Source organism: Pempheris klunzingeri, chromosome 18 (assembly GCF_042242105.1).
Source record: "Pempheris klunzingeri isolate RE-2024b chromosome 18, fPemKlu1.hap1, whole genome shotgun sequence".
Classification (NCBI taxonomy): Eukaryota; Metazoa; Chordata; class Actinopteri; order Acropomatiformes; family Pempheridae; genus Pempheris; species Pempheris klunzingeri.
This window is the reverse complement of record NC_092029.1, coordinates 8779419-8916347: the sequence shown is the minus strand read 5'-3', so window position 1 is coordinate 8916347 and position 136929 is coordinate 8779419. Positions and strand designations below refer to the sequence as shown.

The window sequence follows — 136929 nt, the reverse complement described above, 5'->3', positions numbered from 1 at the left end:
CTGAAAACTCCAACCTTAACTGAGGATCCACAAAGGATCCACATAATTAAGACGTAAGCAAGACGTGAGTAAGACGTGAGTAAGACGTGAGTAAGATGTGAGTAAGACATGAGTAAAATGTATACGTGTGTAAGTGTCCCATCGTCTTGTCCACTCTGACCCTGCTGTCTGTGTTTGTGTCTGTGAAAATAGTTTTCATGTCAGCTCCAAGGGAAGTGTGTCAGTGTCACAGTGTCTACCTGTAAAGTTAGTGAGACATAGAGCTCACAGACAGAGTTGGAGCTTTGATCAATCAGTTCAAAACACATATACATCAGGATATTTTGTGATTTAAACAGCACTGTCTGTGCACTAAACACATTGAAAACAGAAACTGAAGCGTAAAAAAGCATGGAGGGCCTTCTCATCTCACATCTCACAGAATCAGTGTGGACTCACTCATTTAATAAAATGGAAGCCTACTTCTGAGGGTTGAGGTTTCTTCCTGTTAAAGGGGAGTTTTTCCTCGGTATTGTTGCCTGGTTCTTGCTCATATAAGGATTCTAGCATCCTTGATGTTGAATTGTTGGAGCATCTCAACCTAAATGACCACAAAGCCAATATTACTACACTCTTAACCTTTTCCAGATGTGTGAGTCAAAAGAGAGAAGAGGGTGTGGACGAAGTAGGTGCAGCAGTGAGATGGGAAAACAGTGCTGAAAAGAAAGAGTGGAGCAGTGGGAAAAGGAGAATATAGTGGGGTGAGTAAGGAGGGGAATGAGGCTGTCACTGCCCCCAGGGGTGAGGCAGGGGGCCAGAGGTAAGAGAGATGGGGGTCTGTGCTGTCTGGGTGGTGGGACCACAGGGAATGACAGAATTATTAGGACGAGCATTTGACAGGAAATAAATACAGTGTGGGCAGCATCGCCGAGAGGCAGACAGCCAGACATGGTTGAAAACTACAATAAACTGTGTAGTATATGGGTTAAGAAAACGTTTCATAGTTGCTGCACCGGAGAATTCATGACCTTTGCTGCTCAGACTGAAAGTAAATCTTTTATTTCTTCCAGAGGGCATCATATGTTCACATGTTCCTGCAGGTTCCTTCATTTCATTCACGAACTAAACTGTTGACTTTATCCAGTTTAATAAAAACTATTAATTAGACATCATTCAAGAAAAAAATAAATGAACTGCGTGGATTTTCCAGTCTGCTTAGAAAAAAAATGCTTCATTAGTCTTGTTTGTTGAGGTTGTTGGGATGTCATTGTGGGGATTATGTTCCATCATGTTGTGTCTGGATTTGTTGTGATGTGTTGATTAACCGATGGAGCAGGAAGACAACTGGATACCTCAGTAGCTCCGCTGGTTAAGGGTCATCCATCCTCTCTGTCATTTGTATGCGGATATTTGAGAGGAAAAGAATGAAAGGCATGGAGAGCACAAAGTCAGAGGAGAGCGGTGACTTTGAAGAGTGTTCTTCAAATATGTCATTGTCAAGAGTTTTCAGCCAAAGTGGACTTGGGACCTCTAAGCAACACAAACAAACAGCTGAAACACTCCACGCCACTGCTCCTGACACACACAAGGAACAACATGAAAGAACATTTTTCTCATTCTACTGAAGACATGACTTATGTGGCATCCTTTTCAGTGTGTGTCTTTTTTTTCAAACGCAGCATTGGCTTGGTCTCCAGCAATTCCAAATTTAGGAATTTAGTGACGGAAATGTATCAGCAATCACATAAAAGTGGCAAATTAGCTTTAAATGGGCCAACTCAAACATTATCTGGTTGTTCTCACAGTGTGACTGGTTTGAATGTCTGGACATAAAAATGTAAATCTCTTTGTGGCTAAAGGCTAACTAAATGTGCTGCCTTGATGTGGTTTCAACACACCCAAATGACTCCACAATAATGAAAGCAAATGACAGTACTAAAGCTTCCTGGCCAGGAGTTCAGTGTAAAAAAAATGAAACACTTATCTATCCCTACCGACTTCAACTGTTGTTTTAAGTGGGCGTCAGGTGGGCACATATGTATCGAAGCATAACAGCTAACATGACTAAGAAGTCAGACTAAATTAATTCAGAGTTCATGTTGTTAAGTGAGGATATTCTACTCTGAACATTACATGTCAACATCATGGTGGCGCCAGTTGTAAAGCAACAGGATTCATCCTCTGGGGGCCCTGAATGTCTGTACAAAATTTCATGACAATCCATCTGATGGTTGTTGAGTCATTTCAGTCTTAACATACAGACTGGTGTCCCAAGAGCGGCACTGCTAGTGTGGGTGAAAACATGGTAACCATGAAAAAATGACGACGTATCGAAGATTAGCAACAAAACAGCAGTTTGGTTCCTCAAAAACTCAGTTTAACAGAATTCAAACCTGACCCAAGACAGCACATGTATGATACTGTACACGTGTTTTGGGAAAATAACAAAGTTCTTCAATTTAAGGGGGTCAAGTTCAGTCACCCCTGAACAACAGGCATGAAGTTTGAGCAACATCCGTGAAAAATATATCTTCCGTTCTATACCATACAGACAAAATATCCCTTCGGTAAGTTTAAGTGAGCATGTAATGCTAGCGAGTCTTTGCAACAGCCAAGGGGAGCGTGTGTCTATTCGTCAACATTATCTTTAGCTATCTAAAAAGTAATATTATTCTCTATGTTTTTTTTAAAATGTGACCACCATGCTCCTATGAAAAAGAGGTAATTTAATTTCCAGCAGGGCCTCAGTCCACAGAGACGTACTCTGCTTGGAGCGGATCCACCAGGATCCCCTGCCAAGATGTAAAGATCACAAACCGACACAGGCCCTCTGTTGGGAACACCACACGGCTCCGGCTCTGGGTACATGTCTTTAATAATGCCATTTATGTCTTTCTTGTACCTGAAGAGGATGACAAAGATAATTTTGTTTCCATGTTTGAAGACGGGTTGTGAAGGCTGAGCCGCTGGACATGGACCCTGATGTCCCCTAAACTTTTATTACGTCTCAAACCTATTTAACGTAGATACAACATAAACATTCTTGTGCGTGTCTTAATAAGTCAATGGGGATATAGGTTATTGTGATTTTCATTATCCTTCAGTTCACTGCTGGGATTCAACCATATCTCAAGAATGAGGTAAGAAAATTATACCCCTGTGAGGGCCAAAAGATAACTGTGGTTGTAGTGTTCAATAGGCTGTTGTATGAGCTATATAAACATATTACGAGAATTTTGGCTATTGTAAAACTTCAAACTGATAAAGTAAGCTGTTCTGTTTCAATGTGACCGTAGAAAATGTATTCAAAAATAGCAGAAACATTGCTAACAAACACTCCTTTCAAAAGGCGGACCCCAGGGGTCTTTGGTTTGATTGGCAGTCAGAGTGATTGCAATCTGGCAGACGTCCTGGAGAAGTGTTCAGAGACCAGTTTCTTATACTGTATATGGTCAGGTTAGAGGTTGTCTGTGTCTTGTTCAACAGAATTAGCACCTGGATAGACAGCGATGTATTAAATTCCCTGCAGAACTGTGTAGAAACATATTAAAGGAAAACTCTGTTTTATTTTACCCCGATGTGTAAAAATAAATGTGACTATTGCAGCTCTGTGGACTGTGCTAACTTTGCGCTCGCCAACTCCGTTGTAGAGAGTCGGTCAAACGAGGGCTCGTATAAAACAACGCATACTGGGGTAAGCTGCACAAGCCTCCTACAGCTCTCCAAACAAACATGGTTTTTACATGAATCTTTTCAAACACTTGTCTTAGAGTCTGACTGAAAGTAAACACATTAAGCCAACCATATTTATTCCGACGGGAGTACACAGTTGAGGAGCTAAATCAAAAGGAAGAGGAGACATGAAGAATGGAGGGAGGACCAGAGAGGCAACAGGAGGAAAACTTTTGCTGCAGAGAGTGGGACCTGTTGATGCCAGACTTGGAAAATAGATGCATTCATGTATGAGAGTGATCCCAGCTGTGTAACTACAACAAATGAATTTGCAGCACTTATCAACACAGTCGTCCTGCAGACATTGTTTCACCGCTCCAGAATCAATGGGCCGGACCAAGCGGCCAGCTGGTCTTACAGTGAAAAGAAGTGATCATAACACACAAAATGCCATGTGAGAGATTAGAATATGTGTGACGCACCAACAATAAACGCAAGCATCTGTGTATACATTTTCCTATGTATACATTACTTTGGCTGAGTCCTTGTTTCCTGAATCTGTTAGTTAGCCCAAGCTGCACAACCACAAACCGGAATTATCCATTTAGACATTGAATACAGCTAGTCAGATATTGTGTTGGGACTAAATGTGACCAAAAACAAAAATGCTCAGGCAGATGTTTTTTATCTGTCCCCATATTCATTAACACTCAGAGTAGGAGGGCAAATCATTGGTGAAGAGAAGTCAGATAAAGTCTTAATTCATGTCTGCTTCAAAGGGCTTCATAATACAAAAAGATAAAAGAGTGGTCATATTTGTCACAAAAACAATAAAAAACACATCTTTTTTAACCTTATATATAGACTTGCAAATTAAGATATTAAATAGTTTTCCGATCATAAAATACAAGCTCTGTGTGATACAATCAATGATATGATAAATGAAGAATATTTACCACTCATATACTACAGTTAAGCTGCTTCTCTATTCCACAGGAGACCTCCTGGAACAATCAAACAACCTCTCAAACAGGATCTGGTGCAGTTGGGAAATTAAACTGCCAAAGTTTTTACAGTTAAAAACAGTAAAGCCCACCAAAGGTACTATAGAGCTTTCACTTACTTGTAACAGAGTTGCAAATATTTTGACAGTGCATGAGTTAATGATGTTGGACTATCCTATTACTAGTGGCATGCAAACTCTATACCTCCTGTCAGTGAATGCTCTGTTGCCTCGGGCTAAGCAGATATTACTTCAGGGAAAAGAATCTCATTCAGCAGGCAGGTAATACTGTCTGTGTCCTCAGAGACTGTTGTCTGCTATCTGGATTTGAACAGCGGTGCTCACAGCCCAGAGCACAAGAGTTTAACATGATTTTCTGGATGATGACAAAGGTATGTCTTCCTTGTAAGTGTGGTCTATTGTGTTAAAGATATAGTATATCTGTTTCACATTACTGTGCCTCCCTTGGTTTACCCTGCAACTCATTCAACATACAGCTCCGATAATCAGAGCCACATTTCTGCTGCAGGGAGGGGGCTTTTTGGACTGGGATTTATGAGGTCCAGGTAGTGACCATACTGTCAAATTGCAGTGGATGATTATTCTGCACTGGTTAAAAAGTCTCCTGGATCAAGCATACGCAATAAGTGCAAAGCAGGGTTAATCGTACAAGCTCTGTAAATCTCTGTCAGTCTTCAAAGGAATAGTTTGAAATTTTACGCTTATTGACCATGTTGCTGAGAGATGAGAAGATTGATGCCACTTTCATATGTTGGCTGGGACGAGTTTTTGAGGGTTAATATACTGTGTTAATTATCAAGCTTTAAATGTGTTGCTACATGGATATATTTTACCTTTGGATGGACCCAGGCTAGCTGTCTCCCTGTGTCTAGTCTGCGCTAAGCTAAGCTGACCGCCTGCTGGCTGTAGCTTCCTGTCAAAGACATAAGAGTGATATCAATATTCCTGTCCGACTCTCAGCCATTGAGTGATTGAAAGCATTTCCCAAATCTATTCCTTTGAAAATAGACCCATTATGTAGGAAGTCCACATATAAACTTATCCCTTTAACCTTCTGCTCAACCATATGGTAGAGCACATTTTGACTCACTATATCTTATTGAAAACACGTTTTACTTACGACATCTCAACCATTTGGTAGAGGCCAATATTTCAAAAAATGTGGGGTCTGTTCTTAAAAAAACATAGATTTTTGTGATTAGTGCCCCAAGGAAATAAAATATATAAAGAATAAATTTTTTCATTGCTTTTTTCTTGGTGAGGACGATAAAGGGTTTTAAGTAATCAACTCTTTTAAGTACACAGAAAAGTGCGTACAAGTGTCCCGTTACAAACTCTAATAGCTATTAGTGGCACGGCTTTCGTACAGCTTTCGTTTAATTTTTGGCTCTGCGTGGAGCACAGACGCAAGTGCTTCTTGAACTTTCAAAGAGATCTTCCGTGGATCAAATATCTGCAGATTTCCTGAGGATTAGTTGTAGATGAGCTCCAGTAGTGATTGAATCATACAGAATGCTTACAAAAGCAACAGATAGATCTCCTTAACTTCTAACAGGTGGAGTGGTCGATGCAAGAAGAGTTCCTCAATCAGTATCATGGAAAATGTACTGTACTTATAGTATGTGTACTGTTCCATGAGTAAGATGAGCCAATGGCATGTGATCCGGGAGGATTAAAGCAAGTAACGGCAAACTGTTATTTACTGCTGGAAAGTATGTATGATTAAACATTTGCCCTATAATAAGCTTTTGGTTGAGATGTATAAATCTGTCAAAATAAAATTCTCTCTGGAAATGAGTATGAGACACTCCAAGCTATCTCTATTTAAAAATGGAATCACTTCTCGTTGTTCGTGTAGGGAGTGACACTTTGACATGATCCAGATGCAGCCAAAGAGCAATTTTTAGGAAAAGCCTTCCTGAATGCAGAACATGAAGTCAGCCTGAGATTAGATTATCACGGCAGGCTATCCTTCAAACCCAAAAACACTGATTCAATGTAAAGTCTATTCATATTCATGTAACCTCAACAGTGTTGCTGGTATTTTCACCTAATGAGTCTGTGCATGTGTTTGTGTCTGTGTGTTAACATGGAAAAATGTGGTCCTGGAGACACCTATTGTAGTGGGAACTACCACAGAGGTGATTTTGAGTACTTTGCCAGGTGTTTATGTCTGTCTGTGGACAGATTTAGTCAACACAGTCGTACAGCGTCACAACCGAGCAGGATGCAGTCACGAAACTTTACATGTTACATGTGTATAGTGGAAATCACAATGAAGGCAGAGTTTGGAGGTAGGTGTGGTCCGAGCAAAGGTCGCCAGAAGTAGGGGGGTAAAAAGTAGAATAGGGGGCCTTTGGCTGTCCCTCACTTTTTCAGACTGAAATAAGGAGTATTGGATGGATTTCTGTGTAATTTTATACAGATATTCATGGTCCTAAGAGGATGAATCCTACTAACTCTGGTGATCTGGTGACTTAACCTGTAGCACCAGCAGGTGGTCAAAAACTTCTATCCAGTTCCAGTTCATCTGGTTCTCAACAAAGCATTTTGTATCAGCATTCATGATTCCCACATTGATGAATCCTGTTGATGCTGGTGATGCCAAACTGAATGGCAGTTTACAACACAATGGGCGACGTGACAGTGGCTACATACACTTCTTTTATACAGTCTTTGATATACCCTCATAGAGATGCTGGCATTGCTGCAGACTCTTAGTCTTAGTCTATTTTCCTGTTTGAGTGATTCAGTCCGGGTTTTCCAGAAAGGACATTGCTCATATTTTTATAAGAACTTACTTCATATCCACATGACAGACCTTACTTACAGTGAAAAGGGTAGGCCATCACTGACTATCCTTGCTGGAAAAAAACCCAGGTTAACGTCTCCCTTCTTTCAACCAGCTGTTGGGTCAAAAACATGAAAGAGCACATGACTCACTGATCAAATATAGGGGACATGAGGGAACAGAGTCTTTGATTCTTTTGTGGTTGTTTTTTTTCTGTTCGAGCATATGGGGAGACTCCGACACCAGGGTGTTTATCGGACATAAAGAGACTTAAATCAGCTGAGAGGACTTTGTTTTTGTTCTTCCCAGCGCTTCAGTGTGTTCCTGTGTTTCCTCGCTGTTCGCGCTCCTCTTTAATCCTTTTCTTTCTGTCCACCATCACACCCCATGATGGTCCCTTGCGGGCTCCCCGTGCTTGGGATCATTGTGCTGACCACAACAAAGAGACAACATCCCACATTTGTAAATGGGCTCTTGCCAGTTGGACAGGTTTTTTAAACAAGCATTTCAGCAGGGGGAAAGGAAGTTTGCTCCTCTGAATCTCAGCAGCCAAGAGCGTGGGTCGAGGATGAAACGTATAATCCAATCAAATCTAATGATGGTGATGAAGATTTTAACATTGTGTCACACAACTGACACCTGACTCTACGCTCTGTGATTCAAGTCCTCTGTGTCTGTTTACAGATGAGTGCTGTGTGAGATAATTCTTTTATCATCACTGCAATTCTTGAGAGCTGTGGGGGATTTATTAATCATAACATTGACTTGTTTCTTTTCCAGGTTTATCCTTTGGACAGAATGTCTTGCTTGTCTGTCCATAATGGGTATTAATGTTTTATTTCAAAGTCAACCAGATGTTTAACATTGATTTTTTTTTGTAAAACCAAATGAATACAACTACCACAAAAAAATTTAAAGGTGAAAAAAAGTTTATCTCCTTGGTTAGGCTGTCAAGTCTTCATTGGCAACAAGAGAATACAGCAGATAATCAATCAAAAAATACCATATAGAAAAGTTGCGAAAGAAGTCAAGGCTATAGCAGAACCATCTTTCACACCTTTGCTATGTCTGAAATAGATCAGCATTAAATTAAGTTGGCAACATAAGAACCAAGGTGGCAATAAGCCGAGATGTCGAGGGCCATTTCGTCTGCAGAACCAGTGCCAGTAGAAAAACCCATAGCAATCCAACACAAATAACAAATATACAGCATATGATAAAATGGCCCGTTTTATTTCAGAAATCTGAAACATCTGGAGGACAGTTTGGAAGCTCATGATCCGCTTCAATCCAAAGCTCATCTGCAACACCTAAGATGTGGGTGTTGCAGCTAAAAGTCAACAATGAGTGATCTGCAGTACAATAACCAACAAAGAATCCCCTAATGATCATCATTTCGAGGCTGTCCAAGGTAAACAAGCTTTGTCCCAAATTTAGAGTCAAGTATGGTATAAAATTGGGTTACTGCATGCAGTACAGATAAAGAAAGGCTACAAATGTTTTCATACAAGTGCAGTTTTATCAAATATATTTCTTCATCCATTAAAGAGAGATTACATAATGTTTGAACAGAGAAATAACACTTTTTTACCTTTATGAATGAACAATTTTATTCACAAGAAAGAAATAAAACTGTTGCTTATTCAGGTGTTTTACTGTTGCAGTTTTAGTTGGTGTGGTACGATGACAGTTGGTCAGTTGACTGACTTTAGGCTAATTTTGTCTACCTAGCTTGTCTGTCTGTCCTGTGTAACAGTGGAAACAGTGGGAAATAACATACAACTGCCCTTGAAAAACCAGTCAAGTCTGCACAGTAAATGTAAAAAAAAAAAAAACTTTGAAAAATGTATTCTTTAAACTGTATTTAAATTTGACATAATAATTAATTTTGAAATATTTTAGTTTTTTCAGACTTGTAGCAACCAAAATATGACATTGTATCCTTTATGAATGTCATGCAAACCACATTTAAGTATCGTTCCAATACAATATAATAATTACTTTATTTTCATCAGCAAAATGACAGCTGTACACTAGGCACTAGGTAAAAACAGCAACCAAAAAAACATGTTGTTCTCCTGTAAATGGTAGTTTTTGGTGTGAATGGAAAGAATTAAACAATTAAACATGTGAGTACATTTCCACTGAGTGACAAAGCAGTCATTTGGGAAAAGTAGCTCTTCCTCTCTGACTGTTCTTAGTCCTGTGTTTGCCAGCGATGGAATTTTACTGGAGAGTTTGCCTTGTGTTTGACTGCCCAGTCCTTATACATACACGTGAATAGGGGATGGAAGGACTTCAGGTTTGCTTCTTTTCATCGTCCACTCTTTTGTTGCATCATGTTTCTTTGTGTTGAGAAAATGTCTCCTAATTAAGCCTGATGCATAAAGACTGGAGAAACTCTTGACTGATTGACGTTCACTGTACTAAACCTTCTCACTGTGGCAAGACAGACCGGACACACACGCACACACACACACACACACACACACACAAGGTAAGGTTTTTACATTCTTATTCAGGGGATAAGATGTATTGGACATGGTGTTAAAAATCCAACAAAAAAGAGGGTCGTAAAAATAAGAAAAAAAGACGGTTTCAAGTTGTTTCCATGAAAGACCCCCAACTGGGAAAGGAAGAGAGCAAGGGACAAAGATCATGTGCCCCATCAGGGAGCCCACATAACATGTCTGTGGAGGCTGAGAGGCTTTCTGAGGTCTGAAAACACATTGCTATGGAGGGAAGGTCATTAATTGTACATTGGAGACATTTACTTCCTTCATTAATATTGTTCTTCTTTTTATATTTGTGGATCAGTTTAGTTGAGGTGTTATTAATATGACTAACGCCTAATCTGCTTATTTGATGTGATAACTGAGCCTGCTTGGCCTACAAGTTGTGAAAGCTGTGTCTAGCGTCCTTGATAACATCCAGTCGAATGTGTTTTATTATTTAATCCTCAAGGTCTTGCCGACTGACTGGCTGCTAGTGCAGGTTGACCGTCTACAGAAGGTGGGAGGCAGTCGAGCGAAGCTGCACCTGACAATCACCACTGCCCCCTGCTGGGCTTCACCTGTCTGCACTTAAGCCTGCTTTCTGTGCATTCTATACTATTCAATACATTCACCCAGTCCCATCCACCACAGGAGCAAAAGAAAAGGAGACAGACTAATGAGGGTGAAGGAAATGCTGAAGTGACCTTGTGTAGCACCAAGTTTCTTTACAAGCCAGGCAAGAGGGATATAGAGCAGCCAGATATCTGCTGTTCTTACTTTCTTACCTGATCATATGTTAACTCACACAACCTGTGACGTTTCTCTAACTAAAAGTGTTAATATCCACTTGTTAATTCAGTATAAAAGTGTCTATTCACTATTGTTTCGAGATAGTATAAACATCAAAATATGGTACAAACCCCATTGTCTATTGTGGCCTCTAAAGATTGTACGCAGTGCAGGTATACCAGTTCACACTTTGCTGAAATACGTATGTTACGTTCTGTCATACAGATAAGCATGTTAGCATTAAAGTAAACTGACCCATTTCACAATGGCGTTTGACGTGACTTTCTCACCCACACAAAGAGCCAAAGAATGGCACATACTGAAGCCACAATGAGATAAGCCTGACGGTTCACGGTGGTGAAATAAGTACAAGACTTCGCAGACCAGAGTGACGTGAGATGGAAATGTCAACAATACTCATGCTCCATGGAGATCAATAGAAAAAATATATATATATAATGAAGTGACCCCTGGTTAGAAGTAGCAAGGGGCAACATCAGCCAAAGATCCTGGATTTGTTGAGCTACAAACAGTTTACTCAAAAGCACAATGGCGACACATCTCACAGTCAAAAGATGAAATAAAGGCAGGAAAGCTGCAGAGCCAGAACTGTCACAGGTTTGGTCAAACTATGAGGTCAGAGGAGGCTTTTCCCAGAGAACCATAACTGTCTAAAAGCTGCTCTAATCAATATTTAATATTGACAGTGGATCAGATGACTGTGTAATGTAAAAGGGGTCATTCATAAAGGCTGACACGAAGATAATCTGAGCTCTATGTAGCTTTTCAGCGTCTTTCAGCTCATCGTCTTGGTTTCACACCACACATCACAGCATGAAGTAATCGTTTTCACAGGAAAACCTCTAATAGTTCTACTCTACCATTCCCATTCAGCACCAAACACATTTTTTGAATTTGCATTAGGAGGAATGTAAACAACAGCAAGTAAGGACACTGGTCAATTCTGTATATGGTCGATATGGTTGGCATCTTAACACTGTACATCAACTTTGATGTATTGAGCACCAAGCATGGTTGATGTAAACACAGAATCTCCTTGTCTTGCCTTCAGTCAGCGAGGAACAAGGTCCGTTTGTTATGTCATGAAAAACAGTCATGATGTCTGATGTCACGGTCCTTTTTCTGACTGAAAATTTGCCGGAAGTAGGCTGAGTAGTGATTGTCCAATGGCTTGCTGAACTTAATCCAATCCTTGTGTTTTCTTTTCCAATGCTGCTGAGTGTATTTCAGTCATAGGTAATATGCATTTCAGCAAAAAAGCTGAAAAAATAACAAAACAAAACCAGCAAAGTTATAGAGAGCTACTCCAGATCTGCACATGCTGCCATCACCAGTGGCTTACATTCATCAGGCGGACATAAACAAGACACCAAATGGATGCTAATGCTGCTCTGCTAACAAACTTATGAGGCCATATCAACTCTATAAGGTGATCTTATGTCAATGTTATGTTTACAGGTTGTTCCAAAGCTGAGAAGCGGCGAAAAAAGAAACCGTGGCAGATTCTTTGATATAAATGGTCACTTCAGAAGTCACATGAACAGCTATGGACAGCTTTTTTGTAAAAGTGACTGCAGTTGACTGGTTGAAACCATCTGGTCAACGTGAGCATGCCGCTGCAGGCGTCATGGCAACATGTACAAGGAGGAAGTTAAGAGCAGAGGCAGCCATGGTGAGAAACTGATCCGATCTGCAATGAGCACAGCGTGAAAAAAACATGTTTCGCATTAAAACATCAGTCGGAGCCCATACAAATCACGGGCCCACGTTTTGTTGTTGTTATTACAGGTGGTACATGATTCTTCTATTTAAGATGGATGGAGTGAAAAGAAATCCAGGTCAGGAGATTTAGTTGTTAGTTGTCTCCTCAGACGTTCACCCCTGCTTTAATTGACTTCCTTGTTCCTAGCCACTGGGGGTGACCCTTCAAAAGGTCAGACAAACACAACTCAACTGAGGGAGACTGGACCTCAGGATGTGTAGCGCCAGGTCCAAACTAAAACCAAAACTACATCCCAGTGAGAAGAAAAATGCAAAAGGAGAGAACAAAATGTTTTCAGACATTTGAAGAGGACCTCTCAACGGCCAAGGATCTATTGTATCAGCGGCAATGCAACCTGCATGACAATTGTACTGACTCTAAGGGCTGCTATAAGTGTATATGAGAAAGATGGATGCGGGCGAGCATGTGTTTGTGTTTGTATTTGCAGGGCAGGCTGAGTGTGTGTGTGAGACAGAGGATAGAAGCTGGCACTCTCAGGCGGCCAAGCGGAAGAAAAGTGGGGATAAGAGCCTCTTCAAAGAGCAGTGAGGAAGCCAGTGCCATTTAGCACGTACACCCAAATAAGTGGTGGGGTGGTGAGCGAGAGGGCTGAGAAACAGAAGAGGTGGGGGTGGCTCGTTGATATTTGGATGGATGAAGATTCATGTCACTCGCGAGAAAGCTTTACCCAACATCAGAGCAGCAGACAGACCCTGAATCACTCGCTCCACTCGCTTGTCGATGAAACCTGCGCTTGTTTCCAGTTGTCTGCTTCTCCTGTCTCACCTCATTTTACAAGCAGTGGGGGCCTTTAACCAAACTCACTCCCTTGAAATAGGCTAATTGTGTTCAGTTGACTTCCTTAGATGCAACAGCCCTTACAAGTTAATCACCCAGGAAAGCCTCTTAGTGACAGCTATGCCTTAATTGCATACCAGACTGTGCCCATCAATTTGGATGGCAGCAAATCCACACATTCCATCTGCATGGGAATGAGACGTTTTGTCGAAAAGTTTTGGTTCTCACTGAGAGAAATCTTCATCTGAGGAAGCGCTCAGCAGAGAAGAGCGTTAGAAAACCACGCCACAACAGTCAGATTGTGTAATTCAATGATTTTGATTAAAGGCATCATCCCAAATTCAACTTCTCAGATCCCCCAGTGTTGGTGTTACGACTCTCTTGCAGGTTTTTTTTTGTGTTTTGACTCTTCAGCAGAAGCTGTCACCAGGGGGCCTTCAGTCTTCACCAAAACATTAAAGGCAAAACAAACTGACCAGTGTGACAATAAAGGGGGAATGCAGCGGTGTGGGTTGCATTTGTTTTTGTGTGATGTGACCGTGCCCACTCATCTTCGCTCCAGTCGCAGCTCTTCAGCTCCTTCCATGCTGCGTTTTAGCAGTTTATCCAGGGAAGCGGGGGTAAAAACGCTAACCTTTTCCACACAGCAATAACTTCCCACCATGACATCGAACCAACATTGCTTCAGTGTCCCTCAGCGCTCGCTGTGAAAATGTCAGACAAGCTCTTTTCATCTGAGGGAAATCCTATCTGATTTACTCTCCCCCCTCTTCCTCAACTGAGGCGCCTGTTTGTACAGGGCCATGTTTCATTTGAATATCAAAGCCCGTGAGGAGGTGGCCAGACACTTTAAATACCATTTTTTGGGCTTCTCTCAAGGAATGTGACTGCTTAAGTGTCCTTGACGAAGGGACCTGATCACTGAGACAATGCTTCCTTTGTGGTGGCGGGGTGACGGTAATCTCTGTCTATCTACTCTCTGCTCCATAGTCTAGATGAAGTCCATTTGCATCTCAGTGTGCAGCTCTTTTAAGCTCCATAGTTTAGATGACATTTGAAAAATCGTTCACATTTTTGGCCCTGAAACCAAATAACCGTGATGGTGAACATGTCCTATTTGTATTTACCATGCTGCATTCACAATTAACAATGTTGGGCCAACTTACCAACTAACACTCAAGAACAAATTTCCTTTATTTGTTTTACAACTTTACTCTATTGTGTTTCACGTTAAGGTCGTTCTTTACATTACCACAATAGCTGCTGGAATTTTCACTTTATGTGGATGCATCTGGGAATTAATTAGTCTATGAAACTAAGCAACTAAGATATCGTTGTATCAAAAATACTAAAATTCTAAAAATGTAAAGCTTCCCCAAGTTTTCTTGTACACAAACAAAAGTTAACCCTAACCCTAACGTTGAGTGCATTTCCGTCCTCATACAACATCACCAACTGTCAGTCAAACAACGTGGAATTTCGTGAAACCTGGTGTGCATGCATGATGCAAACACAACAACACTCATACCACTCATAATATGATTGCTTAATAGTGCTGCTACCTTTATTTCCAAAAAGACCTTGTAAAATTTGCTACTTTATTTGAGCAATTTGGCATTTGTTATCTATTTTGACGAGGAGGAGCCCATAAATGAGCAAAAAAGAAGTTTTTTGGCCACATTATCCATATTAGTATTTATTATAAATTCGTTGATGAAGTTAAGACCTACACTGAGAACAAAAAAGAGACCTGTTTGCAGAGGAATAAGCAAAACGTAATTAATTTGGCTGTTTCTAAGAAGGGGCTTGCGTAAGTGGATGTATTGTAGCAGCCTGCCTCTGCTTTCTTAATGCTTTCTCTATGCAAACAGATGAAGCCATGAGATAAATCCTGCAAAACAGCAAACGCAAACATGACAACTGGACAATGGCATAGTGTTCTGATGATAACACTATCGAGCTTCAAACTCTTTATCTTCCCCTTCGACTCTTTATCTGGGCATGAAGAATCTACCTGTATCTTCTACTTCCTGCAACAAAGGTTTGGCATGTTCCTACACTGCTCCTCTAGGTGCCTCTCATACTTTCATCTGATGAGCGTCGTATGGATAGAGGTCTGAACTCTAAACAAAAGCAAGGCAAGGAGTTAAGTATCTCTAGCATCTAAAGATACACGCTCCAGTTTATCGTATAGACTGCAGGATTATTTTCCCCCTGCACTGACATGTTAGGTTTAAATCTTCCTCACAGACAAATACATTCTAGTTTTACACTGCTGTCTAAGGACTTTAAAGGAACAATATGTAAGAATTGGCCAGAATTTTAGTTTAAAACATTCAAAAATGTACTAACAATATCAACAGAATGCAAAGGACTAACATTATGACATTATGTCAAAGATGGCCCGTATTTTGTACCTGAGGGGCCATAGTGAGTCGCTGCAGCATCCAGTCTGGCCTCAGTCCAACATGAGACCAAGAAGTAGTGCTGCCCCAGCTAACAACTATCACTGGATCTTTAGTGCAACCAACAAAATATACTTTTTGAATAACTTCAAGGTGCAACAGTGGCAGCACCCTCAAACATCACTATATTGTTTATTTTAATGTTTTAATAGTTTCAGTTTGGATTAAGACCAGCTGATTTAGGGGAGGAGGAGGTGAAATGCCTATTTTTTGGAGCACGTGGCCAATTTTTACAGACTGCATCTTTAAAATATCTCTTTAGCTCTGTGATCTGGATGTCACTGTCACCTTTTCCGGGGCGTTCTCCCTTGTTTTAGACATTTAGATACTTTTCTACATGCCATATTGTCTTTGCTTTCCCCATGTGCTTAATCTTATTTGCTATTTTGTTTCATGGTTAATTGTAATAAATCAGATATTGATCTTGACCTTTGAGGCAAAGCGTGTGATAAAGGATCATAAAAGCAGAGACAAAATTGTATTTATCTGGACTTGAAAAGGAATTCCCTCTCGGCCATTTTATCAAATTGATTACACACGAAACAAATGTCATACACGCACATTGGGGCTGTTTAAGTTGATTTGTTTACTTGTGTAACCCACTTTATGTTGAGATCAGTATTTCTATTGGTCTGCGCCAGTGTTGATGTAATAAGAGTTCTGCACAGAGGGCGTCATTGTGTTAGTTCTCGCGAGATTACACGAAGACAGGAAGAGACGAAGAAGAAGGTCAGGAACCAAACATGGCTGCCCGCAGTCTGTTGAGGTCTGCATGGACCTCATTTACAAGCTTAAAATTAGGTGTCACAGGTACTAACGTGAGGATTCAACAAAAGATAAATGTTCCGCAGTTATCGGCTTTAACCATTCAGAGCCGAGGGATCCGCCAAGGTGAGAGGTTAATATATTAGCATCCATTGTTAGCAGAGCTAGCTAGCACGTTATCGTAAATAGAGTTTAGAGGCATTTCAACGCAGCTATCTGAACTTGTGAAGGTTAGACCACATCAAAAGAGCGTTCAACTGTTTAATTTGTTTTCTTTTTAAATGTCCTTAGCTTGGTGGATTATGTATTATGCTATCTAAGTGTTTCTATACTATTGTACAAAATGTGAGTCGTCATTATGGTTCAGAGTAGCCAAATGTCTGTGTTTAACATTTAATAACTCAATTAAGGTCAAGGATAACTAATTGTAGTCTCACCTAACTACACTATTTGTTGTGATTGCTATTTACCGGGAGTTGGAGACTTAAGCTAAATTATTTTACTGGCTGCCAACCTTTTTCTAACTAATGACTGAATCTTGGCACCATAAAAGTTCAAATGTTATTAAACATGAGGAAGGTAGTAAAGTAAAATAATGATATTTTAAGTCTGTGAATCCTTGTGAGGCCTAAAATCATGCAATGTCTGTTTTGCAGTGGTGGAGACGCAAGAAGGAAAAACAACAACAGTAAGTAACACCAGAGAAGTGAAACTGATATTATACATGCCAGTCTTCTGTAGTGCTTTGTTTTTTCAATACATAGAAATGGTATTTATCAGCTTTATTTGTGGTACATACAAAGTGTTTTGATCTTCTCTTGAAGAAAACATTATTAATGTTGGCTTTTCAATGGATTCTGAAGTAGCAGTGAGCAGAAATACACACATGATATTTCTCAAATTCCTAGTTCACACATCACAAGAACATGCTTTGCGCTGCCTTTATAGTGTACCTTTATATACCACCGCCTTTTGTGTTGAGGAAACGTAGCCATGGTGATCTACATCCAAGTGTTCCCTGACAAGTTGCCCACCGTAGATTATTGTGTTACTAAGTGTAGCCCTTTTGATCGTCGGTCAGATTGAGGGAAAAACTCTGGGCGGCCCAGCAGCACCACATCCTCCAAACCCTGCAGCCAAGTGTCCCATCTACAGATGGGACCTACAGCACAAATACAACTACACGGTAAATACAGGCACTTAATGAGCAAATGATCTTAGATATTATTGAAGTGACCCAGCGGTTAAAAGTGCTTGGTTCTTTCTGTTTTTGCCTCCAGGACGTCTTGTTGCTCAGTCAGTTCATCAGGTCAGACGGAGGGCTGTTGCCCAGGAGAATCACTGGTCTCTGTCCGGAGGAGCATCGAAAGATTGCCATCTGTGTACAAATGGCCCACAGAGCAGGTCAGTGTAACTGCCCCACCGCTTTATTGTGTATTTAAAGGTGCAGTGCGCAGGATTTAGTCGCATGTAGCAGTGAAGGTGCAGATTGCAACCAACTGAATGCCCCTCGGCTCACTCTATCCTTTTCTAGTGTGTAGGAGAAGCTACAGTGGCCAATGAGGATTCACCCGATCACGCCTTTTCTTGTGCGAAATAATAAGTACGAGCCTCCATTTGTCAAAATTTTGGTTCTCTAACTTCTCACAACACAAAATAATTTTCCTTTTTCAACCATTGCGCATGTTTGATTAAATTCACACTGCGACTTCTACATGAAGACGCTAAAAGCCCTTGGTTTGTCTGTTCTGGGCTACCATACAAATATGCCGGTGCACCATGGCCGAGTCCTTGGAAGTGGATCTGCTTCCTATGTAGACATAGAGGGCTCACTCTAAGCTATGAAAAACGTAGTCTTAGTTTGAGGTGATTATACACTCCTGAAAACATAATTATTTGTGTTTTTTATTTTAATTATGAATATTACATTCCATTTCTGCCAACTGATCACCCCAAATCCTACACACTGCCCCTTTAAACCCTCATCCACTCCAAACTCAAACACCTTTAAAATTAACTGGCTCTTAGTGCCGTAAGTTACAAACTTGAAATGATTGCAAGATTTCCACAAATTCTAAATGTAGTTCACTGTAGTAGTAGATAAGCAAATAAAGGCATTTACATACTTAGGTGATGAATCTGACAATGTCATAGTGACAAGCTGTTCCAGCTGAGCCAACTCTCTATTCACATACCTGTTTCGGACCAAAGTGCTGAAGCTGAATTTTATCTGCTTGGCATATTGGTTTTTCATGGCCATGATTTTTTTTATTGAAATAAAGCAGAAATGCAACCAATCCTCACACAAAAGTTTGACACTTTTGCTTGATAATTTACTTAAAGGCTTTGTCAATGATCAAATTGGGTTTATTTCAATGAATTAATCAACTAGTAGTTATAGCACATTGTTGCCCCCTCACTCAGACTACAAGAAGGTACCATTTGAAAGCAGACAGTAAGGCTAAAAGTGTTAATGAGGTAGTTCAACTGTGCTAGTGTCTAGTTTGATACTTTGAATCTTAATATGTTGCATTAATAGAACCCCGCAGATTATTTCTGTTGTACCTTCCTGGACCTGATGATTGGCTGTTTTTGAGTCTCTGACACATTTAAATCACATTGCATAAACATGACTGGTAAACATGAATGGTATTTTGCTTTGTATTCAAGGTCTGCTGCCTGACCACAAACCCAAACTTCCAGAGGGCCATGTCCCAAAGAGGCCCAAGCCACAGCTTAACAGGTAATGTATACATGTGTGTCTGATTATGTGTCTGTCTCCGTTATGTATCAGTTGTCAGCACCAGTCCCAGTGCAACTGAAGCTAGCAATAATTTTATATTCCACATCTGCTGTTTACTGTACAGATACCTGACCCGCTGGTCCATTGACTCAGTGAAGCCCATCTATAAAAGTGGACTAAAGTGGTGTAAGAAGCGCATGTCTGTTGGCCACCCAGCACTCAGGAACAATGTGCGTTACGGCGTCAAGCCCCTTTACATAAAACACTGAAGGACGGAAAGCCTGGCGAATCGGTACAGCAACTCATCGAGAGTGGGTGGGTCTTTTACGCAAGAAATCATTTTCAAGTGGATTGACTTTTATCACACTGCCCTGGGAAAAGGCCTAAAAGCTTCATCCATCTGTATTTATTCTACCTTTTGTTTATTAAGCTGTGTCACGCTTTTCATGAGTCATGCCCTGCCCAACCCAGAGCCATCTATTCTGTCTCTGTTGGTTTTCAAAAAGCCCTTGAAGTGAATTAGCTGACAACTTAATGTGAGCATCAAATGGGTCAATGTTACACTCTCAAAGTAGGTGGTATTTTGACTGTGTATACTCAAGGCAACACAGATGTGCAAATAAAATGCTCTCAATGTGTGTTTACTGTATAGGAATAGCTTTTGTGCATGAGAACCAAAGGGAACAAAAAGCTTGTAGACACAAACTTTACCTCTTTATTTGTTTTAGGATCAGACAAACAAAACGTTCTGCAATATGTTGCATTTAATACATTTTGAGGGTTTACGTGAACAACAGAAGAATACAAAGAATTTCCAGCTTGAAATAGACGTCAGATGTCTTTTGTTATAGCATGAAGGGAAGGTCCAAATTCTTGGTTCCATCACCGATGTAGATGTATCCATGCTGGGGTGTCGTTGGCACATGGTAGAAGGTCAGGCCAAGCCACAACAGGCTGCGCAGCACGCACACTTTGCTGGCACATTCAAACTGAAGACTCCAAGATCCTACACCCAAACATAAAAAGACTTGTTGTAAACAGTTGATGTTGAATGCAGGAAGCTGCTACATCATGTCCTCAAACTGCACCGTTGAGTTGAATTGAAATAGAGGGTGTAGTAATCTTTCTTTTCAGTCCATGAAGATTATACTATTCACATGCTAGGAGCAGCCCAAGGATGCGCCAATAAATCAACCCTTTGTGCTTTTGATGTCTACAGTCTAACCTGTTTCTCAATATGTTTGGGTGTGGCCATGAAGCCAAAATTAAGAACAAGAACTGGATCTGCTTCTATGTAAACATGACAGCCCTTTTAATTGAGGTGATTATGATAAATTGCACCATTGCACCATTTTTTGTTTGTTTTTGAAATGATCCGGCAAAGTATGATTCAACTAAAAGCAAAAAGCGACTTAGTTTGGTATGTGATATGCAACACGTGGTGTCGAGGTTAGAACTGCGCTGCTGCAGGAGAGGAAGCTAAAGCCATAAATCAGGAGGTGGAAACAGTTTGCTGGATTGTTGTGTAAAGGAAGGGCAGCCCAACTCAGGGTCTCAGAGGAAAGCACCTGTCTTTTTGGTGGAGACACATCACGACGCATTTTCCCAAGGGGGCCCCATTTTAATACATGCGATCTGCTGCAAAGGCGGCTGCAGTGAGTGTGGCACTGAGACAGCTGTGTAATGTCTGCTGCAGTGATGACACTGCTGACGTCCGTTTCAACTCCAAGAACGCACACAAACATATACACACGTGGAAGCCCTCTTAAATCGGACATCTGTTGCATGTTTGGTCATAGGCGCTAAACATTTTTTCTTTCACACAGACACACACCAGTGCATCCAGAGCCTCACTTTATCTAAAACCACTATGGCCTGGAGCAGCTAAGCAACCAGCCTCAAAACTACAAAACTGAATTAGAATTAAATAATTCTTTTCACAGCATTCAAGGTCGCTTATTGTTCGCCTCCTGGGTTTGGTTTTTACAACGTGTAATTACTGTTCAATAGTTGACATATATCTCAGTCTCTGCAAAATACTAAACACACACATAAATAATCATTTCATACTTAAAACAAATCACAATGCCATGAGATATTTAACAAAAAAATCCACTTCAAGAAAGTCTCAGCAAGTTAACTGTCATACTGCACGTAACTGTTGAATGTTTAAAAAAATGTATTTGCCCATAATAGTAGCTTCCCATAACTTAGCTAAAACTAAGACACTCACATTACTTAAAAGTCATCCCATTACTCATCCTGTGGTGGTCCTTTTTTAATTTATTTTTTTTTTATCCTTCACTGATTTTATGGGGAAATGACGATTGTAAAATTATCTGTAATTTTCCTTTGAAGAACCTGAGGTAACACGCCCAGTGGGTGGGCCATGAATCCAAGAACACATATTTTCAATCCAGCAGCACCCACCTGGTTATTAGTCAACTGTACGCAAAGTTTAAGGCCAATTATCTTATTTCCAGAAAACCTCTTCCATCTGGGAAGTAGTTTGATGTCACAAGTTTCAGGTTTAGGTTGTTATACCATGTTAAAATGGTTCAGCTGTTTCTACTTGGAAGAAACCCCTATTGACTTTCAGTCAGTTGAATCACCATAATGACTGATGATGACTAATGTTAAAATCACACCTCATTTAGCTGAAATGCAGCATGGCAGTTAAAAGGAAAAAAACAATGTTGTCCTCCTGGCATTATGAAGGGCTGAATAATGATCAGACATGCTAAGAATAGTGTGTCAATGGGTTCAGATCATTGGAAGACCTTTTTCTGCACTGGTTTGATGTACTGCAGTTTTCTTTAAAAAATCCTTCAGAGCACACTAATTAAAAAATATACTGTGCGGTTTCACCTTTAGGGATGTCATCACTCAGTACATCCAGGAAGTCAATGGCTGGGTTCGAATCGGCCATTTCCAGGATGGATTTCTTCTTCAGATTCTTTGGTTCACTGAAGTGAAGGAAGTTGTCGAGCTTCCCAGCTTCTGAGTGAGACAGGCCTGAGGAACGAGGCACATTTACATGTAATTCAAACTGAGCAGCAGCAATGTTGAAGCAATTACACAGTTGAAGGATGTCAAAATATACAAAGGCATTATGAACTACTTCCTAAAATGTTTTGTCGCATTAGTCCAAATAAATACCACATTTTAACCATGCTTTATGAAACACCTCAGGGTCGTTCACATGCAGGGCCAAACGTAAGCGCTCCACATTGACACACACACACCACCAAAGCTGCGGTTGATCTGGACAAGGCCATGTGGACTCTTGATGAAGGCGCCACGCGGTACCACAGACACTTCCTCGTCAATCTGGTGAACTGTCACTGCCAGCCTGCTTTCCTCGTTGACTTTGGTCTGAAACCAAGAGCAGGCAAAGAGTAAGCTGGAGTCTCAGGACCACACAGACGGGGTTAACATCAGCCAGAAGAAAATAAATCAGCTTGAAATCTTATTTGCACTTACCATTCAGGAATAAAAACCCTTGTTTGTCCTGAGATAGCATGAGCCATATTATATCTGTTGTTAAAAGTAGGACATTATCTCTTATGTTGTTTCTTACTGTGTTTCATTTTGGTATATGATGTGTTAAAATATTCTCTTTGGATAACAGATGGATTTATGTGCCTAAACTAGACTTACATGACAATATAACGTGTTTTATTGCTCAGATGCAGTATTACTGGATAATATAATACTTGGCAGCACTTAATCTTTTTATCTGATAGCTCAGCTTTTTGCTTTTTTTGTTGTTGTTGCATACTCACCACTACCTCTTCCTCTGCAGCGTCCTTGCTCTCTGCCTGCCTCCCTACATGCTCATACACATATGAGGGGTCTCCTATAAAGCGACCCTTTGCAGCTCGGGACACTTCTTCAATCATAGAGTCTGTGGCAGGAGGGAGCAGGAACCAGTCCATGCAGTTGAAGCTAGACACACACAGATATTTCACACCGTCAGTGGAGGACATAAGGTAACGACAACAGAAGTGTTGAGGCTATCTTACCTATAGAGGTTCTTTTTATCCTTCATCTCATCTTCTCCTCTCCCCTGAGTGATGAAATAATCCTCCTTTAATCCCACTATTTTGCCCCAAAACAGGACTCGATGGAACTTGTAGTTTTTCTTCAGGATCACTAAGGAGGTCTGCAGAGCGGTTCTTTGCTCAACGTTTAACGTACACCCGTTACCGGAAACGAGCTCCAGAGAGTAGTATAACGAATTTGAGTCCATTGTTTATGTATAAAGCGACTTAATGGCGCAGTTACTTAAGCGTTACCCGGAGTTTAAACGTACTTGTTAGCTAACATAGCAGCTAACCAAAGCCTTCAGGTCCGAACGCCAGTGTGGTTGCTAATGACAACAAACCCGGTTGCCCTGGTTGTTATAGCAACCTTCCACCCTTTTTTTATTTCTTTTTTCCTAATAATTTTTTTATTTTATTTTTTTGCGTGTGTCTTGTCGCCATTAAATATCAGAAATGAATATCGAAACAGAAAGAAAACAAAATCGTTAAGCTTTCATTTTGGATATTTTTTCGTGTGGTGTTACCACATGCGCGCCTGGTCTGACGTCATGCCCCGTGTTTTCATGGTATACAGCCGTAAATCGTAAATGGAGTACATAGTAGAGTGTATAAATGGTAATATGTGGTCAAATATATGGTAATATAGCGTTTTGCCTCATCCCATAGACTACTGGTAATATACAATCACTTCACACTCATTTCACTGAGCCAGAAGAGTCAGTTAAATCATTAATATGATAAATAAAAACCAACCTCTGCCACAAGGGACAGCAGGAAAAGCGCAGATGTAACTAACATCATTAACTATGACTCCATTCCTGTTAAGAGGTGAGGATACATACCAGTTAATGCATAAAAGCTGGGAACACCTGAATAGAAACCAGCCGTTAATGGCAGTGCACTATTACAAGGGAAGGATCTGCCACATAAACACATGAAACATAGATACTCAACATACAATACAGTACAGTATTGTCATTGACATTTTGCCCTGTTGAGCTGGATTGTACTGTTCAGTGTTCTACAATAGTCACATACAGTGATCGGGCTTGTTTGTTGTTTATTAATTGTGACATTTATTAATTTATATTTTACTCACCCTGATTTTCGTGCTTTAACGTTCTTTGACAAAACACAGAGTATCTGAGATTCACATGCACTGTAATACAGAGTCAAAGAAAGATTCTCTAAGACAGGAAGCATATTTTGGTGAGTTGTCCTTCATGATTATTAGAATAATTGATGTAGTTTGCGGCATGATCTTGTGACTTTCCGCCTGCTTACAGCCAGAAAGTCACATTTTGAAACTCTTCTGTGGTTTTCTCATGTGCTGACTGTAGACTCTGTGTGCAGGCTTCAAGCATTCTCTCTCTCTCTCTCTCTCTCTCTCTCACCCATGAAGTCTAAAGAGAGGGAAGCATGGGGAGGGAAGGAGGGAGTCTGGCAGTTTCGACCAAAGTGTCTGGAAGACAGTATCGGTTAAGCCCTTTGCACAGCTGGCAGGATGCATGCTTAGATGACTGCATGGCACATGGGAATAGAACTGAATAGTGCTAAGAAATAATTTCAAGGGTGTATTTCATATCTGCACACAATCATTGTTTGTGTTGGTTGTAGCCTTTTTTTTTGGAAATCGAAGCAACATGAGGAAGAGTTCACCTGAAAAACCTATAATTAGGGATGAGACATGGAAGAGGTAAATTTATTAAGTCCTCCCATGGCCATAATTCAAGAAAACTTACTGGCGTGTGACATGAACTCGCAGCATACGACGGGCTGTCTTCCTCTGGGCTTACTGCAGTTTCATGAATAGGATTTAGAGCCGGAAAATGAGTGGAGAACAGACACAGTGTGTGCATGTTTGTGCATCTGTTTTGGGGTTGAGGCTATAGAGGTGAGTTGGCCACAATTGAAGTAGCTGAAGCATAATCTAGCACAGGAGAGTCAGACAGAATCTGCATTTCACAGTCGGTTCTGTTTGTTCTTTGACTGTGACGCAGCAAAGAGTTTTTGTTTTGACAATCTTTCCCATGTTGTCGAAAGCTCCTTTGTATTCTCTAATTTCATTTTTCTTATTCCAGCTCCTCCAGCATCTCAGTTCCAAGGGTAAATAATCTATCTCCTTGAACATGCATTTTATTATGACAATTTTGTATATTCAAAGCGCCAAACCCTCTCATTTTCCCTTTTCATACTTTATAAATATCGTCATTTTGCCCTAACCAGTTGCTCATGCTGATGTAACTCCCTGAACTCAAACACTAGAATCTGTGGTTCCTCTGAGCCGTAAATGGAGCAAATCCTGTTTAAAAGACATTAAATGAGTATCAGTTGTTTGGTTTATCCTGGCTCGGATCCAGCAGTCTTCGCCAGAGTAAGCAGTGTGAAGTTGGCTTAAGTTACACGTAGAAAAACATGATTGGATACCGCCTAACAAATGATTTTGGACATTCTGCCAGTGTTGGCTAATCTTCCGCTGGGTGATCCTATTTTGGTCCCTTAGCTTGTCTGACAATCTTGGCTTCCACTGTATTCATATGAGCCATATTGTACAGCTTAAATGCCCCTGAACGTTTTGACATGTGAACCTTAATTACATGCATGAAAACACAAACAACATGACAAAAAACAGCGCTGCGTTCTCATTCATGCTGATGCTGATTTATCACCCTTGTCTTCATTCTTAACCTCATGTCCTTACATAATTTAAAGGTACAACCTTTAAGATTTTCATGAGATTAAACCTTAATTTGGATACTATGTATGGTTAGCATTTTTCTTTCCGCAACTGTATTTATAATTACCTCTCTTTAAAGTAGTTTTCATTGTTAGTGGTGTGGTCCGCCATTCAAATTGCCTTCGCATGCAAAGGTGATTCACAGGAAATGGAGCATGTGAGTAATCCAGCTTTGCAATTTTATCTCATTGATATCAGCCCGACTTTTTACTGTTCACTCACCTAAATCCTTATCAGAGCTGTATAAAGTTACAGTTAAGACAAATCCAACATCTGCAGCGTTCAACCAGCCTTTTTAATGTGAAGCAGTGGCTTGTAAGAAATGTAGTTTACTTGTCATTTCTAATGAATCCAGCATGGGAATGTCGGACTCCACCACAAACAGTGAAAACTATTATCTAAAGAGCTAATTAAACGATGTTAAACATGCATTAAAGAGCTATCACAGAGAAAAATATCGACTTTAAATAGTATCATAAAGGTGGTCTGATCCTGAAAATGTTAGGGCTTGTCACTTTAAATTTATCTCAAGTACAGAAATCTGAAAAAACAGCAGGTTTCAGTAATTCCTGATGTCCATTTATTCCCATGCTTGCCTGTTCCGATATCACACTGCACTTCCAGGGCTCTGTGTGTTGGCTGTAACTGTCCAAACAAAAGGGCCTCGGTCTAGAGTCACATGCTTCATCAGCAGCGGTGCTTTCAGCTGTCTGGCCCTCCGCCCTCCTGGCTAATGTAGTCCACCAACAGAAAAGGGAGAGAGAGTGGGGTGACTTTTCTACAGAATACCCCACACAGAAGAGAGCACACAAGGACAGCCCCTCACCAACCCACCCACTCACTCACACAGACAAACACACTTTGAGCTTGCGGCTCTGGATGGCACCTCATTAGAGTTGGCAGTCTAGGTGGAAGTTTTGGAGTAGGAGTGACACACACATACACACCACTCCACTTCTGTTTCCCAATTGGCTGAGAAGGAAGAAATACTTGGAATGAAGGGGTCTGTTTCTGTCCTGATCCCGCTGCTCTGGGAAACTCACCTCCCAGGCGACCAGCGTTGCCACGGCACTAATCCTGACGGACAAAAGATGGGAGTGCCATAGAGCACGATGCTGCCAGACGCTCTCATTGGTTGGCACTTTCCCACGCGATGCTGTGATTGGCCAGTCCTATGTTTATATACAAATTGGAGCAGTCAGAGGTCACATCCATCGATCTTGGTGGTGACATGAAGGAAACCTGACCCCAAAAACCCCAAAGCTCAAAATGAGTTTAATTCCTATTTGATTCACACACTCACATACTTGTACTTCTATCTCTGTGAGGACTCTCCATTGACAGAATGCATTTCTCAGCCCCTTAACCTAAACTTAATGTAAACCTAATTCTAACTTTAAACTGAAAACAGTCCTTTGAAGTTGTGAGGACCAGCCAAAATGTCCTCACTTCCCAAGAATGTCCTCACTTTGTTGGATAATTGCGTGTTCAGGCCCTCACTACACACATACACAGACACATACACACACAGCAGCTCTTTCTTAAGTTCAGTGGCCTGGGAGTGCAGAATTAAGTGAATACTAAGAGAGAGGGAGTGAAGTGACTAAATAATAGTGTCTGTGGTGTACAAAAGCACAGACGACAACAATACCAAGAATGTATTGAGGGCACTGAGTTCAGTGGGCTGCACACCTACACACAAACAGAGATTTAGGATTAACATTGGATAAATATTTTGATCCGGAGAAGGGCGTGCTGTGTAAACTAGTAATACCTTACAGACTAAATCACTTCTGTTTCATTTGACCTGCTGTGCCAACAAAACAATGATTATCATCAACAGGCTTCAAATTTCAAAGCTTGTTCTTTTTCCTTACACATGTACTGCGATTACTAATAAATCTGCTTAGTGCCCACACTTTCTCCCTTGCACTTTAGATTAGATTAGAAAAGATAAATTGTGTACACATATTAGCTTCGTGTTTATATATCTGTATTTGTATATATATATCAGCCAGTTAGTTCATATTTTGTCCACGAGGCTACAGGCAGCAGGTGATTAGTTTAGCACAAACACTAGAGGCAGGGGGGGAAAGCTAGCCTGGATCTGTCTGAAGGTAGCAAAATCTACCTACCAGCACCCTAAAGCTTTCAAATTAACATCCTGTTTAATAAAAATAAAAAGTGTGAAAATGGGTTAAACGGTGAGTTATAACAGACAAAGCTAAAGTAAGCTAACTATCCCCTGACTTTAGCTCCATATTTAGTGTAAAAAAACACTTCTCATCTATCTCTTGGCACAAAAGCAAATGATAATAATAATGATAATGATATTCCTTTAAAACACTTTTATGGTCTGTAATTTCCAAATTTCTGGTTTATACATTTTCTAATAAATTCCAAGATATTTCCTCAAACTGTGAAATTTGCTTCCAGTTATAGGCAAACTGGAGACCATGCTCGGTTGTTTCAGCTGGCCATTGGGTTTAAATACAGCTTTCAAGAACACTAATTTGAGCCAGATTACGTGGTCGTTTTCCAGAAAAAACTTCTTGGACAGGATTAGCAGATAATTTGAAAAGTATTGACCTGATAATTGAAGTGCTACCACACAAATTTAAGGGAGACTTATTTCAAATGTGTGCATGTTATGTGTTTATATAAAACACAAGAGGTCTTTGTAACTTTCAAATATCAGTGTCGGCCTCAGTTTGTGGGTCTTGTCCCATGTGAGGGACTAAAGGTCAGGATAACTCAGCCTGTAGTGCTTCAGTTTTGCCTTTGATTTCTTTTATTTTTAACCGGAGTATCTTTTTAAGGAATTGCATAAGTGATCGGGTGTAGTACTGCATTGTCCATGTGACCATCTGAGTGAACTGCCACAAACCGCTCCCCGTTTGCACGTAATTGGATCAAACTTCAGATCAGACTCTGACACACCCGTTTTCTGGAAGTCCAGAACCATGTGGGCCGAAACTGAGCCAGTGAATTTGTGGTGTGTTTAACATCGGGTCAAAGTTTGCTGTGCGGTTTTGGAAAGCTCTACACTGTAGTTCTGTCTGTCGCTGCTTCCCAGGCTCCTGCAGCATTAACATCCACATAACTCCTGTTCCACTGAGCTCGCAGAAGACAGTCTTCTCAAGCAGCAAGTGCATTTAACACACATTTCATGCACACAACCCACAGTCGGTATATCAGGTGTCTAATATCAAACACTCATCCCTTTCCCAGCTCATCCTTGGCGCCACATGAGAATATCTGCAAGTTATTAGTGGCCCTGCATCCTGACCCTGCACAGCTTTCTCATGTGACTTTGTTGAGGTATGTCTGTTTAAATTTGTCTCCAAGTGTCTTTCCATGGGAGTCATGCAGTGTATGTTTGTGTGATTGTTAGTTTTTCATCAAAAACCAAACCATATTGTGGGTTTTAGTATCACTTGTGTGAACAGTGTCTTTATTGCTTAATCTCTCACACAATGAAATAATACTCAAGGAAGAGTAAACAAGGGAGGTTGTTTTGTAATGCTTAGTCTTTGTACGACATTGAGGGTAAAGCACAGTCAATAACCTTTACACACTCAGATCTTACAACATTTATATCACTATGAAAAAAAGTTTTTACAAAGTTTCTTTCTTTGTTTAAATGTGCACATCCATGAGGAAAATATTGAAACCTCAAAGAAATGCGTTGAACCAGATTACGTGGTTGTTTTCCAGAAACAACCAGAACTCATTAATTTAGCTATTAGAAAACTCAAAAAAGTAGCTAATGTCCCAGATTTGTATTATTCACTTTAAGAACTACTGTGAGGCTCCATAATGGTACACTGATCCTTGTCCAATAGTCCAAACCCCTTTTTTCAACACAGCTAACAGCCTTGATATGTCATTAGCTTAGCACTTCATTAGCCATATTTAACAACTGTGTTAATCACAACAAGACGCTAAAAGCCCTCAAACGACAACAGAGGTCTTTCTGAGCCGGGGCAGGTACCGTGGTGAGAAAGGGGAAAAGGGCAGGGAAAAGAGGTAGCAAAAGGAAAGGGCACAGAAAGGGAGACAATAGTGAAGGATCAGGTGAGGAGGTGGAGCTACTGGAATTGTCGCCCAGTAAACTGGCTCATACCAATGTCAGAATAAGTTAGGAATCCTCAATGCAACACTGTGCATTTGTCCTTTTTCAGTGCTGTCTGAATTCTTCAGAAGTTAAGCTGCCCGACAGCAGCTCAACAGTGCCCCCCGATGATAAGACACGCTCATAACCGTAAAGTTGTTCCTGTTTGTATTTTAAAATGACAGGCACGATTGGTTAATAATGAAATTTAAGTTCCTCTCAACATCTGAGGACTTACATCACCGATGACTGAACATTTGGAATTTTAGCTCCTTGTTAAAAGGCACATTTAAAAATGGTGCAAACACAACTTCAAAGTACATGAACAAACCTTAACCTGTTTAAAACATTATACCATTAACTTTCGTTAATGGTATAGTGGCGTCATCTTAACTTACACAATAATGAAACCTCTACCTATTGTAATATATTGATTAAACAAAATAACATCTTGGCTGTTAAGTTCCTGCAATACTGATATAAATGCTTGTTCATTTGTCTTCAAGTGAAATCATTAAGCTGTAGTTAGTAAACAGAAGACAGGATTCTCTTGATACAAAAACTGCATTATAAACATTAAGCAATAAATTATTCCCTTGGCAGGTGTCTGGCACCAAAAAAGGCACAGTGACTAAATCTAAGGTGAACACAATCTGCATAACAAGTAACAGTAACACCAAGCTGTCTTTGTCCACCTCTTTGGTATCAGGGGTGCTGGCTTGATTATCTTGTTCTGATAATATTTGCATAATCAGCTTCAGCATGCACAAAATATACACTTCAGTATTTTGTCACAAACATTATGTTTCTTTTGCTTTTTTAAATGGAAGGCAGTGGCTAAACATTCATTGGTGAATTGGTCCTCATCTGAGATGTTCTCACAGAAATGTATAACATGTGACATTATGACAGTTAAGATTCAGAAAATGAAGACAAAGTAGGTCTCTCGTGGATATGATTAAGTGCAAATAATGTTCCAAACATCAAATACATTCCTATTAACCATAGACATCAATTCAAATTGAACACACTGTCCTCCCAAACTCTTCCTGACTCCAGAGCTTTGACTGTATTAAATACACTGATTCAGTCATCTGACCTGCTCCCCTCCACTGGGCTGCAGCCATTCACCGGGCTGCTGTCTGTAGAGCCGTAAGACCTCTGAGGTTTAGACTCTTGTGGGGCACTGGCAAGCAATTTGGAATTCAGCACTCTGGGAAGGTAGACCTGTAATTAAACAGTTCAAAGTATTGGATGAGTACATGCGCACTGATGACATACAAAATAGATCATAAGGGTGTTTCCTAAAAGTCATTTTTGTGTATTATCCTCCCTGATGTCTGTGATGCAATACTGTATTTAATGGCCAATGTGTGACTTTGATACAAAAGAATGTTGAAGATTAGGGAAAGATAAAGCTTCAGAAAATTTATTACAGCCAACTACGACACTTCAGATATGAACTCGGCCTGCAAGAATGACTGCTACAGCCCAAAGTTTTCCACAAGGCCAGCTCGTCATGAACTATCAGGTCTTATAGCTTCTGGTTGGTGGGTTTACTTAAGACCAGCCCTGTCCTGAATGCGTCTGATCTGTATTTGTGTTGTGGAATCTGTTACGGATCGAGCACAGTACCATGGTGTTTTCATTCATTCCGTCCGCTGTATCCTCGTCCTCGTCCTCCTGCGAAAGCACACAAAGCATTTAAAGGGCTCAGTGTGAAGGATGACAAAGAAGTGACAGCTTATGCATGAGCAAACGCTCACCTCATAGTTGCGTGGACTGAGGTACTTGAAATGGCCAAAGCAGGTGTAGCTGACGCTGATGAAGACAGTGAGACACAGGACTACCAGCGTGAACATAGAAGTGGAATACCAGAAACCTGTAACGCCACACACACACACACACACACACACACCCCCACACACAAGTATAAAATAGTTTAAATAGTGGAGTAGAGATTTTACTAGTGATGTCGCTACATGCAAGCAAACCCTACATGTAGATAGATGCAGATAATCGGTTTTCAGTAACTGAGGCTGAATTGTCATGAGTGAATCTCACTTTCCTGATGCTAATCTTTTCCAGGTTTAGCACAAACTTGTTTCTAACCTGTTCTCAGAACGGAAAAGAAGTAAAGCCATATTAGGCAGATGATGGGTGCGGCCAGAGCTTGATTGACAGCTACCAGGTGGACCTGGCGGTCTAGGCTTGCAGGCAGGTAGGCAAAGTACAGGTTGTATTTGTCTACCATGTGCTTCAGCAACATGTACAGGAGACCTGTAGACACACAACAAAGCCATTAAAACCCCAGCGTGGAAGTGACAGAGAATATGTTGCATCCATAGATGTGTGTACACTGAGGTCTGTGGGAAAGGCTGACAAGTGACATAATCAAGAGAAATAGATCTACTGGTGGTATAATGAATGTGCTAAACATGTATGAGTGCATGCTTGTGTACAGCCCCCCTAACTGCTCACCAAAAGGCACAATAATAGGACATATGATGCTGTAAGCCATGATGACAGTCAGCACACACAGGGTCCAGCCATACATGGCTCCATATTCAAACTCATAGGCCTGGTTCTGTAAACACAAGTGAAAAAAGAGTAAATGTTGAGATGAGGCTGAGAAAAACAGCAAACTACAATCAAAACATTCTCTTCCACTTCTTCGACTTTTCATTGACTTGAGTTTACATGAAAAGACAGCAGAGTATAAATCTGTAAAGATCATCCTTTGGCCAGAGCATTTGATATATTTCTATAACACATTCTCCATCTGCTTGCAGGCCTGTTTACACTTGTTTACATATCCTGCATAGTCGGGAACACCTGACCAGATTTTTCCTGCATGCATTCATACAGAAAGCACATTCCTAAAGTAACTATTTATAAAAGAATAAAACAGTGGAACAATATCAAGACATTTATAAAAAATATCACTAAATATTTTTACAATTTCATAGTTTCAAAACATATTTTCACTAAAACATAAATTAAATAAATATGTATAACTGAAGAAGACTCCTGGCTAATTAAAAAGCCACAGCTCTTTCCTTCAGCACACGACTGGTCTCTGGTGCTCTGTTCCAGATTATGTCTGAACCTGATACACCAATACATCAACGACTTTTAGCTGCAGCGTTTCTTTAATTGAAAGCTCCAATACAAACCTCTTTGACATATTTCCTTTCAGCAGCAGAGCGAGCAAGTGCCATGCGAATGATGTAAAGCAGTAACCCCGGCAACCGCAGCAACTCCATCCCAGAGCCCACCAGGCCCGCCGCGATCACGTAGTTGACAAAAAACGCCCCTTGGTCAGGTAAGAACACACACCTGTAAGGAGACAAAAGGAGACAGTTTAAGAGAACAGGTCTCTTTCATTGTTAAAAAAAAGCCACTGGCTGGCGATGACAACATTTTCTGATTTTGCATATTTTCAGCTATAAATACATTTGTAAACAAACTTGGGAAGAGATTGTAAAATGTGAATCTAAATAGCCTTGACATTGCAACTTACTACACCTGAACAAGTGTGACGTGTTCACAGTAAAAACGGACTCTCTTTAGTACATGTTTTATTAGAATTTAAGAAAATCAAAGAGCAAAAAAAGGGATTACTTACTCAAACCTCAGTTTCCCACCTGAGAGAAACTCTTTGTCAAACAGCCAACGGAAAAACACTGCAAGACTAATGGAAAACAAAACAATAAATTAGGAGTGCCCTTCAGCCGACTGACATTACCTTTTTTTTTTAGTATTTTACTGTATGTGCTCAACTTTGAGTCACATCTTTCGCCTCCTCCTTTTTTTCTCATTTACACTTTGTGACTGCTACAGTGTACTACAACTAAATAATTTCTGCAAATACACAATTAACCTCATTAATGGTGTTGCTTATTCAAAGTGACAGAAATGCAAAATACCTGGTGAGGCCAAGCGAGGGGAGAATAAGCACCATGAAGAGCAAGAAGAAATAGAGTTTACGCATCATGCTCAGCTGCTCACTGGACCTGAGACACAGGTGGCACCGTATCAAAACATTTTCCTCTTCCAACAGAAACCAGCCACTGCTGTGTGTGTGTGTGTGTGTGTGTGTGTGTGTGTAATACCTGCTCCAGTGTGCCTCTCCGAGTGTAGAATAGTAGACAATGGTTGGCAGCAACGCAGAGAAGGCCCACAGCAGGAGAGTGGGGAAGAACTGACTGATAATGGGGCTCTAGGGTGAAAACAGAACAATCTGTAGATTCTCAACTTGTTAGAGCAGAGTTGTGACAAGTTTGTGTGTCTGCATGTGTCAATCTCACATTGAGATTGTGGATGGGGTTAGTCACGTTGAACTTGTCTATGGTGCTGATGATGATGGTGGGAGTCGTGAGGAAGGTGAGCAGGAAGAAGAGCAAGAAGTTGAGCATCACATAGCGCATGTACCAGGGAAAACCCCGCACTGACAGGTTCTCCCTGTAGGATGGAGAGAACAGGAGAAACAAAAATGTATACATGTAAGTATCAGAAGTAGCATTATATAGTAGTATAGTTTAAAAATCTTGTAGCCAACATCATCCACAGTATGTGTGGCCTAGGGGACCCATTCTGGGCATATTTTAAAGGATCAGTACAGCTAAAATAAGTCCTAACAAATTCCACTCCTTTCTTTACTGTATTGTAGTGTTGCTGCTCTCTTTGAAGACAATTCAAATTGTGAAAAAGACCAATTGTGAAAATTGGCTTACTTGATCTGACTTACTCAGATCACAGATCTGAACTCTGACAGTAACTAGTAATCGGTTATCTCCGAGCTCTTATTAACAAAGGTCTGAGTACAAAAAACTTCAGCAACCAATTTTTCATTTGTGGCCTCACTGACGGTCCGTCACCTTTGCTAGTAACAATGACAAACGCTGTCAGCAATGAGTCGTATCAGCTGTTACAAATAAATGCCAATTTTGGGAAAAACTTGTTGGCAGCCAAAATTACATTTGGCTGTTGTGGGTTTTTGTTCTCTCTGCAAGCTGGTGTCTGTACTCTGCCAAAGACTGTTTATTACATTAAAAAGGATCACTCTGCACCTCACAAATGTACAGCCATGAATGGAGTGTATTTTGACGTATCAACAACTCCAGCAGATACATCTTCTCTCTATCTGACAACTTCACATCACATTGTCCCAGTTTATCTTTTATTCATATCATATCATTAATTTAAGCTTATATACTTTAGGACCTGTAGTATTTGGAAAAATAAGGTGTGCCAATTCTAATTTTACTGTAAAACAGTAAAACCATGTGATTCCACTAAAAGTCAGTTGACGATAATATTGAATTTGCAAGTCATATGATCTGCATAGAGCACATGCTGTGTGAAAGGTTGCTGTTTCAGACCTTACCAATACACATTTTTGGGATGGGGTGCAAAGCTGACCGTCCACTTGTTCACTTTCAGAGTTTCACTGTTGGTTGAAGGTTGGGGCTCCGCACAACAGCAGCATGTGCCTCTACACTTGAGTGCATTGAAGTCTTTCAAAATGCTGAAGTGAGTAAATGACAGCCATTAGTGATACACATTAACCAGCTTTCTGCAGTTATGGCTGCCCAAAGGCCTGCTTCCAATAAAAAGTTGCATGGTGGTGACAATAACATTGAGAGATCGCTGTCCTGATCACACCAGAGCCATAAAGAACTTTGAGAATCAAGCATAATCACATGACACTGCTGCTTCTATGCTGCTTCACAGCTACACTTGGCAGAAGACATTGGAACATGCCGTATGCTAACCAGTCATGCTGCTATTTCCTTCACCTTATAAAAACAGATACAAACACTGGCAGAAAAAGACAACTTGAAATTGGCACCCACTACTTGGCCATAGCCTCGGTCTGCAAAGTGACGAAGGCAATCCCCAGGGGGTGCTGTGGCACCAGTTCTACCTGCTTCTCCACCTCTTCCAGCAAGTCTCGTTCTTTAGTACTGTAGTACTCGATGGCATCAACCTGAAGAAGCACACACACACACACACACAACCTTTTTTTATTCAAGACTTTTCTGAACTGTAAACTGTAACATAACAGACAAAACTCTAAAAACAACCTGCATAAAACCCTTATCTGGTTAATCTCACCTTCTCACAGTTGGAACAGCAACAGAGGTGGCCACACACACGGGGGTTAATCAGCTCAAGTTTCTCTGTATTCCTGTAGTAGTGCAGGTTTTTTTCAGCTCGCATCCTGGGGCATGCATAAAAAAAAATTATATCATTTAAAATATTGGAGCACAAAAGTGAGACTGAACCACACAGTAAATTTGTGGGCTGTAAAACTCAAATAATGACCTACAAGAAGGTAAAAAGCTCATTACAGTTACTGAGTAAGGTGACAATTATTTCTGTCACTGCACACACTAATTTCACACTGTAGATGAAAATTAGATACATTGTGAAAATGGCTTATATTCATTAGCAGCACGCACTGAAAAACAATTATCAACAATGAATTGTGCTCAAATGGCAGCTCAGTTGGCCATGGCCAAAATATATAAAAATAATATATAAAATAATTGGCCAAATATGACTTTGAGACCTCACTTGCACTCGCTGATAAGTACTCAAAGGCCAAGAGTGCACTGATCACATGACTTTTATCTTCTTCTTTATTTCTTACCTTTCCTCATCAAGGTGCATGAGTTTGGCCACGTTGTAGCCGAGGGTCACAGCACGCACTTGACAGGATGGGTACGCCTCTCTAAAATAAAAAACAGCACTGACACTGAGGGATGGAGCTGGTGACTACTTTTATAAGCATTAAAACCCAAGATTCAACTTAACAAAATATGGACATTTTATACTTCAGTCTACTCACGTGAAATGGGTGTTAACAGCTTCCTTTGTTGCTGTTTTAGGGACTGAACACACAAATAAAGTCTTCCTGGTCTATAAACAGAAGGACAAAATGACGGATCAGCAGCATTCTAGTCTGACCGGGCTTTCATTATGTGCTTAGCCTCTCATAAACAGCTACAATCCAGTGTTAAATAATTAGACAGAGTTAAGTAAGTAACATGGACACAGTTCAAATGTATGGAGGCGTTCAGACCAAGTGTGAATGCTTCTAATGCCATCAAATCTTGTGATCTAGTAGTCAGACACTCACAGTCTCTCTGGGCATGCTTTTGATCTGAGACGTGTGACGTCGCAATATGACAACTGTCAGGATCAGGTACAGAACTGCAAACACTGTATGGAGCCATAACAGGTTGTTTCTAGAAGCAAAAATGAGAGACAGCAAAAGCATTTTGTCATGACCACAAACCACAAAACTGTTTTGCACTACAAACCTTTGTTTATGTATCCAAACAATTTTTGTCATGCTCTTATACAGTATTTACCCTTTTTGAAGATTCCCAATAGTTGTCCTTCCAAAATTCCTTGGTTTATCACCTGAAAGAAATAAACAGAATTTTTTTTTTAAGAAATCATACATATAAGTAGAAATGTAAAACAGAAGAGAGAACAAATGAATAGAAAAAGATGAGAATAAAAACCCATTTTAATGACCCAGTACCCACTTTACAGACAACTCACTGATTCTAAAGTGGACAGTGAAGCTCCCGAGTTTTGATTGCTTGATTCACATCATAAAATACACACGAAAGACACACCTGTAGTCTTTTTTTTTTTTTTTTGCTTAAAGACAGAAAGCAGTGCAAAACCCACCCATCAGTTCTCCAGTCAGGTTGACAGGCAGTATGATTCCGAGGGAGGTGATAGTTATGACCGTCAGCAGGGCGATCAGATGACGCTGGAAGGACAGGTAGTGAACAGCATCCATACCACACCTGTCCTTAATTTTTTCTTCACTGAAACACACAGGAACCAGCATGTGGCTTATATACACATCATAATAAAACAACCACAAGCTACAGGCCCTGTTCAGACATGCCATCAAGATGCATCTTTTGTGATGTAATGACAAGTGGATAGCTCTATATACAGTGTGAATGCATCCAAGACACATTGAAATCCAGTCGCTCACACTGTATTGGGAGGTGGTCTGGGAAGTGGAAGGTTCGCTGATATTGAAGAGAAATTTAACTTATTATTGGAACTGAAAGATGTTAGAAAATAATCTCCAGAATCAGTGCCCTACTGTGCATTCAGGGGGCCGGCTGAGCCCCGTTAATCAGCACGAGTGAATTTTAAATCCTTAATCTCTCTTTTCCATGGATCTGACGCCCCACACCTGCGCTCTCCATTTGCCACATTTGCTCACAGAAACTTTTCACTGGACTCCATCAGAGTAGTTAACATCATGGCTATGATTTGGAGTGTGATATTAAAGATTCGATAATAATGTTTAACTGAACATGATGCTGTGATATTGCCACACCAAGCACAGACACACAACTTCTAAAAGGGAGCCATTGTTTTGTTTGCAGCTGTACAGGAGACATTGCTATTAAATATATTTTTTAGATGTTTAAATATTTTAAATAAAATGTTCCCACTCTTATATAAATGTTTGTACAAATGATGTGCGTGTTTATGTGCATGTAGAGCCACAGCATCACTCACTCCATTCTGAGGATGTAAGGCAGCCAAGAACAGAATCCCTAAACAGAAAAAGAGAGATTTTCATTACATTGACGTAAAATGAAGATCGTATTAATAAGCTATATTTGGTGAGTTCTGTATGTTTCAAGTCTTGTTGCCTGAAAGCCTCTAGAGACTAAAACCATATTATTTCAACATCAAGTCCGTGGAATGAAATTATCTTAAAGCATTGCTAAGTATGGTTTCAAATGATTACTAATAAGCACTCAAATCTTAAAACAGCAGCCACTCTTCCAGGATATGATGTATATTAAGTGCTATGCATCTCGATTAGTACAGCTATTCTTTTGCGCTTTATGAATATTGATTGTGGTGATGAAACGGATGACAGCAGTTTCCCTTTACATACCAGTTCATGGTCCGGGTCATCCATACTCGACTGTAAGGATGACATGAATCCATATTGACGGTGTCCTGAATCAGTGAAGCTGATACACAAAGTTCATAGTTTAAGGATTAATTCAAATTGACAAAAAACTATGAAATTTGATCATCATGAACTGACCCTTTGTTGTCTGCAACTAATGCCAGACGCCCGTAGTCCCAGAACTTCCTCCGGATAATAGAGAAGAGGATCAGCAGCACCTGTAGGTGGCATTAGTGATCGAACCAATCAGCTTTCACCTCATGACACAAAAACGTATACTGATGCCTTCACACAAACAAAGCGGTAGTTGGTAAAGCAATTGTGCAATTGAAAGGGTTGGTGTATTGCTTAATATTGCATCATGGGGACAACTTTCTTGTGCAATTTTTACAGTAAAATAATATTTTGATAGGGACTGCCTCTTGCCTATAAGAATACAGAAAGAAACAACTGGGGTCGCAAGATTTCCATATATATCTCACTTGATCACATCACAGACAGACATCCACATACCAGAAAGACAGAGAAATCGAGCAGCAGCACCACTGGCACTCCTCCAAAGGGGACTCCGTTGAGTACGGTGCTCTGTGTGGAGCTGAAGCAGCTCGTGTTGTCGAAGAAGCTGGGGGGAGTACCATTTGCAACCAGCAGGGGCCACTGCTCCCACCACAGGGAAGACATCACTGGAGTGGAACCAGCAGTTTGTCTGCGGAGATTGATAGTAGTATATCGTGAGAAATTACCTCCCAGAGGTGAAGCTGCTCCCATAGTGATAAGAAATAGTAGGGGTGCAAGTAACAAGTATTTTCACTATCGATTAATCTGTTGAGCAAATGTTTTAGTTGACAAAATGTCTGAAAAAATGTAGGTCACAGTTTCTCAGAGCCAAGTGATCTCCTCAAATTTCTTATTTTGTTAAACCAACAGTATCTTTCTTTATAAAAAAGGAGCTATATCCCGTAAATATATTACATGTTTGCTCTGCAAATGACTCAACTAATTGACATCCAAATTGTAAGTGATACATTTTCTGCATTAGGAAGACAAATACAATACTGAGAACCTTTCTTTAAATCAGGACCACAATGAGGAGAAAAGTAAACACAGGGCGATAGTGTCTGTGCAGGAGAAACATGAAGGGAATATAAGGCAATGTCTACATGAGGGGTCTCAAACCGTGTGTAGTATGTACACACATTATTGATCAGTGATTTCACTGAACAACACACTGTCAACGATGTAGTGTTTTGTTGGAATTACAACCTGCAACACCTCAGATCTCGAACTGCACAGCAAAGAGGGATGCAACTACCAGTTATTGTCATTATCAATTATATACCATATATCATTCAGTGTCAACTGTATAGGATGTCAGAATAGTGACAAGTGCCCCTGACAGTTTTCCAGCTCAGGTTAATGACTTTAATGATATAAAACTGAGAAAAGCAGCAAATTCTCATCAGAGAAAATACTTAAATGATCAAATGATTATCAACATATTTCTGTCAATCCACTAGTTGATTAAGAAGCTAATCCAGCAGACTCCTTAGCCTGTCAGAGGTGAGGAACAATGTGCCACTTTTTTATCCAAACAACTAAGCAGCTTTACATTCCTGCAACTGCAGATTAAATCAGAGGACCTGATTCGCGTATCTCAAATCAGCCAGGAGGAACTGTGAACATCACATGGTGTTGTCTGTGGCTGCAGTGAGAACTTGCCTACATGTGCTCTGTTCCAGTGGTGAGAGAAATACTCTTTTACTAAGGTAAAAAAGAGCACATTTACAGTGTAGAAATACTCTGTCACAAGCAAAAGTCCTGAATTCTAAATCGTAAAAAAGTCATTTAACTTTTTTACTCAGCGGAATGGCTGGAGTCAGTAAATAGAGCTTAAAACAGAAACACTCCAGTAAAGTGCAGGTACCTGGAAAATGTGTTAAAGCAGTGAAAGTAAAGTAGTGAATGTACTTGTGTTAGTGAGCTGCATCTTCTGAAGGTCACGTGTAGCACCATAATTACACCTGCGGTTGTTTTTTTTAAATATTTTTCTAGTTTTCCGAGGCTGAACCTGGAATAAGAGGGGCCTGTCAGGCTGAACAGTGGCCTGAGGCAAAGCTGAAACCCCTCTGAGTGACTGTGTGGTCTCAGTGGTTCAGTCCAGGTCACAAGTCATGTGCACCGCCCTCGCGCCCCACCTCACCTGAAACAGATGTAGCGCGCTCCGAGTCACGCGCTCACACTTAGAAGTGATGATGTGTGATAAATTAGCCGCTAACTTCTGTCTGTCCAAACCAAGCGAGTAACTCCTGTCGTCTGTCTGCTCTTACTTTGTCTTCGGGCGTTTCTCTACGAGCCTGAAAGCGAAAGCTCCTCTGTTCACAACAGCTGTTTGACTGAACAGGCGGTCTGTGCTCTGACTCCTTGCACACTCAGCTTTGAGAAACTTAAGTTAAAATTAACAGACTAATTGAGGCGACAAACACCTGTCAGCTAAACAAGTTACACGAAAAGTTTGCTAATGCTAATGAGGTAATGTTAGGGAAAAAAAACATTGCCAACTCATGTTGTGTCAACATCCGCAACATAATTTACTTCTCTGGAAGTCGCGCAAATCGCGTTCCCACATTTCCTAAACAAGTACGAGACATTTAGACCGTCCTACCTGTATGTTTGTCTCTTATTTTCCGAAGGACACTTCTTTCTACTGTTAATAGCTCCAAATATGACTAACTCTGTATCCGCTTCATTTCCTTTTATGTTCCGCACATGCGCAGACGGTGCAGCGGAGCAGAGAGGAACCTCCTACTATTAACAGTACTACTACTGCCAACTACTGCACACAGGAGTTACACTATTAAAGTACTCCATTACAATACTATTGTAGTCATTGTTTTACTTAAGAAGCACAACAGCAATGTGGACTTAAAGTGTCAAATTAGTATTGCTTTACATTATGTGGCAATGATTATTATGATGCATTGCTGTCTAAGGAGCATTTTAATGTTTTAGGTGGTTTAGTTGGAGCTCCTTGTAATCACTTACTATGCTCAGTCTATAACAGTACATCATACGTACATACAATACATAATACTGCATAATATTCATAATCCATTTTATTTTTGTATGTAAAATCTTCAAAGTTACCAGTAACTACAGCTGTCAAGTAAATATGGCGGAGTACAAAGTATATTTCACTCTGAAATGCAGTGAAATATTGAATATAATTAATTGGAATTATAGTAGTAAAGGATAAGTACCTCAGAGTTATTCTTAGGTATTTATTTAGGTAATTTCCACCGCTGTATAACATTTTAAACTGGTTCGACTAAAAGTTTTCCTGCTGCCTTAAAAAACTAATCTAGAACTTAATTTAAAAAAAAATACATGATTGAAATAAAGTACTTTTTCTGTACAACAGTAGGGACTGGATTGAATATTAACCTTTGTTTTAATAATAATGAAAATAAATATTATATCAACATGTATTAAAGTCACACAATAAGTTTCCACGATTTATGTTTTATTCAACTCACAAAATAGTTTTCGCTCTCAAACAATGCATGCTGGGAAGTTAAAGTTTAAGTTTTTTTAAAAGTCAGTTAAATGATTTAAATGAGTGTGTGATTGTAGTTCCACCCTCTTTTGTTGTTTACGATATACATAATGAATTGCTTTGATAATAGTCATGTTATGGTAATGCGATAAATCCCAAACGTGATAAATTATGTTTTAGAACCTGAGAAAAGCTACACAGCAGTCACATCATCTAAAGATCGAAGGAATTATTACAATGTTCCTGATGCTGTTAAAGACCAATACAACAAAAATCACATCTCTACTCTGTAATAATCGCATCACCATTTTAAATTATTGTGGTTTCTGTTTTTCTCTGTCATGTTTTTACATCTATTTAAATATGGCTGTCAGCTCAGTCAACTGCTCAGTCAGAGAATTATTATCAGAGAAGTTTTCTGAAGTCAAGCAAATCTACTAAATGCAAAACTACGAAATGATTCATCCATTGCAGCCTCTCTGACATTTGTGTTTTTTTATATTAGTATTTAGTGTTCAAAACAAGACTGTCCAGAGTTCTTTTCAGTCTGTAAAAATGAGACTATGCTGAGGTTTCATGGTGCTGGACAACCAGTTAAAAATGTTCCCATGTTTTACAATTGAACTGAATAATGACGGCAGTAACTGCTTTTCTTCATCTCTTGTGTTGCTTATTTAGTAAAAAGAGAAGAAAGGGAAAGAGAGAGAGAAAAAATGCAATATTTCATTGTCAAAATCAAACTTTAAGCTGGCCACGTTGTTATGGCAGTGTGCACAGGACACACCCATGTCCTCCTCCTGTAGCTCTACAGACATTCCTGTCTGTCAGACACCAGAGCAGATCAGTGTGTCCTCTCCACTTTGAACCCATGGAGAGCAGCTATAAAGCGCTCTTTGTGACTTTTCCCATCTCATCTCATCAGTGATTGGTTGATGCTGTGCTTTGCTGAGATTTGAACAAGAATCGGTATAACATCAGACACACTGGAGAGAATCTGAACTGTTCCACATTTGAGACATCACAGGACATGTGTTGTTGTGGTTTGTAGGACAGAGCATTGCTAACCGATGTCATGCGCCCCCATCAGACGTGCCAGCGGTCAAATTAACGAATCCAATGCAATTAGTCATTCAATTTACTGTGAGATTCTGTGGATGTTCTCAGTATGTCTTTCTCCCTCCCTCTCTTTTTCTCTGCTTTTCCATTATGGAATTTTCTGTTTATCTGTTGTGGTCTTGACTGTTCATTTCTGCTTCCCATGTCTTGCTGTGTGCATTTGTGTGTGTGTGTACACACACAGATGTTCGTGTTGTCCATGTGTATACACCTACATCAATCTGTGTGAGCGTGTGTGTGTGTGTGTGTGTGTGTGTGTGTGTGTGTGTGTGTGTGGTGACTGTTCATGCCTCACTGTGGGACGCGTTGATTAGCGCTCACTGCGGCTCAGCTCCCAGCTGTCCTTGCGGCTGGCTGCTGATTGAAACCAATCAGGCTTGCGATGGCCCCATCGCGGTGACCCCTCACCCCTCCCACCCCCGGCCTAATCACCTGCTGATTGGCCCACGCAGGGCCCCCTCCCGTCGGCACGGAAGGTTAATTTGACCGGTGGATGAAGGCTCCAGGAGGGAATAGGAACGTGCGCTGGGTGATATTGCATGGATATAGCCCAGCTGTCAATCACAGCCACTTAAAGGGAAGCAGCAAGGGAAACACTGACAACCAGGGAGGAGGAGAGGGAGAGGGAGAGGGAGAAGAGAGCAGGCGAAAGGTAGGAAGGAAAGGAAATAAGGACTGATGATGTTCAGCAGCAGTTTACCTTTGGAAGCATTACAAATTTCTCACTCATGGTCCACTTACCATCCTTTTCCAGAGCGTCTTATGGTCCTCCTGAGCGAATATAGTTTGCTCAGTTAAGGGGAAATACACTAGTTTGAAAAAGATACCCACTGAGCAACACTATCTGCAGGATGTGGTTGAAAGCTCTGGCAAAAAAAGAAAGAAAAAGCATTGTAAAGTACTGTTTGTCGATTCTCAAATTAGTTTTGTTTACAATCTGTTGATTTCTTGTGTATTTCTTCTCTTACTTTACTCCTATCGTCTTTACACAAAAGCTGGCTTAAATCTAGTATTCTTTTTGTTAAACACATGAACATGGTTACAGAAAAATTAACTATTTTAATCCAGTAGATTTGATAAAGATATGATCACCACAAAACTATAATCTTGTCAAAATATTTCTTATTGCACAGTACGGTCAGAAAAACCCATCAAATCACCTGAACAACAATTGGACATTAGGTTATGGTGATGTTTTATTTGTGAGCTGCATATACATGGTAATGCTATTGTATGATGTTTTTAATCCACATTTTATAGACGTATATACGGGTTAACTCAAAGGATTTGAATTCCCAAACAGCTCTTATGTATATATACAGTGGGGCAAAAAAGTATTTAGTCAGGCCTGTAATTTTCATCATAGGTACACTTCAACTATGAGAGACAAAATGAGAAAAAAAAAAATCCAGAAAATCATTGTCTGATTTTTAAAGAATTTATTTGCAAATTATGGTGGAAAATAAGTATTTGGTCAATAACAAAAGTTCTATACTTTGTTATATACCCTTTGTTGGCAATGACGGAGGTCAAGCGTTTTCTGTAAGTCTTCACAAGGTTTTCACACACTGTTGCTGGTATTTTGGCCCATTCCTCCATGCAGGTCTCCTCTAGAGCAGTGATGTTTTGGGGCTGTCGCTGGGCAACACGGACTTTCAACTCCCTCCAAAGATTTTCTATGGGGTTGAGATCTGGAGACTGGCTAGGCCACTCCAGGACCTTGAAATGCTTCTTACGAAGCCACTCCTTCGTTGCCCGGGCGGTGTGTTTGGGATCATTGTCATGCTGAAAGACCCAGCCACATTTCATCTTCAATGCCCTTGCTGATGGAAGGAGGTTTTCACTCAAAATCTCACGATACATGGCCTCATCCATTCTTTCCTTTACACGGATCAGTCGTCCTGGTCCCTTTGCAGAAAAACAGCCCCAAAGCATGATGTTTCCACCCCCATGCTTCACAGTAGGTATGGTGTTCTTTGGATGCAACTCAGCATTCTTTCTCCTCCAAACACGACAAGTTGAGTTTTTACCAAAAAGTTCTATTTTGGTTTCATCTGACCATATGACATTCTCCCAATCCTCTTCTGGATCATCCAAATGCTCTCTAGCAAACTTCAGACGGGCCTGGACATGTACTAGCTTAAGCAGGGGGACCCGTCTGGCACTGCAGGATTTGAGTCCCTGGCGGTGTAGTGTGTTACTGATGGTAGCCTTTGTTACTTTGGACCCAGCTCTCTGCAGGTCATTCACTAGGTCCCCCCGTGTGGTTCTGGGATTTTTGCTCACCGTTCTTGTGATCATTTTGACCCCACGGGGTGAGATCTTGCGTGGAGCCCCAGATCGAGGGAGATTATCAGTGGTCTTGTATGTCTTCCATTTTCTAATAATTGCTCCCACAGTTGATTTCTTCACACCAAGCTGCTTACCTATTGCAGATTCAGTCTTCCCAGCCTGGTGCAGGTCTACAATTTTGTTTCTGGTGTCCTTTGACAGCTCTTTGGTCTTGGCCATAGTGGAGTTTGGAGTGTGACTGTTTGAGGTTGTGGACAGGTGTCTTTTATACTGATAACGAGTTCAAACAGGTGCCATTAATACAGGTAACGAGTGGAGGACAGAGGAGCCTCTTAAAGAAGAAGTTACAGGTCTGTGAGAGCCAGAAATCTTGCTTGTTTGTAGGTGACCAAATACTTATTTTACAGAGGAATTTACCAATGAATTCATTAAAAATCCTACAATGTGATTTCCTGGATTCTTTCCCCTCATTCTGTCTCTCATAGTTGAAGTGTACCTATGATGAAAATTACAGGCCTCTCTCATCTTTTTAAGTGGGAGAACTTGCAATCAGTACATTGTATATACTGTATATTATAAAACTGCAGTGGAAAGGTTTCTCCAGAGGGTGGCAGTGTTGTATTCAGTGTAAAAAGTTGCAGCCTGGTTAATAAAAGTATTAATAGTCCACTGCTTTATGACTAACTTCTCTATTTTGATGCTGTAGGTCTGTTTTTATGTTTATTTCAGACATCTCCTATGGTATATATAGACTGTCTCTATATTTGAAAAAGTAACTCCGGATAAAGTAGCTTGACAAAACTCAGAGTCCACTTTCTGGTCTTCTTCTGGAGATTGACTCATGGCAGTTCATCAGCAGATGGAGTTTTCTCAGTTGTCACCGGAAGTGCTTAGGCTGAAAAGCTGAAAGAAATCTAGTTCGTGATCCATGAGTGAAAGTTTTTTATGTCAAACTTTAATATGAAGAAATGTCCTTCTGCAGCACAGCACAGGTGTTCATTTGTAGGTTTTGAAAAGTTGTGCAGAATTTATTGTTAAAATAGGTGTGAGTAAACAACTAAAGGTGCTTCCTCTCACCGTCAACATTTGACACCCCTTCCCCCACACTGGAGTAACTCTCCTTAGCCATGTCAGTCCATAGATTTCACCTTATCCCTGTGCATTGGTGTGTGTGTGTATGTGTGTTTGCGCTTGTGTGTGTGTGTGTGTGTATGTGTGTGCGGCTTGTGGCAGGTTCTTCTCCTTCCTAGTCTCTGGTGGGCAGAATAATGTTGCCAGATTACCATATCATTACCATATCATTTCCATGTCATTATCAGACTTCTGCCTGCGATATGTGTCTGTGTGTGTATGTGCACGCATGTGTGCGCGTGTCTGAACTTTGCATCAGATCTTCAACTGTTTCTCTTTGTGCTGCTCACAAACACACATGTTCACACACACACACACACACACACACACACACACACACACACACACACACACACACACACACACACACACACACACACACACACACACACAGAGTCCCCCATAGGAATAAACACATCCTTCTGACGTGCTCCCTCTGTTTTTACTGTCATAGGCTCTATCTCTCTATCTCTGTCACACACCCCATGTAAGCACATCATAATTCTCAATAATCTGCTATTCATGATCCTTGTTTGCTTATTTGTTTGTGTTAATCTAAATGCCAATTGAAGTTAACCTGTTAGTGGAATGATGACAATAGCTTATTTTAAAGAAAGAATCTATCTATCTATCTATCACACAATAGTTTGATTGACAGAAAATAAACAACTATTTTAGTAAATGTTTTTAAGGCAAAAATGGCAAAAACTGTTGATTTGTTGTTTTTCCCAGTTATCAGTTTCGTTATAATAATAGACAAAATATATCTGGATTTTGAGACAGTTGGTTCGACAAAACAGATCATTTGAAGACTGTGATGAATATTTTCCACAATTTATTTTGACATTTTATGGACCACATGATTATCGACAAGAAAATCAATAATCGATGGCGAAAGAAATAGTTAATTGTTATTTATGGCTAAATGGAAAGATCTGGATCACCACTTGGTTTCAGACTGTATTTTAACTTGTAGCTCTCGACCCACTGCTACTCACACATTTTGGATAAATGACAACCTAACATGTTTTGCACACAGCCAGGACTGTTGGAGTAATGAAGAAACGAACGCCCTCCCCTGTAATACAAACAGTCAGCCATTCTGGCTCCAGTTCTAACCCCACAAAGTCAGCCATTTTGGGGTCTGCAGCTGCCAGAAAGAGCCCATTTAGTGAGGGGAGCATGTTTGGGGTCGTGCCCTTGTTTACATGGGGAGCGAGAGCTGATGGTTTTAAAATGGCGTCCAGATGGTGACAGAGGCTTGATTGCGGCGGAGGGGGCTTCTGTGTCCCGCCCACTCCTGCTGTCCAGCTACTTTAGCTAAAGCTGCATCTCTCTATCTGCTCCCCCTGCCTCCTATCATCAAGCTACCACTCCTGTTTTATCACTCCCTCCTCTGTCCAACACTGCTCACAGCCATTATTGTGTGTTTCCTCTGTGGATGTGACTCCAGACTTGCCTTTATATTACACTCTGTGTTATCTCTGCTGTTGTTTCCTCCCCTTTTCTCTGTGCCCCCCCCCCCCCCCTGTTTCCCTCCTCTGCCCCCTTTGCTTCTCACTGATTTACTCTTTTGCTCTTTTTACTCAAACACAGCACAGCCACAAATGCACACACTCCCCTGCAGGTGATGCATGGCAGCAGTGTGTGTACATTGTCTGTGTGATGGATTGGACGACTCGCTGTTAAATTACAGTGTCGCCGCCGCTCCCCCTAGCACCCCCCCCCCCCGCCCCCAATGCACAAGCTTAAAGAAGGGCACGCTGTATTAAGATGGAAAGGAGAGGAGAAAAAAAAGAGAGAGAAAAAGAGATACATAGTTTGATGAAGGGAGACAGAGGAAGAGATGAAGCGGAGGAGAGTAAGGTGAGAGGGGTGTCAGTCTCAAGCTTCCTATCTTTGGGTATTCAGTGTCTGCTTCATCACTCCAGAAAGAAAAAAAAAGAGAGAAAGAGGTCAGAGGAGAGGGGATGAGAGAGAGTGGAAACTGAGAATATGATGGAGAGGCTGGGAGGGGAAGCGGGGGATTGAAGTGAAAGATGCAAAGGGGGGAGGAGAGGGGAAGCAACTGTGCATGGGAGGAAAAGGGGGGGAGAGGAAAGAGAGGGCGGGGTGCAGCAGATACAGATGTTGTGATTGTGTTTGTGTCAGTGTGAAATATGATTAGTGTTCTCTCTCATTAGGGAGCTGATCACCCTCGTGCCTGCACCGCACACACACAGTTACAGTGGGAATAACAATGCCACAAAATGGGTAAGTGCGAGCGTGTCAGGGTGGTTTGAGTGTGACCTGCGTGTGTGCACATTTTGACTTGTGAACGGGCCTGTCTGCATCTGTGCATGCACGCACTTGTGCCAATGCATTTGTGTGTTTGTGTATGTGTGCATACACGCCGACATGCGTACGTCCTCTCCCCCGTCGTGGTGGCTGGTAAGTGATTCCACAGGCTGTTGGCGGAGCTCCAGCTCAGCTCAGCTCAGAGAGGAGGGAAGAGAGAGAGAGAGAGAGAGAGAGAGAGAGAAGTAAAGGGAGAGCAGAAACACACAAACAGAAGAGAAAGCGAGGGAGAGGAAGAGAGAGAGAGAGAGTCAGCCGCTGTGTAATTAGTAGCAGGTTTTCGCAGCCCTCTGCTTCAGTTTAATTAAAAACTGAAAGAGGAAAAGAGGAAACTCGGAAGGAGAGGGAGCCTGCAAGAGCGAAAGAGAGTTTTGCATAGTTATTTTGTTTTTGCCAGGGGCAGGTGTGAGGCTGGCACCGGGAAAGATGCCCAATAGCTCCAGGCGTCTCCCACTAGGCTTTGGGAAGAATAGTTAAAAGGATGAACTCCACCAACAGTTTGATTTATTTAGAAAGCTAGTTAAAAGTGAGTAGTTTGGCCTCTTCTCATGTTGAATGATACACATGATGGCTTTCATCTTGTGTGGTGATAATGACGAGACCGATGAGTGATGAAGGTGATGATGTTATTGAGGCTTATAGGGGCTTTTTTTTTTATCCTGCAGCTGGGTATCGGGGGGCGATGATGACTCAGCAATATCGGCAGCAGTCGAGGTGCTGATGAAGAGTTCTCTCTGTCTTCTCTAACCCAGGGCTACGGATCCATATTGCTGAGCACGCTCTTTCTCCTCCACCACAAACTCCTTCCTTTGTCTCTTTATTCCACCTTAATCTTATCGCCAAATTTGCTGCTGTCATTCGTCTCGGCGTGTTGGGGATCACTGCCCTGTTTTTCTGTTTCTCAATTTCTATTTGTCCTTTACTTTCCTGTCCCGTCCTACTGTGTCTTTCCTTTATCTTTCTCCCTCTGGGCCGACACATATAGAGGCTTCCACTATCAGGATTGTTTTGTCACGCACTGTTTTCTCACTTTCACACAATCTTCACCTTAATGAAACACAGTGGCAGAAGCTGCCGGAGTGTCGTTTTCCCAGCCACATGCTGACAAGGAAAATCTTTTCAGAAGCACACTTTTATTCCCTTAAATCTGCCCTAATTGATTTTTTTGGCCACATGGGGGCAGCACAAGGAGCTATAAAAACATATTATCACCTAATAAAGTTTCTATATTGTCAGCAAACAGTTGCATATTTACACTTCCAGCAGACACAAAGCAACATTAGCATCCATTTAAAGTCATGTCTCTGGCTACCCGACAAATGTAAATCCAACATTTCCTCTCCTTTTAGCTCTGCTTTGGTCTCCACCAACTCCTGAGGGGAATATTGGGTTGTTTATCTGCTAAATGTCACATTATGTTTACCAGCTAAGTGCTTACTTTCTCTGACTGCTGTTTGGTGCTGGACAGGTGGTGTTCAGCTGCCTGCTGCAGCCAAAAGAGACGCTATGAGGGATGAGAGGGAAGCAAAACAGAAGTGTTGCTGTGTGTTGTAAAACCGAAACAATCAGCTGAAAGAGACTAAAAGGAAATGAAGATCTGAATGATAATTCTTTGTGGGTTCGTCATTACGAGCGACCTCTTTCACATTACACAGCCATTTGGTCCACGGTTAATTTAAGATATTGATTAGTGCAGCTTTAATAGAGACGAATAAACACAATGAAACATCAGTTCAGTGAAATTTTGAGCTATTTGTCTTTGAGATATATTCCACCGTTACCCCAATACAATGGAAGTGTTCTGACACTGGATAGTTATCATTAAATGGTAGATGGACTGTACTTGTGTAGCACCTCTCTAGTCTGTTCAGCCACTCAAACTGCTGTTACAAGACATTCACACACCAGTCATACACTGATGACAGGGGCTACCATGCAAGGTGCCAGCCTGCACATCAGTCAAAGACTAGCCATTCACAATTTGAGGTTCAGTATCTTGCCCCAAGGGTATTTGACATGCTGACTGGAGGAGATTGATCCACTCATCCTCTGATAGTGAACGACCTGTGACCACTGAGCCATCGTTAGAACTACTCCCTACCAAGCCCCTATGAACATCCACTGCGTTTTCCCACAGCGACACACTTTTTCTAGAAAGGCCTGTCGTACAAGTTGTAGCGGCGGCGCAAACAAAATTCATCCCAAAAGGTATTGTGGCGGAAACAGGACTCAGCAGCAGCAGTCGTAACAGAATGTTCCCAAAACAACATATTTTTAGGTTCAGTGTAGTAGTGATTATGACAGAAACAATGGAGGAAGTCAGGTAATTATAGAGTGACAGAATCTGTGTAGGGAGGCGGTCAGTGTGAATGGATGGGTCAACAAAACAGCAGATGTTGATTTCCTGTTTCCAACTGACAGTCAATGCTGTTGAAGCATGACCACAATCCATATTCTTGACCATGTAACCAAGTTATCATTGTAACAAAGAAGAATGACAAAGAAGCTGCGCCACCTTAACAAAGCAGTTATTGTAACCCAAGCCACAATGTTTCCTTAAAGTTAAACCTAACAAAACCCTAACTGTGAAGCACGGTCACGTCATAAAACAGATTTATGTTTCAGCAGTGATTTGTAACTGTGCTGAACAGCACATGCAAACGATGTCAACCTGCTATAGAGGTGTCAGATCAGAGGGTGAGAGCAAACAACGTATTTCGGCAATTAATTTTGAGGACTTGTTGCTTAAAACCTGGACAAATAAAAACAAAACCATCTGCACAGCTCCCTAGGAACAAGAAAATATATAATTTTTGTAGTGTGTGCGCACCGATCCATCAATTATTTGTCTAGTCAGTTAATAATAAGGGCGTAGATGTATGGGATTTCTGTAGAAATTCAAACACTGGGAGCTGCACAGCACGACCAGTCTTCAGCTGCGTGATGTTAGCTGCATTCCAGTGATCCAGCCTAGACACAGAAAAAACTATACAGGTTTCCTCTGCTCATCCTCGCTGCCCTCTCCTCCTCTTCTCTCTGTATATCAATATATTTCCTTCACATAACATGTTTTTCTCTGCTCCATACAGTGCATTTTTTGGCCAAATGCCTTTGCAGACTGTCTCCATGACGCGCTCTGCCTCTCTTTCTTTCTCTTTGCCTTTTCTCTTTCATCTTTTGGTAAGTCTTCCCATCTTGAAAAGTAAATGAGACCAAGATGAACTGGCATTCACTCAGGTAGGAAAATAAAGACAGGAGGAAATAGAGATGGGGGTGAGAGAAGGATGGGGAATAGAGGGAGAGAAAAGGGGAGGCGAGTTGGGAAGTGAAGAGCAGCTGCCAAAGCCAGTCAGGTGGAGGAGAGTGAGGAGTAGGGAGATAAGGAGACAGCCAGAGAGCGAGAGCTAGCAGGCACCCGAGAGAAAGACACTGATACCCTCTCTCTTTCTCTCTCCTACCCTCTCTCTCTCCACCTCCTCCCTCCCTCCCCCCACTCCCAGCCTCCTCTCCTCCTTTGTGCAGTGTCTCAACGGAGCTGCGTTTGAGTGGCAGGCCGTCACAGATCAGCTAGCAGCTAAAGCAGAGGGCTGTGTGTGTGTGTGTATGTGTGTGTATGTGTGTGTGTGTGAAAGCCAAGGCAGGGGGCTGCCAGCCCAGAGCGAACAGATCAGGGGAGAGTCTAAGTGGGTTTATCAGTGCTGCCGAGAGCCAACACACACACACACACACACACACACACACACACACACACTCACATTGCATAAACATGAACACACAACTGTCGCACACAAACAGAAAGTAAAGAAACAAAGAAGTGGGGAGTAAGACACACATATAGTCAGATTTAGGCATATGCTCATATGCACATACACATACATATATATACCTACACATACAGAGAGAGAAAGGGGTATTAGACCCAACCAAAGCAAACCTGTGAGCGTGAAAGCGCCTTACTGCCTGCCTGCTAGCAAGAGATGTGACTGGATTCTTAAGCAGCCAGCTAGAGAGTGAGTGCTGCTAAATACACACACACACGCACACACACTGCTCATATCTCAAGGTTCAGACGAAGGCTTGTGCCTCTTTCCTCTTGTAGCGTGGTGCCTCGGATGCCCCAGCATGCTTGTTGAGGTAATGATTAGGTGTGTTTGTGAGCTTCTGTGTGTGATTTCCCAAGGTGTCATATCTTTATTTTGATCACACTTTATTGACTTTTTAAGTTATTTTTTTTAAGGAGGCGACGTTTTTATTAGAGAGAGTAGTTTAGACAGAGGTAACAGAGGATGAAGAAGGGGACACTAAACATAAAATACACTCTAGCTCAGTACATGCAAGGACATCCTGACTGATGCAATTTGTTAGATATTACAATGGTCAAGAGACCTAGACACACTTTGCTTCATAGCTCTTTCAATCAATATTTTTATATTCAAAATGGATAAAACGACTGTGTGTGTGTGAAAGGGGACTCTCATGGTGATGACCCCACAGAGAATTATCACCTGGCTCTGCAGTTTTCTTCATCTCTTTGCAGCATTTTAGCTTATTTCAACACATTGTTTTGACAGTTAGCAACTAGCTGGTATAAAGAGCGCAATATTTCTCCTTGGAGTTGGCGAAGGCCAAAAACAGAGTTAAAAGAGAAATTGAATACTGGACTTATAAAAACACAAACCACAATGCTGCTTTGGCCACAAATGCATACATCACATTTAGAAAAAATGTGCTGCGCAGAAAAAAACAAGTACAGCATTTCTTTTCTAATGTGACACATGTGTTGTCAAAGTAATGAAGTTCTTTGTGTTTTTATAATTTTCATGTTTTTTATTACAATGCAGCACATTGAGCCCATTTTAAAACTCAAGCCATAGCACATAAAGCCAAAGCAAAGCCATTAAATTAGTTTCCAAGTTGGTTTCCATACATGTCGAGTGTGCACAAGTAACATGTTAATTAAAACATGTGTATGCGTGTTTGCTTGCCTGTGTGTAAACCCTCTCCCTCCACAGAGCGCCTTGGTGTACTGTGTGATATCTCTTTGTGTAGCAATGGAACAGGCAGGGCTAATTACATCTTTAAGTGTGTAATTAGGAGCAAATGTAATTGGAGGTTTGCACACACAACACACTCCTCATTGGAAAACACAAATCATGTCAGACACAATGCCTAACATGACTGTTTACTGCAGCAACGACAGGTGGCACTCACATGGAGGGTCCTTGTGCACGTACACGTTCACACATAGGCACACACGCAAGGGCATATGCAGTCTTCATTTGTATTTACATAGGACAGCAAAATTATTTTCATCATCAAATAAACTTTTTGGGGATATTTTTGCATCTATTGGGTAGCTGACAGATGGGAAAAACAAAGTTTCCCAGCTGGAATCGAAATGGGGAGGTCAGGGTTATTTACAAGGCCACAAGGACATCCCAACTGTCAATCACGATAATTTCTTTTAAATGTCAGAAGCGACAAATCCCTACCACATTCTCATCTTTACATAACTTGTTTAGCCCAACAAAGAGCCCAATGCCAAAACATATTCAATTTACAATGATGTCAAACATAGAAAAGCAGCAAATCCTGACGATGAGACACTGGAACCAGTGAATGTTTTTTTTAGTCTGAACTCCCATTCAGACTGAAAACAACTGCTTTAATACTGTTTCAGGTACCAGTACGATGATGAAATGTGGTCCAGATAGGTCTTATCAAACACCGAAACTCTGTGCAGCAGTTTGTACTACAATGCTGTACAAAAACTGTTTTACAACTCTAGAAAGTTCTGTTAGAAGCAATTATTTTATCGTCAGTCCATCATCTGTGAAGGCCCTTACTTACCCAACACATGTTACAAAGTAATCTACTGGAAGTATGCCAGTGCAGTGTGTGTCTGTATGGCACTGCAATGCACTGTCAGGTCACTGCATGTTTTTTTCTGAAGCCCTCTCAGCTCCCGTTGAATTAATCCATTTTAAATGGCCTCATTAATCCAAAGCAGTGTTAAGCAATTAAATGACTACTTCAGTGATTTAGTGTTGCATTTCCAAAAAGTTTGGAGAATAAAAGCAGAAGAAATTGACGCATTGAGGCTAAGATAGCCTGGCTTTCAATCAATAGTGTGGGCCAAGCTTCAAAATGTTGGTAAATTTCCTATAATGCCACTCCACAGCGTATTTCGTTAAACCCCGTTTTGTGTCCATCAACCAATCAATGAATTGACTAATGATTTCAGCATTCATTTTAGAGTAAATGAACATTTGTGGGCCCAAAACTCCATACATGATTGACATGACAGTACTGATACTGTATTTACTCTTTCGTTTGAGGCACTCATAGGCTCAAACACACACACACACACACACACACACACACACATAGAGGAGATGAAGGCGGACAGAGGGAGAGGCGAGGAGAGACGGAGAGACTGACAGGGCAGGCCTCCAGCCTCTCTCCTTTCACAGAAGGGCCGTTTGTTTAGCGGAAATGACACGTGCTGCCGAGGAGGAAATGATCTGCTTGGCCCCATGTAAGATCCTCCCTGGCACCAAGACCACTGCACTCAGCTCTTTTCTCTCCTCTGACACGGCCTCACACACACACACACACACACACACTCACTCACTCACGCACACACACACACACGCACGCACACGCACGCTATCCCCCCCTCTGTCCCTTTCTTCCCTTCATCTTCTCAGCTCTCCATCCATCGCTCGTCTGTCACGGCAGGAGTGCAGCCAATCCATCACGGGTCGGAGCGAGGCGAGCTGTTAGGGCGTGTGTGTGTGTGTGTGTGTGTGTGTGTGAGTGACTGAATATGTGAGTCTCAGTTATGTTTGTGTATCAAAGTACCACTGTAGTACACACTGAGCACCAGGTCGTGCACGTGTGTCCATTTTATGTTTGTATGCAAGCTTTCACACACACACGCACAAACACACCTTTCCTCGCTCCTTCACCTTTAATACACAGTATGACTGGTGTGTGTGTGTGTGTTTGTGCGTGACACCAAGGAAGTGGATTGGCCCTGCCTTCCCTGTGCTCTGCTGACAGATCGTTGGACCATGGCAGCCTGCAAAGAGCCACACCACGCTGGGGTAGAGACTTATGATGAAATATCAAATTATGTAGCTGAGGAGTGTGTCTGCGTGTGGGCACACACACACACACGCGATAACACACCTAATCGAACTGTTGCCGTATTCCACTAAAAGTCTCCCGCTGAGTCATTATGATCTGGTGGCCCAGCATTACTGATGGCGTGTTGTTTTATTTACATAATACATCTTCTTTAGCTGATGTGGTCTCTGTAAAACCACTTTGGATTTATGGGGCCATTTTCACGCTTGTTACCACAGGAAATATGAGTGTCTATCAGCATGTGTTAGAGAGGGAAAGAGTCGCAGCTACGAGCACCAGTGACAGCTTCACACACACTCTGCTCAAATACAGTACGAGTGTGGATGCACAACACGCACACACACAGGTTGCTGTGCTTTGTTCTCTGATGACAGTGAATTGTGGCTGTGTGCTAAAAGCCAAATTCAGACTCATGAAACATACGAGGGCTGAAGCTTTGCAGGGCTCTGTGGGAAATGTGTGTTTGTGTGTATTTATATGCATGTGTGGATATACTGTATGTCGCAGGTTAACCACAGAGTTGGTCTCCAGAGTTGCAAAGCCATCCAGGGGCACATCGGGATCAAGCTAAGCCCAGCAGGGAGCTCTTGGCTGGGAATCAATATGCACCACCACAGCCTCTCTGCACTGGATTTCATCAGTCTTGTGTGTGTGTGTGAGAGAGAGAAATGCTAAGTACATCAGCTGACAGTGTGTGTCTAACGGTAAGTAGTATTATTTTACGTAAAAGTATTGGTGTCTGTTGTTATTGTGTCTTTGCGCTGATGCCTCTGCATGTGTTTGTATGGCGATCACAAACTCTCCACTCTTGAAAGGGGCAGAATCTGATTTTCATTTAATCAAGTTTAAATGATAGTATTTCAGTTAGTGGTTCCCACCCTCGGGGTCGGGACTCTTTTAAGGTGGGGGAAGATAAATGGGAGGGGTCACAGGATAATTAATAGGACAAACAAAGTTTAATCACAAATTTGTGTTCTTTAAGGAGTTTTCTCTGAACTTGTACTTAAAATATTGGATCGGTTTCTTTTACTTCTTTTGTCCTCTAAAATGATTGACATGAGTGACATCATGCAGTCTCACTTTGGAAGTGTTTCAACTCGTGCAATGAAGAGCACACACATAAATCAACACTGAGCCACGGTATCTACGGACAAATCCCATCAATCGTGTCACGCTATCATATCTTACATACCTCAAGTTTAAATGATCTAATCAAGTGTTTAGCAGCAAGATAATTAATAAACAAATGCAGAAAATGCTGTCGACCTTAATCCACACGTCACAACATTTGCTTGAATTTTATAACAAAACAATATCACCCTTTGGCACATTAAGTTTTGATTTTGTTCTCGAGCCTTCAATTGTATCACATGTTCTTCATCGGCAGATGGAATTCAATCGATGCTGTGGATTTGTAAATATTCCTATTTTCATTTCGAAGATTTCTGCCACATTGGCTGAAAAAAAAAAAAAACATGGTGACGTCAAATTCAAAAGACTAACCTGCCAAATAAACAGCAAAACAACATAATCTTACAACTTCCAAGTCTGAAGTAGTGATGGACAGTCGGTATCGATACATCCTTCAGCTTGTAGCGTTAATGGCTGTCGTTAAGAAAGCAGGCCTGTGTAAAATGGTCTCACACACACATAGAACAGTCATGTTATGCTGTTGCTGTGGGTGTTTAGCAATGGTGGACGTGAACAGGATTCAGGTTTTCAGTGGACGAGATCTGTTTCAGCCCTTCAGCGCTCGATCAACAGATCCCTGTGTGTGACATCACAAACGGGGACAAATCTAAACGTTGGTGCATGAAAACACTCGTTTTTACATTTACTAAAACATGGAGCAGGAGGAAAAAGAGAGAGGATTATCTTTTCACATAGTTTAAAGGTCTCTAGACACACAGGTGACAAATTATTTTAAGATGTTTAAAAAGGCAATTTTCATAATATTTCCCCTTTAAAAAATTATTTTAATATTAAATATGAAAGAAAGAATGAATTAATATTTTACAAACCTCATAATTAAACATTACGTTGTTTGATGAAAGTCAAATTTCATTAATTTTTCTTTCAGCATAATATCTTTTTCACTGGAATCCAGGCCAGTTTTATTTTGTAAGTATTTGATATCAATTTGTATGAACTGAAATGATGTCTCTAGTCATTTTTGAGGTATGGGATTTATTTGCAAATAGGTGTGCTGCAATTCAAATTATGTCAAGAAGATGACTGAAATGACTATCAAACCCAGACTGTGCTGTTCACAAGGCAGACAAACACACGGACGCAGATACACCGTGAATCAAAAGCAATTTCAGTATCGATGGCTTAAGTTTCAATAAAAATCAATGGTCCTTGCCTTGTGTCAGGTAGGGTCAACTCTCCAATTCATTTTCCTCCCGAGGTAGAGCTGCACAGACAGGGGTTAGAGGCAGGAGTGTGTGTGTGTGTGTGTGTGTGTGTGTGTGTGAATATCACACACACACACACACACACACGCGCGTACACATGTGGAAGCAACAGTATCAACATGGACAGACTTCTTCATGTGGACATCAACATGATCTCATTGGTCTCTACTGGAAAATAATCATGGCCATTTTAGAAAGTCCATCAATACCACCAATGCGATACGATACCAGTCACCCTTGTTGCAGTGAGGTGTGATTCAACACAGTTTGATTCAGCACAATGCAATTCGATAGGATACGATGCAATCTATCTATCTATCTATCTATCTATCTATCTATCTATCTATCTATCTATCTATCTATCTATCTATCTATCTAATTACATGGCCATTTTATGAGCTAGGTGAAACAGACCTTTTAGATACATTTGACATTGATAGCAATGCTGTTGGACTTTAAAAGCAGCAAATTTAGCAGTTGCTAGGCTGCTTGTTTGGGCTTGTTTTATTGGCTGTCGGGCTTATTTTGAGCTCATGGTCATTAGCCATTGAGGTGGTTTTGTCAGGCCAAACTTAGCAGCTCTGTTCGGTGATAGATCACATTTAAAAAACATGACTCAACTTTGGTCAGTCATCTGACAGATGGAGAGAACTGCAGGATTTGAAATGCTTCAAAAGCCACCCTGAATGTGTAATATGTTAAGAATAAGAATAGAGAGTAGAGGCAAGTAACTTTAAGGATTCCTCCCCTCTAATGCTCTCATCTGTAAAACCAACCCTGCGTTTCACCACTTGTCAATACTGGAATAGCATTGGGTGCGATCATGAAGGGCAGCGTATTCTGAAGATCAATGTGGCTGAAAAATGATGGCACTGTGTCTCTATGGCTGGCACAGATGCTCATGAGAGCCCCACTCGTCATTGAAAATAACGGCCTTGTCCTGCGCAATGTCACACTCGAATGTTTGGTGTGAAAGCCTCTGTTCTCTTTCACACTGCACCTTTAATTAAACACAAAATCTGGGAATTAATTTTCTCCCACAAGTTGAGGAATTGGCTTTGGTTTTTCAATTGTCCCCCGGGCTCCTTCAAGCATACACACACACACATACACAAAAACATACAATTTTAAATTCTTACACATGTGGGATGTGGGGTTCAATTCTTTGGACTGTATTTAAAATACAAAATGCTTCACAGATGAAATGTAGCCCTTCCAAAAGAAGGCAGAACACTTCATACCTCCACTCAAGACCCCTTCTCTCCCTCTCTTACACACACAGATACACTTTACACTGGCTACGTGCTGATTGGACACAGGCAGGGGTTTGCAAACAGAGCTGCTAGTGAAGGGAACTGCACTGAGCGGGAGAGATGAGAGGAGCCCCCGCAGAGCAGAGGATTGGGCCACAGTCCTTCATACTCTTAACGATGAAAACATCAAAAACAAGACAAGAGACACGGGCGAGGACACCAGCAGCAAACGTCTTGATACACACATAAAGAAATACTGTCAGTAGCCTTGATGTTGGCGAGGTTTTATGTCTACCTTGTAAACTCAAAGCACATCTCTCTGGTCGTGTGAGTTTGGGGTTTATGAATGTTCACATGCCTTACAGGAAAGAGAGGGAAGGGAGGAAAAAAAGGAGAGAAAGGAGCATGGATCACTGACCCCCAGCCATCCCATTCCATTCAGATTGTGTTGCTATTTCCCGACTGATCTATGCCATCTGCCCATGGATCTAAATTTTGGCACCGCATCCATGTGGAATGCCCTGACACACGGCTCCGCTCGCAGTGAAATGAAGGGAAAATGAAAATGAAATGATCTGAGCTTCTCTCCTGATCCTGGTCTCAGCTCTGTCCTCTGCTCAATCTCATCACCACCACCACCCCCCCATCCTCCTCCCTTCCTCCCTTCCTCCTTCCCCTCTGTATCATCCTCCTCCTCCTCCTCCTCCATCCTCTCATCCCTCCCACCTCCCTCACCCTCCTCCTCCTCCTCCTCCTCCCCTCCCTCCCTCCCTCCCACCACCCCTGGGTAATCAGTGTGCTCTCTCATTCCGTGGCACACAGAGACACATTGATCTGGCAGCGCGCACTCCCGCCTGTGGACACGCACTTACACACACACACACACACACACACACACACATACACACCCACCCACACACACACACAGGGGTTGTCTCTCACACACATAAACAGACACACACATACATTGATCTGGCCCGCAGGTCAAGTTCAATAGGAACAGCCAAGCGGCCCTTTTTTTTTTTACAGACTAGCTCTGCGGTATACTGCAAGGAGCTCTTTCTGTCTGTCTCTCTCTCTCTCTCTCTCTCTCTCTCTCACGCACACACACATGTACTCACATATACTCTCTTTCTGTTCTTTTAACACACACAATCCCTGGCACTGGTGTCTCACAATACAAAAATACACAAAATAAATAAAGTCCCCTCATGCTTCATGATTATATTTTATATTCAAGCATCCATCACCTCTAATTTTAACACCTTCAGGACCAAACAAGACTGAAATGATATAGCATATTCTCTTGGTTATAAGTCAAATTCGAAGTTGAAGGTTAAAAATAGATTGAATTAGTTATTTTTGGTAAGTCTGGGTAAGGTTTTGGTTTCACTTGCATAAAACTAAAAAAGACACCCTGGCTGGGCCCACACAGTCAGCCTCTGTTTTTGTACACATCAGACATAAAACAGGACATTTATTTTTGTACAAATAAGTGTGAATTTTCCTGTGAGATCTGGTTGATAGAAACACCAAAATACTGTAAATGCATGTAGGGAAACATGCACCGACTGACAAAAATCAGAGAAACACTCAAAACACACCAGAGACACATAAGCCGACATCGCAGTAAGCAGGATTGTTTGGGAGGGGGAATCCCAATTGACTAAAATCTCTCTTTTCCTCTCTCTCAGTAATTTTTTTTTTTACTTTTTTATGATTCTGAAGTAATTTATCCCTCAGAGAGAGAAGGAGACATACATACAGAGAGGGAGAGACAGCAAGGGAGAGAGAAAGAGAGAGAGAGATACCCACATTTGGCTCTACACTTTGATTTAGCGAAGCAAATTTAATTTTGTTTGCTTTATGCAAAAAAGCGGCGTCTGCCTCGACTTCTGTTGATTTCCACTGGAGGCAGAAACATCGCTAATGGGAGCTAGCGCCGCACTCACCACAGCTACAGGGCTACGACACTAACTGAATTAGCCTCATGCATATATTTAATACAGACCTGCTACACAAATTAGCTTAGTGGTATGTAGCCTAGCACCTCTCCAGTGAGGCTTTGAGATCTGAGCTGCAAATTAATTGGCTAGGTTGCCTCCAAGAGTAGCTCCTCTGTTTTTCCTCCACCCTGAATTATGCTTACCAATTGCCGAAACACATTTGATATGCATGGAAAAAAAAGCGTATAACGCAGTGTTCCCTCACAAAGGCAATGTTTGCCTTCATTCCTTCACCTTTGTGGATCTGCCACTCATATAACGAGAGAAAGACTTATATAGTTATTCATTTTCTGATCATATAAGCAAATAACACATAGGAGAATGGCCCTGAATATATATAATACTCTGCAACAGACACATTTCCTTTTGGCAGCCTCATATAGGCCTTTTTCACTGCTTTGACTTGAAGGTGAATTAGTTTTTGTGTATGTTCATTAGGAGTCACACAAATTCCACATGCTGAGCGACACTGTAATGAACTTGAACAAATCTGTATCATGGTGACTAGAGACACGTAAATATGGGTGGGCTGGACCCTGAAAATCATGATTCCATGAAACTGTCATTGCTAATTAAAAATACATTTAGAGAAGACAGTTGAACAAAAAGAATAAAAAGAGAGAATGAGAGATACTGTGTGTTTGAGATTAAAAAAAAAAAAAACAATGAAGGGAAGAAGACACAGATTAGTTTAGATAAGATTACCACATTGAGAACAACCGTTATTGCTCCCTGAGGTCTTTCTCCTATCCACCTTGGTTCGATCCCTGTCCACATCCCTGTACATACATCCTGGCTCAGTTTCAGGGGTCTTTAAATGCAGTTGTGGTTGAAGTCAAGCTTCTTGCTGCACTATTAGGTACGACTTTGACCTTGATCTTCACCTTAAAAAAGGTTAAAGACAGACTTGGAAGCATTGGAATTCATTTCAGTACATGAAATAATATTTGGGTAAGGTCACTGGGATTAATTATAAATGGGGTGAGCTGCCTTTTAACTAAGAGTAATGAGATGTGCAAAAGTACAAGCACTTTTTGTTGGTGTCTTTCACTTTTCACTCTGTACATTTTAGCAGGCAACAAGGTGAAAACTGCTATTTTAGTGTCCTTATAAATTCCGGAGAGCAGACTTTACTTTGCTTACTTTGTCCAGACTCCAGCTTTTGAATTTGGGCCTGCTGTGGGTGCTGCACATTGCAGTGGAGGATGGGGGTCTGTGTGTTTGGGAGTGTGTTTAAAAAGGCGACACAAAAGTAAGAGGTTGGTTGAATAGGTCTCCACACGCCCTGCCCCCCAGCTTGCAGGAGAGATGGAGGACGCAGTGTGACGGGGGGACAGCTGGGATTCTCTGGTGAAGGGACGGACAAGCAAAACAGCACAAAGTGTGGTTCATGTAAAAAAAACAAACACAACGTAGATCGCATTGTTAAAAAAAATGCAGATTCTTGGTTTGGAAAAGACATTGTTATATTTCCTCTCCATCTGAAATGAATACCTAAAATGATGAATTTTAACCATCTCTAACTGTGGTCATGAAAGAAACAAACTTAATCAAGACATAAAATAGTACATAAAAAAATCTGTTTTAACTTTTAAAGGCTTTTTAAATTAATCTTGATGTATACATTTCACTACCACAAAAACAAATGTAGAATTATCACGTTTTCACGGGCACAAGTAAAAATACCCAGCTCCCCAAATCTCAACATTATGTTAAATACATACTTGTTAAATACAACACTTTACAAAGTACAATAATCTAGATCTGTCTGTAGGCCTATGAGCAGTACAAGAGTGAAATATCACAGTGTGTAGAGAGTAGCTCATTTGCATATTTTCGCTTTAAAAGTACAAATAATGCAATTGACAATCAAGTGCCCAGCTTCACTCTCAAAAACGGTGACAACATGGTCAACTCAAGTGGCCCAGAGCTCATCCAAGATGCAACTCCCTCGTCCTCCTTTTCTTTTTTTCGGCATCCTTCCCCTCTTCCTCCAGTCACCCTGACTGTCCTCTCCCTCCATATCTCTCTGCATCGTTGCCATCCATTCATCTCCAAAACAGGAGAGCTCACCTTCGGCCCCCTGCGCTGATTTGTAATTGACCAATTTTGTAACTAGTGTTTGCACCTGTGAGTCATCAGTGTGGCCAATTGATCATCTCGCCTCAGCATTTTGAAGGACAATGCCGTCCACATGAACACAACAGACTTTAGGTATGAAGATTGTGCCAAATGTGGTGAATAGTGTGCGCTGGATTGGAAAAAAAACGTGTGATTTGGAATTGCCATCTGAGTGAAAAGCGGAAAATGTGCTTGTATTTTTGGAGAACTGGCTTTCGAGGGTTTGGGACGGGGGTGTCAGGTTTTTGTCATAGTTTTTCAGGTTCAGGTGTTGGCATGCAAACATTTCAGACAGAAAATGTATTAAAAACAGCCAGTGCTTTGTCTTTTAAATATACACTAACTGTGAAAATCATTGTTTATGTAAGGCATGCCGTTAATATTTAAGGGCATTTTAGCAATATTAGCTTTCTTGCTAAGAGTTAGATGAGATTGATACCACTCTTATGTCTTTACGGTTAGTTTAGCTTAGCACAAAGACTGGAAAAAGCTAGCGTAGTTAGTAGCAAAATCTGCCTACCAGCACCTCTAAACCTTAAGAATCATATCTTCTGTATCATGTGTAAAAATGACAAGTTGTGGTTTTATGCCAGGCTAACTTTCCCCCTGTTACTAGTCTTTATGCTAAGCTAATGAGCTGCTGGCTGTAGCTTCATATTCAGTGTACAGACATGAGAGGGGTATTGAGCTTTATATCTAATTTTCAGCAATAAAAGCAAATTAGGGTATTTCCCAAAATGTCCACATTATCAATTATACTAAAGTCCTGGGGTGGGGCCTGTTTTTTCAGAAATATGTCCCTGAACTATTATATAAGAAAGAGACATTAATTCCTGCATCGGTAGAATTAGCTCATCACAACACGTATATATGCAACAGTTTTTCCTTGCTGATGTCTGGCCGTAGCTGCATTGATCAGTATTGGTAATTGATACACAGACCTGTGCTTGTAAGATCAATCCGTGCAGTGGTGTCCATCCTCCATTAGGGTGTGAAACAGTCAATCATGCATGTCAGCTCTCTGTCTATAAGTCATTTTCCTCTCCATGATTGCTGTATAACCGCAGATGCATTACTGTTTGTTTCTCCCTCTTTAATACACATACACATGCTGCATCTACTCAAACACATTTATAAGGGCTGTGCTCACTCAGCTCATCCCCATCGATGAGCCTAAATTTACTACCCTAGTCTCCTAACTAGACAAATTGTATATTCACATAGATACAACTAGATATGTCGCTATACAGCACTCATTCATATCGACTACACTCGCACCGTTATCCATTGTGTGTCCATTTGCATGGGTAGCTGTAGATTTATCTGTACTGTAGGCCATAGTGCAGACTTGTGAATGGACGTGTATGGAGATTTACTCCTGTTTTAACCCCAGGGTTAGCCATCAGTATTGATTGGAACAGACTTAGGCTGATTTTAATCCCTGCTTGGCCTAAGACTATCGATCAGGGCGCTGAGCTTTCAAGTGGGTTTAACGACCTACCTGCCCCTCCTCCCGCCCTCTTTTTCTACTTGGGAAGGAAAAGGAAGAGGTTTGTTATTACTCCCCAAAGCAGAAGTGACGTAAGGTGTTAAGCTTGCACCCACGAGCCCACACACTCCTCTTCCAACACCAAACCATTACAGGAGAGTGTGACAGCAAGCGGCCTGTGAAATATGACTGCACTCATGCTTTCCCTATCTGGAGTTTGTGTTGGACATTATAAAGCAGAAGACGAGATCAATCTGTGCACCTCGACAGCAATGTCATGGTAAAAATACCTGCTGGTGAATTATGAGCACTCACCTAGAGGTAGGAGCGTCCCTTTATGTCTTTATGGGTTCTCTGAAGACAGTTATATGGGACAACATGGGAAGTCTTATAGGAGCTCTGGTGCCTCGGGACTTAGGGAGTGTTGTGAATCTATAGCTCTACAGAATGGTCACCCCTCTGATTGGTCCAGCACAGTAACACTGGAAATGGAGAACGTGAGCTTTAAAGTGTGTGTGTGTGTGTGTGTGTGCGTGCGTGCGTGCGTGCGTGTTTGTTTGCCAGTCCAATGTAGAAATACAAATTTGTGTGCAATTCGGCTTGTGGAACATTTGTCACTGTTTATGCATAGTGTGTGTGTGCGTGTGTGTGTGTGTGTGTGAGGGATGGTTACCGTGCTTGGCGTTTCTCCTCCATTTGTCCTCCCAGAGGCAGATCAGGCGAAGGGGAAATAAATTGGAGAAAGAGAATAAATCAATGCTAAACTGAGCACCAGTGAGACCTCCTAACCCTGAAACTGTCACACACACACACACACACACACGCACGCACACACACATACGCGCACACACACACACACACACACACACACACACACAATGTGAAATCTGTCCAGAGAAAATGGTGAATAAGTCCATCTATCCACATCCAACGTTAACTGACAACTATACAAGCTAAGACATGAGAGAAAAACTGATAGGTGAATAGTTTCTTTGCTCGTCTATATACATCATCATCATCATCATCATCATCATCATCATCACACTATTTATAGTGCACACCATCACATCAACTAACATTTCATGTGATTTGTACTTTAACTGACATTTCAACTACTTTCATTTCTTACTCTTTAAATGACGATTCAGCTGCTTTCACTGCTTTATTCTCCAAATGTTACCACAGCTTCCTACTTCCAGTCCTTACATATACACTGACAATTCAACCTCAGCTCAAATACTCCAAATGACATTTCATCTGCTTTTACTCCTTACATGCCAACTGACACTCACTACCTCACTAACTAGCAAACTAACAGACAGTTCAGCTTCTTTCATCTTTCACACTTCAGCTAACAGTTCATAGCTTAGTTAAAATGATACATTTTAATTGTTTTACACTTCTGTTACTTTCAGGTGTAACACTTCAAAAATTATGTTTAAATCCTTTCAGTGCTTCAGCTTCAGCCATTTAAGTGATTTAAACCCTTCAACTTCAAACTGCAACTCCTATTCAAAATCTCAGTTGCAAACAATCAGCATTTTAAGACATTTTAACTTGTCAACAGTGTTTTTGCCTCCTGTTTTCAGCGTAAGCGTGCCCACTTATTTCAGTCTTTCCTTGTGTGTCTTTAGGGTTGTCTTATAAAACTCTGTTTGTTTCTTAAACACACACACACACAGCAACAAATACACCACCATGCTCGTCATATTGGAAGAAATCAGTGAGTGTGAGGAAAAAAAAGAAAAGAAAAAGCAGACTGTGCTCCAAAACGGGACATTTTGACCACACTCTGCAGTTTTTACAGACACAAACTGCACTGAGGCTACACAGTTCAGACTACTGATGGATCCCAGCACTGGCGGTTTGGGGGCAGAGGGAGTGTATAGATTGGGATTATGGGGGTGCATTGGGGAAAGGCTCTTCAGTGTGTTTTCTATTCAACCTAAGTCCTCTAAGACCTCCTCATCTCTTCTGAGAGCAGCAAGCTGAGATCTGATCTAATGCCGAGTGCCACATGTGAGTGTGTTTGTGAGAGAGACACAACACTTTGATGAGAGCCTGCTGGGGATGTGAGTGTATGAGTAATGAACGAGTCCAGAGTATTTGTGTGTGTGTGTGTGAGGGAGTGTGTATGCTTGTGAGCTTACATTTAATCGTAATGAAGGAGTATAAGGTTTATATATTTCTGTGTGTGTGTGCCCTGTGGCTGTGCACTCTCCCTCATCCCTGAAGGGTTGTTTGGGGTATTCTGTGCAGGTTCTGCTCAGGGGGGAGGTGAGTTCTTGGGGTCTTGCATTCAGATGTAATTAGCCCAGACAATGGCCTGGTTAAAGCTGGAATCCTTCGAGCCCCCTCTCCCTTTGATTGTGTGGGCCAGCTGTGGAGGAATGGCCATTATCTCCCTGTGTCCGGCAGCATAAAGAAGCCCCCCTGCCCCAGTTACCCCTGTGTTAGAGTTCCCACAGGGGGAGGGACATGGGCCGGTCACACAGTAGTCTGGAGAAAGTGAAAGCAACCGGAGCACTGGTTCGCTTGTAAACATTCACTCACATAAATGGCTTCACCTCGCACTTGAACCACTCTTTCTTAAACTAATGTGGGAGAGCGGGTGGCACTATTTACGCTGGAGCAAAATAGTGGCTTTTCACATTTGGATTTGAAGAGTGCTGGTCTCAAATACTGTGTCAGTGCTGCACTTTTACATTGGAGAAAAATCACTCTTCAAACAGACATACAAAAAGCCACAGATGCCTTCGTTCTATAGGTGTATGTGTGTGCTTGTGTGTTTGTTTTTGTTCCGTCTGTGTGCGTTTCAATCATAAATATCTCATAGAGAGTTCTGCCTGCGCATAGGGACACTTAGGCCCATTAGACTTGCGGAGAAATTGAATCTTTACAGCACTGGGGCCATATAATTACTGTTAATTTAACGCTCAGATTCTCCATCATTAACTCTCACTCTTGAATACAGAACGAGAGACACGGGAACACAGACAGTATGTGTGTTGAACTGCAGCATGTGTTGACAGCGTACCCAGCCCTTTGACTGAATTAACAGCGACCTCTTCGTCTTGTAAGAGCAGGACTCGCATCGTTTATGCGTTATTAAGTCTTGTAATTGGGCAGCCAGTAGTTTGCATATTAGTCTATTAGGGTAATATGTTTTGCTTCCCGCAACACACGGCTTGCCAGAGCCCCTGGCGACACATTTGGTAATTCTCAGAATTACACCCTAATCATAAACCAGTGTTCTTTCGATCCCATAATTCAGTGTGCGTCAGTTTATGTCCACGCATCCTCAGCTTGATTAGATTCGACATATTTATCAATTAACCTATCACTTCCTGTGTGGAATTTTAAGGTATTATGGTCTTTAATTAGCAGTGTAAAGGAAATGTCATTGTTTTTGTGTTGCGTTGGGTATAGCTATGACTTTAAGATGTACCCATATTTTCATTGGTGCGCATGATGTTGCACGGCACCTCTGTTTGAAGGTGAAACTTGCATATTTTTTGTCCTTCGAGGTTGCTTTAACCTCTTAATAGCTGTTATGTTTTGCAGCCGGTGTCCCACTTTGGCAACTACTGGTATTTAGGAGATGTGATTTTATTGGCTCAAAGTAGGTCCAGGGACCCCCCAAGGGTCTAAAAGGGTTTCAGGGGGGCTCAGTAGAATGAGGATTAGTTTAATTTCAGTATCATTGCATTCATTTAAAGATAGGAAAAATTAGTGCTTTGATGAGTTTTCAATAACAAACTCCACTGTTATTTTCTTACCAACATGGCCAAGAGATGACAAAACTGTAGGCTAGTGCCAGATGAGAGTTTCTTTATGGAAGAAATATTCAGATCCTTTATTTCAGTAAAAGTAATAATAGCCCAGTGTAATACTACGTACATGTAAAAATCCCACTACTAAAGTATTCTCAGCATTAACTGTACTTTAAGTATTGAAAATAAAAACGCTTACTATGCAGAATGAACTGTAGAATTAATATAAATTGCCGAATTATTATTCCAGATTCATGCTGGTCACAGTGAAGCTAATTGTAGCGATTTTATATAGACTACTGATGGGTAGTTTAATCAAAACCAATGCTTCACATCTTATGAGGTCATTGAGTGTTTTATAGCTTAATATGCAAAGTAACAAGGTACTGTAGCTGTCAAATAAGTGCTGTGGAGTAAAAATGACAATATTTGTCTGAGAAAAGTAGTGGAGCAGCAGTAAGATGTAGAATAAAATGAATATACTGCGCATCAGTACTCCTGTGAATGCACTTTACATATTTCCAACAGCTGTATGAGGGAGATATTTATTGTGGTTGTCATGGAAATTTTGGGAACTCATGTTCTCCATCAATATTTTGGTGCATTGGAGGGAAGAGATTTCTCTCCCTCATTAGATATTCAAATTCAAGGCCTATTTATTTTTGTTAAGAGGTTTGGGAAACTAAGCCTCGCGTGCCACTGTGGGTGCATCCGTCTCAAAGTTTACCCAACAGGCAGGTGGAAGGGGGCGCGGTGGGCGCAGAGCACAGCAGAGCAGAGGGATCCATTCTTGCAGCCTCCTCTCTTTGGCCTCGCGCTGCCCTCTCCGCTCGCCCCCCATTATTTGTCCCGACGGCCGAGCGCGCGGCCCCAATGAGCCCTTTGGAACGGAACGAAAAGAAGGCGAATTGCAGCTGTGACGTGGGCGTTGTTCCATTCACCGCGTTCGCCATGGCAACGGGGCAGAGGCCCTGGAAGCACGCGGCCCCTCTCTCTGGACAGCGTCCTGAGGGCAGAGAGGCAGCTGGAGGTTTCCCCTCATGATCACTGCTCTCTGCTTCACGCCGCAAAATACCACAAATGTTCTACCTCCACAAAAACTGGACTTATTTAAGTTTTTGGGGACTTTTGAGTATTTTGGACTCGAAAAGTTCTGTTTTAGTGCACAAGTGTGATCACTAACGCTGCAACATTTATTAGACTGGTTCTGTGTGTCTTATGCAACTTTTACGCACCGTTTTAGCGCACGAAACCAGTAAATGTGACCCACTGACCCAGTTCACTGTTAATAAAGTGCCCTCAACGTGAAGAAAAAGGTTTTTTTTTTCTTTTTTCTAATAGCTGAGCTTGTTCTTTTCTGTGTTTACTCTCAGCAGCCCGATCCCCCCTTTACTTTGTGCTCATGCATGCTGCAGGACTGCTAGTATTGTTGGGCAGAGTGATTGGGGTTTCTGTACAATCTCCCGTGACCAATGAGCGGGGTGCTGTCAGGGGTAACCACATCTGTCAACCGTTCTTGGCCAATAAAGAGCGGAGCAAGGCGGACCACAGGTGCGCGCCTCTGCGTCCCCTTGGCACAGCGCCCGGGAGATGCTGGAGAGAAACGCCTAGCTGCCCCGTGGCGCAAAAGAGTTACTGTCAAAGGCAGCCTCCTTTTAACTCCAGCTATCACTCTGGCTCCGATAGTTATGGCGACCGCAACGTCCAACCACTACAGCGTCCTCACCACCCCCAGCAGCGCGCCGCCGCCGCACTCGGAGTCCGGGAGCATGCAGCAGGCGGCAGCGTACAGGGACGCGCACACCCTGCTCCAGAACGACTACAGCACGTTACCGGGCGGTGGACATCCGCTCAGCCACGCACACCAGTGGATAACGGCGCTGTCTCACGGTGACGGCGGGGCGCCCTGGCCATCTAGTCCCCTCGGAGAACAGGACGTGAAGCCCGTGTTGCACGACAGTGACCGAGAGGAGCTGCAGAACTCCAGCAGTCTGCAGCAGCAACAGCAGCAGCAACAGCGACACCCTCACCTAGCGCACCAGCAGGCGCATCACGACGCCAGAGCATGGCGAACCAGCACAGCCACCACGCACATCCCCGGTATGGCGACATCTGAGGGCCAGAGTCTGGTGTATTCCCAGTCCGGCTTCGGTCTGATGCCGGGGGGAGAACAAGGGGGGATGCATCACCACCCCCTGCGGGACGAGGACCACCACAGCCACAGCCCGCACCTCAGTGAACATGGAGGCGGACCTGGGGCCCACCAGCAGTCTCTCTCACACCATCACCAGCACGGGGGGCATCAGGACCAGTCAGACGAGGACACACCGACCTCCGACGAGTTGGAGCAGTTTGCCAAGCAGTTTAAACAGCGACGTATCAAGCTGGGCTTCACCCAGGCGGATGTGGGACTGGCTCTTGGGACGCTGTATGGAAACGTCTTTTCTCAGACCACCATTTGCAGGTTCGAGGCGCTTCAGCTCAGCTTCAAAAACATGTGTAAACTCAAGCCCTTGTTGAACAAGTGGCTGGAGGAGGCGGACTCCACCTCGGGGAGCCCCACTAGCCTGGATAAAATCGCGGCACAGGGAAGGAAAAGGAAAAAGAGGACCTCCATCGAGGTGGGCGTCAAAGGGGCTCTGGAGAGCCATTTTCTCAAATGTCCAAAACCAGGAGCAGCGGAGATCAACTCCCTAGCGGACAGCCTGCAGCTGGAGAAGGAGGTGGTGAGGGTTTGGTTTTGTAACAGGCGGCAGAAGGAGAAGAGGATGACACCCATTGGGGGACAGATACCAGGAGGAGAGGACATGTACGGGGACACCCCTCCTCACCACGGAGGACAAACTCCTGTGCAGTGACCCCCGTGCTGTCCGCTGTTCTGAGCAAAACACGGACCCCTTAAGGAGGAATAATGCCTCCGTATTTGTTTGATTCTCTGTGCTGGACCGCCAGGAACTGGACCTCAGCCAGTTTAAATGTGGGACCCACGGACACTCTCACACACACAGTGGGGATCTACAGTGGCACTCAAGCACTAAAAATACGCATAGTACAGAGCTGAATGGAGAGGTTTCAAGCCGCGGAGCTGCCAAGCATATTGGGATATGGCTGATGTGTGCTAACCAAAAAAAAAAAAAAAGAAAAGAAAAAAACAGCGACATTGATAGGAAATGCTTTTCTATACCTTCTACCAAGGCGCCAATGTGTCATTATGTAATGTGTCATTAAAGAGAGGCAGAGTGTGATGTGGGCACGAGGTGTCCGCGGGGGGAGAAATATAAAAACAAGCTTCGGGCTCGGTGATAAGTCGCAGTCAGTGTGGGTAAATAAACGCCATCTTTCCATCATAACAAAAGCAACAGGGGTGCTTCGTAGATTGTGGCAAGAGAGGGCTGAAATGGCAGACACCTGCGGTACAATGTTAAAAATTCAAGCCAATACCAGCCAACAGCTTTTATTATTATTATTATTATTATTATCATTATTATTATTATTATTATACATCTAAATTTAAAGTGATGTATTGATTTTAGTGTCATCCATAATGTATTTAAATTTAAATTCTCCCTTTAAAAGATTTAGTTCGTAATAGACAGCAAAATAGTAATAATTATAATAACAATAATGGTGACGATAATAATAATAATAACAACAATAATAATAATAATAATAATGTTACCATAGAGACTGAGTATTGGTTCACTTTAATGCTTTTTTCTTTCTGTGCAGACATCTCTGTGCGCCTGTTTACAGTGTGTTTTTGCTGTTTGTTATTTCTGTACTTTTCCAAAATGCTGTGATGAGAAAGACCGAGACTGTCCGGCTGGAACACTCAAAGCAATCCAGCCCATTTTGCCTTCCTTTCCTAAGAAGAAAAAAAAAACTCAAGAAAAAACAAGAAAACAAAAAACTGAATATATCCTGGTACCAGCTCTGGCCGCAGTGGCTCTTCTTCTACTGTGTGACTCATTCATTCACCGAGAAGACTAATTGTGGGATGTATCTCAAATCGGTTTTTTTGTATGGCTTCGTTTGTTTGTTTGTTTGTATGTTTGTTTGTTTGTTTGTTTGTTCAGTTTTCTCTGTCGGTCTGTGCCAAAGCACAAACACAGACACGTGCTCTTGTGCCACTTAAATCCTGTGATTAATAACCTGATCTGATGGGAGGTTATTAAGGGAAATCCACGACTACAGTTGGAGCTTCACTCTCTGACTAAAATCTAAAGAAAACACTGAAATTCAGGAACTCAAATCCAGCTGACGGATGTAGATGTGTGGAGGCAAATTATAATATCAGAATAAACCCATAATGTGAATTTTAAGTGATCTCCATGAGACGTTTTAAAAACTTTCTGCATGCATCAGGCCCAGTCAATCAATCCCAGTTAATGTCTTTTGAAAATTCTCACATCAAAATTAAGCCTAATAATATTTTGCGTAATGTTTTGTAATACACCCAACAGGGAATGTTCCTTATTTTGGGGTGTGTTGCATAATAACTCGCCTTTTCATTTAAATAAGGCCCAACATTTCTATTGTAATTGTGCCAACATCACAAGTAATCCTTCAGCTGAATTAGAGTTTTTGAGGTGGAGAAAAAAAAAAAATCAACAAAACCAAAACAAAATAGCATTGACCTGAAATCTGTGAAGAGGAAAAAGAAATCAATGATTGCACAATTTCTATATGCTTTTTGTCATTAAATCGTATTTGTTTTGTATAACACTGCAGTCTCTGCACGTTTATTGAGCTTCAGCAAAAGAAAAGTAGAAACTCAGGCAACATGACGTGCTTTTTTTTTTTTTTTTTTGACATGTATGCGGCCCTGCATTATAATTATGGATTTCATCAATCCGCTTCGGTTGTTAAAAATTGTCCCTCAGCTGTTTCGCTAAAGTGTTTACTGCCGCTGATGTGCACTGATATGGAGAGAGATGAGATACCCGCAAAGATGCTCACACAGCCGGTCTGAGGCCTGAAAGTGAAACACAGCATAGCGTTAATTAATAATTTCATCAGGATAAATATGAAAACTAATTGACAATTATGACGAGACGTAATTTAAGATATCTAAACAATGAAAGCATTTGTGCAGGACTGTCTGTAAACGGTGGCTTAAAAGGTTTAAACACAACAAGATACTGTGGGCCTGGCTGCAGGTGGAGGACACAAGGTGGTGCATAGTATTAGTGTATTATGTATAATCTGGCCTGCTGCCCTCATTATACATAATAAAATAATTGTAAATATGTTCTATGTGTCATTTCCATGTCCTAGGAAATTATTTGAATAATTGCAGGGATGCTTGATACGCGCGCAGGCACCTATAACCCTGAAATATTGTGTGTAAATTTAAATAATCACTAATCTTTCATATACAGAGCCGCAGTGTAAATTTAAAAAAAAAAAAAATCAAGAGCAACACTGAACTTCAGTCTTGTTTTTTGAAGATTTTGTTGCAGTGGGTCTTTACTCTGATGTCACCTGTTAGAGATGGGTTTTCTTATCCTTCAGCACACCTCCGTCCAATGTTTTTTTTTTTCACCTGATCTCTTAATATTTGCTGCTGGATGCTTTGGCTGCTCTGTGGCCAAATCAAAAACAGTGTGCTGGTGCCACCTAGTGGCTGTTAGCAGGTTAAAGCCACGCTTGGTTTGACTGGAGGGCAGTGATTTATACACTGACTCTTGTGACTCTGACTCACTGATTCGTTTTTTAAATCTATTTATTTAAAATGGGACAATGCTCTTTTCTAAATTATGTCTTATAACCAGGGCCACAGCTGGGGTCATGTTCTCTTTATGTCTCCTGGGGTTTTATCAACCTTGCAATATATTTATTCTACAGTTGAAAACATGAATGTTTTTCAGCTCCAGTATTTTTCCCCCATAATTCTTCATCACACCACCAGTGAAGGGCTTTGAAACTCTGAAGCACTTAGAACTAGTATGGTTACTTTCCAGGTCTATAATTTAACACAGTTTACAGTTTCCTAGAAATAATTATATGAAAATAGAGACAGCATTCAAAGAAACAGTTATTTATTTAGAGTTTAGTTAATTGTGTTAAATTTTAGATAAATTTCTCTGAAGTAGCTGCTCCGTGTAAATGTATTTTGAGCATTTGCATAAAATATAAATGAACTATGAGAAATCCACATAATTAAAAAGATTCAGAGGTTTTCTTTTTGAAGGGTGGTTACTGGACTTATTCTAAAATCCTGGCTACGGCCCTGCTTATGACTTATGACTCTTATAATTTTATACAAATACTAATTTTAAGAATATCTGGGAATGCGATTTAACAATGTCGGAAAAAGGTAATGAAAAAGATTTGTTTTCAGTGTACAGTAGAAAGAAATCCGGTATGGACAGACTTCAAATTGCCCCCAAACAGGCAGATTTACTGCTGTGTTTTAATAATAATATATAATAATAATATTTTATTTCATGTCCAGGCTTTTATTTTGAAATCTGAACCAGTTTGCAATTTCAGGGCAAAAGAGAGAGATCTGTGAAAGAAAAAAAGCATGGATATTTGTGAGTTGAGGTTGTATAAGTGTGTATCTGTGTGTGTGTATCTGTGTGTGTGTTCATGTGTGTGTGTGTGTGTTAAGCCTGGTCTAAACCCAGCTCTCTGGAGGACCCGGTTGCCTGGATTCTGTCCTATCAGCGGGCGACCATCTGCCCTCCTCCCGGCCCTCACGCTCATACAGACATCCTCTGCATTATTCATAATTTTACACACACACACACAAAAGGCAAATCCACTCCTCCCTGCACGCACTGTCCCACCTCACACATCATGCACACAGCCACGTGTTAGACAGCCAGCCACACACACTCACTCACACACACGCACACACACACACACACACACACACACACAGCTGCTGCTCCTGACACTGTACGCCATCTCTGACTCACCAGAGATGGTTTATACGCTGGTGTCATTGTCGGCTCTGAATTGTCTCCTCTGTCTTGTGTGGAAGGGATCTCTCAGGGATTCTGCACAATGGCCACAGAAATGCAACCAGGCCAAAGTCATCAAATATCATTCATCTGCTCACGACTGTTTCCCTCTTTCTCTTTTCAAACCCTTCTCTCACCCGGGCTCTGTCTCTACAGCGGTGCTCCCAAGACTTGCTTTTTCTCTCTGCGTGCCCTCCTTTTCTCTCCGTTCCTCCAGAGCTCCAGCACAGGCACAAAGAAAAGGGCAGCGAGCTAATTCTTCAGCATTGTTTTGTGGGCTTAGTATTGTCATATGATAGCAAGCACAGAGGGAGAGGGATTACGAGACAGATATGTGCTATAGTATACCCACCTCTAAGTGCTGGAACGGAGCAGCTATTGCTAAAAGACTTACCTTTTTTTTCCTAGTTAGACATGATCTTTCATGCACATTTCAACACTACGGGACTGAAACAAAACAAGAGGAAAATACCACAGCTATATTTAATGAAATATTAAGAGTAATCCATTGTCATACAGCTTTTTTTTCATCTCTAGGTATGATACATTCATAAGAATCTTTTTTTAAATGTTACAGCGTTTTCTTTTAGGTCATGTTCGCATATTTATTTGCCTTTTTTTCCCCAGGATCTTATTTACAGTTTTGATGAGATTCCACAAGTGTTTCAGCAAACATGACAGCACGAGACAATGTAATATGGCTTCTACAGTCTACAAGTAGAAATCTCAATGGGAGAGCGACACGCACGCACGCACACACACACACACACACACACACACACACTCACACTCTCACACACAGGGCTAAACCCTTGACCTCTGACCTTAAACTGCTGAGGAACACTGAGACAGATGAAGTTGACCACAGACTCTGATGTGGAAGGACAGTTTTTCCTCTAATGGGTGAGTTTGAAAGAGACCCTGATCATCAGCTGATCAGCAGGACGACTGGTCAGGCTGTTTTGTGGGGGTTTTTTGTTTTGTTTCTCAGGGTAAAACTTTCCGAAGTTTTTTCCATGACAGTAAAATTTGCAGCAGATGAGGGACTGTAATAATTCAACACCATGATACTGACATTATGCTGTGAATGATAACATTTACCAAATGACATCTGAAAACATGGACACACATGCAAGTACGGCAATGACAGGCAGCGTGAAAGTATGCTATTTGGAAGTCGGACAATCTACAGTATTGCACTAATACACAGATCAATACATCTGATCGATAGTAACTCTCAGCTATAGAAGAGAACACGTGTAAACATAAAGAAGAAAAGTGCAAAATAATTCACAACATTATTGTTTCTGAAATTCAAGCACATCCATCAAAATCAACAAATATAAACAACACAAGATAAATAGATTAATTAATTAATTAATAAATTAACATGACATATAAAAACATAAGTCATCTGCTGGCATTGGTATAAAGTAAACAGCTCAATGAGTCAGTTTCCATAAGGCTAAATCGGACTAATGATGAGAGAAGGCAAGAACATGCAGGCAAGGGGTTTTAAGACACAACAATGAGCTTTTTCAGATTTTTTTTTTTTCCAGTTTTAGACAACATTATTGTACTGAAATGAATCTGCAGCACACACACATAAAGGCTTCACTTTACGTCTCCTTCCTGAAAGCTGGGTCGCTGCTTTGATTCGAAGCTTGACTTACTGATGTTTTCGACATTAAACCACCCAGAATGCCTTAAAGTGAAGGAGCCATGATGCTGTCATAAAAACCATCATTATATTCTTTACCAAAAAGCCATCGTGAGCCACCGTCACCATCAACATCAGAGTCATAACGACACCTTTTGACCCAACCCTTCACTAAGTGTTAGATATCATTTTGTTACATCTTATTTAACAACATACTGCTACATGTCAATGCTACATATTTTTTATGTATAGATTTAATTTTTGTGCATCTTCACAAGTACAGCCTGACTGATGCTGGATTTGTGAGCTTTGCTTTGTCCGTATTTGAGTGTTTAAAAGGAGTGTTTTTGATTAGGATCTCTTAATTTGGGTATCAAAGAATTGCACTAAGCCGCACATTTATAAGTTGAACTAATGTTTTGAAGTGCTCGCTGGTGGACAAACAGTGTGACAAAGACACTGTTTCCAAATGACCTCGAACATATTTTTGGCAATCTTTTCAGCAGCCACAGAATATCATTCCAATACAAATACTGTACATCTGCATTAAAGCCCGATCACACTAGCATTCAAAGCAGCCTAATTTTGCAGTGATTTCAATTAATCCGCAGATTCATAAATCAAAGTGCAAGTTTTTAGCGAACAGTTCAACTTTAGTGACTTCTGACCTGCAAACTTTGTGCTTTGAGCCGTCTTGAGACCCAAAGAGCTATCATAACATATGCTATCATAACTTATTAGCTGTGTTGCACCACTTTTATTAAACCCCCTCCTCTGTCTATTAAATGCTTTATGAAAAAAGGAATGTTTGCAAGCAGTTATGAGACAGGAGTCCATGGTGCTTTTAGATAAACCTGTTAGCAACAAAGCTAAGCAAATGAGCCCGCAAGATAGCACCAGCTAACATCACCAAGCCTCCAGAGCCAAATATAATAAGACCTGTGGACTTTGCTGTACAACTTTGTGGTTGTGAATAATTCATGAAGCTGACAGCAGCCAATACACAGGACTGACCCTGCTGATTTATCTGTCCGTCTCTCTATTTTAAGTTCGACGAATGAATAAGTAGCAGCATCATCAACGTAACCACCACACTGTCACCTTTTCTACCACCTAACTGAACAATATTGAAGTCATGACAGTTTGTGAGTGTGTGTGTGTGTGTATGTGAGGGAGGAAAGAGATAGTTACACTGTAAAACGTCACCACTGTGCTATTATTCATACGCAGAGGGGGACTTATACATGCTGTATACCCCTTGCTTGCATCCATATTAGTAGCCTTAACGCACAATATGTCGGTACGTGCATTTGCTGAATGACAAACACACATAAAAGCTGCCCCTCCTGTAGCCATCCCACACCCCAAAGACCACGCAGCCTAGCCTAACGTTGAAAATGAAAATGCTGTGTCTGTCCTGTTATTGCTTTACATAACATTTTCTGCACAATCCATCATTTGTAATCATGTTGTGATTTTGGGGGGAAAAAAAAGTCTTTTTTAAAGATCAAATGGCTACATCTTTGAGTGGCTGATTTGCCCAGAGGCACTGACAAACAAACATCAAACTTAAATTAATAAGCCAGCTGAGAAACGTAGATAACGTGAAGTGTAAAGGGAGATTTTCATTGGCACGTACCAGCCATGCTCTTTCATTCATACTATTTATACCTATTTAACCTACATGATTGTTTGACTCGCTCTCAATGCTTGAATGCATGTAAAATGTCTATTTGTCCTAAAGCTGCTGTCCTGGATGACAGCCCAAAAAAAAAAACAGGCATCTGACAATGTTCTCTATGTTGCATATTACACTTCTAATGTGGGAAATAATAAATATTTTTTTTTGGCAAAACAACTGTCTCAGTAAGACAAAAGATAATTTCAAAGTGCTTATGGCAGATTGCAGTTAACTATCCGATGTCCTCCATGAAATTTTACCGCACTATTTAAATATGGGCAGCAGGCATTACTGTAATATCCCAGTTGTGTAGACAGTCAGTGGGCTCCTCATACAGATCCTAGACCAGCAGAGTGGGTATTCATGGAGACCGTTACAAGACAGTTTTGGTCATTGTGTCCAACGCAAAAGGGAATTCACAGGAGAAACACCTACAGTATTTACACCATATGACAGAGAGGATGACTCTATAATTTGCAGGCTATCTATACTATTTATACTAATATATAATCAAATATTCTATCTATTGAATCTGAGAACCAAATCAGATCCATTTATATATTTACACTGAGTCGTTTTCATCCACATGAATCCTGTACAGGTTCCTACGTGTTGATGTCATATCAGTACAAGGCGCTAAGGGTTCAGTTAGTCAGAACACACACAAGGCCGGGCGGTGCGAGTTGCTACGAGGGACAATGGGGTTAGAGGGGGGGTCACGCACACACGCAGTTGCCATGGTTATGACAGGTCGAAGTTGTGACTGCAGATGACGACTGGAGGAGTTTCTCAGCAGCGGCGTCATTTACTCCTGGATCTCTCTACTTCTGCTTGTTATTTTGAATCTTGTTCTGCCACTTTTCTCTTGTCCTCCACTTCAACTTCTCTGCTTTCTCATTCTTTTTCCCTTTTAAAAATTCTTTCCACCCATGTTAAACTCCCTTTCCCTCTACTCCAGTCATTTCTCCTCTACAGTGTGCATGTCAAACCTCTAGGTCCTCAACCTCTCCGCTGACACAGAAGTACTCCCCAATTATTTTCTGTTCAAAGAGGTAGGGGTCATGTGTGCAGGTGGGATGCAGCTCCCCTCCTGTGGTGTGCGTATCCGTGATGTGTACTATGTGTGTATGTTCTGTCAACACTTGAGCTGGTCGATTTCAGAGCACTCAGTGTCCATGTCAGAGTCATACAGCGAGTGGCCCGTAGGGTCGCTGTCCGGCGACGGCGGGGCCTGTGGCGTGTGAGTGTGTGAAGTGTGCGTGTGTGTATCCTCCTGGAAACTGTCAGTGCGGGAGTAGAGGCCGAGATCGGGGAGTTTAGCGGCCGAGTCGCTGCCCTCTGTGGTGTCGTTGTAGCAGAAGTCCTCCAGGTCCACGAACCACTCGGGCCAGAAGCGCCGGCGGATGCGCTCACAGTACATGGCCAGGTTGATGAGCTCACCTGGAGGGGACAGACAGCGGGATGAGCGAGGTGCTCTGACAATCTACTGACTAGAAAACACCACTAACATTAGAGCTAATTAAAATTGTCTTTTAATCTATCAAACAAAAATACCAAACATTATGTGGCTCCACAGTCTTTTCTTTGTCTGGTGTGACAGTAAACAGGTTATTTTACAGAAGCTGTATAAAATGGTGATTTTATACACCAAGGGACTGATTAATCAAGACAATAATTTGCAGATTAATCATTAAGTTATTATTTGCTGCACCCCTAACTAGCATAATTTCTCAGTCCAGTGGTTTCCAAACTGGGGGTCAGGATCTACTAAGGGGTCGCAAGATAACTAATAAGAAAGCAACAGCAAAGAAAAACATCTCTCTCACAAAATGAGCCGTATTTTTTCTGACTTCTTAAATTTTAGCCTGTTTCGTGTGAAATGAAGGAGAGTTTTACCTTGTCTGATCTCTTAAAATAAAACAGTGTGAGAAAAAAACACCACTTGTTGGTCTAACTGCTCACAGCACAAAGGTGTAAGCAGCTTGTGACGATTTCTCCTTACTACCCAACATGGAAATGTCCCTGATCTGTCCTTGTTGATACACTTACAGATAGATAAACACAGAGAAATATATAAGGAGTCGTTCAGCTGCACGACCTGGAATAAATTCCTTCGTCATGAGTCATCTTGAGCAAGATACTACCCCTATCATCAGCTCCTTAGGCACCATCTATAGCTACCCCCTTGTTCTGATATATCCACAGGCAAGAAAAGCCAATTCTGTTTTAAATAAATTAAACTTACATAAGTGAATCATATCTGAACATCAGTTTTGTGCTAGATATAAGAACAGACAAATAAAATACACTGAACATGGTATAAATATATAAAATATTACAGATGAGGAACTGTCATTGAAAAGACATGCTGCAGCAGACTTTTCATAACCTTATTTTTTCTTACAAATAAAATCTTATCTTCCTTCACTGTACTGAATTGATGGCAGAAGTCTTAGTGGTGGATATCTCAGAATCTCAGTACATAAAAATTAAACCATCCTCCTGATTAGATACTACCAATAATATGAGAGAAAATACAGTATGTCCCTTTACAGTTTGGGTGAATAGGTAGAATTAGGTTATCATATATCACTTCTATCTATTTTGGTGAACTCACCTTTGATTAGCTGCTCCGGCCGTGTTCCTGGAAGCGTCCACATAGCAGGAGCCAGGTGACTGAACACTGTAGCGTCTACTGTCGAAAGCTTCGAGCCCATAAGATACTTCTTATCACCTTCAACAGCACACAGGAAAAAAAACGATGTCAAAAAACAGCACCAAAGTACAGTCCCTGTGTGGACGTTCTTTACATCTTAAAGGGATAGTTCGACTTTTTGGGATAATACGCTCATTCACTTTCTTGACAAGTTTTGGATAAGAGGATTGACACAATTCTGATGTTTGTGTGGTAAATATGAAGCAAGCCGTTGGTTAACTTAGCATAAATACTGAGCGAGCCTGGATCCTCAAAATCTCATAAATTAAAACATTAAATCATATTTGTCTTATCTGTAAGACGTAATGTTGTGATTTTACGTTCGGTTATGTGCTGGACTATTTCCTGGCTGGGCACAGTGAATTCTTGTGCTAAGATAACCGTCTTCTGGCTATAGCTTCATATCTAATAAACAACTATTACTTTAGTCTACAATGAGGGGATCCAAGATACCTTATCAACATAAAAAAGCTATTTCAAATATTATATAATTTCAAAAATCCCTTATGGCTTCAAAGTGAAAGGCACCAGAAATCAATTGATGCCTTTAGAGTTGTGAATCTGACCCTCTTGCACCATAAATCGCCAGAGGTTTCGTGTAGACTCCAGACTGCAGTGCCACATTTTCACCACAGGAGGTCAGCATTGTGCCACCTTTCCATTTGAAGCCACTGCTGATCCTCACAACTACAAACATGATCTCACTGGTTGTAGTTCTCAGGACACATTGTAAAGACATTGCAACGGTTTGTTATTGCCAATAAACCTGGTGATTGGTCGCTGGGGTACAGCAGGCTATATGAACACACAGGCAGCACTAATTGTGACAAAGTGAATGTTTTGGATAGACAGGGATGTTCTTATTAACCTTTAACTGGCAATAAGAATTTTGACAGATTAATACTGTGAGTTAAACAGTTAAAAATCATTAATGTTCAAACAATCCAAACACCATAAAGAAGCAAAAGTCCATTGTTAATGAACACATGAGATAGAGGATACGATGTGGGTCTGTGCTCCACACAGCGTTTCTCTGTGTCAGAGTCAGTGGTGGATGGAGATCTCCACCCTCAATAGTGCCGACTACAACAGGAGGCAAACTAAACCTTTCCAAACTCTATAAGCAACAAGTGTTTAACTGGGTCAAAGGTCAAAATTCTTATTGTCGGTTAAACAGTTGATTATTAATTCCTAATACAGAGTGCACTCATAAATGCTAAAAAACACAAACCAAATACCAAAATATAGTTGTTTGTGGTAACTTATATCCTTTTAACTCCCCCACTGGATCACAATAACTATCACTTGTTTATGCTAATAATTATCTATACATGTAAAGATAAATTCCAGATTTGTCACCTAATAGAGTGGCCAGGGTGCGCATGTCCTTCTCCATCAGGGCGTAGACTTCCTCCTGAGAGAACCGCCCGATCCCGTGCCCATACATCTCCCTCTTAACGATCCCGCCGGTCAGGTGACTCAGGATCCACTTGAGCAGGTCGCTCAGCGGTCCGCTCACCGACAACATCTTCTGGGTCTCCTCCAGGTTGTCCACCCACTGACAGTAAGCTATGGTCCTGCAACACAAACACCTCAGGATCAAAACAAGCCCCAGACCTGCTGCTACAATGAATGCATGCATTAATCCAGCCTGCGTATACGTTCACTGAGCTGCACTGTTCTGAGACAGCAGAAAAGGCTGTTGGAGCTTCACTGGTCCCTCACCAGTAGAAATGCTCCTCCACCATTTTGGTGATGGCGCGTGACATGGCCTTCTCCTGCGGCGTCAGGGTCTTGTTGAGGCTCGCGCCCAACCTCTCCTCCAGGAAGTCAATGATGAATTCGGAGCCACACACCTGCTCCTGGTTGTATTCGATCCACGGCATCTTTCCCTGCGGTGATAGCTTCCCATCAAAGTAGTTCTGCAAGAGAAAAGGGATTCTGGGAATGAGGCAGCGCTCAGAAACGGTGATAAAGGAGAAGATGTTAAGGTACCGAATAAAGAAACTGGTGGGTTGATTGGTATCATTTGAATTAAATTGGAACTGGATGAAGACAAAACATTTATATTAAATTTTAATTATGCCTGGCAGGAAACTAAATGACTGTAGCAGTGATTAACTGTAGTTAATCACAGAAAAAGTAATTACAACAAAAGAACAAAGTAGGAATTTTGCCATAAAGAAATGGGAATTAAAACTTCCCCACATTTGTAAACACGTACGTTCAGCTAGTCTCCTCCACAGAACAAAAGGAAGACGGGCACATAACCACAGCTCTACCTGATAGGGCAGGTCAACCATACGGAGGTAGGTCTCCATCTTAAGGCAGAAAGGGGACAGGGACGGGACGCCAGTTTTGGGCCTGGAGAACTGGTGGAGTATGATGGCATCTTTAGAGTCCAGCTCTTCCTCCTTTCTGTAAGGAGGACAGAATGACAGAGCTGCAGATCAATCAGAAGGGAGGGCTTTGTGTGTGTGTGTGTGTGTGTGTGTGTGTGTGTGTGTGTGTGCTGATCAGGTTGAGGGAACATAACTTTTTCCATAGTTGCATTAAAGGCACTTAATGAGCAGACAACAAAAAGCAGACCGCCGCAAGACTGAATATTAAATCTGAGGGTTTGGTCTCAGTGTACAAGGCTATCTGGGGGTAATGGCTGTGGCTGCAAGTAACTATAATCTTCATTGTCGAAATATATTGAAATTATTTGCTCAATTAATCGTTTAGACAAAAAAAAGTCATTAATAATGAAAAAGAGCATCACAGTTGCTCAGAATCCAAGCTGACTTCTTAAAATGTCTTGTTTTGTCCAACCAAAAGCCAGAAACCTAAAGATTCAGTTTACTGTTACAACGAACTAAGACAACCAGCCAATACTCACAGTCCAATATTTTGTGGCCCTGTAGAGTGGCTAAAATCTACTATTTCTGAGAGTTTTATTGTCTTTATTATTTCTTTTTAAATTATGCTGACATTGAGCATATTCCTGAATAAAGTAGTGTTTAATCAAACTAACACAATGTGTTCTTAGTGCAGCTGTACTGGACATAGAAGAATAGGATACATTTAGGGAAGTACACTTATTCACTTAGATGAGAACACTGACGCCACTCATATCTGCCCATTAGCTAAATATAAGGCTAAAGCCAGCAGCTTATCTTACCTCAGCATTAAGACTGGAAACGGGGGTAAACAGTTAGCCTGGTTTTGTCTACTGGCAACATAATCCATCTACCAGCACCTCTAAAGCTCACTAATGAACACCTATCTCACCAATTTAGTCTGTACAGTGTGACGGTAACACATTGTGGTTTTTACCAGGGTTATGTGCCAGACTATTTATCATCAGCGACGACAAGACTGCAGGATGTTGTTTCCTCTGCACAGAGCCAGGCTAGCTGTTTCCTCCTGTCTGCAGTATTTATGCTAAGATAACAACTGTGGGATAGGATAAGTGTGTACACACTTAATGGGGCCAGAGGACTGGGAGAACACCCACAGCATGGGGCCCGCAGTGGTTTGTAGGGCCATTAGGACGGAGCCCCACTGGGAGAACAATGTCTTTCTGAACTATGTTGTAAAAATATTTGTTTGGTGATTGTTAAGGTCAGGGTCAGGAATAGGTTAATGTCTATGGAAGGTCCCCACAAAGATAGCAAAACATGCTCTGTGTGTGTGTGTGTGTGTGTGTGTGTGTGTGTGTGTGGGTAGCGCTCATGTGATTGACTGAATAAATCAGATGAGCAGGCCCTGACTCTGGTCCATTAATACACGCCAGAGGAAAACTGCAATGTCAAAACAATGAAGCGCAGCCTTGTGAAATATCACGGCGCATTCACGTGTACGCTGAAGGAGGCCACTTCACGGACAGGGTCAGGTCTGCAAAGGGCGACAAATCCACACGGACACGGGGAAAGGATGAACGGGAGCTGTCCACTGTGTGCGCGCTGCTGGAACAAGCATCCGGGCAGAGGAGCTGTCTATTTCAGCGTGGTGCTGAAATCCTGACAAGGCGCACAGAGGCCGGGTTTGGTGCAATAACCTATAATGACTTCATTCCGGTTTGGCATGAACGCACGAGACATACCAAGCATGACTCATAGAGCTGCAACATTAAACATCAGACTGGACGAAAACAGCCAAACGACCATTTAACTGCACAACAAACAGCCCGCATTTCCGTATAAAATCGACCGCGCATTTTATTGCCAGTATAGTGACAGCCGTGAGTACACGGGGATAATGTGTGCTGGGCCTCCCTCTATCACTCAGACATCCTGCTCATATTCGTAACGAGACTAAAAAAAAATGGAGAAAAACGACCCCCACTGACTTTTATTTTGATATTCACGGTTGTTGTAGGGGGCCTATTTTCTGTGGGGCTGTGATTCGTCAACAGCCTGGACTGCAATACATCATACATCAGGAAGGAATACATCAGACTCTAATAATAATAATAATAATAATAATAATAATAATAATAATAATAATAATAATAATCCCATCGCATTACAATTTCCTTTAAAACTACCATTTGTAAATAACCCTGTTGTCTGTATTTTGCTTCTGGCGTTTGACTTAAGGGGTTTTTCAGCAGAGCTTCAACCTGAAACCAAACACCGGATCTTGTGTGTGGAGCTGGGGGTCACAACAAAGACCTCGTCCTTGGAGCACAGACACATGAAAGTGACCCTCTGCCATAGTCAGTGTGATATCAGTTCATACCACAGGAGAGCTGTCAGGAGCAGGAGAGGCCGCAGACGAACCTCTGACTAACAAACAAACACACAAACACTGGAAATGATCATTTTAGGAGCGTTTTGAATGAGAAAACCCAAAATATGAGCCATGGCCTCTGCCTCGTGCTATTAAGCTAATAAAGATGGAAGTGTGTGTTTGTGAGGAGGGGGTTGGGGGGGGGGGGGGGTTGTTACATCACAATCCACCCACTCACGACTCCTTATTCTCCTGTGACTCCGCTCTCACCCCGCCCAACCGGACCAGATTAAGTAATATCAGCCCCCTGTGAGAATACAGCAGAGCTGGGAGGCTCGGGGTGAAAATATGGTCAGAATAAGATCAGCGGTTTTCAGGTGGATTACTCTTAGGCCTGTCTGTGCAAAGTGATGAGCTCTGCAGCCTCTCCTGTGACTCCTCTGTGTGTTGTTGGTACCTGATGGCCAGCAGTTCGTGCAGCAAATAAGCAGCGGCAGCGAGCAGAGCCCCTCCAGTCAGATACAGCGTCTTCCGCCACCACGAGTCCGAGCCCAGAGCTGACATTATCCCGCCGTAGTCCTGCAGTGGGTAGGCGATGATGCACCCATAAAACGAGAGCTGCCCATCGGAGCCCAGCAGGCCGGAGGAGAAGCTCTGGTTCTGCCCAAGATCAACCACACACGACCGCGTCCAGGCAAACCCGACGCGCCAGTACATGCTCTCTGTCTCCGGCCACTTTCCGCCTCACTTTGGCAGCTCGGGGCCTCATCAGCGGGGGTTTCATGGGTGCAGAGGGCTGCAGCAGCGGGGAGACTGGGCGACCAACAGCCGACTGGACGCGGGCTTCCCGCCCGGAGCTGGTCCCCGCAGCGGGGTCAACATCCTCCGCAGCCCGCCCGGAGCTCGCTAGCTGTGGCCTCCCTCCTGTCCCCGTCAAGTCAGACTGATGAAGCACACCGCTTCCTGCTGAGTCCTTCAAAATAAAAGTTCGTGGCTCACTTGTTAAGAATTCTGGTGGGGAAATAGAAAAAAAAACAAAAAAAACAAAACAAAAATGAACATCATAATGTTAATGTAATTGTATCTTGCATCCTACGTGTCTGTTTTAAATGTAGATCTAGGAATGGTTAAAATATCTGCTGGTTGAACTGACCCCAGACACTCCAGGAGCCACTGAGTCATTTGAAAAACACAAAACCTGTTGGCGACAATTATGTAGTACATTATGAAAAAAATGGATATGTAAGCTATCTGAGGAGTAGTATTGAAAATACAGTATTACAAAGTACAAATATTATCTCCACTAACAGAATGTATTGATCAGAGACAGACTTTTCTCACAGCAGCCATTTTGACTTGTCATAGTATGAAAAGCACAGTCCTGTTATCATTGATAGCTCTGTTCTGTTCAACTGTTCCTGAAGGAACTAAATCAAATTCAGCCATCCTTCAATGTGTAATTTTCACAAATGCTACTGTCACACATCGAAAGATCTTCCATGAGTGAGGCCTACCAGTTGTTTGCCCTCTGAAGGAAGCAAAAAATAATAGTAAAATAAAACAAATTATATATAAAATAAATAGAACAAAAAATAAAACAAAAGTAGCAAAAATAAAGTAGAATAAAGTTTTAGTTTGAAGGAGCTTCCGGTAGCATTAACGTCACTCTCCTTCACTGCTTCACGCATCTGAAGTGACGTCACGGGGACTGACTGTACCCCATGATGTCAGCTCCTGGAGGCAACTACAGGTAAACACATCCTCTGACATAATCCAGTAAATTAACCAGTTTTTCCGAATCACAAACGGGATTAAAAATGCATAGTTTATTCTGTGTGCTGTGTCTACTTTAACACCAAGCTCTGTTATTAAGAGCGGACCCTTTATGCAAAAACTGATATGTAACATGTTATGTATTCTGTGTATCTGCCACTAGGGGTCCTTCCACAGCCAGTGTACTGGAGTGACATTGAAGTTAGGTAAAGGGGCTGAATATGACTTTTGTAACATGCTGGAAGATTCCTCCCAAAGTCCATCACATACTATATGAACATGACTTGAACAACAGCAGTGATTCACTATGTTTTGCACATCATACATTTTATTGGACCATGAATGATCTTTGAAAATGATAAACAGAGACTCAAGTGACAAAAGTATGTGGGACATTTTTTTTTTTTTTTTTAAACAGAGCTAGTAGGGAAATTTAGGTGGGGTGAAGCCCTTTTATTCTCACATCCATTCATGTGAACTGTCGTGTAACAGATGGAGACCGCCGAAGGGGAGGGAAACGCCAGACGGCAAAGCAGAACTAGGCTGCATCTAACTTGCCTCAGTGGCTTCTGTCCCTATTGCTTAGTAAAAGAATGTGACAAACTAGTGGCCTCTTATCGTTATGTCCTTCCAATAGTGACAAAAAAAAAAAAACGAGGTGTACAGGAAGCCACGGAGGAAAAACTCTGAAGATGCATCAAAGAAATGCGACAAAATCCACCTCTAAAAATCATTTCACTGTCCACCTGTGCTTCATACGATGTGCTTTTATAAAAGAGGTTTCTCTGTAACCAGCAGCTTTTATTTCGTAAGGCTTTCAAGCACCTTGTTTTGAATACAGCCACACACAGCTCTCACTGTATTAACACCACAAAAATATAGACAGATTTACAGGTATATGCACACATAATTCATCACAATTTAGTGATTAAAAAGACGGCAGAGGCTTGATTTAAAAAAAAAGGAATAAGGACGAAACCAAAACTTTGCAGACAAATCTAGAACGATTGTAGTTTGTGTCTACTTTCCTTGACAAATTAAAAAGCAATGTTTTACAAAAAAAAAAAAAAAATACATTACATTATTCTACAACTCAAGCAGACTTCATGAGAAAAATAATTACAATAAAACGAAGAATAAGCTTTGCAGCAGGCAGACAGAATCATGACAGTGAAACAAACGGGGGCACTTTCATCTGAAGCACGAGTATGAAGCGAAACCAGCTCATGATTTCCATTTAAGTTTCCTTAATTAAGCAACATCATGAAATATAAAATAAGTGAAATCAGATTTTATGGGGCTATTTACAAAAGGGAAGAGGGAGGGAGGAGGTGGAGTTGTCATGATTCAAAACAGTAAATTCTTGTACTCAAAGAGTTCATTTCTACCGTAAAGAGGAGCCTCTGTTGGAGTTTTCCTGCCAACCAGCACAGACCTCACAGGGCGGCGGTGTCCAATCACATCACAGTTGCACAGGGTGACATCCAATCAGATCCACTGTCTAACAGCACAGGATCAAAATCATGTTACAGAGTAGACTACTATAGTCCCTGAGGAATGAAAACCCACCCAGACTGGCCACTCTCTCGCTCACACACACACACACACACACACACACACACACACTCACACAGTACTTGTGATCAAGTTTTCTCAAATCCCACGGAGCTCCACAGGACCTGACTCGCTCCTCTGGGCTGTTCAAGGACGTCAGGATCAACACAATGACATTAAAACATGTTTCTGCTGAACCATCTCATCTGCTCTCCCATCAGTTCCCCCCCCCCCACTCCCATGCCCCCCCCCAAAATGTTCCTCAGTTTTAGTTCATTTCAAGTCTGGCGCAGAGTTGAGAGCCTTATTGAAACACAAAAAAAAAAAAAACTGGTCACCAATCGGCCGTTGGCTGCAGGCAGTTCAGTGGCTGTTCGCTCCGTCCATAAACCTATAATGATCAGAGACGAAGAAAGTGAAGACGTGGCTCTCAACCGCACCAAGATGAAGTGGCATCTTGGCTGAAACGTGATTTTTTTTTTCCAGCTGACTCAACATCAACATTGTGGATTCACTTGGAAATATATTCGCTGCGCTAGGACTGGCTGTAGGAGTTGCTTTGGTTCCCGTTGGAGCTCTGGTCACTCTCACTGTAGACACCACAGAGACACAGATGGAGAAAATAATAACAGACATTAATTCATTCATTTATTTCTTGTCTTTATATTGAACAAGTCCAATACAAGACAGCACAACAGGGCAGCTCTGTACACAATATGTAATGGGGAGGAAACAATCGACTATACTTTATTTCCTGTGTATCTTATTTGCAAAAGCCAGAAACTACCAAAATAAAACGTGTGTGTATTGTATATGATTACAGGGTTAATGCTGCTCTCACACAGATTCAGGCAGATGGTAGATATCAGATATCATTTTAGTGGAAGTGAGCAGGACGGTAAAATAAAGTGAGGCCGGCAGACTATGGTAAAAGTAGATGGCATTGCCATCCAAGATTAAGATATTTAACTGTATGCCGAGAAAATATGCAATAATGTTTACTATCCTGTATAATGCTATATATCATATAATATTTCTATAATATTATATTGAATTATATTATGATATAATAAAAATATATTATATTATCATAATGCAATGCATACAATAATCTTATTTAATTTATTTTACTCATGCATGTTTAGTTTTGCCTCTGCCGTCCAAAAGGTCCTGTCCCTCTGTCATGTGCCTGAATCCATAGAAATGCAGCATCACACACAGAACCAGGTCAGATTTACCTGTTGGGGGGAGGTTTGGGCTTAGGCATCTTGTTTAGCACGGCAGCTATTTCCTTTCTGTCATCAAAGTTTTTCCACTGGTCATAGAGCTTCAGAATGACTCGGATAATCTCCAGGATCTTCGACAGAAAAGGAATAAAAACAGTTGAAAACAAAAACAGTCATGTTGATTCGCGGCTGCTCAGCACAAGGTGGTCAAAAAGCAAAACAGGGTCACTTCCAGTAAAAATTTCACAGTGATGTTTAAAAACAGCTCCTGTTGTTCCAGTCCTAAATTCTAAAGTTTTTTTTGACAGTCTAAACATTTTTAATCATTGTGTATTCTTATTTAACAGCACTGCATCAAAGTGAGCCAACATAATAATCCTATTGTTGTGCCTACTAAATCCCTTCAGCTGGATTACAGTCACACATGACATGAATGTGGCTTTCACTGCTCAACAGGACATTCCTACAGATACAGTGATCTGTGTCACCTGCAGAATAATTTCACTTTTTTAACCAGTGAATCAGTCATAAATCAGATGGCTTCTCTAGTTTGTTCATTGTTTTTAGACTATACAGTTTGTCTCGTGTTATAATATTAATATCATATATATTATTACACATTATATGATCGGTCTGTGCCTGTCTGACTGCATGTTACATGCCTAAAGTCTTACTGAATATGGCATTTTATCAGTTGGGAAATGTTACTGTGTGTTAAGCATGCACGTGGATGTGTCTCATTCTTAAGTAGTTATGATTCTATGACACAAAAACATTTTCAGAGTAGTTTTGAGAATGCGGCTGCGGCAGCGGCTGTTCTTACTTTGTCCATGTCGACGGAGAGCTCTGCAAACCACTGCCTGGCATCTTTCTGCTGTACCACACAGGCAACATGCAGACAGGCTGTGGGAGGAAACGAGAAACTCATCATGTTACATCTAATAAATCTTATTTTTGGTCAGTAACGACGTTAAATAGCTGCGATGAGAAGCGTGCAGGGACAAATCTTACCCAAGGCAATCATGAAGGGAGGGTAGAGCAGACACAGATCTGTCCTGTACGTGTCATTCACTATTCGCCTGGTACACAGAGACACTGAGTGAGTCAACCAACACCCGCTAAATCCAATATTCAAAGATGTCAAAATACACACAAACAAATTAAAACAAACAGCATCGTACCAGGCCAGGGGCAGCAACATGTCCTCCTGTCCCATATCCTGCACATACTGCAGCAGTGGTCTGTAGGGGTGGTACACTATCAGGCAGCAGTCCTGAAAAACAGATTATATTCACAATAAGTTCTCAACCAAGCATTCAGCTTAAAGAACAGCAGCAGTGATAGAAAGTGGTCTCCACTCACCATCAACTCCAGAAGGTAGAACTCACATTCTAATATCTGTAAAGAAACAAAGTAAAACTGTATTCAACGAACAACATATCAGACCGGTTCAAGTCAACCTGTTTTTATAATGTTTGAAAGAAAACAGAAGACAGATTCTTCATAGGAATTTGCAAAAATCCACTTTTGTCTCTTTGGGTTGTTTTTGTTTAGTGGAATCTGTATTCTTTTTTTAAACACTTTTACATCGCCACGCCAGACAAAGGAATCATGATTAAAACTTGAACATTACCTATTCACAAATGCTGAACACAACATTTTATTGCCCTCCTCTTATGACACACGTTTTTATTGGGGAACAACAATCAGGAGATATCAACTAACCTTTCAAACAATAACGTTGGCTCTTATCGTTAGATTACGCCTGTTTGTCCCTGTGCCAACATCACCGTTACTACACCTGCAGGCTGAATTTGAAAAATTACGTTTAGGAGTTGCAGCAACCTGCTAACTCATTCTCTACCGTGTGAACCACTCCCTCCTTTTATCACTCCCTCACTATAAATAATAGTTCTCTGGACAGGCAGTGTGTCAGAACAGCCCTGGTGGCATCCTGGCATCTAAGTGGAGCTGGTGGATAAATAAAATACTGTCGGTGCACACTACTTGACACACCAGTGAGAGATGCTGTGCAGAACTAATGCGTGCGTGCTTTCTAACGGATAGCCGTGGTCGAAGCCATCTCCCACAGCATCAAGATTTTTGCCAGAGGTTTGCGAACATTAGTTGTGGAATCTCACATGCTGGCAGACGCTCACATAGCAACACTGTGATACAGTGTAAGAGGTTCTTGGTATGCAGTAATGTAGCACAGCAGTGCATAAATAACTAACTGCAGAGGAAGCAGGAAAACAATCATGCATTTGGTTGATTCATTGCATAGCTGCTCCACTAGCATATGAGTACTTGAGTGGTTTAAACTGGTGAATTTATTTTGGCCATGGCACTCTACACTTTAGCATGAACTACAGTATCTTTACTGAAACAGATCCCTTTGAGCTCTGTTTTGCCCCGGACGTCTTGCTTACTTATAAATCTGACCCTCACTCAAACACAATCACATATTTAAACTCTCTAATAAGGCACTTATCTTTATTATTGTGTTATCAGACTGCTGGCTGGTTTATAGCTGTACATGTCTTCATTATGTTGCTGCATTTACTGTATAATGAATGTTATTTGTAAGGTTAGCTTTTATGTTGAGTCACTCTGGCTAAAAGAGGATAACATTCTTGCATAGATGTTTTACTTACATGATTCATTCTGTAGGGGAACTCTTTAGGAAACGCGTAGGAGAACCTTGTTTTCACTGTTTGAGAAAAAGAACATTTGATTACACTTCTGCAGAAAAAACTGTTTGAGAGATTTGTACTACTTTAAGGTCTAGGAAATATGTTACGGAGCGTGGTGACTTACAAACAGATGTTGCTGCAGAGATCAGCCTGGTATTGGACACGACTCCAAATTCCTGAGAAAACATAAATGTTTTGTGTAAAAGAAATAGAAAGCTAACGCAGAGAGTAGACTTTCATTTAGCTCATGATTGTCCATGAGCTGCAAGAGAATCCATACCTCGACTTTAGAAGCCAAGAAAACACAGGTAGGAGCCATGAGTACCGGATCTATACTTTTCAGGGAATACCTGCAAACAAGAGACAAAGATTTTTCAGCTTTGGATGAGTAGGATATATGCCCCACTAAATAAATAAATAAGTGATGATTAAGTGACAATTAAGATTATATTACACTGCTCACAGCACTAAAATGTGAGGTGAGACATTAATAGAAAAAGGAATGGTGTGTTCTAGCTTATAGTTTTAACTTCTGACTCCCTTGCTAAATTCAATAATGTCATATTTTCCCCAATGATAAAATTATATTTATATGATATTCTAACCAAAACTAGAGGCGGATCGTATGATTTCTGAGGGAAAAGTATCATCAGTGATGTGGATTTGATAGTCAAGCTGAGCAACCACATTGTTATGATCAAAGTTCCAAATTTGATTTATTCTAATATGCCTTTGTCAGTATCATACTGACACCCCCTCCTCACCGGGCATAGAAGCGCTTGAAGTAAACAGTCGCAGTGGCAATGACCTGCTGCCGCAGCTTCAGGTGTTCCCCCAAAGCCTGGATCACTGAAAGAGACACAACCAAACACTGAATAACTTAAAGTAAAATAGCCTCACTTCATTATATGGTTTCAGAGAAAGAGTAGCCCAGATTTGATGCTGTAAACATGATGGTGTGTTATTTAATGTATCAAATCAAAGCAAAGTTTATTTATATAGCCCTTTCCAACAGCCCAAAGGGTGACCAAAGTGCTTCACAATAACAAAGGAATAAATAATGTAGTCTAATAATTCAACAGGTTTGATAAAAATATGTTACTCCAATTTAACAAATACCATTGGCAAAGAATATCTGTAGTTTCCAGTACTCTTCCTCTGAAAGAAACTTCAGATCCTTCTGGCGCTCCTTCATCAGGTCCTGCTTGTCCAGAACCCACTGCAGGCTTAAACGGATAAAATAAAACTCATTATGTAAATATACTCAGAGTTTAGCTGCTCACTCAAATTGTCATCAACTGAGCTAGCGGGTTTAAGTTAGCACAACCACACAAGCATAAACTACTGTGTTAGCCTTGTTTACTGTCGTCGCAAAGCATGACAAATATAACAGTAAGCTAGTCTGATTCAACATTTTCTAACAGCTTTTATCTTCATTAAGTTTTCCGTCTGTCTTTTCTGTAAACAGCTATTTTACGTCGTGTCAATAGTTCAGGAGAAACGATTAGCTTTGACGTGCAATACAGCTAACAGCTAATAGCTAGGCCTCCCAACACAGACGGTGATTCACAAAATAAAGATGTAACACGTAACAAAAATAATAAACACTTACTAATGAGAACTTTGCCAGAAGTTTCCCGCCATATCGCAACAGTTGAGGTAGAGAATAACACTATAAATTGATATCACTTTCCTACAAAGCAGTGGTTAGCACAGGAAAAGTATTTATGCTAAGCAGACGCTGGGGTAACATTAAAAACCTTCCGGAGAAGGATGGCGACCACACCTGAATGGTTCCGAAATGTTTGTTCCGCATTGAAAACTTCAGAAAAACTGGTTTTTCCCAGAAAAAAATGCCTGTTGTTTTAGTACATGCCAAAAACACGTTATCATTACTTCAAATGGAAGAAAATGAAAACCATAGATGAGTGAATGGTGTGGATGAGTGTGTGGATTCACAGATTGATGAATGTGCTGCGAAATTAAGCGCAGTATGAGCGTAACAAAAAAAAACGGCATTATGAATAAATAAACACAAGTATGTGCAGTTAATGTTGGTACACACGGTCAATTAAATCGCCATGTGCAGGTAAGTAAACTGAGAATTTAGTCATTATAAAATTTAAATTCTTCCAGCTGCCTATAATAAATTAAATTGACGTAACCTTGATAAATGTTTGTAAGCACATTCACCCTTGGGTTGGGGAGGTTCAACATTCCTCTGCTGTGTTTAGGGAAGGGCTGACGGTATAAAGACCCCACCACAGACTAAAAATTGTGAGTGACCAGTTTCCAGTCTCCAGTTGAAGTTGCAGAGGTTACAGCAGCCTCAACATGAGCCGCAGTCCAGAGAGGATGTCTTCATACCGCCGGCATTTCGAGGGCACTTTGGCCGCCCCTCCTGCCTACCAGCTGCGGGTGTCCAGTCCCTCTCCCACCCGCAGGGACACCCGCCACCGCTCAGCCAGCTTCACACGCAGGGGTGGGTCGGTGGGGCGCAGGGCCATCTCCAACAGGGCTGGCATGACCAGGTGAGAGTCCTGTCAAAATGTTTTACTGACTGTCATTCACTTTATAAGAGTGCAACAGTATAAAATATGTAATTCTAAATCACTACACTTATGATCCTAGTTTTTCATGCTCCCAGTGCAGCTTTGATGAGGGATAAATCCCATTGCTGTTATAGTTTGAGTGCACAGCAAGTACTGAATGACTGTAGATAAATCAGTCCAGGTATAACTCGTGGCACATGGATGATCTCAGATGAGTCTAAACTGTCATAATGTGCCGGTGAATGTAAAGAACCTTTTCTGGTCCTGTCTACAGCAGTGCGAGTATGGGAGCGCTGTGCTTTGGTATGTCCATGGGGCTCGGGCCAAAGCTGGACCTGGATGCGGCTGCAGCAGAGAACCAGGCCTTCATGATGACTCGAACCAACGAGAGGCAGGAGATGGTCGCCCTCAATGACCGCCTGGCAGTTTATATAGAAAAGGCAAGAGGACCAACAACATGCAGACACACCATGGCTCATGTGTCACTCCTGAAACGCCACACAAAATCATCATATTCAGTTTTTCACATCTGACATAACAATCTGACTTTTTCCTTCCTGAACTGTCTGTTTTTTCAGTTATTCCCTCATGAAGCATTATAACAAAATCAATAAATATATCAAACAATACACTATAATAACTTTGTTTTTGTATGTCTTGCTATAGGTGCGAACTCTGGAGTCAAAAAACAAGCTGCTGGAGGCTGAGATTGAGGCCCTGAAGAGCCGCCATTGCCGGCCATCAGGCATCAGGCAGCTATACGAGTCGCAGCTGAAGGATCTCAACAGGGTCGCCGAGCAAATGAGAGTCCAGAGGGTAAGGATGGTCATATCTCCTGACCGTAACGCGTTCAGATTGTGGTTTGTTGTGACAAGTGTTGAAGCCAATTGTGGTAATATTTAATTCAGTTTTATTCACAAAACAATTTAAAATATAACCATGATCATATAAGGTAAAATACAAATAGTGAAATGGGACACCTCAAAAAAGCCATCTGGAGCTTAAGAACCCAGGATATATGCTCACCTACACTAAATCAAAAATGTTACAAGAAAAACAAAAACAGGAAAAAATCAAAACAATGCATTTATTTTCCAATAACATCTATAACCTACAAATTTGCCAAAGACAAACCAGAGACCCTATAAAACTAAAAAAAATATACCTAAAACCTGAATCTGAGAGATTACTAGATGGTCCCAAAACATTCCTCCCTTAATTTGAATGACTAAAGATATGATGAATAGATACTTATGACAAATAAAAATAACAACACAATTCAACAGACCTCACAGTAACTAGTTTAGAATATTGGTCCTCCTTTTCACCCCTTGTACAGGATCTGTCTTTGGCGGCCAAGGAGGCCATGCTGGGCCAGTTGGACATGCTGAAGGCCAAATATGATGAGGCTGTGGATGCCCGGAAAAAGGCGGAGCATGACATCGAGGCTGTCCGTCCGGTAGGAAAGAAAGATTTCAGAAAGGAATTCAAAGCATTAGGTTAATAAACTTTGCTTTAATTTTACCAAACCATTCAGACCTGATGTGGTTTAATGTTCCAGGATGTGGACAGAGCAACCTCAGCACGCATTGGGCTGGAGAAACAGCTGGAACATCTGGAGGTGGAGCTGGCCTTCCTGCAGAGAGTTCACAAGGAGGTAATAATGCATGTTTGTCTGTCCATCTACAGCACAGTGTGTGTGTGAGTCAGTGTCTGGCGGCTAGCATGCCTTTCATTTTATCATTAATGGTTTAATTGGGTGGCAATTATTGCTGACAGGTTGAACTTAAATCAAGGCCTTGTTGATGGATAGAGTGAGTAAGACTGTAAACATGGCAATTATCAGCACAGTGTCAAAGGGGGGAGCTGTGACTACCTTGTGGTGAAGAGGTGGAGTAAACCTTCCTCAACAAGCCACATAAATGTTTCTACCTTATCTAAGAAAATAATATAAACCATGTTTTAAACTTATTGTTGAGATACAGCCCGCAGTGTTTTAGAGCTCAATATATTCTGCTAACTCTGGTTCTTCCGCTGAAAGGAAATTGAGGAACTGATGCAGCAGATCTATTCAGCAACTTCCAAAGTGGATCTGACCTTCGGCCTCCCAGACCTCTCCTCTGCTCTCAGGCAGATTCAGTCCCAGTATGACAGCATTGCTGCCAAAAACCTGCAGGTAGGGTGCAACAGTGAAACCACATCATGTTCTCTTCAGCCCGTCTCATGTGCGCTTAAATAATACAAAGCAGCGATGATCTAGTGAAAAAAAGGTATTATTTGTTCTTTTTCAGGAAATGGACTCTTGGTACAGGACAAAGTTTCAGGACCTGAGCAATGCCTCCACCAAACATGTTCAAAGTGTTCGAAGTGTAAGAGAGGAAATTGCAGGCTATAAGAAGGATGTGAGTATTCTCCTATTCTCTATTCTTGTTTATGGATACTGCCACCACTTCTTTGCATTAAAAAAGATGTGTGTTCGTGTGTATGTGTGTGTGTACAGCTTCTCAACAAGGAACGTGAACTGGAGACACTGAAGACAAGGAACGAATATTTGGAGGCTCAGATTCGTGATGCAGCGGAAAAATACAAGAAGAAGGAGGAAGATTTACAGGTAGCTGAAATCTTGTGAGAGTATGAGATAGTTTTAACGAATATAGGGACCATAAAATTATGGTCACCATCTGGTCTCAAAGGCGTCAGAAAAAACGCTTTTCTGTTGTATTCTACTACAAAAGGAGCGTATGGAGGCAATTCAGCTGGATCTAAGGGTAACCAAGGAGAAGATCGCTCTGCTGCTGCGGGAATACCAGGACCTGCTAAATGTAAAGATGGCTCTGGAGATTGAGATCACCACCTACAGGTGAACAAAACAAAACCTCTGCCCTTCAGTTCACTCATCATGACTTGTCACTGCACGCATATTTTTCCATTTGTATGCAGCACTCTTATGCTGCTCTGTTTATTTGTCAGGAAGCTGATCGAGGGGGAAGACAGCCGTCTGAGCACTGTGGTCCAACACCTGTCCCTGACCGAGGGCCGGCATCTCACTTCCAGTGTTAGCACGTACACAGCCTCAGCCTCAGCCTCAGCCTCAGCCTCAGCCTCAGCCTCAGCCACAGCCTCAGCGCCTGATAGTTCAGCCCCCACGCCGGCTCCAAAGCAGCATGAAGCCTCCAGTGACACGGGTGGTAGCGGGACTGAGAAAACTCTGGATGCTGGAGGAGCCCGATTGGAAATGGCCTCCTCAGACACCCAGACAGACTTGGAGGAGCAGGCAACCGAGCTGTCTGAGAGGAAGACCGTCCTCATCAGGTAGAGGGTGACTTTGGTACAGGATGTCTATCATCTCACATTTGTATATTGTTCTCAGTCAGAATCTCTTCCTGACACAGTAAAACTTCTTATTTCTCCACTTGTCGCCCTTTTTTCCCAGAACAGTTAAGACAGACGAGGACACTTACGAGAGCGACACACAGGAGCGCACCATCATCATTTCTGGAGCAGCAGATGACACAGATGAAGAATAGACCATTTATCGCTTGCTCATCAAATACTGTGCGCTTCATGTCAACTTGTGCTCAAGCAGCCTGCATCCAGTTTAAGGACTGTGTTTATCCTCCATGTGGAGATTTTATTTCTTTTTTTATCAAATATCACAATCTAAATCAATTACACATAGAACATTATTCCCACTGTACAACGAACATACACCACCCCTACGGTAACTCAGTGATGTTACACTTGCTCCATTTCATAGAGGTGAAATGGAGAAATGAAAAGCATTTAAATTATGAGAGGTCAAGCAGAAGCATGTCTACGCCTGAAATGTAAAAAAAAAAATCATATCAAGTTGTGTGTCAAGAGCCGCAACATGATAACTCTATTTATTCCTGTACTTGTGAGGAGGGTTTGTCAAAAAGGATCTTCACACTTGTTCAGAGCCCTGTAGTGTATATCTGATTTTAACAAGCTTCAGGTTAGACAACACATCCGTTATCCAGACTTAACATTAGGAAAGATGCACACTGTGTCACTCCGCTCTGCCTGCTCCTAACGCGCTGTCAGCCTCACACTGCTTCTCCGCTCTTTTAATCCTCCTGTGTGTCGGGAACTTGTCTTTTAAAGTAACTAAATAAACAGCAAGCAAGCAATCATAGTTGTGGTTTTCATTTAAATCAAAATAGTTAACAGTGTGAACACTGAAAAACACACACTTATACAGACACTTTTCTCTTTTCCATCATTTATTTACACCAAAGCAGAAAAGAGTTTTTTATTACATACACATGCTCAGATTGTGTTTTGCTGTGACTAGTGTTGATGCCAGTTGTAGTAATATGTGATTCATTTTTATTCACAAAACAATTTAAAATATAACCATGATCATATAAGGTAAAATACAAATTGTGAAATGGGACACCCCAAAAACATTCCTCAGTTAATTTGAGTGAATAAAGATATGATGAATAGATACTTATGACAAACAGATACATACAGTAAGTGTTCAAAAAGATTCCATTTAGTAGGAAGTTACATAATAACCAAAATTCATTTAGGATCCCTCATTTAAACCGTCTTAATCTGTCTGTGAAGACATCTGGTGTTTTAATAATAGCATGTATAGATTAGAATAGTTTATAATATTTATTATTATTCATTTATTTATTTTACACAGAAACTCAGAATTTACAGGTACATGGCAGCCTGTTTGAGATACAATAACAAGTCAAGAGTAGCAATCGTTACAGTAGCATAAAATCTCTTCATTGTCTCCTATATCATCTATCATTATGAGAGACAAATACAGTGAAATAAAAAAAGATTTAAAAATAATAATTTGGCACCTCACCAAAAAGAGGCAACTATGATAAATTGCAGTTTTAGAAAACAATGTTGTCACTTGGGATTAGATATATGAGTACCAACTGAGTCGTCAGCGTTGTGTGATTTTGTGTTGTGTTTCTAGTGCAGTGGTTTGGGTTCGCCCCCAACTCCCCCAGCAAGATTATAAACTGCAAGGGCGACTTCGTGTGCCAGGGCATCGGCGCTCTCCTACAGCACAAACACAATACCTGTATGTATCAGAGAATAAAGGCAAAAAGGGGAAACACTGCTCCAAAGAAGGACCAAGAGAAATTCTCACCTGTGTTTCTGCCTCGGCGTAAATTCTCACTATGTTCTCGGTGCCGGACGGTCTCGCAAAGGCGCGGGCCAGTTTGTACTTCTTCACTAAACTGTCGATGGTCTCCTGCAGTCCGTCTGGGCTCACTGCCCGTCTCTCTGCATCTGTTGTGACTATTATCTTGCGGTCTGACACCTAAGGGAAGAAAAAAGTAACAAAAATAAAAAAATCAATCCACGGAATAGAGGTTATGTACAAAACAGCTCAACTTAGTTTTACTCTCCTGAAGGCTTTAAATAACTTTTTATTTACTGTGAAGGGTCTTATTGGTGAAATATACACATTCATGATGAGTGTCATATTTGGCTAAGATATGCTGTTGGTCAAGATCTGACAAAGAGGCCTAATTTCATTTGCTCATGAAACTAACATGTCAAGAAATCGCAATCAATTATATTAACAATATGTATCAAAAGCAGCTCTTCAGGATGTGATGTGCTGACACAAGGATGGAGAGAACTCTGTAATCTAGTTAGGCAACAAAAAACAGTCTAAATATTATAAATCAATGTTAAAACCGATACGATATCCATCCTTCCATTGTCTATACTGCTTATGCTTAGGAGCCGGGCCAACACATAGATACAGACAACCATTCACGCTCACACTCACGCTCACACCTATGGGCAATTTAGAGTTACCAATGAACCTACCTGCATGTCTTTGGACTGTGGGAAGAAGCCTGAGTACAATATTTTAATACAATCACTAAACAAAGACTTCCCTAAAGGATTAACTAGCTATATAGTATTAAGTAATACTATAGAGATATTATATATTATAATGAATACATGTAGACGCACCTTGACTTTGAGCTGCCTGTTTGGCAGGTCGCTGTAAATGGCGTCCCACTGCTGTATAGTCATACTTTTGATGGCTAATATGGCTTCAATCAGCAGCATGTCGGAGATGCCATCACCTACAGTCTTCAGGAGATAAAAAGACAAAGATCAGAACTGTGAGCTGTGTAACAATAATGCCGTTTTACTTTAATGCCTCGGTGTGTGTGTGTGTCCACCTGGTTGATGACGTCGATGGTGTGCTGCAGCAGGAGAGCTGCTCTCTTCCTCTCGTCGTTGATGCTGGGGTTCTCAGCTAGCTGCTGGATCTTCTGTTCAGCGGCCTCACTGAACAAAACCTGACCACAACACAAGCACACTGTGACACGCGCAGCAACACGTCACATAATGTCATCACTGTTGGGACATAGTGTTAGGAGGTGACCTGTTTAAGTGTGTGTCTGATCCACTCACAGTTCCGTGACCATTGGCTTCGAAGTACACGGCGATGTCAAACTCCTGCGCTGCACGATGAAGATGCTTCACTCCAGTTTTAGTACACTTCACTGTTATCTAAAAATCACATGCAAATGTGTGAGAACCAACTTATTCATATAAAAAAAGAAATTTAAAAAAATGCACTTGTGCGTCCTCACCTTCACAGTATCTTCCAGATAGCGTGTCGAGCTTCCGTTAGCATAAGCCGTTTGCACTACTGCTATATTTAAGTTGAGACCAGCCTGTGTGAAGAGAAACAAAAACTATTCATTAAGAGTTTGTGCATACGAGCCAATTTATTGTTTTCATTTTTGCATTTGATAGTGTACCTGTGTGAGCAGCTCTTTCATGAAAATGATGATGAGGGTAGCGATTTTGTCTCCGTCCAGCAGGTGAAATTGTCCTTCGGAGTCGGTGAAGTAGTAAACTAATCGGTCAGCATCTCCGTCAAGAGAACAGCAACGATCCCCTGGGTTCATTTTAATGCCTTTACAGAGGAAAGAGGAGAAAGACATGCTAGATGAGATGGAAGTGGTACATTAAAAATAGCATCTATATTTCTAATGTTCAAGTTTTTGTTCTTGGTCATATGGCTTTATTTGGTGCATCAGTGTAGATGCAAACTTCAGCAACAAATTCAAATTATACAGCAGATGTCATATAAAATTAGTTTAAAATTATACTTATTATTTTGGCAACTTGCTGATTAACAGTCTCCATCTTGTGGTCAAACATTGCATGTATGATTTTATATGATCCACAGAAACAATATAAAGTTATCTACAGTTCGGTTGTCCTATTTATGATACCACACTTAACAAGTAGATAAAAAAAGTAATTCCATCTGCATCTGTCTTTGCTCTTTGAACCATATAAAGCACTAAAAAGTATTGTCTAAACAGCACAGTTGCACCTGTTGGAGGTTTTTGCTGTACTTTGAGAAAATCAGCGCCGCACTGGTGGTTGAGCTTTCCTGTGGTGCCGTCGTTGAACACGGACAAATGCAGCTCCTTCTTTAGGTGACTCTCCATTTCACGCACCTTTAGAGCCCCGACGCCATTAGCACCGTCCACAGAGAGGTGCTTCTGGTCATCTGTGCAATTGGACGCCTAGCAGAGAAATAAAATATGGAAGGCAGGAGAGAGAGGAGTAATTGCAGGATGAATGGATCTCTTGCAGAAACGAACACACCCATGCAAACACAACCGAATGTACAGGACATGAATTAAGTCACAAGTCTGACACACCCTGTTTCCTTACGTTCTTTGTGAGGTGAATGAAAGCTTGGCACAGCTTTTTATAGTATCCTTCCACTGTGGCTTCTCCATATTGACCTTGTGTGTTCTGACAGCGAACCATGTAGTGCAGTTGTGGGGTGGTCACCAAACCATAATCTGATGAGAGAAATTAATATAACTAAGCAAAGAAACAAATCAATTAAATATGAGGGTGTAGAGGTTTAATTAACCCTACCTTTGCTGCGACCACCGAGTGCAGACACTCCGTCCATTACTGCCTGTGAAAAGCTGGCACTGCTGCTTCTATAGTTAAAGGACACAGGTGTTTTTCAGTCTTTTGTTGTAAATCTTTTTGGTAGAGCTGCTGTCATAGTACGAATGAATAATACTAAAAGTGTGGTAAAAGTGAACGTTAGTTCATTTTTTCTGCTCTGTTACCTGGATTATGGATGTAAATATCAAATACTAACAAGACACCACTCAAGATCATATACCTGGTGTCTTTGCCCACAAACACGCTAGCCTCCTGGCTCATGTTTATGGCCTCCTTCTCTAGAATGTCCTTCAAAGCAGTGAGCAAATCCTCCTGCTCAGCGTTGGCCAGCAAAGTGGCGTAGCCCTCCCATGTCGGTGCCACCATCTCCCCCATGGGGCCAATCATCTTCAGCCCGTTGTCCTCCTACACAAGCGCAGAGAAGGTTGAAGGGGAGAATTATGATTATGATGTGCGTATAGGATTGCTTAAATTGGCAGAGTCACATAAAATGAAAGAGACATATGGAATCTGTCAATTTTCCAATAACAACATTAGAACAAGAAACCATCATGGGGTCAAATAAACAAGGTTATGGCTGAAAAAGACTATCAGTGCTAATACATACCCTGTAATCTAAATATAATATTAATATATAAAATATCTAAAATCTAAGACTATAATATTTCTGGATCTCTTTCTCACCTCAGGGTTGTGTGATGCAGTGACCATGACTCCGACGGTTGCTTCTGTCTTTTTGGAGCAGAGAGCAGCCACCAGTCCCGTCCTGAACATGATGTGGTCCAGGTGTTTGGCATTGGCCCTGAAACCAGCGGTGCCATACGCCAAAACATACCCTGCAGGCTTAGGGTGCAGACTGGACTGGTTTGATACTTCCTGAAACTGGGCCATCACTGAAACACATTTTAAAGACCAGTCAGCGGTGGAAGAAGTATTAGGGCAGTAAAAGTAAAAGCAGCAATACAGCAAAGTAAAAGTACTTTGTTACAAGTAAAAATACTTGAAAGGAAAGTGCAAAAGTATAATCAACAAGATAATTTTAAAGTACCAAAAGTATAAATAATTGTTATGCAGCAGAATGATCCCCTTCACATCTATATTATACACTTTGTTAGTTTTATTACTGCATTAACGGGTAAGGAACACTTTAATGTTGCAGTTGGTTAAAGCTGGGCGACTTTCATGTATTTTTTAAGAACAAAATATACTAACAGAGCTTTTTTAAACATACAGAACACAGTGAGACTGTCTTTCTTCGGGCTAAAATACCTCATGAAAACAACGGAACAAACTTGAAATGAACATTGACACGAAGAGGGCAAAGTTTGCAGCAATTTACAGCATTAGTCTGTCGCCTACTGAAACGATAGACTCAAGAAACTGAATCATATGCACTGAATGACAGACCAACTCACTTGCAAAGACTCACTCGCTTAAATTACGCTAACACAGCACAAACCGGTGCTTCCGGCGTCACAAACACCACTTAAAACCAAGTTGCAGTTGTGTTATTAAGATGTTTCTAATTCATTCACTTACTCTTTTATTTCCTGGATGATGAGGATTCAAGCGCAGGGTTACTCAGTTGAGCGTTTCCGGTTTCACACGTTCAATTCCGTCTCGTTGATAACGTGGCTACAGTTCCGGATGCGTCACATGACGTAAGTACGCACAGCGTGCCTGTCAGTCCGCTTCTCTCCATGGATGAATTTGTCCCAGTCGAGTACAGAGACGCCCTGAACGCCACATATACACCAAATGACTGGATGCATTTAGATGTCTTAATTGTATTTACCACAAACGCGTTTATAAAGACAAAAGGCTGCTTGCTTTTAGAGTATTTCTGGTTAGACCCACTTTATTTGGCCAAAGTATTCCCAAGAAAAGCATTATTGCGCTAATATAGGCCCGTACGATGCAAATATGGAGTCTGGACATACTTAAAACTGATATATTTGTTAATTTTTTTAATCGTGGATCAAAATATAAGCCGGATCTGGACTATTAGTCTAAATTTGCTAATCATAGCCACAGATCTAAACATATTGTGGCATATTTTGACAATTAGACAGTCTGCTTATATCTACTGGAAGATGTTTCACCTTCATCATCTGTCACCCTGCTTACTGTGCGTGCAAACCAGTGTGATGCATAGCCTACATGCAGCAGCACATAAGCCACAGTCACGCTCTTGAATTAACCCTTTGACGCACAGTGATATGAGCTTCTGCACAGTGACCCCCATGTCGACTCCCCTTTAAGAGACGTGGGATGCGACGTGTGTCATCCAACCCTGTCCAAGCACCCGCTGGGGGAGGAGAGTCTAGATGGACACATAGAAAGGCCAAATCAATAAACAAACGAAAGGGGGAAGGAGGAAAGGAGATTCCCTTCCGTCTTTCTCCTCTTCCCGAGCATCCTGCGCTGCGCAGTGTTGGCGACACCTTCGGGGAGCGGTGCGCATTTTCCGCCGTTCTGCAGGGAGGACCACAGCAATTGAAACGGACACATCAAAGAGGAGAGAAACGCCGCAATTTGACAACCGAGGAAGACATTGCGGGTTCAACTCTTATTTTGAAAGATTTTTTTAATGCACTGACGCGGAAGGGAAATACAGCCAAACCTGATGCCCCCTCCAAACGCGCTATTTAACCAGCCTATGAAGAGTTGAGGTACATCCCTTCATTTTCCAGCAATACTTTTACGAGCCTCGATTTTTCATCGGCTGTTTTTTTTAAATAGATAAATTGCTGTGGGTGATAAAACAGCTTTCGTTGCCAGTTGAGTGTTACATAACCGAGTGGCATTAGCTGTCCAAGGTGCTGAACTGAACGGTCGGAGCCTATAACGGGACGAGCCGAGGGGAATTCACAACCTTGCGTAAGTCTACTCATGTCATATTATCAACGTGACCGCACGATTTGATGCGAAAATAACATCTATGTAGTGGTGTGAACTCATTTTGTGCGCTTCTTTTCCGCCCACACAGAAGGTCACAGGCCTATCAGTCGGGGAAGAGGAAAGCACGGGATCCGCTCGCTGAACCACCGGGAAGCCGCTGGGTTATATTCATTTTTTTTTTTTCATCGTCCCGTGGTGAAATACATTCCTGAGGTGGTCGATTCAACGGAGAGAAAATGTCGGGGCAAACGCTCACGGATCGCATTGCCGCTGCGCAATACCAGCTAACGGGATCAGATATGGCCCGGGCTGTCTGCAAAGCCACCACTCATGAAGTGATGGCGCCCAAGAAAAAGCACCTGGAGTGTAAGTGCGGTCCTTCTTCCTCTTTTGCTGCTGCACGGGCCTGCAGGCTGACAGGCTGACAGGCTGCAGGCACCACACACATCCACCCAGACCACATGCCATCACACTCCGAGAGCTATCACACAGTTACGACCAGTCATTTCTTAATTCCCTCCGTTTAAAAGGGTGTGGTGCCTTAATGAATTGGTGTAGCCACGGTGATGACCCCTCCGGTGACCCTTTGTGACAGCCTCCAGGAAAGATGATGGAAACCCAGAGAGAGTGTAGGAGAGAGGGAGGGAGAAAAGGTCATATTTTAAGGCAGACTGACACAAGACCATTTAATTTCAGCCTCTCGCTGCTCATGGAAAACCACTTTCCTTAACTTCACATTGAAGCTTTATTGTAACAGAGCTGTCTGGATGCTGAAGGAACTTTACGTGCACACATTTAAAAAATGGAAATTCCAGGCTAGGATGCTCAGTGAACATGCAAAGAGGCCTCTTTGGGTTTCATATTCTCTATCAAAGTCACAACTCTACAAAATTATCAAGCCTCACAGCTTTATTGACACATCTACCGATGACAGCAGGGGCCACCTTATGACAAATCGTGATTAATCACTGTCATCTACCACAAATACTGAGTCAGACCAAAGCAGTGGCCTGGCGCTGCATACAGATGAGCTGCGGTCTGATTTTCTCTACGTGTTTTTTTTTTTTTCTTTTTGCACCTGTCTGTGTCTGTGTGTGGTCGCTTGGCAGGTCTGGCCCTGTGTCTTGGGCTTGGACCTTATATCTTGTGATCCGCTCCCTTGCTGAATAATTTAATAATCAGCCAATGACTGCCTTGCATTATTTACACAGCCAAAGGTGACAATGCTAATGCTACAATGCACGAGAGACCATTGCGTCCTCACTCTCTGCTCTGTCAGTGTGTTCGTTTTTCTGTGTGTCTTTAACTCTCGACCCGACAGACTTGGACTTGTGTGGCCCTCGAGCAAAACTGGCACCTCTGACTGCAGCAGGCTGCTTCTGTTGACCTCTTAATACCACAAACCGTCCACACACACGGACACATCTCTATACTCCTTATTTCTGAGATGATTCAGCAAGATGCAGTATACTCACATACTGACATGTTGTCCTCTGTTAGGTTTTTAGTCTATGAGGTTATGCTGTATCCATTTCTAGGGCAATTCAACAAGCCTCTTGTATGTAGGCCACTGTGCTTCTCTCGCATGTGTGTCTTGGCAGGAGGAAATTCCTACCCTAAAAACACTCAAACCCACAAGACTTTTAGAGAAATGGACACAATATACTCATATGTTGATTCATCTTTTATGTCTTGATTTTGTTGAGGCTGAATATAGGAAGTCAAATACTGAAAGTGAGTGCTGAGTACAAATACAGGCCACATGAATAATAATAAGCTAATCATTCAGCTTGTTTGATTTACAGTGTTTGATGATAGATATATGTACATACAGGCTGTTTATTCCTTGGTCACGGACACACAGTCTGTGACCCTTCGGGTGGACATGGGTGTATTGTTGGTGGTGGTGGTGGTGGCGGTGCAGTGCGGTTGCCATGGCAACAGATTGAGAGTCAGGAGGTGGCACCATAATGACCGAGATAGATTGTGAGAAGGAAGTGGACAAATGGCAGGCCTGTCATCTCTAGAGTGCAGAGACCCAGAGAACTAATACACCAAACAATGAGTGTTGACGAAACCTTTATCCTAACAAGTGAGCGTTTTCAGAAGGACAGATGACTATTACATTGCTGCTGATTGTACACGGCAAAATGTAAACAATGAACAGCCTGAAGGAGGAACAGTTGTTGCTCTAATTACGTGTGTCAAAGGTTCAACCCACGGTTCAACTACAACATAAAAGCTTTTTAATTTCATGCAAAATGGAGCTCTGAAGTTTGTATTTCTGGTTATTTATTTACTGTATAAGAGACACAGTACATGTAGTGAAAAGAACACTGTGGGGCTTGTGTTACACATTTCTAGAGAACATGTGGTCCATGCAAGGTCGACTAAAAAGAGTTGAGTTCACTTAACACCAAAGGCAATAGGTTTAAATTCATCTGAGGTCATGGTGGGAATGCACTGGGTGTAGAATTAGCTGTTTTGAGGAGCGGAGTCTGTGTGCTGACCTGAACAAGAAGCTAATGAACCACAAGTACATGAGCGTATTGTAATTATCTCACATGACCTTTAGATTACACGTCCAGTCTACAGTATGGTGTGTATGTGTGAGTCACTGCTACTGTAGCATCTCTATTTGTCCAGTCAAAATTAGCCAGGCTGTAGTATAGAAATTACTCTGATTCACTGTCTTGCAGATGGATGAGAAATCGATCCCACTCTCATATCTGTGCAGTGAATATGAAGCTGCAGCCAACAGCTGGTTAGTTTAGCTTAGCATAAAGACTGGAAATAAGGGGAAACAGGAAAACAAGCCCAACAGGAAGTGCACCAAGACTTTTTTCCATAGACTTGCATTGTAAAAGACATGTCTGTAAATGAGCTTATACATTTTCACAGTGTCACAACCCCTGCCAAATGATTCCTTTCACCATCAGAATTTAGTTTATTCGCTCAGATATCGTTTGGGAAGTCTAGAAGAATGATTAAATCATTTTATTCACATTCATCATAGCAGAAGACTAGCCAGCTTGGCAGATCCAAGACGCTAGTGGACATGCCCAGCAATCTTCCACTTTGTTGGGCCCATGGAGCAGTATTTTAATTCCCGGGAAGCCAGACTTTTTTGACACTGAGCAACTTTTATAGGAATGAATGTAGACCCGCCTCCAATGCTGTACCCAGATCTCTTTATACACCCATGGTTTGTAAGCAACAACTACTGGTTGTAGCCTTAAATTTAGCACAGATTGAAAGAGAGTGGTATTGATCTTCCCATCTATCACTTGACAAGCAGGTAAACAAGTGCATTTCAACTATTGCTTTGAGATGTTTCACCACCTATACAAGGGTCCTCATCACTTCCTCTGTCACATGAGAAACATTGAGATCACATGTGAGATGTCAGGGTCACATGGTGGTCACGTGAGAGTTGTTATAATCACACAAATTAATGGCTTTGTCTCAAATCACCCCCTATATGCAATTTGCCAAATTTTATAGATGTGGATACTGACAGTTTAACAGCCCTACACCTATGTTTCAACATTTCAGTTTATTGCTCACTACAGAGTAAACTATTGGGTATCTATTATACAGGGAGTAGTGAATGAGTGACTGAGGGGCTGATAAGGTCTATATGGATGGCACTGGATAAAGCAGATAGGAATTAGGCTGTCTTTATCAACCTACACATTAAGACAATGTTAATGTGTGTTCTGTCTAATTTTATTTGGAATATTCTGGCTACTACTACTAGACTGGCTTGTTGTGTAAATATAAAAAATGATTAGAGCACACAGACACAGACTAAAAAAGACAGACACTGTCACACAGAGACACACACTCACACAGTATGAGGCCTCACAGTTCATTAATAGAACCCTCCTCAGGGCCGTGGATTACCGTAAGAGTCTTTATTTAGCTCAGCCAATCCTCATTAGACACACACACACACACTTGCATGTCAACGTGTGTTTGTTTCAGGTAATGATAACACAACAGAAAGCATGGATTATATCCTATGATATGGCCCATATGGCAGCACAATTAAACACCAGTAAACAGATAGAATAGCATATGTACATACACAGTTGAAATCGGGTATTATGAGCAGAAAGTCTGAGAGAGATTCTGTGAATAGCCCTGCATTCATCAGTCTAGTATAAATATTAACTTGTCGCTGTGCCAGTGACATGATAATGTTATATAATCACATTTCAGCCATTGTGGACCATGTCTGTGTGTGTGTGTGTGTGTGTGTGTGTGTGTCATTTGAAAAGGCTGCAGGGGAGTGTAGTCTTCAACCATTTCACAGAGAAGTCAGGCTGAATGAGGGACAGAAAAAGCAGAGTGAAAGAGTGTCCGTCCTCTCAGAAGCAGAGGACGGACAGAGGAAAGAAATGATCCACAAAGATTTGAAAGAGAGAGTAAGTCATCCTTTGGAATAAATGTGGGGAACACATACAAAAATCAGAAGAAGATCACTGATCAGTTTGTTAAATTAAAGCTCATGAAGATGATTTCAAATCAATGTATCATTTATTGTCCTTTTGATAGCTGATATTGCCTGTTCCATTTTGTGCAACAAAGATGATTACAAACCAGAATTATTATACTGACTGACGCCAATGGCACTGGTGTCAAAAAGCTGATAATAGAAATGTGTTGGTGATGGTGTGAAACAGGTGTGTGTGTATGTACGCGTGCTGTACGGGGGAGGGGCAGCGACACAGCCACCACAGAAAGACCAGGACCAGTGATTAGTAATAATCTGTTTACAGCCCCCCACCACCACCCTAACCCCAACCCCTCTGTCCAGACTGCCACCCTGCTAAGACCTTCAGCAGCCTCACAGCTTGAACCCTCATGTCTCTTCATTTCTTACACGTTCATGTCGGCATTTGTCCTCTCCTCTCTCTCCTGCCCCTCTCTTGTTCATCACCTTGCTGTATTTTCGGTCCGGTCCTCAGTTTTGTATCTGCCTACTCAAGGCAAAGCCAAGGCCTGTTCAATATAATGGCCTTCCTCTCCTTCCATTATCAGAGGCATCTGCCAATATTTGCTGAAATCCTCTCTGGCGCTGATGCTCAGCTGTCAGTGTCAGCACGGCCAACTGGAAAATGCATTTGAAGTATATGTAATGTTTTAGATTTCAAAATTTTTTTAGCAAAGTTAGTGCCCTCAATGAGTGCAATATATGCCCCTGAATCCATTTATGTCTGTATTTAAATCATGTTTTAGGTCCTCTAGTCGTGCTCCATCACGGCATTAAAAAAATATTATCCGTCCTTTTTCAAAGTGTTTTCCTCTGCCTGACCAAATCCTCCTCAGGAACACCTTGAAATAAGTTCTTCACATTTGGCACAAACATCCACCTGGATTCAAAGATGAAGATTTTGGTGGTCAAAGATCAGAGGTCACTGTGGCCTCACAAAATAAAACTTTAATTCAAGAATTAATACGCACATTATGACAGAATTTATCACAAATGTCTAATTGGAAAAAAATGATGAAGTGACGGCATTTTGTATCTAAAAGGTTAAAGGTCAATTTCACTGTGATGTTCTGCAAAAACACTCATCTGGCCGTTGAAACTGTGGTGATTGTATAGATCTTCTGTGCTGCCACCTTGACAATGTTTGTGAAGCGTTTTAGAATTCGTAGCTTCTCTGCAGAAACATCCATACCTGAAGCATTGTCTGCTGTCATGGCTTCAACTTCTTTTTCAATCAGAATCAGCTTTACTGGCCGAATCTGACACACAGCAGAAACAGCGACGCTGAACAAAGTCAAGTCAAATCAATATTATTTACATATCCCGATATCACAAATAAAAAAATTCCCTCAGGGAGCTTCACAATCTGTACAGCAAACAACATCCTCGCTTGTGCACCACAAGTTTATTGGTTTTGCTGATATTGTGCTTCAAGTGATTGATTATTGTCTGCACCCCTCTGTAAAAAGAATCTCTAAGTGAACACAATATGTTTCTCATTGGAAATAATTTACTGAAATCATACATGCCAATATAATGAGAACTTCCATACACCTAATACCTTTTATTAAATTTCTTCAAAGTCGTCACTACATATATTATTTGAGTCCGGACAGACATGGATGTAAACTGCAACTTGACTGGTTGGTGGAGGCACTGAGAAGCAGTAACCTGCAGTTTAGTTTGTGGTTTATGTTTGCATGACTGTTTCTGTGGCTATCTGTGTGCCTGACTGTCTGTCTGGACAAATATCTCCAGTATCTAATAAGAAACTCCCACATCAGACAAAAAAATGATAAGATAATGACAAAAAATGTTAGATATGTTGATCATTTCATTGTTCCAGTATATATCATAATCACATGCTCAGGGCTTGTCTCCCAAAATCTGTGTGACCCCTCACGTGCAGATTGCAAATGTCATCGTCATTTTTCACAAATTGGTTGTTGGTCACAAAGTATGATGTGAATTTTGATTTGTGATATGTGTCAAAATGAACAAGAGGAAACTATTTCACGTTGCAAATCGCTCCTTTCATGACACAAATTTGATAAAAGATACCCCGAGTACACAAACCTGAGTATCTATTTTAGTATAGCGCTGAATCAGTAAGTCATTCATTCAATGAATCAGTCTGCAGGATGAATCTGACTGGACGAAAATCAAAAACAACCTTTGGCAATAACTTTTTAAATGTGAGGATTCGCTGCTTCTCTTTGATATGCTAGTAAGTTGAATATCTTTGGGGTTTAGACAGGAGCTCTCCCTACTATCTGACATTTTAGACCAAGTAGACTTCATTTTCGATTCCAATAACAATGGCTTGTTTGACACAGAGAACTAGATACCGTGGACATATTTTATCTCCATTATTCTCTATTAATACAGACAATGTTATCAAATCTACTCATCCTATACACTTTATATTCCACCCTGTGCTGATGCAATGGTCTTACTGTTGGAGACCTCATTGTCTGGCTGAAATGGCTTTCAGAGAGGAGAGCTGACAAGGCACTAGTCTCTTTTTCTGCACTGTCAGTGTCTGCGTATGGGTGTGTATGTACACCAACATCATTTGGTATGTACATCAGGTCTTACTCCAGGCTTAATATTCTCACGGGTGTCTAGAGCAGCTCTGCAAAGGACACTTAGACTGCTCACTTAATCAAAGTTTTATCAGAGTAGTTCAAGTCATGTGGGTAGTTTGTTTAAGGCTAAACTAACCGTCACCATCTTGAATCTCTAGAAAATGACTTCATATCGCCCAAGTATCACGTGATGTTAACGAAGCGTTGACAGAATGATCTAAGAAGTCTGTGAGTGATGATGTTTCTTTGCGGCTGTGTTGCAGACCTGGTGTCGGCCACCAACACCACCAACGTGAACATCCCCCAGATGGCTGACACACTGTTTGAGCGAGCCACCAATGCCAGCTGGGTGGTCGTCTTCAAGGCCCTCGTCACCAGTCACCACATGTGTGTCTACGGCAATGAGGTAAGCGGACCAGTCGCATGTGGGGCGTTTTAGTTCGAGCTAACTCTGGTTTTACTCAGTGATGGAAGATAAATATGAAGGCTTGATTTAATTGGTTACTGACTTTATTCCCCAATCCAAATCTATTATACGTGTGCTGATAATTAGCAATTAACACCTCGAAGAAATAAAGGAGTCCCGTGGGTTTATTGTGTGAGCAAATCAGATCTGTAAACACTGCTATTTAATAGAATGAAATGTTCAAAAACTACCAACAACTAATCTTTTGTGTTTTCTTTCTCATCCGCAGAGGTTCATTCAGTATTTGGCTTCCAGGACCTCCCTGTTCAACCTCAGCAATTTCATCGACAAAACCGGTTCTCACGGTAAGAACACATGAGTCTGATCACTGGGTTGAGAATACTGGCACATCACTGAACTGTCAGAGTATCTGGCATTGCAAAAAAGAAACAGGAAGAGAGCCATCTGGCTAATGGGAGGGACTGGACATGATCACACACATGTAATTTTACACACACACACACACACACACACACACACCAGTGCACACATGCATGAAAATGGATGCTGACACTTCTGCCTTAAATATCTCATGTAAAATTATGCTCTCATGTTCATAGAATTTATCATTTTTTACAGCCTTAGTCATCATGGCTGTATTGGGCTGCGCTTTTTTGTGTGCTTTTTTTGTGTGTTAAAAATAGTAGTAAAAATAGTTTATTTGTAATTTGTATTGCGTGGACAAATATATGAGAAAATGAATTGAAGACCTTAATTTTGATATGCTTAAAAATGAGAGGCATAGGGTATCCCAAAAATGCTAATTTGTAGAATTAAAAGCAGAAATACAAGGTAACAAGACGGCAGTGTTTTTTGAGCAGATAATTGTAACCCACCATGTGAAAAGAATATATTGATGTAATAATTCTTGTCCAAAATGCCAAAAAAAATCAAACAATCAAACAAAATGCAGTGGCTCATGGTTTAAGATGAATGTCTGGAAATTTTGGATGAATTTTACATGTGTGGTAGTACTTTTCAGCCAAGTTTTTAAGGCTAATTGTTTCTTTATGGTTTTTCCTATAAAAACATGCAGTTTTTAAATTGAACCCCACCTTCTTTCTGACATAAATCTTCTGTTTAGGCTATGACATGTCTACATTCATCAGACGGTATGGACGATACCTGAACGAGAAAGCCTTCGCCTACCGCCAGATGGCTTTTGACTTCACCAGAGTCAAGAAGGGGTACGTCGGACATGGAGTTCAGAGTGATTTTTGCTTCTAGGCCTTTGCTTCCTCATTCTATACCTCAGCTCATCCTTTGAGCACTTGTCATTCAACAATATGTCTCACTTATGACATTGGCAGAGGGCAGCTTTTTCCTTATTGTTCCATTGTCTTATATTCAGTGGCTGTTCTTATCCCTGTGGAGCATCTAATGTGTCGTATTGTTTCAGAGCTGATGGTGTGATGAGGACCATGACCACTGAGAAGCTGTTGAAAGGCATGCCGGTTCTGCAGACTCAGATTGACACACTCCTGGAGTTTGATGTGAGTCAGCATTTGGCTTGATTCCTACACTTATTTTACAGAAACATGCAGCATTGCGGGACAGTTTCCTCTTCTCTCTCTCCTCTCAGGTTCATCCCAAGGAGCTGAACAATGGGATCATCAACGCTGCATTTCTGCTTCTCTTCAAGGACCTGGTCAAACTGTTTGCATCCTACAATGATGGAATCATCAACCTATTAGGTCAGTGGTCCATGAGGACCTCCTGCCTGGCACCTCAAAGATAAAAACAGGTATCACAGTGAATCTGAACCTGCAAACCTCTTGTTTTCATAGAGAAATACTTCAAGATGAAGAAGAGTGACTGTAAGGAGGCGTTGGAGATCTACAAGAGGTTCCTGACCAGGGTGACAAAGATTGGGGAATTCATGAAGCTGGCTGAGGTGAGGGACAACCAACAGTCCTGAACACGACCTCCATAATGACAGAGCAGTGCGGTAATGCTGATTTTAAACTCTTTTTCCTTTAACAGACAGTTGGAGTTGACAAAAACGACATTCCTGACATCAACTACGTAAGTTAACAGGCTCTCATACATCCCATCCTACCTTCCGCTCACACCCCCATGACTCACCCACCATAATCTCCCCACCCAGTGTCTCCACCCGGGTGTAGTAGTGGATCTAGCAGACTCAGATGATGAAGACTGTCCTTTTAAACCTCTCGAGGACCCGGTAACCACAGAAACACGGGGTGCCCTGGTTAAGTGCCTGTTTATAGGATGGAGTGCCGGCATGTTGATCCTAATTGAATTTCAGACACACAATTTGTGTGTGTGTGTGTATGTGTGCGCGTGCGCGTTTATACATGCATGTGTGTATTGCAGTGGGATTTTCTAAAGCTCTATTATTCTCAGTTTTACCAGCTTTCCATTAAAATGGAAATATGGATGTGATGCACAGCCTGACATCACACTGCAGGAGACAAATGCAAAGGATTTATTGATCACTCAAGTTTCTTTCTTCTTTTTTTGTCAGGCTCCCAGCAGTATCCTGGAGTCTCTGGAAACACACATGAATGGCCTGGAGGATCCAAAGGGTGGAAAGAAGGGGTAAGAGATTGTTTAAGTCTTAATTTCCACTTGGGTGCTTCTTACTTTTAGTGTGACGCTCAGAATGAAACCAGAGTACAAAAATTAGGATCACATAGCATCAAAAGTAAAAGAAGTTGAGATCTGAGAAATTCCTTCTTTGCTTTTCATGAAAATCATATGTAATCAAGCAAAATGTTGGTAGAGTAAGGCCTAATTATTTCTATAATTTCCTTTAACCTTCCTCTCTTTTATCCCCCTTTATGTTCATTTGGAATCACCAGTGATGGGTGAGCATTTACTGTGTGTTTTGTTTGGAGTTTACTAACTTAGAAAACTGTGTAGATTTATTTCACTGTCATTCCCCCCCTGCAGGTAAACTTAGACATTATTCACATGTGAATCACATGTGAATAGAAACACAATGCACAATATGCATTGAAGGGTTTACATGTGAAAATGTGTGTATTGTTGTGTATTCTGGGAGAAACACATGTTTTGACGAACTGTAAGTCACCTCATGTGTATTATCACATCTTAACATGAAATGTGAATCAGTGTATGAAGGGTTTTTCCCAAGTTAATTTGGTTGTTAGAAAAAAATGTCTTGACAAAAAAGCTAACAAAAATGTTAGCCGACAAAATGACAGTATTTGAAACAATTGGATGCTAATAATAATATAGTTTCTTTTTCTTTCATACAGTACATTGCTTTGGAAGCTAACCCTTCACATGATCACATATGATGCAACCTGTCTTGCATATATTTGTTTGTCCAGCAGATTTTTTTCCATTTCAAGCAAAAGCACTGACTTTTCCTTCTTCTCCTTCACTCTTTCAGGTCTCCAACAAAGGTGAGAGTCACATTCAAAACAGTCTGTATTTTTATTGCGCTCCTCCAGTCTGATATACCACTGAAAAACGGACTTCTCGGTCTACCTTACAGGGGTCTCCGACAAACAACGTGTCTCCAACATCAACTCCGGCCAAATCCTCAAATGCTGTTCCCACACTGCAGCCTCCTCCTGGGGAGAGTGCCGCCGCCGCTGCTGCTCCTGAGCCAGCTGAAGAGTGAGTGGATGTTTTCTGTGAATGGTTCTCGCAACCTCAGAAAAACACGCTCATTTAAGATACTGAGAATTTTTGCTGATATAATTTGAATATTTGTTAATCTGTAAAATATTTGTGAATGTGCCAATATTGGGTTGCGGTGGGATTTTGTGCAGACGTTCATGGTCCCCAGAGGATTAATGGGGACTTTGGTGATCCTATGAGTTTTGCTTGATTGCCACAAGGTTTACATTTTTGAGTGAAATATCTACTATTGGATTCATTGCCAGGGAATTTGCTATCTTAAGTCATGGTCCCTAGAGGATGAATTGTTATCACTTTATCCCTTAACTCATAATCCTGTTTATGACTAATTCTGTTTATGATAAAATACAGACATGACTGATGACATCTCATCGGGTTCAGCTCTGGTTCATGTTCAGTGCTTATTATGAATTGTTAGCATTTTAACAAACTACAATAAGGTGTGCTGGTATTTAGCTCAAATCATTACTGTCCTTAAGTCCAGCATGCCTGTAAACCTTTAGTCTTGCTTGTGGTTTCTACTGATAATAATAATAATAATCACCACTTATTTCTACAACCAAATGCTATAGGGGCAACAAATGTAACAGAATTACCCTCTCCAGATGGTGAACTGAATTTAGCCATTTTTCTCTTTTTTTTGCCTCATCTTCCAGTTCCTTGTTGGACCTGGATCCTCTGTCCTCCTCGGGTCCCTCAGCACCATCAGCTGCACCCACGTCTTGGGGAGGTAAGTCTCTCCCTCCTTCCTGTCAACTCAGCTGCTGAAAGAATGCAAATCAAACTTTCTAGCATTTACAGCATGTCAAGCCACCATTACTGTGAATGGAAAGAAGATACAGCTTTTAGTGAACAGCTACATATAAATGCTCATCTTGATTGCTGAGTTTTCATTAGAAATGGTGTCGTTAAGCTAATACAATCTATGGGGATCGTAACCTGTATTGAATGTCCTCTCCCTGTTCCCTTGTTTTCTGCTTTCATAGATCTCCTTGGATCAGGTGAGCATCTCTCTACTCTTCACTCCCCCCCCCAGCCTCTAGTCTAGACTAGCGGAGTCTTAAATCACCTTCCAGAGTACCTCAATGTCATGTTCTCTCTGAACAAACTATATCTGAAATTGAGATGAGCTGGAAGTAATATCAGTGTGTTAATCCAAATCAAGCACAGCGATAGACTAATATGTACAAATGTCTCATGGTTACCTCCCTGTTTGTGTCCTCAAGCTGTTCTCTTTAGTCTGAGTGGTCTCTTTGTTTCTCTCTGCCTTCTCTCTCCCTTCCCTCCACATACTCCATTGTCTGTTTTTGGTTTACAACGGGGGCTATTTTGGTTGGTTGTTTTTTATTTGTTGCTTATGACCGGATGGTGCTGGATAACTTTTCAACTTTAATTTGGTTAAAATTTGGTTTTTGGTTTGGTCTGTCAATACAAAAAAAATGTCTTAATTGGGCTTGATTTGAATTGGACCTTTGTTTTGGCTTGCTTTTGTTCACCGCTGTAACTGTGACTCAACTGGTTATTTTGGTTGCTCTTTTGGGGTTTATTTTGGTACCTTTGTTTGGGGATTTCGAACACCCCGTTGGTACTCTCAGAAATGGGCGATTCCTTGCTATCTGAACCCACCCTCACGGCAGAGCCTGCCCCCTCCTCTGCAGCAGCAACGCCCACTCCTGCAGCGGCAGAACCTGGAGTCTCTCTAGCTCCTCCCACTAGCACAGCAGCCGCCACCTCCCCTGGCGCCGCCAATATGGATCTGTTGGGAGGTCAGTGGGCTTCCAGAAAATTCTCTACGAAAGAATCACTCTGGGAAGCTCAACCCTAAAACCATCACACAATATGATAACACAAAGACGACTGCATGCTCAAACACATACAGTATGTAGACAGAACTTGATGATTTATCACCGATATTGTCTGTATTCTGCTACCAAAGTTGCATCATCAAAAACAGCGAAGTCGTAATGATGCACTGATGCACACCGCCATCATTTTCAGCTATCAACTGTCCAGTATGCCTGAAAAAGTATCCAATATTAAATGAATATTGATTAGTAAATAACCAATCCTGTGAATATATTGTGTAAAATATTTAAATTAACTGATAAATTGGAAAAGAATCAAGAAAAATGAATGATGTCTGTCATGACAAGTGACATTATGAAATAAAATGTGACATGAAATGAAATGAAAAAAACTGACTTTTGAAAAAAGGCTTTTCGTAAGAATGAGTTAATAATGTTTCTTTTATTTCACAAACTATTGGCTCATTAATTAGTTTTACACAATCTATTCATGTGATTATTTATTTTATAATCATTCATTAATTTAATAACGACCACTTTGGGGCTCCATATGTAATAAAACAATAATATAGACAACCACACAAATTCATTTTTTCACTTACACACATATACACAAACACACTCACAGACACATATTCACAGACATTTCTGCATTTTGTAATTATGTACAGCCAGACGCTCACCTTCGGCTTGCACATAAACATGCTGCTACACTCATTCTCCACATGCGTCGTGTTTGATAGGCAGGCATGCTTTTCTTTGACCTCAGTGAAAAGCAATTCTATCAAACCCTGTCACATGGCTACAGCTCCAGAGGGCAGCTGTTACGCTTGTAGATTTCAGGCTTATTCTGCTCGTTGTGCCGTAGGTTAATCTCTGCTGTAATGCCTCCTGTCTGTATTCCCATTTGTCCATTCACCTGTCAGTCATTAATGTCCGATATCAAAGCTGTAAGCGACAGTCTTTAACAACAAGTGCTGATTATTTTCTGTTTTCTGCCTAAATACGCTAAGTTTACCTGGTGTTCTCTTTTCTTCCTCATGTTTCTTGACTCCTTAATTTATTTCTTTTTTAATTTATTTTCCTTTTTCATCTCTATTTCTTCATCTGTCTCTGTCTCTCTGGGCCTCTCTGTCGTCTGCTGGGGTTTGTGTGAACCTCAGATGCCTTTGCAACACCTGCTCCTGCCTCTGAGGCCTCTGCAGCAGCAGCTGAAGGTGGGGCTGCCGCTACGTCCGCCCCAGCCACCAACACTGGAGCTGGTGGGTGACTGAAAGTCTCTGTTTGTGTGTGCGTCTGTTTGTGTGGGTGAGTTTGAGTCAATGATGGAAAGTAACAAGATATACATGTATGTGCACTGGTGGTGTACATTTTAGGTCACTAAATCTGTGGTTGGTAGAAATGAGAAACCTGTGAATGAAAGCCTTGAGAGTTTTGAGGGGTAAATCTGATTGTGATGTGTGCTGTGTGAAAATGGAAAGGTGGAGTTAGAGGACTGTCAGTTTTTAAGTACTTACACTTAAGTAAGGACCTGAGTTTTTCTATTTCAAGCTACTTAAAACTTCTGCTCCACTACAACGTTTTAGTGTAGTTTTTACTCCACTACATTTATTTGAACTACATTCATTTAACTATATTTAAACTAGTTTAAATTCCAACTATCCAACAGGATTTAGAATTGTTAATATTAAGTTTATCTTGATTATCATTACTATTATTAATCTTTATTAAACACAAAAGCATTAATCTCAAAATGTAAAAAGGTATTTTGACAGAGCGAGGCTGGTTGTTTTCCCCTGTTTCCAGTCTGCGTGCTATGCTAAGATAACGGTCGTCAGACGGCAGCTTCTTGTTTAGTGTACAGGCACAAGAGCGGTATCGATCTTCTGATCTACCTCTCGGCTTTGTGCACTTTGCTCACAATACTTATGCTTAAGTAAGGCTTAATTTTTTTTTTTACTTTTAATGGAATATTTTCATGTTTTGGCATTGCTACTTTTACTTAAAGCAAAGAATCTGATATTTTTTCCACCACTGTTAAGAATAATGACCATGAATGAAAATATGTTAAATAAGCTGTTTGTGTGTGTTTGCATGTTTTGTTGGTCTTAAGTTTTGATCTGGGTTTCATTTCAAGGCTTTGTGGAGGGACAGTGGGTGTACAGATTTGTTATTCATCGCTGCTGGTGTGTGGACAGCGCTATTGTTGTTACCATGGCGATCGAAGACAATACTCTCTTGTCTGTTGACTTTTGGCATCAGAAGATTACGGTAAAGGTTGCCTGTGGTAGCTGTCTGATTTTAGTTAAGTTGTGGGTTGTTGCGTTAGTTTATATTCTGCGAAGGCGTCAAATATTGGCTTTATTCTCTTCTATCACAGATGCTGTTTTTAGCGAAAACTCTTTCGACTGACAGCAGGAGTGTGTTGGAGCTCTGCTATCATTCTGTGCTGTCATTCCTCTCAGATTCTTTCCCCCTCAGCTTTCATGCTTATATCAGTATTTTCATCATCATCACATGAAACATATTCTTGTTTTGTATTGAAGTCATTGTCTAACACTCACCCTTCCTCTCCATGTGCTGCATTTCTCCCTCACCCCACCTCTTCCCCAAAGACCCCTTTGCTCCCTCGGAAGGTAGCACCAACGCAGCGTCTTCAGGTCTAGACCTTTTCAGCATGATGGCAATGGAGAATAACGACCCTGGTAGTTCGCTGGATGCCTGTTTTAGCTCTGTGTTGTCCCAGCCTCCTCCCTCCCCATCCCCTTCACCGCTCTTCACCTCCACATCCAGCACCATCACCACCACCGCAACCATTTCAGCTCCCGTAGCCCCCAGTGCCGCCAACCCTGCGACTGACCTTTTCAGCGGTAAACCTTAGAGATGTGTGTGGTTCGGTACTCATCTTGATGTCTTGTGCTCTCATTCATATTGATAAGCATCCTCCTTGTTTCCCTATCTGATGCTGCTTGTCATTATCTCCCCTCCTTTATTCTTCTTCATTGGTTCCATCAGACTAATGTGCACATATTGGAGGTCTTTTTAAGTTGAACTTGGCTGCTGTGTGTGAACATCCTCATCAAGCGTTTTAATATTCTTGTCTCCGGGTGCGCATGTGTTTGTAGATCTCTTTGATTCCATGCCAGATACAAGCATCAGTAAAGCAGACCTCGCTCCCAGTGCTGACTTGTTTACAGCAGGTACCCCATTGCACCTACTCCGCCGTCTCTCGTGTGCACTCTCTCATATCCTGTCTTGCCGTGTCTGTTTTTCAGCTTTGTCCTTGGCTTTGATCAAGGAAGAAAAAAAAGGAAATGAGATTGCTCTCTTATGGGTCAGCTAAAAGCTACTGAGCTGCCTGAAATGTTTACTAAATCCCTCCTTTCCCATTCCAGCATGTACTGCGTGCGCTGCAATAGTAATTGATAAATGTGCGTTAATGAATCACAGTCGACAGTTTGTGTTTTTTCGTGTGTTTGGGCTCTAAACACCATCTCCACCCTGCCCTCCCCAGCAGATGTGTTCAGCTCCCCTGCCCCCATCCTCCCCTCCGCTCCCTCACCCAAAATTGACACGGGAGCCATCATGAACCTGTTTGGTGGTGGGTAGCTCACATGATTGCCTGACCTCACTCTGCCTCCCCCGACTGTTTGTGAACGCATCATCAGAGGAGTACAATCTTGGAAACATCAAATAAAACAACTAATATTGATATTAGGGCTTTTAAATGGTCCTGGGCGGTTTTCCTGTGTATTTGTTAGGACTCATAGATATCTTGTGATCTTGTAGGTTTGTGGGTTTTTGCTTTCGTCTTTATTTTGTCAGCTTTAGTGTCTCTATTCAGAGTTGCCGCAGTATTATTAGATATGGTATGTGTCCGGTGGGTAAAAAGGGCTATTGACACAGATATTATGATAAAAAGTGTGTATTTGTGTGCATGTGAGTGTGTGTTTTAAATTCTACGAGCAATGTTCCCTGGTTTACTTAAATATATATGTGATTGTATATTCATATATTCATATCTAACTCTAAGCACTTTGTTTGGCATTACCAGCGTGAAGCCGAAGGCTGACTATTACCCCTTCTTTGCCCCTATGCTGCGATGGGAATGGCTCAACCTACCTTGACCTGGCACGGTATGGTTTGGTATATTCTGGGCTGACCTGCCAGAGTCCACAGGAGGAGACGCCACAGCTGCTGCTGCTGCTGCTGCTGCTGCTCCTGCCGCCCCCGGTGCTGAACTGATGTCAGGTAAAAATGTGAAATGTCAGTTTGCATGTATGGTGTGTACAGTGGAGGGGATACCAACATGTTGCAGACATTTCACAGAAATATTTCCATTTCAGTAAAACACACTGTGCTGTAGTTGTGGATGGATTACTTGACAGGCTTACTGTGGCTTATGTGGGCTAAGGGGCCCAAGATGTCAGGGGGCCTCTGGGTTAGAGCCTCTGTATGATGTGACATTTGTGTCTTGCTCACAGAGCTCAGTTATTAACATTAAGATGTCCTAATTGTGTTTTTTGCTTCTGGTTTGTCTTTTGATATTAAGTATTTGTAAACCAAAGTTAAATATTTGTTTTTGCTCATTGTTTCCTTCATATTAGAGCCTCACAGCTTACAGAGGCTACAGTAATGTTTCATTAAAACACAGTCACATCTGTAAAGTTAGTTAAAAGTAAAGTTAAGTATTTGATAGTTTCCTCTATTCTATGTAGTGTGATTCTTAATCTCCGGAGTGAACTGCAGCACCACATGAGAACTCTGTTCAGCGTTGTGTGTGGTCTTTTTGTGTCTCTCTTAGTGCCGATGTCCTGCTCCCATGAAGGAGGGGTGTGGAGACTTTTACATGTCTGTTCTCAGGGGCCTCATAATCCATCCACGACTATTGTTAAATCATTAGTAATTGCATGATGCCTTGATATTGTCCGTTTAAAATTGTATATTTTAAGGCCACCCTATTCATATCTTCCTTTCAGTTGTTTACAACAGTGTTTGTCTGTCAACATAGTTTTTATCAGTGGATTTATCAGTCACTGTTTCTATTAACTTTAGTAATAGTTGGCTGTTAGCTCATCTACATTTCTCATTTTTTACTTATTTGCTCATTATCAGACTGAATACTGAATCGTCATACAGTTATACATTCTGCTTGTGAAAGGTTCAGTATTACAGTAAAGTTTAAGTTGTGTGGTTTCCATATACGGTCATGTGAATATCGTCACGGCATCACCTCATTTGCATAGTGCTACTGTGGTCATTAGTCTTCGGGGAATTCCTTCATTCCTGTCACAACCGTACAAACCGGTAACCAGGGTAGCCGTTACCGTGGCAACACGGGCCATGCTCACCTGGTTCCCCGTCATCTCCTGTCCTGTGCCTTTGGACTTCATGTTATATAACTTATGGTCTGCAATACTATTGCTTTAAGGCTTAACTCTTTCTTTCCCTTCTCTTTCTATCACTCATGCACTAAACTCTAATGGTTTCATTGTCACCGCTCCTTTAAAACCTCATTGCATTTTTTCTCTCTCTGGCATCTGTGCTTTTTTACTTTCCCTTCTATCTCTCTCTCTCTCTCTCTCTCTCTCCATCTGGCTCTTGGGCTGGCTCATTGCTTGCTTCCTGCCATTTGATTGGGTGAGTTTCTTTGCTCTTTAACACGCTAATTTCCCACAGTGCACTGCTGCATTGCAGTGGTGCAGGGCAAGCTCAGCTGCACTGTCCCCTCCACCACCAGACGCTTGACGGTTACAAAGACTGTTATTTAGTGCTTTTTTAGCGATTATCCCAGCTTCATTCTAGCTGTACTGTTTTGGCACTCTTCATAATTTCTGCAGCAAAACACACTTACAGTAAAAACAATAATTAAGAATTACAAAATGATAATTCAAATTAACCAGCAAACTTGAAAACATATTCTTGACATTACGCATGTTATGATGGTAAGATGCAGCAATATTTTCCACAACTTCTGGTTTATATTTATCCTATATGCATATTTTTTAAGTTACCATAGTAGTAAGCAGCTGACAGATGTCTCCTGCAGCAGATATTAGACACAATCTGCTCTAAATGACAAACTAGTTATCATGATCTTGATTGGCTATAGTTATTTGCATCGATGTTATTTAATTTCTTATTTTATGATATTAATCTGCTCCCTAGCTCACATTTCAGTGCTCCTTTTCTCTCTCTGTTGTCATGGAGACATTTGTTGGTTGTCATGGTAATCCCCAGTAGTAAGGAGGACTGCTTACTGACTTCTCGTAGAGTGTGAGGATGCTAATACCTCCCTCCCTCTCCTCTCCCTCTCCCTCCATGTGTCTCCCCTCTTCCCTCCTGTAGTATTTGATGGATTAGGGGATGTAATGAAGCCCACTGTGACCCCACAGGCGGGTGATGTTGACACCTCCATGGCTAACATGGCAAGTAGTAAGTAGACATTTAGATTAACAAGCAAAGTCATAGATTAATAGCTCAATATTTGAGGAAATTTGCTTATTCGCTTTCTTTGTGAAAGTGAGAGGATTGATGCCATTCTCATTTCTGTGCATTAAAAGAATTGTTTAACATTTTTTTTCCTTCCACCACCAAAGATTCATGTCTCTCAGTTACATGTGAAGCTTCAGCAGAAGCTGATTAGTTTAGCTTAGTTCAAAGACTGGAAACAGTTAAAATTCACCCTAACCAGCACTTCTAAAGCTCTCAAACCCACACATGATATCTGCTTTGTTTAATCTGTACAACAGGCAAAGTTAAAAAAAAAAACAGCAATTCATAACTTCACAGGGACAACTGACCTGGAAACTACTCAAAACTGAGAAATTGCCAGCAAATAACCCACCGTCAAACAGCAAATTGTTTTGACACTTCAGTTTTTGTACTGATTGAACAAGGTATAATGTGTTAAACTGTGAGTTTTGCTGGTTCTGGTGGGTATATTTTGTTACAGTTAGACAGAGCCAGGCTACATGTCCTCCTGTCCCATCGTTGTGCTAAGCTCAGCCAAACAATTGCTGGATGTAGCCTTATACTTTGTAGACAGATATGAGAGTGATATAAATGTGGTTAAATAAGCGTATTTCCCAAACTATTCCGAGTTTGTACGGGGCTAAAGACAGGTTGGCTTATCTTAGCATAGAGACTGGAAGCAGGGGGAAACAGCTGCCTGGCTCTGTCAACAGTTTGGATTAAAGAAAAGGGGATACAACATGTTATGTTGTTATTGGCTTATTTTCTCTTTCTCCTGGCTCCAGCACCATAGTTCAGCTTCAACAGTTTCGAGACTGGTATCAATCCTCTCATTAAAAAGAGCTAACAAGTATTGTTTTAATTCACCTTCTTTTGTAAACTTTGACGATCCTACATATTCATAATAATGTCAACATGAACAACAAGTCAGCAGTGAAAACAGTGATTTTGCAGCACCTCTCTCTCTTTCTCTCTCTCTCTTTGTCTCAGATCTCACAATGGGAACCGCAGCGGCTCCTCAGGTAGCTCCCCCCTGTTGGGGTGCTCCCATGGTAAATGTTGTCTGTGTCTTATAGCATGGAGTGGAGCGGCATGGCAGCGACAGACAGGGCATAGCAGCAATCACAAGCATTGCCTTCATCTGGCTCTCCAGGTTTCAGGTCCAGTCGTAGCCCAAGGAAACTGAGAGGCGCGGTGGTGACTTACAGCAAACCATAATTTACTGCTGGAGTTGATGTAAATGGCAAATCTCAGAGCACATGCACTGGTAGTTTATGCTTAGGAAAATGTTCCAAACCAAGGGCAGAAATTTAGGCAGATTTTAATATGCAGCCTGGTGCAGAATAAATATTTGCTCTATTTTTGGAATATCAACTGGAGAGTGATGAAGTGGCAAATGATAGTGCCAAATTAAGAAGCTGTTGCTTGGAAACAGCTTCTTCTTCTTTTAAGTTTCTGTTTTCTTTTAAGCCTGTTAGAGTCCAGGCAAGCCACCTGGCTCTCCCCCTCATAGCTGAACTCACCCCTTCACCGACACATGTGCTTCTTAACGATATTTCAGTTGTCTTTTTGGCAACTATAGAAATTACTCTTTCAACAGAAGGCTACCTGCAAAACGCTTCCCCTCTGCTCCCTATATTCTTGTGCATGTGTAAATTAAACACGATAACTATTAGGTTAAGGTAGGGCCTTGGTTTTGTGTTTGTCTCATCATTTGTTGTGTGCCAACTTTTGTTGACCAGTTTGTGTGTCTTCTCCATCACTTTTACGTATAGAAATCTTTTACGCATTATGTGATTTTTTGAAGTTTGTGTTTTTGCATTGATTTGCAGTGTGTGTGTGTGTGTCTGTCTTGTCTTATATGTAGTGTAGTAACATCCCAACTCCTCCTCTCCCTCCCCTCCACACCTTTAGACCGTACCCATGGGTGTCCCTCCTTTTATGGGGGGTCACCCCAACTTCAGCATGGTAAGACCACCAGTCCAGTTCAGTCTAGTAATGTCCCTGAACCAGTCTGGACATTACTGGACACTGATGGACTGTGAGCCCTTTAGGCGACCCTCACACCTATTAGGCAGCCAACATTGTGCCTTACTGTCTATTTTTCCGTCCGTCTGTCTTTGTGTAAGCCTGGGGCACCAGGAGCTCCCATGATGCCGATGGTGAGGCCAGGCTTCCCTGCCACGGGAGCAACCCCGGGAGCACCGGTAACGCACGCACCCTTAAACTGATTACACACACTCGTGAAAATGTCTGACATAAATGTTATAGCTGCTCTGAAAAAAAAGTGCTAAAAGTAAATGTGTCTGCAGATGTCTCCTGGAGTGGCCCAGAGCCCCAGAAGGCCTCCACCTCCAAGGAATGCTCTGGATGACCTCAACATTAAGGACTTCATGTAAACTGACTCACCTGTAAACCCCCAAGGTATGTAGACATAGAGAGCTAGAGAGCTCCAAGCTAACTTTAAGTTTTTAGATGCATTCTTTTCACATCTTGTGTAATACTGAAAACGTTTCCCTCTTCAGTCTTTTAAAAATACTTGAAATTAAACAATCTGACAATGAAAAACGACTTTTTAGTCGAACTGCTGAAAACCTTGTCCACGCTAAAGACGTAGCCTGTGACAGGAGATTACAAAGAGACATTGTCCTGTTTTAAAGGGAAACTCTGCCAATTTTACATGTAAAGGTCGCCTGTGAAAGCAGTTGTATGATGCCTTCTGTGGCTCTGAGGGGAGCTTTGTCAAGTGAGTGAATAACCTCCTAGGCTGCAGTGAAAAGATACTATTGATTGCAATAAATAAAGCATCCAGCTAAACATCCTGCCTGCTGCTGATTCCGTTTTGATCACTTCCTTTATCTCTTGCAAGTCCCACAACTTAATGGAAGTGCAACAGTAAATTGCTGGAGTGCTCCTTCAAGGGAACCATTATGTCAGTGTTACAATTAGTGTCACTGATGTCAAGGACAGTTGTAAAATTGAAACTGAAACAGCTGAGAGACAATATCAGAAGTTAGATTTGAATTAATGTATCTGAATGTCCTTTTTAGTGGAGTAGATATAATCTGGCTTCACCTATTTCTATTGAGAGCTCTTGTTTTAATCAACTCTCTGTCCCTCCTTTCTAGGTTTGTCATTATGTCTGGAGCTCTGTGGATGTGGATGTCTGCACTTCCCCACTGCCTTCCCCTCAGTCACACCCCAGCCCCTTCAGCCAACCAGCCATCACATCTACAATCTTTGCCCTCCGACTTCCTACCAGCTGCGACCCCTGAAGAAACCTGCCCTCTTTATCTAATGTTGTAGCACAACTGTGAATGTGAACCCTAGATACAAAAAAACAAGATTCCGTTTATGTGTGTGTGGGTGTGCGTGTAATTCAGTGTTAACCTTTACTTAATATACTATGGAAAAACGAACCAAAAAAATAAATAAATGTGTATTTAGATTCATTCTGGATTTTCGCGTATCAGCTGACTTGGAATGGTGGATAAATGTGGTTTCCTTGCGCATCTCCCAGACGAGGACTGTGTTGTTAAATGTGGACTGTGTTCAGTGTGTGTAACTTCACTGGCCAACCCCCCGACTCCCACTCCTCCACCCCTGTTGTCCAAACTAATACTGCGCTACGTTTATGTCATTAACAAACTTGGTTGTACCTATATCTGCTTGGCCATCCATCCTCCCACCTGTCTACTTCAAGTTTTCGGAGAACAATTCTCTATCAAAATGTACCGGAGAACAACTTGCACTGCAAATCTGGACTTATCATCGAACACATCAGACTTTGTTCAGTTTCATTTTTACTTTATCTTTGTTTTTTAGGGATTGTGTGGAACATGCAAAAATTTGTGAACTGTGTTCAAATTGACATATGCATTTTAGACTATTTTAAATGATAGATTATACATATTTTCTTTAATCTTTATTTTAAGAAAAAAAATGTATCATATATTTTTAGTTATGTCAAATAATATGGTTAAAAAAAGGCAAGCAGACTAAAAAATATTCCCGCCTTCTTTGTATATACCTCTAAATCTGTGATCAGAGGCAGTATTGAATGGAAACTTTGCCCCGAGTGTTTACTGCTGCTGCCTCTGCTGGTGTGGAGTGATACTGCATCGTAGCGCACGACAGGTCAATCTGGGATGCATTCTCATACTCCTTCCCTTGTCTCGGTCTCCACACAAGGTGACTTAACATTAGGGTGGAAATCACAGAGACAAGGAAGCATTTGTGTATGTGGTTGGAACATGGCCTCGGTCCTCTTTGGGTCATTTGTGACGCGGCAGCGGTCGGTACATTTGTTCATGTACTGTCACTGGAAGTCTTGAGGACTCTCACTGTAAAGCACTCAAGTATACGCTGGATGTTCTGTGTGTTGTTTATTTCCAAAAGTGACTGTATCTTAATCCATTGTGGCATTAACAAAGTGTTGAAAGAAAAATAAAGATGATTATGACACATAAAAACAAAAAGAATGTGGATAAATAATGTTTGCTAAGTATTCATATGAAGGCTGTGTTGTTCTTTTGGGTTATTATGGATGGCATCGTCGCCCCCTCCCCCCCCCTCACCCCCACCTGCATGTGAGTCCAAATGAGATGCAATAAAAGACAAATACACTGATCCAAACTACCCTCACGGCTCATCACTTATCTCTGTTCTGCTTTCGTCAGCTTGTTGGCTGAGAATTTAACATTTTTATTTGTTATCAGCATGTGTAAGTTCTATTGACAAGAACATGTGTTTTCTGGCATGAAAATTCTGACAGACAACATTACAATACAAATAGCAAGTAACAATTACTTACAACAAGCACCAGAAAATACATTTAACATTAACATTAAGTGAAATGACAACCAAGAGGCCATCATCAGTTTTACTAGTGTATGCTTCTGTAAAAAAAAGTAAACAAAGCAAAATGTTTACAATGTGCAACATGGGAGAGAAAATGTTTTTCCCTTATTGATTACAGTTTCAGAATTATACAAATTAGGTGTTTCAAAGACGGACAACCAACTGCGATGTTTAGAAAAGGTGACAATGAATTTCTCAAACTGAAAGTAAAATACTGTTGTCATGCTTTTAGAAGAGCGGGATTTACTGCATGTGACTCCTGATGGTCGCTAGATGAACTGATATCAGGGACATGTGCTGCATTCTTGGGTTAAAGGTCTGCTGACATGACCTGGCCAGGTGAGCTGTTCTCAGATCGGTAATCCTGGGCTGGTGTGTGTGAAGCTGCTCAGAGAGACATTTGGTCTTAAAGGTGTCAAATTTTCAAAAACTTTTTCCTTTTCTGCCAGGTAAGTTTATGTATTGTGCATAAGCATTAATGTTAAGACTTGGCCTCAGGCCGAGTTAGTTAGCAAAGCACCTCCCTTTTTCCATATCCCTGTATGATGATAAATGAATAAGATAAATGTGTCCTTATACCCACACTGTGATACAACGTGAAAAAGTTTATGACATGATGGTTTCAGCATAAATACAAACAAATGTTCACATGTTGCACGAGTCTTCTTAATGTTTGTATTACCATCATTTATTAACCTCATTTCTATCAATTACAAAAGTGCAACAATAATCATATTAGCTGAGTAGTGGACTACATGAATTCTGATCGAAAGACAATGAAGGGCAAAACACACAAATTAAACTTGCCAGTAAACTTTTACAGGAGATTTTAGTGACTGAATGCTACATTAACCATTACAAGCACCACACTCACAATTATTTTACAGATGAAGGTGGAGGCAGGTCCTGCCCATGAAACCATTGACTGGTTAGGGATACGCACGGGGGTCGCTTCTTTATTTAGGTTTAGGCATAAGGAGTCACATGGTTAAGGTTCAGGTAAAAATATCAGGGTCAGGCCGATCAGAGGCAGAATTTGCTTTCACCATCCAAGAAAAAATATATCTGCCCAGTAGCATGCTGGGATTTACAGCACTGCACATACTCAGTGGGCCGTATACCTCCGGAAGTGACCTGTTCAGGTAAGGTGTGTGCACCAGGGGGGCAATTCTCATTGGACTGGACAGACGCCATCTCCGGTCAAGTATACAGGTCTTACAATACATCCATGTGAGGGGTGCATGAAGCCGTGAAGCAGCCATGACATACATAACATTTGGAGGAATGCTATTGGCTGTTTAAGTACTTGAGGAAGGGCATTGTGGGTAGACATGACACGGCAGTCTGAACTTATGATTTACACTTATAGTTCAAAGAGTTACATTGAGCTTCTTTGTACAAAGCTTCAAAGTCTTACTGTCTTACAAAGTCTTACTAAAGTGTTAAGTCAAAGTTTGGGGCCATTTCTATTTCTTTCTAGAAGTTTTATACATACAGCTCCAGATCTGTGAGTGTCTTTGAAAGTGGGAAAGTTTTCTTTTTCTTTTTTCTTCTTTCATATCCACAACTTAAAGTTAAACCTCTTTACAGAGACTTGGATCTCCATGGATCCAGTGACAGATCTGGGCATATTTGGATGGAGTAATCCTCACGGCAACATTAAAGTCCCTCTGCTCGCCTCCCTCTACCTCCACCCAGTGATGGCCTGAAAACACCCCAATCACCCTCCGCTGCCACCTCCCTTTCTTTCCTGTGTCTCCACCCTCCTGTCTCAGACGAATGTAAATGCCTGCGCCCGTAGCGCCCAGCTGTGCGTCACAGTGCTGGTACATCAAATCGTCAGACTCGTTTGCCACTGAACAAAAGCGGTAAACCACCTTCTCGTCTCCATGCCCATCCAGCAGGCTTTTGTCAGCATCGTAGCCTGAGAAGTGAATGCGTGCCAGGGGGGTGGCAGAAGGCGCCACCCCGAGCTCCATGTGCTTTTGTGTGACGGGTCGTTTCAGCTCCACAACAGCATAATCGTAGTCAGCAGACACTGCGTTGGTGGAGCTCTTGGTTTGGATCCATCCTTGAGGGATTTGGGTTTGTTTAACTCGTGACCAGCGAAAGACAGGCTGCTTCCTGGGTTCTGCACTCCGTCGTATACGACTGACACTTTTCTGTTTCCCTTCTCGTCCTCTCTCTAACTCAGCTATACTTCCATGATCAGCTGCACCCTCCTCACCCTCTTTTCTTCCCCTGTGCCTCCTGCCTTTACCTCCCTTCCTCCCTCTCACTACCTCTCCATCTACACTATTCTGCTCCTCACCTCTCTCCCTCTCCCCTCTCCTGCCACCCCTCCACCGCCCTCCTCTCCTCCTACCCCCTCTTCTTCTTTTACTCTTCAGCTGTAGCACTCCTACTCTAAGCCTTCTGGCACCCTCTAGGTAGTCCGTCCCATCATGGATGCAGCGTGCAGCTGTTAGCACATGTCTCGGGGATACTAGGACTCCAGAGCAGCCTGTGGAGAGACGAACAGCGGTGGAGAAAGGGTAGTTGGTGACAAAATGTGAGTCAGAGATCACAAATCGTCCATCTGCTCCATAAACCTGCCGTTTCCTGCGGGTACGAGCTGGTGAGCGGTGAGCTCCTGCAGATGTCTTGTTAAAACCCTGCAAACTGATATCTGTGTGCGTGCAGGTGCCATTCTCATACATTGTCTCATATCCCAGAATCCTCTCCTGCTCAGTCTGGTCTAGAGGTGGCCGGCTGCTTTGACACTCTATTCCACAGACAGTCTTTGCCCCTCCGCTCTCCTCATCCTCCTCACGCCCTCTGAACAAAGGCGTGTTTAAAGCCTCTGTGTGTGTGTCCAGCAGCACCGGCACGCTCTGCCTGGTCCACCTGTCCGACTCACTGTTTTCATCTCTACCAAAAACCCCAGAAACTGTCAGGGCAGCCGCACAGAGCAGCAGACAGAGGACGTGATTGGGTCCCATCCCACTGAAAAGAAACACACACAGAGAAACACCGTGGATCCAAACCTCTTATTAGTCCCATCAGACCAAGACAGAAATCCTTAGCATCCTCCTGCAGGTCTTACTAGTGGAGTTCATTTGGTTTTGTATATTATATGTCCAGCAGAGGGCGCACAAGCTCAAATTCTGAACAATATAACACTGAGCAGCAAAGTTTTGAGTGAGATCTGTGATATTTCACTTTTAATTGACATGATGTGTCTACATTTGAATGAACAGAATACTCAATTCAAAATGCAGGTAATACTATCAGTATTACATGCAACAACATACCTTTACTGTAATTTTTTTTGGCATTTTTATGATATTAATGAAGTCTATGAGTCTGATGTTATTCTATTTAAAGAGTTACACATCTTAGAAAAGAGGCTGGCCAGACTGAAACCCAAGATATCAACAAAAATAAAAAATAATAGTACTCGTGAAATGAAGATGCAGATAAAACATTGCCTTTAAAACAGTATTAAGTATAAACGCAGGGATTTACAAATACAAAACTTTCCTACCTGCAAACCTTCAAATAAAATACCTTCCAAAAACGCTCTCCGTCTCATTAATAAAGAATCCTCTCCATCCAAAGCAGACTGGCTTCCATCATTTCCTGAGCCCAAAAAGCAGGAGGAGAAGCTGCGTGCTAAGATCCTCACAGAAACCTACATCCCACTCTGATGCAGAAAAAAGCGACGAGCAAACAGGCAGAAGGGAGAGGGGGGGTGCGATCATGAATGAAGTTTTTTATGATGTGATGACATTACGTTTCAGGTCAAAAGTGGAGCCGTGTTGAGAGAATTTGGGGTATTTTTTCCCGGATTCCAAATATGTTTATTCCTCTAATGCGCACAGGACAGTGACGCTTTCAATGGACAGAAGTTAATTTAGATGTAAAGCTGTTTAGAGAGAGACCCGCAGACAAAATGTTGCCTTTGAGCGGCTGTTTATCCGCCGCTTTTGCGGTCAAACATTTAAGTTTAGACTAATGTCAGCTGACGATTGAAGTGTGTCCAACACACACGCGCGCGCGCGCGTTTAACCCCTGTTGGTTTATTTTGACAAGTGTTTCCCTGCTCGGTACAACAAGAGTTCATTCACTGTAGAAAGTCCTCCTTTCTCCTTGATTAGATGTAACACTAACACACACACGTGCACGTGCACGCACGCACACACACACACAGACACACGCACACACACAAACGCACACAGACACACACACACACACACACACACAAACGTCTGGGGTATTTACATAAACTTACATTAATTTCCTACAGACTTACCCATGACCACAGCTTTTATCCCCAGTCACACAAGCCACAATCAACTGGCATTAAGTCTGTTAAGTCCCTGAAAGTGACC

The 136929-nt window shown here is 41.5% G+C and overlaps 10 protein-coding genes across 14 annotated transcripts; 4 read left to right on the top strand and 6 right to left on the bottom strand.

The window, feature by feature from the left end:
• Nucleotides 1-16524: 16524 nt before the first annotated feature.
• On the top strand, nucleotides 16525-20511 carry mrps18a (mitochondrial ribosomal protein S18A). Its single transcript, XM_070849115.1, has 6 exons — nucleotides 16525-16687; nucleotides 17218-17249; nucleotides 17643-17747; nucleotides 17842-17965; nucleotides 19232-19304; nucleotides 19429-20511. The coding sequence occupies exons 1-6, from the start codon at nucleotides 16540-16542 to the stop codon at nucleotides 19571-19573; spliced, it is 627 nt and encodes a 208-aa protein (XP_070705216.1). The 5' UTR covers nucleotides 16525-16539; the 3' UTR covers nucleotides 19574-20511.
• On the bottom strand, nucleotides 20150-23556 carry rsph9 (radial spoke head component 9). Its single transcript, XM_070849114.1, has 5 exons — nucleotides 23330-23556; nucleotides 23090-23252; nucleotides 22550-22679; nucleotides 22173-22319; nucleotides 20150-20310 (listed from the first exon to the last, which is right to left on the bottom strand). Exons 1-5 carry the CDS (start codon nucleotides 23554-23556, stop codon nucleotides 20150-20152), a joined length of 828 nt encoding a protein of 275 aa, XP_070705215.1.
• Nucleotides 23557-29512: 5956 nt separating this feature from the next.
• On the bottom strand, nucleotides 29513-41912 carry tmem63a (transmembrane protein 63A). Its single transcript, XM_070849315.1, has 23 exons — nucleotides 41838-41912; nucleotides 39689-39881; nucleotides 39314-39393; nucleotides 39158-39236; nucleotides 38770-38807; nucleotides 37912-38054; nucleotides 37584-37635; nucleotides 37349-37457; nucleotides 37058-37128; nucleotides 36860-36940; nucleotides 36322-36427; nucleotides 36060-36193; nucleotides 35591-35731; nucleotides 34512-34665; nucleotides 34317-34423; nucleotides 34131-34217; nucleotides 33830-33895; nucleotides 33378-33540; nucleotides 32683-32788; nucleotides 32314-32481; nucleotides 31968-32083; nucleotides 31837-31884; nucleotides 29513-31428 (listed from the first exon to the last, which is right to left on the bottom strand). The coding sequence occupies exons 2-23, from the start codon at nucleotides 39854-39856 to the stop codon at nucleotides 31288-31290; spliced, it is 2358 nt and encodes a 785-aa protein (XP_070705416.1). The 5' UTR covers nucleotides 39857-39881; nucleotides 41838-41912; the 3' UTR covers nucleotides 29513-31287.
• A 29375-nt stretch (nucleotides 41913-71287) lies between these two features.
• pou3f2a (POU class 3 homeobox 2a) lies at nucleotides 71288-72673 on the top strand. Its single transcript, XM_070849598.1, has one exon. The coding sequence runs from the start codon at nucleotides 71288-71290 to the stop codon at nucleotides 72671-72673; it is 1386 nt and encodes a 461-aa protein (XP_070705699.1).
• A 7776-nt stretch (nucleotides 72674-80449) lies between these two features.
• faxca (failed axon connections homolog, metaxin like GST domain containing a) lies at nucleotides 80450-88435 on the bottom strand. The gene is made up of 6 exons (XM_070849434.1): nucleotides 88017-88435; nucleotides 85126-85261; nucleotides 84569-84765; nucleotides 84203-84420; nucleotides 82745-82861; nucleotides 80450-81567 (listed from the first exon to the last, which is right to left on the bottom strand). The coding sequence occupies exons 1-6, from the start codon at nucleotides 88274-88276 to the stop codon at nucleotides 81263-81265; spliced, it is 1233 nt and encodes a 410-aa protein (XP_070705535.1). The 5' UTR covers nucleotides 88277-88435; the 3' UTR covers nucleotides 80450-81262.
• Nucleotides 88436-91122: 2687 nt separating this feature from the next.
• ccnc (cyclin C) lies at nucleotides 91123-96539 on the bottom strand. Its single transcript, XM_070849103.1, has 12 exons — nucleotides 96418-96539; nucleotides 95925-96031; nucleotides 95570-95654; nucleotides 95086-95155; nucleotides 94930-94981; nucleotides 94767-94822; nucleotides 93475-93510; nucleotides 93294-93385; nucleotides 93124-93191; nucleotides 92936-93015; nucleotides 92125-92243; nucleotides 91123-91476 (listed from the first exon to the last, which is right to left on the bottom strand). Exons 1-12 carry the CDS (start codon nucleotides 96447-96449, stop codon nucleotides 91422-91424), a joined length of 852 nt encoding a protein of 283 aa, XP_070705204.1. The 5' UTR covers nucleotides 96450-96539; the 3' UTR covers nucleotides 91123-91421.
• Nucleotides 96540-97139: 600 nt separating this feature from the next.
• ngs (notochord granular surface) lies at nucleotides 97140-100884 on the top strand. The gene is made up of 12 exons (XM_070849804.1): nucleotides 97140-97336; nucleotides 97632-97797; nucleotides 98024-98173; nucleotides 98697-98816; nucleotides 98919-99014; nucleotides 99399-99533; nucleotides 99649-99759; nucleotides 99858-99968; nucleotides 100093-100217; nucleotides 100328-100545; nucleotides 100606-100669; nucleotides 100791-100884. The coding sequence occupies exons 1-12, from the start codon at nucleotides 97140-97142 to the stop codon at nucleotides 100882-100884; spliced, it is 1587 nt and encodes a 528-aa protein (XP_070705905.1).
• A 721-nt stretch (nucleotides 100885-101605) lies between these two features.
• Nucleotides 101606-106940, bottom strand: pgm3 (phosphoglucomutase 3). 4 transcript variants are annotated; one of them, XM_070849272.1, is made up of 13 exons: nucleotides 106868-106940; nucleotides 106013-106221; nucleotides 105549-105733; nucleotides 105290-105357; nucleotides 105077-105210; nucleotides 104730-104925; nucleotides 104146-104303; nucleotides 103975-104058; nucleotides 103793-103891; nucleotides 103558-103677; nucleotides 103343-103465; nucleotides 102501-102674; nucleotides 101606-102409 (listed from the first exon to the last, which is right to left on the bottom strand). In XM_070849272.1, coding segments are annotated over exons 1-13 (1641 nt in total). In that variant the 5' UTR covers nucleotides 106869-106940; the 3' UTR covers nucleotides 101606-102319. The 4 variants fall into 4 exon arrangements, with proteins under 4 accessions (XP_070705373.1, XP_070705374.1, XP_070705376.1 ...); XM_070849273.1 differs by lacking the exon at nucleotides 106868-106940 and adding an exon at nucleotides 106744-106854; XM_070849275.1 differs by lacking the exon at nucleotides 106868-106940 and adding an exon at nucleotides 106758-106854.
• Nucleotides 106941-108357: 1417 nt separating this feature from the next.
• Nucleotides 108358-131575, top strand: LOC139218042 (clathrin coat assembly protein AP180-like). Its single transcript, XM_070849576.1, has 23 exons — nucleotides 108358-108595; nucleotides 115579-115721; nucleotides 116011-116086; nucleotides 116866-116968; nucleotides 117181-117274; nucleotides 117364-117475; nucleotides 117569-117675; nucleotides 117765-117806; nucleotides 118270-118343; nucleotides 119164-119176; nucleotides 119269-119393; nucleotides 120074-120147; nucleotides 120404-120418; nucleotides 122386-122484; nucleotides 123838-124092; nucleotides 124348-124422; nucleotides 124737-124823; nucleotides 125393-125473; nucleotides 127571-127657; nucleotides 128687-128718; nucleotides 129826-129903; nucleotides 130009-130120; nucleotides 130825-131575. Exons 1-22 carry the CDS (start codon nucleotides 108466-108468, stop codon nucleotides 130093-130095), a joined length of 1989 nt encoding a protein of 662 aa, XP_070705677.1. The 5' UTR covers nucleotides 108358-108465; the 3' UTR covers nucleotides 130096-130120; nucleotides 130825-131575.
• A 2552-nt stretch (nucleotides 131576-134127) lies between these two features.
• On the bottom strand, nucleotides 134128-136223 carry LOC139218096 (inactive serine protease 35-like). Of its 2 annotated transcripts, none has more exons than XM_070849640.1 (2): nucleotides 136083-136223; nucleotides 134128-135541 (listed from the first exon to the last, which is right to left on the bottom strand). In XM_070849640.1, exon 2 carries the CDS (start codon nucleotides 135535-135537, stop codon nucleotides 134131-134133), a length of 1407 nt encoding a protein of 468 aa, XP_070705741.1. In that variant the 5' UTR covers nucleotides 135538-135541; nucleotides 136083-136223; the 3' UTR covers nucleotides 134128-134130. The 2 variants fall into 2 exon arrangements, with proteins under 2 accessions (XP_070705741.1, XP_070705742.1); XM_070849641.1 differs by having other exon boundaries at nucleotides 136106-136223.
• Between the last annotated feature and the right edge of the window lie 706 nt (nucleotides 136224-136929).

Excerpts from the sequence above, each read along its gene's own strand:
- mrps18a (XM_070849115.1), top strand. The coding sequence starts at position 16,540 with ATGGCTGCCCGCAGTCTGTTGAGGTCTGCATGGACCTCATTTACAAGC. Across the intron at positions 17,250-17,642 it reads AAGAAGGAAAAACAACAACA|ATTGAGGGAAAAACTCTGGG; the intron begins GTAAGTAACACC and ends ATCGTCGGTCAG. Across the intron at positions 17,966-19,231 it reads ACAAATGGCCCACAGAGCAG|GTCTGCTGCCTGACCACAAA; the intron begins GTCAGTGTAACT and ends TTTGTATTCAAG.
- rsph9 (XM_070849114.1), bottom strand. The coding sequence starts at position 23,556 with ATGGACTCAAATTCGTTATACTACTCTCTGGAGCTCGTTTCCGGTAAC. Across the intron at positions 22,680-23,089 it reads CTGCAGAGGAAGAGGTAGTG|ACCAAAGTCAACGAGGAAAG; the intron begins GTGAGTATGCAA and ends TCTTGGTTTCAG. Across the intron at positions 22,320-22,549 it reads GATCAACCGCAGCTTTGGTG|GCCTGTCTCACTCAGAAGCT; the intron begins GTGTGTGTGTGT and ends CTCGTTCCTCAG.
- tmem63a (XM_070849315.1), bottom strand. The coding sequence starts at position 39,856 with ATGTCTTCCCTGTGGTGGGAGCAGTGGCCCCTGCTGGTTGCAAATGGT. Across the intron at positions 35,732-36,059 it reads ACCGAGGCTATGGCCAAGTA|CATTTTGAAAGACTTCAATG; the intron begins GTGGGTGCCAAT and ends TACTCACTTCAG. Across the intron at positions 31,429-31,836 it reads GAATGAATGAAAACACCATG|GTCTACCTTCCCAGAGTGCT; the intron begins GTACTGTGCTCG and ends GTTTAATTACAG.
- pou3f2a (XM_070849598.1), top strand. The coding sequence starts at position 71,288 with ATGAGCGGGGTGCTGTCAGGGGTAACCACATCTGTCAACCGTTCTTGG.
- faxca (XM_070849434.1), bottom strand. The coding sequence starts at position 88,276 with ATGTACTGGCGCGTCGGGTTTGCCTGGACGCGGTCGTGTGTGGTTGAT. Across the intron at positions 85,262-88,016 it reads CACGAACTGCTGGCCATCAG|AAAGGAGGAAGAGCTGGACT; the intron begins GTACCAACAACA and ends TCCTCCTTACAG. Across the intron at positions 84,421-84,568 it reads GTGGAGGAGCATTTCTACTG|GACCATAGCTTACTGTCAGT; the intron begins GTGAGGGACCAG and ends TTTGTGTTGCAG.
- ccnc (XM_070849103.1), bottom strand. The coding sequence starts at position 96,449 with ATGGCGGGAAACTTCTGGCAAAGTTCTCATTA. Across the intron at positions 93,511-94,766 it reads TCCCCTACAGAATGAATCAT|ATATTAGAATGTGAGTTCTA; the intron begins GTAAGTAAAACA and ends GTTTCTTTACAG. Across the intron at positions 92,244-92,935 it reads TCTCCGTCGACATGGACAAA|ATCCTGGAGATTATCCGAGT; the intron begins GTAAGAACAGCC and ends TTTCTGTCGAAG.
- ngs (XM_070849804.1), top strand. The coding sequence starts at position 97,140 with ATGAGCCGCAGTCCAGAGAGGATGTCTTCATACCGCCGGCATTTCGAG. Across the intron at positions 100,218-100,327 it reads ATTGAGATCACCACCTACAG|GAAGCTGATCGAGGGGGAAG; the intron begins GTGAACAAAACA and ends TTTATTTGTCAG. Across the intron at positions 100,670-100,790 it reads AGGAAGACCGTCCTCATCAG|AACAGTTAAGACAGACGAGG; the intron begins GTAGAGGGTGAC and ends CTTTTTTCCCAG.
- pgm3 (XM_070849272.1), bottom strand. Across the intron at positions 105,358-105,548 it reads TTTGTGGGCAAAGACACCAG|AAGCAGCAGTGCCAGCTTTT; the intron begins GTATATGATCTT and ends CTTTAACTATAG. Across the intron at positions 104,304-104,729 it reads ACAGCAAAAACCTCCAACAG|GCATTAAAATGAACCCAGGG; the intron begins GTGCAACTGTGC and ends TCCTCTGTAAAG.
- LOC139218042 (XM_070849576.1), top strand. The coding sequence starts at position 108,466 with ATGTCGGGGCAAACGCTCACGGATCGCATTGCCGCTGCGCAATACCAG. Across the intron at positions 108,596-115,578 it reads CAAGAAAAAGCACCTGGAGT|ACCTGGTGTCGGCCACCAAC; the intron begins GTAAGTGCGGTC and ends GCTGTGTTGCAG. Across the intron at positions 115,722-116,010 it reads TGTGTGTCTACGGCAATGAG|AGGTTCATTCAGTATTTGGC; the intron begins GTAAGCGGACCA and ends TCTCATCCGCAG.
- LOC139218096 (XM_070849640.1), bottom strand. The coding sequence starts at position 135,537 with ATGGGACCCAATCACGTCCTCTGTCTGCTGCTCTGTGCGGCTGCCCTG.